We start from the raw sequence: 144,179 nt of genomic DNA, 5'->3' as shown, positions 1-144,179 counted from the left end.
ATAGTTTATTTTATTTTCTCTGCATCATTTATTTTAAATTCTAAGCTATTCAGCTTTCATACCTGTACACTCCTTACAGACCAGAGCAATTTTTACGTTTTCACTATGAGCCTGCCTGTTTATTGTGCAATGCCTACTTAAGTTAACAAAGCAATACATTTTTGGGGGGAAAGAAAATTAGGATTTCTTTTGGCAATATTAGTTTACAAAAAATATTTGATTTCCTTTCAAATCAATAGATAGAAAAAAAATTGTAAAACCAAATCCTTTTAAACAATGTTTGAGAAAAAAAAAAAAGGCAATTTTCTTGTTCTGAAACACTGAAAAAAAAAATACCAAGCAAAGTTAAGAAAATGGAAAAAAAAATAAGGTAAAGAATAAAAAGAAAAATCAATAAAAAATGGAAGATATATATATATATATATATATATATATATATATGGGATAATATTTATGTATATTTATGTATATGTGTATTATGTATATATTTAAAAAAACATACAGTATATATTTGAGTATAGTAGCATGTAGTCATTAATAAATAAAATAATATTTTTTGCACAGCCATGTGATATTTTTTTTTCTCATGGTTGTGATTACATGTTATACCAATTATATATATATATTTGTATATTATGTTATAAAAATAAATAAATATATCTCTCTCTATATATATATTTTTAATTAAATCTCTCTCTCATATATATATATATATATATATATATATATATATATATATATATATATATATATATATATATATATATATATTTTTTTTTTTTTTTTTTATATATTTCATCCATGGGGAAGGGACAAATACTACATGAAATTTGCCCCCTGGGGATCAGAACTCATTAATAAAACTGGAAATGAGACTTCTTCTTTAAAAGAATCATTTTTCAAATTTTTTTTCATTTATTTATTTTTATATATATATATACCAATTGATTGATAAAATAATTAATAGCAGTCTCTATTAGCATGTAGTTACTTGCTGAGCCTGCAGAATAAAAAAAAAAATTCTGGAATTAGTATCCCTTGAATTTCACATTTTTTGTAGCATTCATATCAAAAATATAACAAAATACAATACGGTCTTAAATATAATAGCCTTATATGAGTCATTATTAATACCAATTTTCTGAACAAGATTTGGGGGTAAACTACAATAGCTGTGATTTGCTGAACAGAACAAAAGAAAGATTAACGTTTTCCGGCAAAGCTGAGAAGGTTGATTTGTCGGATATGTTTTTTGAATGAATTTTCTTAAGACAAGCAGACAACCTCCCATGGTGTATTCACGAGCCAATAAACCCAACAGTTTGGATCAAGTCCTCACTTAAGTCTCCTAATTGTATCTCATGGTGGGTCCAATCATATCCATGATTTCACCTTTGTTCAACAAACACTTGGGTTTGACCTTCAATTGTCATGAACTTGTGTACTGACTTTGCTCTTACTTTGATCCGAACCTGGAAGTCAGCTGTCAGTACGGAGCCAATGAACCGGTGGGGCTTCGGGATTCCAGCAAAAGTGCATGTGACATCATTGATCTAACTTGACCACATGCCCATATAAGATCAATGTCCCTTGTTGGGATAGTCCTAACAACGAGGCGCCTAGATCCCTTTCTATGGTTCAATGGAGGGATTTTTGTTTTGTTTTTGGCACCCTGGTGGTGTGTTGGACCTCTGCAGAGAGACCACTGCTTCCACACAGAGAGTTAGAGACTATACTTACAGCAAAAACTCCATGTTTGACAGTTTGGATCAAGCCCTTACTTAAGTCTACTAATTGTATCTCATTGTGGGTCCATTCATAGCCATGATTTCAGCCTTGAGGAAGGGGGAGGAACGTCCCCTGAAACACGTTGCCTTGATCTTATACCTTGTTCAATAAACACTTGGGTTTGACCATCTCTTGTCATGAACTTTTGTACTGATTTGGCTCTTACTTTGATCCGAACTTGGAAGTCAGCTGTCGGTACTGAGCCAATGAGCTGGGGGTTCAGGATTCTGGCAAAAGTGCCCATGACATCATTGACCTAACATTACCACATGGCCATATAAGGTCAATGTCCCCTGTTGGGATAAGTCGTAGTAATATGGAGTGTAGATCCCTTCCGTTGCTCAGTGGAGGGCTCTTTGTTTATGTTTGGCACACCCATGGTGTGTTGGACCTCTGCAGAGAGGCCACTGCTTCCATACAAAGGTCCTTCTTTGCAGAATGCTGACGGGGAGGGGCTTTTTTTAACTCAGGCTGTGGCTGCGTTCTAAAGAAAATAAACTTTGCCTAAGGAATTAAAGCACTTTATCTGCTGTTGTGGGCAGGAGGTGAGGCAGCCATCTTGGACGTGCTCAGTAGAACAACATATTAAGGGGAGCAGCTTTATTTTTAATTTCTGCCTAAATTATTAAATGCATTTTACTAGACCCCTCCCCCGCTCCTATGTGCTTACCAGGACTCAAATTTCATTTCCCTGGGCCCCATCAAGTTAACAGAGGCCCCCCAAGATGTATGAGCATTGTGTTTCAGCAAAGATAAGCCTCCCACCCCCCACCCCAAAATAAAAATTGAGTACTAATTTTTACCCCTAAGAATAAATTCTTAGCACAAATCCCCCTTAATCACCCTTCCAACCACATCCCCCAAATCACTCCCAGAAGAAATCTTCTCCCCTGAGAAATCTCCCCTCCTAGAAAAATATTGCCCCCTCATCAACCCCCAAATTCCTCCTCCAAATCAGCCCTTCTAGCACAACCCCAAATCCCCCCTCCCCCATCTAGCAAAAATCCTCTTCCCCCATTCTCCCTCCCAACACAAATCCCCCTAAATCCTTCTTCCTACCCCCCCCCCCCATCACCCCCAGCAAAAATCCTCTCCCCTGAGAAATCTCCCCTCCTAGAACAAATCTTACCCCTCAGCAACCCCCAAATTCCTCCTGCAAATCAACCCTTCTAGCACAACCCCAATTCCGCCCCCCATCTAGAAAAAATCCTCTTCCTCCATTTCCCCCCCAGCACAAATCCCCCTAAGTCACTCTTACAACTACACCCCCCAAATCCCCCCCAGCAGAAATCTGCTCTCCTGACAAATCTCCCCTCCTAGAGCAAATCTTTTCCCCCCAGCAACCCCCAAATTCCCCCTCTAAATTACCCGTTCTAGCACAACCCCAAATCCCCCCCCCCATCTAGCAAAAGTCCTCTTCCCCATCCTCCCTCCCTGCACAAATCCCCCTAAATCACCCTTTCGACCACACATCCAAAACACCAGCAGTAGAAATCCTCTCCCCTGACAAATATCCCCTCCTAGAGCAAATCTTTACCCCCCAGCAACCCCCAAATTCCCCCTCTAAATCATCCTTTCCAACCACACCCGCCAAATCACCCCCAGCAGAAATCCTCTCTCCTGAAAAATCTCCCCATCTAGAAAAAATCGTTCCCCCCCAGAAACCCCTAGATTCCCCCTTTAAATCACCTCTTCTAGCACCACCCCAAATCCCTCCCATCTAGCAAAAATCCTCTTCACCCATCCTCCCTCCCAGCACAAATCCCCCTTCTGACCACACAGCCCCCAATCCCCCCAATCTAGCAAAAGTCCTCTTCCCCCAGCCTCCCTCCAAGCACAAATCCCCCTAAATCACCCTACTGATCACACGCCCCAACCCCCCCAGTAGAAATCCTCTCGCCTGACAAATCTCCCCTCCTAGAGCAAATCTTTCCCCCCCAGAAAACCCCAAATCACCCCCAGCAGAAATCCTCTCCCCTGACAAATATCCTCTCCTAGAGCAAATCTTCCCCCCCCCCCCCCCAGCAACCCCCTAATTCCCCCCCAAATCACCCTTCCAACCACACTGTCCACAGTGCCTCCTTAGCTCAGCAGCCATGGTAAACCGTGGTCAGTTTACAGGGATGGGGGGCAGATCCAGGCAGGATCAGCCAGGTATTTAAGGTGATAAAGAGGGTCAAATTACACAGCACAAGCACTGTCATGTATGATTTTTATAGGATGTATGATTTATTATATGGATTATTGTTTTACTCTTTCAATGTATTTGTTATTATACTGTATATATATATATATATATATATATATATATATATATATATATATATATATATATATATATGGCTCTAGTGAGAATCTGGAATTGCCTTTTTGAGGTTAAAATAAAATATTTGAAAAAACAAATGTAAAGGGGAACTCTGCAAGTTCAGATGTAAAGGGGAACTCTGCAAGTTCAGATGTAAGTGGGAAACTCTGCGAGTTCAGATGTAAAGGCAAATTCTGTGGATTCCGATGTGAAGGGGAACTCTGTGGACTCTAATGTAAGAGACACCTGTCATTAACCCTTTTCGCAGCCTGGTCCGTACGTCATACGGACCAAATGGGGGGGGGGGTATTGCACACCAGTGGCAAATTTTGGTGGGGGGGGCACAAATAGACTGAAAAATACTGAACCGCCCATCATATGCAGCCACTTGTGGCCATCAAATGCAGCCACTTGTGCCCATCATATGCATCCACTTGTGCCCATCATATGCAGCCACTTGTGCCCAGTATATGCAGCCACTGTGCCCAGTATATGCAGCCACTTGTGCCCATCATATGCAGCCACTTGTGCCCATCAAATGCAGCCACTTGTGCCCATCATATGCAGCCACTGTGCCCATCATATGCAGCCACTTGTGCCCATCATTTGCAGCCACTTGTGCCCATCATTTGCAGCCACTTGTGCCCATCATATGCAGCCACTGTGCCCCATATATGCAGCCACTTGTGTCCATCAAATGCAGCCACTTGTGCCCAGTATATGCAGCCACTTGTGCCTATCTTATGCAGCCACTTGTGCCCATCATATGCAGCCACTATGTCCATCATTTGCAGCCACTTGTGCCCATCATTTGCAGCTACTGTGCCCTGTATATGCAGCCACTTGTGTCCATCAAATGCAACCACTTGTTGCTGGTGCTGGTGTCAGTGCTCTATATCACGGTGCTGGTGTCAGTGCTCTATATCACGGCGCTGGTGTTGGTGCTCTATATCACGGTGCTGGTGTCAGTGCACTCTATCACGGTGCTGGTGCCAGTACTCTATATCACGGTGCTGATGTCAGTGCACTCTATCACGGTGCTGGTGTAGGTGCTCTATATCACAGTGCTGGGGTCAGTGCACTCTATCACGGTGCTGGGGTCAGTGCTCTATATCATGGTGCTGATATCAGTGCACTCTATCAGGGTGCTGGTGTAGGTGCTCTATATCACAGTGCTGGTGTCAGTGCTCTATATCACAGTGCTGGTGTCAGTGCACTCTATCACAGTGCTGGTGTCAGTGCACTCTATCACAGTGCTGGGGTCAGTGCACTCTATCACAGTGCTGGGGTCAGTGCTCTATATCACGGTGCTGGTGTCAGTGCTCTATATTACGGCGCTGGTGTCAGTGCACTCTATCACGGTGCTGGTGTCAGTGCTCTATATCACGGTGCTAGTGTCCGTGCTCTATATCACGGTGCTGGTGTCAGTGCACTCTATCACGGTGCTGGTGTCAGTGCTCTATATCACAGTGCTGGTGTCAGTGCTTTATATGATGTTGCTGGTGTCAGTGCTCTATATCACGGTGCTGGTGTCAGTGCTCTATATCACGGTTCTGGTGTCAGTGCTCTCTATCACGGTGCTGGTGATCATCTCCTGCACCCTCTTCATAGCCTACCCTGACCTTTCCTGTCCTCCATTGCCTTCATGTGCTCCTGAGTCCTGAATTGTCAACATTTTACAGATAAAAAAAGAATGCTTGTAGTTGTTGATCTCAGATTCACTTCATACATGTGTTATGTCAGTGGCCATGTGGTGGGACTATGTGTGCACAGCTAGTAATTATTTTGTGGCTGGAAATATGACCTGAAGGTTTTTAAAGTTCGCCTGCCATTGAAGTCAATGGGGCCCACCGCAAACTTTGCGGTTCGCGAACTTTCGGCCATGTTCGCGGTTCGCGTTCGTGAAATGTCCCGTCGGAAGTTCGTCCATCTCTACTGCCCAGACCAATTTTCAGCTTTCGGGGCTCTCACAATTTGAATGACAATTACTCAGTCATGCAACACTGTACCCAAATGATTTTTCCTGGTGCCTCCATGGCAGCATACCTGTGACAAGCTCCGCCTTGGCTCCTCCCTCAGGACTAGTGAATATTATAAAAGAAATGGTTAGCGCAGCCCCAGCATTCTCCTTTTTTTCCTCATACCTCATGGCAGTGAATTCTGGTCGGCGTCCTTACCTTCTGCATTCGGCAGCTTCCGTCAGGGTTCAAGCCTCTCCCGGACGCAGTTCCTTCTCTTGGGCAGCTAAATGCGCTTATAAGGTTGGAAGTCCCTTCTGTAGGATCTTTTGGGACAAGCAGTTTGTCTCTTAACTAAGAGCTTTATCTGCAGTTTGGGTATTCAGGCTTCAGCTCATGGCAGCAGAGGTAGCAGCTATTTCTATTGTCCTTTCTGTCTCTCTCTTCCCTCCTGTCCTGCTTATCTTTTCTTTTTCCCTTTATCTTTAGGCTTGCAATCCGTCTCTTGCCTCTCCTTTCCTAGGGATGAGCCGAACACCCCCAGGTTCGGTTCGCACCAGAACTTGCGAACGACCCCCGCGTTCGGTACGAACGTTAGAACCCCATTGAAGTCTATGGGACTCGAACGTTCGAAATGGAAAGTGCTAATTTTAACTGCTAATATGGAAGGTAGTGTCCTAAAAAGGGTTTGGGGACCTGCCTCCTGCCTCAGGGGACATGGGTCACTGCAAAAAAAAGTTTTAAAAACGGCCGTTTTGGCGGGAGCACTGATTTTAATGACGATTAAAGTGAAAAAAAAAAAGGTGAAATATTCCTTTAAATATGGTGCCTGGGGGGTGTCTGTAGTATGCCTGTGAAGTGCCACGTGTTTCCCGTGTTTAGAACAGTCCCTGCACCAAATGACATTAAACGGAAATAACACCATTTAAAACTGCTTGCGGTTTTAATGTTATATCTGGTTCCTGCAATATGGTTGAAAATCATTCAGAAAAATGGCATAGGTAGCCCTCCCTGCCCATTACCAGCCCCTTTAGGTCTTGTACGCATATTAAGGGGAACCCCGTACCCATATTAAAAAAAGGAAATGCGTGTGGCCCCCAGGCCCTATATACTCAGAACAGCAGTATACAGGCGGTGCAAACAAGATAGGGACTGTGTAGGTTTGTTGTGTTAAGTTGAATCCGTTTGTAATTTTCAACTGGTACATTTTTAAAGTGTAGCTCCATTCAAAAAAACAATTTTAAAGCTTTTTGGAAAACATAGGGAAGGGTTATCACCCCTGTATAATTTGTTTTGTCGTCCATCTTTTTTCATCTCACTTGCTGCTGTCTCCTTGCGTTTGCAAGTAGGAGATGTTTGTAAGTTGGATGTTTGAAAGTAGGGGCCTGCCCTATATTATAGCGGTATGTACTGGGTACAGAGCACGCAGACAGCACGCAGACAGCACGCACTATCTCCTAACACTACTGACTGCAAGCTCTATTATTAACCACTTGACCACTGGGCACTTTAACACCCTTAATAACCAGACCAATTTTCAGCTTTCGGTGCCCTCACATTTTGAATGACAATTACTCAGTCATGCAACACTGGACCTATAGGAAATGTTTGTCCTTTTTTTCACACAAATAGAGCTTTCTTTTGGTGGTATTTAATCACCTCTCAGTTTTTTATTTTTTGTGCTATAAAAGAAAAAAGACCGAAAATTCTGCGAATAAATGAATTTTTCTTTGTTTCTGTTATAAAATTTAGCAGATTAGTCATTTTTTCTTCATAAATTTTGGCCAAAATTCATACTACTACATATCTTTGGTAAAAATAAGTACAAATTGGTGGATATTATTTGGTCTTTGTGAAAGTTATAGAGTCCACAAGCTATGGTGCTAATATCTGAAAATTGATCACACCTGAAGTGCTGACGGCCTATTTCCTTTTTTTTTTTTTTTTCCACAAAATTGTCATATTATCAGGTTATTTCACACACACACAGCATATGCATACCACAAATTACACCCCAAAACACATTCTGCTATTACTCCCGAGTACGGCGATACCAAATGTGTGAGACTTTTACACAGCGTGGCCACATACAGAGGCCCAACATGCAGGGAGCGCCATCAGGCGTTCTGGAGCACCCAGGCCAATTCTGACATTTCTCTCCTACATGTAAAAATCATCATTTATTTGCTAGAAAATTACAGAGAACCCCAAAACATTATATATATTTTTTTTTTTAGCAAAGACCCTGGAGAATACAATGGTGGTCGTTGCAAATTTTTATCTCACACGGTATTTGCACAGCAATTTTTCAAACGCGTTTTTTTGGGGGAAAAAACAGTTTTGTGCTTAAAAAACAAACAAAAAAAACAGTAAAGTTAGCCCAATGTTTGCATAAAGTGAAAGATGAAGTTATGCTGAGTAAATAGATATCAAACATGTCACTCTTCAAAATTGCACATGCCCGTGGAATGGCGCCAAACGTCGCTACTTAAAAAATCCCCATAGGCGACGCTTAAATTTTTTTTTTTACTGATTACATGTTTTGAGTTGCAGAGGAGGTCTAGGACTAGAATTATTGCTCTCGCTCTAACGTTCTCGGCGATACCTCACATGTGTGGTTTGAACACCGTTTTCATATGTGGGCGGGGCTTACGCATGCGTTCGCTTCTGCATGCGAGCACATGGGGACATGGGCGCTTTAATTTTTTATTTTTTTATTTTTATTGTTCATTTTACTTTATTTATTTTAGTTTGACATTTTTTTCCCCAAAAATATATTTTTGATCACTTTTATTCCTATTACAAGGAATGTAAACATCCCTTGTAATAGGAATATGGGGTGACAGGTCCTCTTTACAGTGAAATCTGGGGGTCAATATGACCCCACATCTCACCTCTAGGCTGGGAAGCCTGAAATAAAAAATAAAAAAAAGATTCTGGCTTTGATCGTACTGGCGAGTTGGTAGAAGCACCGGAGGGCGGTGAGGGATGGGGGGCGTCTATGGCTGGGTATTTCAGGGTATCACCGAGTATGGCTGGGTATCTCCGAGTATGGCTGGGTATGGCAATTTATGGCAGGGTATTGCAGAGTATTGGCGGGGTATTGGCGGGGTACTACAGAGTAATAGCAGGGTACTGCAGAGTATTGGGGGGTACTCCAGAGTAATGGCAGGGTACTGCAGAGTAATGGGGGTTACTGCAGAGTAATGGGGGGTACTGCAGAGTAATGGCAGGGTACTGCAGAGTAATGGCAGGGTACTGCACTGCAGAGTAATGGCGGGGTACTGCAGAGTAATGGCGGGTACTGCAGAGTAATGGCAGGGTACTGCACTGCAGAGTAATGGCGGGGTACTGCAGAGTAATGGCGGGGTACTGCAGAGTAATGGCGGGTACTGCAGAGTAATGGCAGGGTATCGCACTGCAGAGTAATGGCGGGGTACTGCAGAGTAATGGCGGGGTACTGCAGAGTAATGGCAGGGTACTGCAGAGTATGCACTGGTATTGCAGAGTATTGGCAGGGAATTGAGGGGTTAAATTCGGTGAGCAGCGATGTGGGCACTGCAGATGCAGCCCACATCGCTGCTGACACTGATCTCTTTCCCCTCCGCTGTACCGATCGGTACAGGGAGGGGAGGGAGGAACCGGCGTCATAACATGACGCCGGTTTGTTTACAAGTGATCACTCCGTCATTTGACGGAGCGATCACGTGGTAAACGGCCGCTATGAGCGGCCGTTTACCGTGATCCGTGACGCGCCGGGTCCTGTGGGCCCGGCGGTCACGGATGCTCTCGAGTGCGCGCCCCAGGGGGCGCGCGAGAGCAGAATTCTGGGAGACCGTTAATTAACGGCCTCTCAGAGTTAAACAACCACCCTGAAGCCGTTAATCGGCAATGGGCAGTTGTTAAGTGGTTAAAGCTAGATCACTAGCTATATAGGTGAGGTGAATATAGTGGTGTATACTGCGGTCAGGGCACAGACAACAACCACTACACAGCAGCAAGATAGGAAATCAGCCAAAAACGATTGGTGTGTAACTGTGTTGAAGGTACACAGAACACCCACTGCTTCAGATGCTAACACACTACACGAGGCCGCCTCAAAGGCGGCCTTATATAGTGTGGGGCGTGCACTACACAGCCTGAGCTATGATTGGCCACAGGCAGGATGCCTGTGGCCAATCATGGCTCTCCTCGCTGCTGGCGCTGCGATTGGCCAAGCATGCGGGGTCACAGTGCATGCTTGGCCAATCATGAGGCAGCAATGCACTGCGCCACCGCAGTGCATTGTGGTCCGCGCGCGCGCCACTCGAATTTTGACGCGAGCGGCCAAAACGTTCGGAATTCGCCGAACGCCCGAACAGCCAATGTTCGAGTCGAACGTACGTTCGACTCGAACACGAAGCTCATCCCTATCCTTTCCTCTTCCCTCTCTCTTTTCCTCTCCTCCCCAACTTTCTATTTCTTTCCCCTGGCTTCCCATACCCCTCAGAGACCCCCCTCCCTTCCCCCCTCGCCCCTGCTGTCCTTCAGGCTCCCTAGGGGCCACGCGCGGCCAGCACCGGGTTTTTATTTACTGTCGGCGTTCCCCGCCGTCTTCTGCGCATGCGCCCACGGGTCGGATTTTTCGACGGCTCGTTCCGCCGCTCGGCGCATGCGCGGTGGATTCGGAGGCTACGGCGGCCATTTTTGCTGAGGGCGGAGTGTCCAATTTTTTCTCAGAGCATCAGGGGTGGAACACAGGAGTGCCCCCACCCCTCCTCCTCCTATTTATCTCCCTAATAGCCTCAGTGGGATGCCTGTGGCTGCGGGGAGAACTGCACTTTAGAGCTCCAGGGAAGTTATACCCATTCTTCTAAAGGTAGGCAAATGAATTGATGTGTATATATATATATATATATTGTACTAAATAATATAAATTGATAATATATATATTAATTTATATAAATGTAAATTAATCAATTGAATTAATTAATTAATTGATCATTTACGGTTCCAAAAAAAAAAAAAAAAAAAGGGGGGGAAAGTCATCATTTATGCAGGTAAATTCCCTTTTCCTCGTAAGTTAGGGCACGACCAGTTGATGCTTCTCCTCTGACTCTTTTCCTAGCAGTTGCCTCTGCTAAGCCGCCTAATATGAGCCTTTTGCCACCCGCTCAAGATCCTACTCTACTCCCAAGGTAAGGACCTACGTCCAGGTAAGTTTAAAAAAAAAAAAAAGAGTGCACTGAGGATGGTACTTTTTGTACTTCAGTCCTCTACGCCAGAAGACGTCCAAGAGGACCTCAAGGCGATATAAAGACAATGATGACTCTAGTCACAGTAGAGACAGGTCGCCCAGGCGTGGGGATTACAGAAGTGGCAGGAAAGCTTCGGTCAAGAAGCGCCGTCATTCGCACTCCCCGAGACCTAGACCCACTAGATGTCAGGCCTGTGGAGGTACCCCACTTCCGGACAAACTGATTTGTCGAAATTGTCTTAGAGACTATGCAGCGGACAGAGAATCTGAGGGCCTGCAAGTGGCGGATCTCCTTAAAAGGTAGTAAAAGACTCCCTTGTGGAATTGGTAGCTACAATGCCGACGCAACAGCCAGCATCCCCTCCTCAGGAGCAGATGGCTGAGGCCTCCATTCCCGGGCCATCCACAAGTGGAATTTTTCGTCTGACGCCTGCATCTTCCTCTAAGCATCAAGATGAGATGGCCATTTCAGAGGAATCATCTGATGACCTAGATGCCTCCGGCTTTGCCTTTGCCATGGTCCAGCCTTATGTACAGGCAGTTAAACAAGCGATCGGTTGGGGAAAAGAGTTTTTCCACCAATCGCTTGGGAAAATTATACTCTCTCTCTGAGGCGGATTCCGCGATACTTGAGGGCTCTCCAGTAGTCGATGCCGCAGTGGTGAGGCTGGCAAAGAATGTCACTTTGCCCCTGGAAGATTCAACTTCTTTCAGGGATCCTCTGGACAGAAGGATGGACCTTGACCTTAAGAAGGCTTATCAGATGGCAGGCAATGCCTGTAAACCTGCGATAGCCCTGACATCAGTGTCTAACGCATTACGTGTCTGGACGGATAATATAGAGTCGGCAATCCAACAGGACATCCCAAAGGAAGATATAATTAAGGCCTTAGATGAGCTGAAGCTCTCAGCGGACTTTATTGGAGAAGCTGCCATTGACTCAATTCATTGCTCCGCAAGGGCAATGCTCCATTCAGTAATGGCCAAACGGGCCCTGTGGCTGAAACCATGGGCAGCGGACATTGCCTCGAAGCAGAACTGGTGCAAGTTACCTTTTGACGGTAAAGCCTTGTTTGGGGAAAAGCTGGACATGGCTATCTCTCGGGTCACTGGCGGAAAATCAGGCCTACTTCCCCAAGACAGGCGATCCAGACGCTTCAGGTCATTCGCACCCAGGTTCCAATACTCCAAAAATAAGGACTACCGACAGTCCAGGCAAGGGAGAGGCTTCAGGCATAATTGGAAAAGCACACAGTCTACATTTCTCAAGACCCGGAGACAGAGGCCAGTGCCTACCCCACAGGATTCATCGAAATCCTTTTTGGCACCAGGCCAGCCCAAGTGATCCCTGTAGGGGCCAGGTTAAAACAGTTCTCAAAGATCTGGGAACAAAATTGCAGGGATCCTTGGGTAGTTGCCACGGTCAAACACGGCCATTTCTGGTCTTTCCTAGACAAACCTCCCAAGGACTTTTTCTCCCCGACAAGGGTGTCAAGTTCCCCTCAAAAAGCGGAAGCGCTAAAGCAATTTCTTCTCTCCTTGCAGGAACAGCAAGCAGTAGTCCCAGTACCTCCATCCGAAAGATTTTCGGGTTTTTACTCCACCCTGTTTCTAGTCCCCAAGAGAAACGGAGGGTGGAGACCCGTGATAGACCTAAAAAGACTAAATCGCTATATTTTTCTAGAAAAATTCAAGATGGAGTCACTACAGACGATTATTCGTGTAGTCCAACCAGGGGACTGGATGTTGTCAATAGACTTGCAGGACGCTTACCTGCATATACCCATACTCCCTCCTTTCCAGAAGTATCTGAGATTCGCGGTGGGGCAGGTACATCTCCAATTTCTGAGCCTTCCATTTGGCCTCTGCACGTCACCAAGAGTCTTCACAAAGACTCTGATTGCCATCATAGCCCCTCTGAGAGAATTGGGGCTTCGGGTATACCACTACTTGGATGACCTTCTACTCCTGGCGAAGGATCCAGCCCAGTTAGCGGAGCACAGAAGCATCCTTTTGACAACACTAACGGAATTCGGATGGAAGATAAACCAAGAGAAAAGTCACCTTTCTCCAACCCAGGAGAGGGTCTATTTGGGCACTCTGTTCAACATAAGGAACGGAACAGTGTCTCTCCCACTGCAGAAGGCAACTTCCATTATTCAGCAAATGAAGAGAATGAGCATGAGATCCTACCTGACAGCCTCAAACTGCTTGAGCCTGATAGGCCGGATGTCGTCATGTATCCCTATGGTCCCCTGGGCCCACTGGCATTTGAGACATTTCCAGCTGGAGTTCCTAAGACTGTGGAACAGACGATATCTATCCCAACCCATACACTTGACGACCCTGATGCTCAGGAGTCTACATTGGTGGATGAAGAAACAGACACTTCTGAAATCACGCCCGCTAGGGCATGTCAACTGGATCATAATTACTACCGATGCCAGTGCAGCTGGTTGGGGAGCACACTCCAACCAGACCTCAGTGCAAGGAAGATGGTCCTTCCATGCAGCAGGCATGGTGTCAAATGTCTTGGAGCTCAGAGCAGCCTACCTTGCACTACTAGCCCTAGAGTTTGAGATTTCGGGGAAACCAGTTCTCCTCAGGGTGGACAACAGGGCCGCGGTATCTTATGTGCACCGACAAGGGGGGACGCGCAGCAGGTCCCTCCTGAACGAGGTGGAACCCATATTCCTCTGGGCGGAAAGGAATTTGAAGGACCTAAGGGCAGTCTATCTGCCCGGTCATCTCAACTCGAGGGCAGACAGCCTCTCCCGCAAGTTCGCGGATACCAATGAGTGGTCCCTACACCCGGAAATCTTCAACTGGATAGTGAACCAGTGGGGTCCCCTCGAGCTAGACCTCTTAGCGACAGCATTCAACACAAGCTTCCAAGGTTTATCTCGAGGCTTCCTCACCCTCAGGCGGAGGCAACAGATGCCCTCTCAGCCCCTTGGGCATGCAATCAGGCCTATGCCTTCCCTCCGCAGCCTCTCATTCCAAGATTCTTGTCAAGACTTGTGAGGGAAACCTCAACGGTGATAGCAGTCCTACCATATTGGCCAGGAAGGCCTTGGTTCCCCACGGCAATGGATCTGAGCACCCAAGGTACCAATAATACCTCTTCTCCTGTCGTAGGGATGTCACACCCATCCAGATCCCCGCAGGCTGGACCTTCACATCTGGCAGCTGAAAGGAAAAGGTTCCAATCCCTAGGGTGCTCCGACAAAGTGATCGCAACCCTGCTCAAAGCAAGAAAACCATCCACAAACGACATATACGATAAAGTGTGGAACAAGTTCAGGGCCTTCATGCTTGACAGAAGCTGTGATCCAGGTTCCCCATCATCCTCTCAAATTCTCGAGTTCTTGCAGATAGGCCTAGACCTAGGTCTTGCATTAGGTACACTAAAGGTGCAGGTATCAGCGATCTCAGCAGCAACCAGCAGAAGATGGGCAGAGGATCCATTGTTAATCCAGTTCTTCAAAGTTGTCAGAAAGATCCGACCACCAACCAAACAATCTTTTCCCACTTGGGACCTTGCCGTCATCCTGGAGTCCTTGGCCAATCCACCCTTCGGACTCGGCATCGCTCTGGAATCTAACCTTGAAGTTAGCCTTCCTGATAGCTATAACCTCTGGCAGACGGGTTTCGGAGCTCCAAGCTTTAGGAGCAGATCACGATCACATTATATTTTACCCAGACAGAGTGGAACTCAGAGCAGTGCGAGGGTTTATTCCCAAGGTCGCATCATCCTTGAACATGTCGGAACCTTGGGCACTCCCAACATTTTCAGAACTGGACTCCGGTTCTCTTCATGAGCTAGACATCACCTCCACTTTCAAATGCTATCTGCAGGCCACAGCATCATTCCGGGCTTCCATCAGGCTGTTTATAATTCCCTGGGGTAAAAACAAAGGAAAGGAGGCGTCAACAAGAACGATTGCCTCATGGATCGTTAAACTCATCCATAAGGTGTACAGGACGAAGGGACTGGAACCCCCTTCGGCAGTCAGGGCGCACTCCACCAGAGCGGTTTCTGCTTCTTGGGCAGCAAGAGCGAATGTGTCGATCGATACTATTTGTCGGGCAGCGACTTGGTCGTCCCAACATACATTTCTGAAACATTACAGGGTGGACCCAGGAGCTCTCTCTTCGGTGGAGTTTGGCAGACAGGCAGTCACTTCGGCCTTCGCTTCTTCTAAATAATAATTTCTTTAAAATAAACTTCTAAGCATCTCACCCGTCTCAGCTAGTTATTTGTCACAGGTATGCTGCCATGGAGGCACCATGAAAACAGAAAATTGTACCATACTTACCGTAATTTTCTTTTCCTGGTGCCTATCCATGGCAGCATACAATCCCACCCTCGGTATTCTATATTACAGAGAATGCTGGGGCTGCGCTAACCAATTCTTTTATAATATTCACTAGTCCTGAGGGAGGAGCCAAGGCGGAGCTTGTCACAGGTATGCTGCCATGGATAGGCACCAGGAAAAGAAAATTACGGTAAGTATGGTACAATTTTCTGTTTTTTTGTCCTTTTTTTTCCCACAAATAGAGCTTTCTTTTGGTGGTATTTGATCACCTCTGGGTTTTTTATTTTTTGCGCTATGAATGAAAAAAGACCAAAAATTTTGAAAAAAATGCATTTTTCTTTGTTTCTGTGATAAAATTAGGCAAATTATTAATTTTTCTTCATAAATTTTGGCCATAATTTATACTGCTACATATCTTTGGTAAAAATAACCCAAATTAGTGGATATTATTTGGTCTTTGTGAAAGTTAGAGAGTCTAAAAGCTGTGGTGCGAATCATACAAAATTGATCACACCTGATGTACTGGTGGTCTATCTCATTTCTTGACTACCTATTACACTTTTGAAGGCCCTGCAGCACCAGGACAATGACACGTGACACTGACGTGGCACTGATGGCAGATGGCACTGATATATGGCACTGATGGCATGTAACACTGATGTGACACTGACGACAGATGGCACTAATACGTGGCACTGATGACACTTGACACCGATGACAGATGGAACTAATCTGTGGCACTGATGACACGTGACACTGATGTGGCACTGATGACAGATGGCACTAATACGTGGCACTGGCGACAGATGGCACTAATACATGGCACTGGTGACACTTGACACCGATGACAGATGGAACTAATCTGTGGCACTGATGACACGTGACACTGATGTGGCACTGATGACAGATGGCACTAATACGTGGCACTGATGACAGATGGCACTAATACGTGGCACTGATGACACCTGACACTAATGATAGATGGCACTAATATGTGGCACTGATGACACGTGACACTGACAGGTGGCACTGATACGTGGCACTGATGACATCGACACTGACAGGTGGCACTGGGGACACGTGGGACTAGGGACAGGTGGCACTGGGGACACGTGGCACTAGGGATGGGCGGCACTGGGGACAGGTGGCACGTGGCACTGGGGACAGGTGGCACAGGTAGGTGGCACTGGGGATAGGTGGTACTGGGAACAGATGATACTGTTAGGTGGCACGGGGGACACATGGCACTGACAGGTGGCACTGGGGACACATGGCACTGATAGGTTGAACTGGGGACAGGTCGCACTGGGGACAGATGGCACTAATAGGTGGCACTGGGGACTGGTGGACATGTGTGTGTGTTTTACTGTGTGTGTGTGTGTGTGTGTGTATTCACAGACGCTGCAGCTGCAGCACAGAAGCTCTCCCTTCTCACACGCTGTCTCTGTGTGAGGAGGGGAGCCGTCGATGAGAGATGATCTCATATGTTTACATATGTGATCACCTCTCATTGGATAGCCCGATCGAGTGCTGAATGGCCGCTGTGATTGGCCATTTAGCACGAGGGGACCCACCAGGGGACACGGCCAACACAGAACTTCCCCGATGCGCGCCCGCGGCGGCACGCATTAGGGAAGTAAACAGGAGCACGTCCAGGGACGGCCTCCCGGCAGTTAGTGTCCGCTCTGTAGCCGTCTTTTGGCTATAAAGCGGGCGCGAAGTGGTTAAATGCTGCATATCTCAATAAAGAGAACCTGCCACCTAAAAATCATCAAATAGGAGACTTTTTGTTTCTTTTTTTTGTTGCAAAAAAATAAAGTTACACCCAAGCACATAAAATTCCCACCCCTAAAATTTTTAGGCCCCCCCACCCCAAAATATACACACGCATGAACGTAAACTTTTTTGGAGCTCCTACATGTGAAAACGTTGATTGCGATACACATGTTATATATCCCCCGTGCATGCCGGAATGAGAGCAATAATTAAGACCTTCTCCGTAACACTAAACTGATACCTATAGGGGGCTTTGGAAGCGTCACCTATAGAAAATATAGGGTACTGAAGTTTGACGTAATTTCATGGGCGCTAAAAAAATTTAAGGTTTAGAATGTTGGGTGTCTATTTACTTGGCACAACCTCATCTTTTATATTTTACCAAAAATGTGGGTAAAATATAAAATGTGGGTAAATTATTGAATTTGCTTGCCCTAAGATTCACGTTAGAGTGTTCTCAGGCAGGCAGAGACCTGGACACATGTTTCAGAACCTGGACTGTCCAGGTGAATCTGGGACAGGTGGTACCTATACACATTATATATATATTATATATATACACATACATATACACACACACACACACACACACACACACATATATATATATTAGGGCTGTTACTGATTAAAAATGTCATGTTTGATTAATCAATTTTTTTTAAAGCGATTAATCGACTAATTTCGATTAATTATAACGTACATACAACATACAGATCCAACTACTTTAAGCTGATCTCCTTGCATTGCAACTCTGCTTAAAGCGGATCTGCACCTTAAAAAAAATATTAAAAGCCAGCAGCTACAAATATTGCAGCTGCTGACTTTTAATAAATTGACACTTACCTGTCCCAGGGTCCAGCGATGTCGGCGGCAGTTGACGAGCGAACGCTCGTCTCTCTGCTGCTCCCGCCGCCATCCTCTGTCAGGGAATCGGGAAGTGAAGCTTTGCGGTTTCACTGCCCGGTTCCCTACTGCGCATGCGCGAGTCACTCTGCGCGTCTCTGCTGATCCCCGCTGTGTCCTGGGAACTGTGTGTTTCCCAGAACACAACGGGGGCGGGGCATCTGCGGCGGTCTGTCCCGGAAGTGGGTGCAGATACCTGGATTATCCAGGTAACTGCACCCCCCTCCCTCCTGAAAGGTGCCGATTGTGGCACCGGAGGGGGGGGGGGGATCAGATGAGCGGAACATCCACTTTAGGGTGGAGAACCGCAGTGGTAAATGTGGTATACACTATATACAATCACCCGACACTAATTAGTTTCCACAATCCATGACTTAACTTCACAGTTCACACAAACATTTTAAATTCAAACTGTAGCACTGATGTAAGTATTTTTTTTTCCCCACAGTAGCGTGACAATCCCTCCACCTCCGGTCTAACTAATCACTCTCACCTTATGGCATGGACCCCTGTGCAAACAGGTGGTCATGCATGCGGGTATCAAAAGGGTTAACACGGACCATAAACTTCTCTCACAATCTCAGGTCATGGATCGAAAGTAAAGATCTAAGTGCTCACCGCTTAAGTATAAGACTGAATTTTTGTGTTCAAACACAAACTACTCACATAAAGATGATAAAAACACAGCATGTAAAGCAGACAAGCGTGTTAGTTCCATAGGGCCGCAGCGGGTGGCGTCATGCGTAGCTCCTCCCCCGTACACAATCAGAAACTTCACCGTCACCGGACTCCGGGGAAGGGGGAGGAGTCCGGTGACGTCACCGTATCTCCGGCGGAACTCCCTTAAGTCGGCAGAGAGGTGAGCACCGGTCAAAAGAATTTTGATTGATCAAAAAAAATTATGATTATTCGAGGAATTGATCTTTAATTTTCACAGCCCTAATATATATATATATTCAAATTTTTTACTGGAATTTCACTTGAAATATAGAAGACACAAGTAATTCTGTGTCACATAGAACCCAGCTTCAAAATCCCAGCCATGGCTGTTGGAGTGATACAAACAGGATGTTGTTCCTAATGTACATGTAAACTCCAGCTGAGAGTCTCATGATGAAAGGTTATAAACTATTGATGATGAGTTAGTGTAACATGAGAAAAAAAAACATTACATGCAGTAAACTTTTTAATTTCTCTGAACTAACATTGTGTTAGTAAGGTTTACACTGGTGATTTATTTTAGACCATGTGTAGCAAATAAAACACATAACTAGGATAACCTCAAGCAAACTCTCATAAATAATGTTTGTCAGATAAGCTTCATAATATTTGTCACCCAAAGCAGAATGTCATAACAAGATAAAAACATAACAAGATAAAAAATGAAAAGCCTACAAAAAGATAAAAGAGCAAAACCAACTTGTGTGGCAATATTCACTTTTATTCAAGACATTTTTCCCCACAGTAATTTTCTGCCTCTAGATGTCCTCAGTCTGATGGCCAGCATCATTTGATGTGATTCCTATGAGCCCAGGTCATCATAGACCCTGCACTAGCCTGTGACTGGACAGTGAAAGGAGATACTGCATAGTGATGAATTCATCTCTCTGTCACTTTGACCCAGAGGTCCCCAACCCGGTACCAGTCCGTGGCCTGTTAGGAACAGGGCAGCACACAGTGGCGGCTGGTGCTAAAAAATGTTGGGGGGTGCACGCAAACCCCTCCAGGTCTGCACTAACCATGGTCATGTTTCCCCTGATATGGCTCCCCTCCACAGCTTCCATGTTAACCCGGTCTTCTTTCCGGGTTCCAAATCTTCAGCCTTCTGATTGGCCGAAACGAGAAGCCAGAAACCGAAGTGACACAATGGTGAATACTGAGTCGCTAAAATCAAAAGTGGGAGGGTTCTGCGCCCCAAGGACTACTTAAAAGAAGCCAATTAGAGCATCAGGCTCTAATCACATGCTTGTCAAAAAATGATAGGCATAATAGACACCCATTAGTCTGGCACCCTACACAGTGCACACACATAGAGCGATTTATTTTTAACCACCTCAATACAGTGCAGTTACACCCCCTTCCTGACAAGACCAATTTTCAGCTTTCAGCGCTCTCACAGTTTGAATGACAATTACTCAGTCATCCAACACTGTATCCATATGAAACTTGCGTCCTTTTTTCCACACAAATAGAGCTTTCTTTTAGTGGTATTTAATCACTAGTGGGTTTTTTATTTTTTGTGCTATAAATAAAATAAAACGTAAATTTTGTGAAAAAAATGCATTTTTCTTGGTTTCTGTCATAAATGTTTGCTAATTAGTAATTTTTCTTCATAAATTTTGGCTAAAATTTATACTGCTACATATCTTTGGTGAAAATAACCCACATTAGTATATATTATTTGGTCTTTGTGAAAGTTATAGAGTCTACAAACTATGGTGCCAATCACTGAAAATTGATCACTTCTGATGAGTACATCAGGTGTACCTCATTTCTTGAGACACTAACAAGTCAGGAAAGTACAAATACCCCCCAAATGACCCCTTTTTACAAAGTAGACATCCCAAGGTATTAAGTAAGTAGCATGGTGAGTTTTTTTAAGTTGTCATTTTTTCCCACAATTCTTTGAAAAATGAAGATTTTTTTTTTTTTTTTTTTTTTTTTTTACTAAATTGTCATATTATCAGGTTATTTCTCACACACAGCATATGCATACAACAAATTACACCCCAAAATACATTCTGCTACTCTTACCGAGTACAGCGATACCACATGTGTGAGACTTTTACACAGCCTGGCCACATACAGAGCACCAACATTGATGTAGTACCTTCAGACGTTCTACGAGCAAAAATGACGCATCTCATTTCTCAACCACCTATTACACTTTTGAAGTCCCTAGAGTACCAGGACAATGGAATTTCCCATAAAATGACCCCATTTTGGAAAGCAAACACCCCAACGTATAATCTGTGAGGCATAATGAGTCTTTTGAATGGTTAATTTTTTTCCAGAAGTTTTTGGAATATGTGGAAAAAAATTAAAACACATTTTTTTTTTACACAAAATTGTCAATTTATAAGATATTTCTAACACATAGCATGTATATAGCAAAAATTACACCCCAAAATACATTCTGCTACTCTTCCCGAGTACGGTGATACCACATGTGTGAGACTTTTACACAGCCTGGCCACATACAGAGCACTAACATTGATGTAGTACCTTCAGACGTTCTACGAGCAAAAATTACGCATCTCGTTTCTCAACCACCTATTACACTTTTGAAGGCCCTGGAGTACCAGGACAATGGAATTTCCCATAAAATGACCCCATTTTGGAAAGCAAACACCCCAACGTATAATCTGTGAGGCATAATGAGTCTTTTGAACGGTTCATTTTTTTCCAGAAGTTTTTGGAATATGTGGAAAAAAATTAAAACGCATTTTTTTTTTTACACAAAATTGTCAATTTATAAGATATTTCTAACACATAGCATGTATATAGCAAAAATTACACCCCAAAATACATTCTGCTACTCCTCCCGAGTATGGCGATACCACATGTGTAGGACTTTTACACAGCCTGGCCACATAGAGAGGCCGAACATTGAAGTAGTACGTTCAGGCGTTCTAGGAGCATAAATGACACATCTCATTTCATTCCTACCCATCACACTTTTGAAGGTCCTGGACCACCAGGACAGTGAAATTACCCACAAAATGACCCCATTTTGGAAAGCAAACACCCCAACGTATATTCTATGAGACATGGGCTGCAAATAGGTACTCGGGTACTCTGATGGCCTGGTGACAGGTACTCGGGTACTCTGATAACCCCATTTTGGAAAGCAAACACCCCAACGTATATTCTATGAGACATGGGCTGCAAATAGGTACTCGGGTACTCTGATGGCCTGGTGACAGGTACTCGGGTACTCTGATGGCCTGGTGACAGGTACTCGGGTACTCTGATGGCCTGGTGACAGGTACTCGGGTACTCTGATGGCCTGGTGACAGGTACTCGGGTACTCTGATGGCCTGGTGACAGGTACTCGGGTACTCTGATGGCCTGGTGACAGGTACTCGGGTACTCTGATGGCCTGGTGACAGGTACTCGGGTACTCTGATGGCCTGGTGACAGGTACTCGAGTACTCTGATGGCCTGGTGACAGGTACTCGGGTACTCTGATGGCCTGGTGACAGGTACTCGGGTACACAGATGGACTGTGACAGGTACTCGGGTACCCTGATGGACTGTGACAGGTACTCGGTACTCTAATGGACTGTGACAGGTACTCGGTACTCTAATGGACTGTGACAGGTACTCGGTACTCTAATGGACTGTGACAGGTACTCGGGTACTCTGATGGACGGTGACAGGTACTCGGGTACTCTGATGGCCTGAGTGACAAGTACTCAGGTACTCTGATGGCCTGGTGACAAGTACTCAGGTACTCTGATGGCCTGGTGACAGGTACTCTGATGGTTTGGTGACTGGTATTTGGGTACTCTGAAGGGCAGTGACAGGTACTCATATGGACTGTGACAGGTACTCGGGTACTCAGATGGACTGTGACAGGTACTCGGGTACTCTGATGGGCTGGGACAGGTACTCGGGTACTCTGATGGGCTGGGACAGGTACTCGGTTACTCTGATGGGCTGGGACAGGTACTCGGGTACTCTGATGGGCTGGGACAGGTACTCGGGTACTCAGATGGGCTGGGACAGGTACTCGGGCACTCAGATGGGCTGGGACAGGTACTCGGGTACTCAGATGGGCTGGGACAGGTACTCGGGTACTCAGATGGGCTGGGACAGGTACTCGGGTACTCAGATGGGCTGGGACAGGTACTCGGGTACTCTGATGGACTGTGACAGGTACTCAAATACTCTGATGGACTGTGACAGGTACTCTGATGGACTGTGATTGACAGGTACTATGAGGGGTGGTGACAGGTCCTCTTTATTGGGGGGTGGGGGCAATCAGTGTGATTGGTGTACACTGTATGCGGTAACGAGATGTTACCGCAATCTCCTCCTCACACACGATCGGTGTGTGAGGAGGAGAACCCGGTAACATCCCGTTACCGCGGTTTGTTTACATTTTAGTGATCGGCTGTGAAAGGATCACAACCGATCACGTGGGTAAACAGCCAGCCAATGGCTGTTTACCAGCGTCGGTGACGAGCAGTGTTCCCGGGGAACACGCCGCCACCGACGTGCACGCGCAGCGCGCTCGCGATCGCGCGCATGCGCCGTGCACGTTCGGGGTGTGACCATCTGTGATCGGCCGTGACTTCATCACGGCCGATCACGTGGTAAACAGCCATAACGAATGGCTGTTCACCCCCTTCGGTGGCGAGCGGTGTCTCCGTGACACGCCGCCACCGAAGAAACAGGGATGCGCACGCACGATCACGCGCATTCCCTGTTTAAACGGGAGGACGTCATATGACGTCCTCCCGCCACAATAGGTGCGCCGCCTGGCCGTCATTTGACGGCTGGCGGTCGGCAACCAGTTAAATAAATGATAATATGACTAACATTTTTTAACTTTAAGATGTTAAAAATGTTAGTCTTATAATTTTTTTAAAACTTTGGCAGGGTGGTGCCCCTGCACCCCTTATGGACCGGCCGCCACTGGTCACACACATTCACATAGGAATGGAGAACTGCCAAAACGCTTTAACGCTCCAGCAGCTGTTCTGTATAGTGTTTTGTTTCACCTTTTGGAAAGTTAGCGCTGCTTCTTATGTCTCGTACACACAATCGGACTATTCAGTGGACTTAGTCTGGCGGACAAACCGCCGGACTTTGCAGCGGAGGTCCGCCGGACTTTCCGAACAAGCGGACCTGTCCACACACGACCGGACTTTTCCGGCAGACTAGGTCCGGCGGGCAATCCGCCGGACTATTTCGGGAGTCCGACGGACTTTTGAAATTACCGGACTTGCCCACTCACGGAGAAAAGTCCGTTCATTTTGAACATGGCTCCAGGTAGACGGGACTAGCAAAGGAAGTCAATGTCGCCCCCTCCATCGGCGAGATTGACACCCCGCGATCCCCGTCACCTGGTATGGACTTAGAGGGGAAGCCCTATGCCGAAAAAGAGAAGAGGGGAAGAAGGCAAGAAGGCGGCGGCCATGGCAACAGCGACAGAAGACTGGGCCAATGCTAGTAAAAGAGCTGGAAGAAGAAAGCGGAGGCCCGGCAAGAAGAACCGAAGAGAGGGACAAGACCGCATAGTCGGAAGAAGACCCTGGACGGCGGTGGCGGCGAAGAACAAAGCCGGGCTCCTTCGCTAGTAAAAAAAACGGAGCTGTCTAATAAATTATTTTAAAAAACTTTTGTTTTTTTTATTGACACTTTTTCCCTTAGGTGAATGGGTAGGGGTACGATGTACCCCATACTCATTCACATAGGGTGGGGGGCCAGATTCCGATAAGCCCCCCGCCCGCAGACACGAATGACCAGGGTTGTCAGGAAGAGGCCCTTGTCCTCATCAACATGGGGACAAGTTGCTTTGGAGTGGGGGGGCCGCAGGGCCCCCCTTCCCCAAAGCACCCCCCATGTAGAGGGCACGCGGCCTGGTATGGCTTAGGAGGGGGGCTCCTCATTCTGAAGTTCAAAAGTTGGGTGGCATTCAGATACCTACTCTCTGCATTGGTATTGCACAGAGCAGCCCTGGTCCTTCTGTTCTTAAAGTGGTTGTAAACCCTTACAAACCACTTTGACCTACAGGTAAGCCTAGATTAAGGCTTACCTGTAGGTCCAAGCAATATCTCCTAAACCTATATGGTTTAGGAGATATTTGCCCGAAAACGGGCACCGCTGTCTAGGGCGCATGCGCCGTAGACAGCGGCGCGCAGGCGCACTGAAGGCGGCAGTTCCAAGAATGGAGCTGCCGCATTTGTCGATTCCCGTGCGCATGCGCGGGAGTGACGTCATCGCGGCTTCGCCGAATGACAGCGGCGGAGCTGCGAGACGCCACCAGCAAGATGGATGCGGCGGACTACAGGGGACAGCGGCAACTTCGCTGGCTCCTGTGTCAGGTAAGTGACACATAATGGGCTACTATGCGATGCATAGTAGTCCATTATGCTTTACCTTTGCAGGGAAAAAAAGAGGAAGTAAACTCATCAGGGTTTACTTCCTCTTCAAGTTCGCTACTGGCACTCCTGGCTCCTGCCCCCTTCCAAGTGCCCCCATAGCAAGCCGCTTGCCAAGGGGGCACGCATGCATGCTCGCTCCTTAGCTTCGCTCTGTATGTCCATAAGACACACAGAGCAGGGCTTGGCCTCCCTCATCACTGGTTCTGATTGACAGCAGAGGGAGCCAGTGGCTCCTGCTGCTGTATCTGAGCCAATGAGGAGTAAGAGAGCCTCAGCTCTCATGCACATCGATGAATCAAGATCGGCTGGGGGTGCCTGTAGAGGAAGTTGCATGCAGAAGGTTTTTTTTAACATTACTGAATAGAACACAGTAAAAACTTCTGCCTTTACAACCACTTTAATACCTGGACAATCCCATTTACATTTGTACAATATCTACTGTACAGTATGAGGGACTGCTAAAATAATTCATTCACTTTTAGTGGCGGCCTGTCCATTAGGGGCGCATAGGCTCTGCCCCCCCTAACCATGCCCCCCCCATTATAATCTACTTCCGGGGCACCGGATGCATGGATTCCAATGGGGGGGGTTTCTTGGATGTGATTAGAGCCAGAGGCTCTAATAGGCTTCAAAAAAGGATGGGCCTGGGGTGCAGAGCACTGCACTCCAAGCCCACCCAATTATGCGATAATTGCTATTGTTACACCAATCAGGATTGTCACACCCCGCCAATCAGGAAGTGGGTCGTGAGACCCATTTCTCAATTGGCCAAATCGACAAGTGATCCTATTGGACCACGATGAGGAGAGAGGAGTAGGGAGGAGACATGGAGGCATCTGGAGGAGACGAAGGGGACATAGCCGCCACCACCAGGAGGGAAGCGTTGCCTGTGGCTATGTGCTCATCGGCCAACCGTTAGTTGTGGTGGTTGTGTATGGACCCAACTGACCCATGGGGTGAGAGGTGTGTATAATCCAACCGACCAGGGGGTGGCTGTGGGTGCATTTTGTGCCACCCCTTAGGTTGTTGCAATGTTAATGGCAGACTCCGAGACTTCAACAGGAGGACAGCCATGCAGGGAAAGGTATCCGACAATATGCCACATCTGCATGTGTAGAAATGATGTCTCCTATGGCAACAGTCTTTAACAGTTTCTAACACAAGGATGAACAGTTCCTTCACTTCCACTACAATCACTTCTTGTAGTTCTTCAGCCCACTGAGTTCCCAGTCTCTCTCACTAGGCTAGATGATTCATTGCCACTGAATCCTGTGAGCTCCTCCAATCTATACTGTAGTATCTTCTTCAAGCTTCACCCCTGTTTCTTTGCTGGTTCCCTAGCTTGGCACTACAGATACGTCTCAAGCTTCACCCCACTGGCCTGCTCGGTCCCTGGTTTGACACATAAGGCTGCTCTGCAAGCATCACCTCCGCTGGCTGGGTCCCTGGCTTGATACCCACTGAAGTTTCCAGATTCTTAAGCTACTCACTGTGGTCCCTGGTAATAAGGTGGTTGGTCCCTTAGTAGTGACAGCTTCCCCTCTACCTCTGACCACGACAGGTTCTCCAGGCCAGCAGAACTGTCAATTCTGGTTGGACTGCAAGCACCAAACCGAACCCTGTGCTGCTCTTTTGCTTCTGGATAGGCTTTCAGACAGCCTAGCAGCCAGATGTGCCTGGGAAAGGTCCAAACTCTGGCCTAGCAGCCCAGGCAATACAACATGTGTCCACCCAGACAGCCGTCCAGGTGGCACAGAACACTGATCACCTGACTTCACCCAAATATAAAGGTTCTCCCAGCAGGCCATGGGATTTAAGACAACCCCTGCCCATTGGCTTGGATACCCCATATACCCATAATCTGACCTTGCATTGCCCTTCTCATATCTAGTGCCACCGGGTACCCGGCCACCTAGCAGCAAAAGAGAGAAGTGTAGCAATTACAGACTTAGAGTGAAATCACTTGATCCCTAACAATGGGCCAAGGTAGCTATACCTGGCAGGTAAAATTAGGAGCAACCCTGCCTAAATACCAGGGTGCTATACTTCTATCAAAGCTATCTGCAGTGCTGCAAACTACCAACTACCCCTTCACCCATGTAATAAAGATGAAGAGAGAAGCACATGTTTGATTCAGGAGAGTAGCCTAGAGTGACAACCATGGCTCTTCCAGTGCCAGCCCGTCCATTAGGGGCGCCTGGGCGCCGCCCCCTCTTTACAGCCACCCCCCTATATGAGATGACTCTGGATTGGCCGCCTGTGCAGAGCAGCAAGGGAAGGATTGAGGAAACGGAAGCCAGAGCCAGGAGGGAGGAAACCGAAGGAGAGCCACCGCTACCGCCGAGAGAAAGCCCGGGAGAGGAGAAGTGCCGATTAGATGGTATAGACTTACAGCAGCGACCAACGTGGGGGGGTGGTACTGTTTGCCACCTCCCCAAAGAAAATAACCACTGGACTCTTCTATACATAAAGTGGAGTGATTGAGCATAGTTACTCAATCACTAAGTAAAAATAAAGAAAGCCTGCAAGAAGAAAACGAATGCAACCTCCCCATCTAAGAAAGAGGCTAACAATACTTTTTTCTTTTTTTTAGTTTAGATCAGTGGCGGCTCGTGCTTTTTTGTTTGGGGGGTGGCAAACAACCATCCTATACTGTACACGGTGCAAGCCTTAATTAAATCTCCTCATTGGGCAGATTGATATCAGCAGGAGCAAGTGGCTCCTGCTGCTGTCAATCAAAAGCTGTGATGCAGGGAGTGGGGCTGAGTACCTCTATCTGTGTCAATGGATGCAGCAGTGGGACTCAGGAGCCAGCCTGCACAGTTGCCCCCATGAAAAATGGCTTCCCATGAGGGCACCGATGAAGAGGGGGGGCCTGGAGTGCCGGCAGGGAACCCCAGAAAAAGAGGATTGGGGCTGATCTGTGCAGAACCATGCACAGAACAGGTTAATATAGACATTGTCAAGAAAGGCTTTCCAGCAACCAGAGTGACAGAAGAATACCTGTGTGCAGGTTTCCCATTAGAAAAGCCGTCGGCGCATGCACAATGGCGCGAATGACAGCACTTGGCACCAAGATGCTCTATTTAAAGGAGACTGACGCCTTGCTGCCTTGCTGTCTGGTCTACAGTGTTTCCTGAGACCTCTGCTACTTGTCTACTCTGCATATCTGCCACTAATACTCAACAATACACAGGTATTCAACAATACAATACACAGGCACTCACAACCCCCGTGTACTCACAGTCCACGTGCATTTGCAGTGCATGTGTACTCACAGTCCACCTGCACTCGCAGCTCACGTGTACATACAGTCCATGTGCACTCGCAGTCCATGTGCACTCGCAGCCCACATATACATACAGTCCATATGCACTCACAGTCCACATACTTACATACACTGTCAGGTTTTGTAGTTTGTGTCTCTGGTCCCACTGCACAGCCTCTCCTTGTAATCTGAAACTAGCAGTCAGTCAGTCACCTTCAGTGCCGCTGCTTCACTGATCAGCCTCACACTCTCCTTCCGGTCTGCACTTCACTTACCTGCCGCCTCTGCCTGTCAGCCTTCCACCTCCCGGTGCCGTTGGATGTCCTCTCGCCTCCTCTGTTCGTGTCTGTGGGGTGATTACTGTCCTCAGTACACCCACTCCTGCACCATGTTGTCCCTCTCTGCCGCCGATGTAGGTCCCCGGGTCACCCGCTGCCTCTCTCGGTCATGAGGGGTTCGGTCCAGTGGTGGGGGTCTGTCCGTCACGCTGCCACTCTTGGGGGTGGGGGGTCTGGTCCAGTCCTCTCGGTCCTGTTGGATGTTCTCCCGCTTCCTCTGCCCGCGTCTGGGGGTGATAACTGTCCTCAGTACACCCGCTTCTGCACCACGATGTCCTGCTGTGCCACCGATGTAGGTGCCTGGGTCACCTGCTGCCGCTCTCGGTCATGAGGGGGTCTGGTCCAGTCCGGTTGGGGGGGTCCATCTCGGGGGTGGGGGGGGGGGGTCTGGTCCAGTCCTCCTCTCGCTGCTCTAAATACTCCCTCTCACTCCAAGTTGTCCCAGCACTGACTTCTTCGCCAAAAAAAAATCTGCAACAGCACCACCTAGAAGTAGAAGGAATCTATCTGTTCCTACATCCTAACGACTTCTGTCCACTGCCCTACATCCTACCAACCTTTGTCCACCGACCTTCATCCTAGCCAACCTCTGTCCACTGTCCTAGATCCTACTGACCTCTGTCCGCTGCCCTACATCCTACTGACCTCGGTCCGCCGCCCTACCTACTACCGTCCTACCAACCTCTGTGCGCTGCTCTACATATTACTGACCTCTGTACACTGCCCTACATACTATTGACCTCTGTACACTGCCCTACCTACTACCAACCTCTGTACACTGTCCTACATCATACTGACCTCGGTCCGCCGCCCTACCTACTACCGTCCTACCAACCTCTGTGCGCTGCTCTACATATTACTGACCTCTGTACACTGCCCTACATACTATTGACCTCTGTACACTGCCCTACCTACTACCAACCTCTGTACACTGTCCTACATCCTACTGACCTCTGTGCACTGCCCTACATCCTACTAACCTCTGTAAACTGCCCTACATACTACTGACCTCTGTACACTGCTCTACATCATACTGACCTCTGCATACTTCCCTACATCCTACTAACCTCTGTAAACTGCCCTACATACTACTGATCTCGTACACTGCCCTACATACTACTGACCTCTGCACACTGCCCTATATCCTACTGACCTCTGCACACTGCCCTATATCCTACTAACCTCTGCACACTGCCCTATATCCTACCGACCTTTGTCCACCGACCTTCATCCTATCTGACCTCTGTCCACTGCCCTACGTCCTACCGACTTCTGTCCGGTGCCCTACATCCTGCTGACCTCTGTCTGCCGCCCTACCTACTACTGACCTCTATGCTCTACATATTAATGACCTCTGTAAAATACCCTGCATACTACTGTCCTCTGTACACGCCCTACATCCTACTAACCTCTGTAAACGTCCCTACATACTAATGACCTCTGTACACTATCCTACATATTACTGACCCCTGTACACTGCCCTATGTCCTACTAACCTCTGCACACTGCCCTATATCCTACTGATCTCTGTACACTGTCCTATATCATACTGACTTCTGCATACTGCCATACATCCTACTGACCTCTGTAAACTGCCCAACATACCACTGACCTCTGTACACTGCCCTACATACTACTGAGCCCTGGACACCACCCTTCAAACTACTTGTACTGGCCAGAAATCAGAGCAGGTAGCCAGGCCTGAAATTAGTCAAAAAAATCAGCCTGCAGTACTAGATGTTCTGCTTTTATGATGGACTTCAGCATCAGACTTGTGGGGGTAACCAATTTCTCCACAGGGGAGCCCCGGGCTGCTAGGCCAGAGATTGGGCCCATCCCAGGGGCATCTGGCTGCCAGGCTGTGTGAGGGTCTATCCAGAAGTAAGAGGGCAGTACAGGGTTGGGACTGTGGCTTGCAGTACAAACAAAAGTGACAGTTCTTCCGGCCGGAGAACCTGTCATGGTGGGGGGTAGAAGAGAAGCTGTCACCACTAAGGGACCAACCACCTTTGCCAGGGACCACAGTGAGTAACTAAAGCAAGTACTGGAGCAATATTCTCACTGAACGGGCACACTGGAGAATCAGGAAAATTCAGGCAGTGATCAAGTCAGGACCCAACCAGCAGAGGTGACGCTTGCAGAGCAGCCTTGTGTGTCAAGCCAGGGACCAAGCCGGTTAGCAGGGGTGAAGCCTGAAAAGTATCTGGAGTGCTATTCTAGGGAACCAGCAGGGAAGCGTGGGTGACTGGGTGACGCTTGAGGGAGATACCACCGCAAAAGCCTTGAGGGGCTCACATTATTCAGTTAGTAAATCAGAGAGTCCAGTAGGAGACTACAAGTAGATGTAGTAGTGAAGCTGATAGAACTGTTGAACTTTATGTGGAGAACTGTTAAAGTGGTTGTAAACCCTTACAACACACTTTGACCTACAGGTAAGCCTAGATTAAGGCTTACCTATAGGTACAAGAAATGTCTCCTAAACCTACACGGTTTAGGAGATATTTGCCGAAAGACAGGCACGTAGACAACGGCGCGCAGGCGCACTGAGCGTGGCACCGTCAACGGCAATATGCCACGTGTGGTGGCTCCCGTGCGCATGCGCGGAAGTGACGTCATTGCGGCTTCGTCGAATGACAGCGGCGGAGCAGCGAGACCCACCGAGAAGATGGATGTGCCAGACTACAGGGGACAGTGGTGACATCGCTGGCTCCTGTGTCAGGTAAGTGACACATAATGGACTACTATGCGATGCATAGTAGCCCATTATGCTTTACCTTTGCAGGGAATGAAAGAGAAAGTAAACTCATCAGGGTTTACTTCCTCTTTAGGTACTGTTTCCATAGGAGACAGCATTCCTGCATGTGCAGAAGTGGCACCTTGCTGGGGTCTTTTTCTCTGTACGGCTGTCCTCCTATTGAAGTCTCGGAGTCTGCTAATTGAGATTGCAACTACTTAAGGGTGTCCTGGCCCTAACCCTCTTTCCCTTTAAAATATAAAAAGACTGTTAAAAGAAATAAAACCTCTTTTGCATATAAGAAGTGTCTGATGCCCAATGACTTACACCATCTTTGCACCCACTATGCCTCATAACCCACTACATATTGAAGGATGTCAGCTGTCTTTGACCTTGAAGGTCCTCATTAAGCTGGAAGAGGTTAAATACTTTGCTACAAATGCAAAGAGATTTATTGTCTTTTGAATAGAACTGTGTGAGAGACGGTTAGGGCCAGGACACTATTAAGTAGATGCAATTATACTTGGCAGTATGTGAGACTGCTATAGGCAGACACCTATACAGGTGAAGGCCTCCAGCCGGACACTGCTTCTGTATAGGTAGGGGCGCTGTCTCCTATAGCAACAATCTTGTAGTAATTACTAATGGTAGTTGTATTTAACTATTGGCAACACAAACAGTTTTCCTCTTACTTCACAGTCACTCACTGTGGGTCTTTACTCAACAAACTCCTAGTCTTTCACTCGACTTTGGATCCAATTGTCACTGGATCCCCTGAGCTCTTCCACTTTTAGCACTCAGTATCTTCCTCAGCATCACCCCCGCTTCCCTGCTGGGTCCCTGGCTTGGCACTCACAGATATTGTTCAAGCGCCACCCCTGTTGACCTGCTAGGTCCCTGGCTTGGCACACACTGATGCTCTGCAAGCATCACCTCTGCTGTTTTGCTGAGTCCCTCACCTGGCACTCGCTAAAGTTTTCACACTTCTTCCTTGTCCCCGGCTGGTATGAAGATTGCTCTGGTACTGGCTTCTGCTTACTCACAGTGATCTCCAGTAATGAGGTGGATGGTCCCTTAGTGGCGACAGCTTCCCCTTCTACCTCAAACCACATCTGGTTCCCCATCTGAGCTGCTACTTCTGGTTGGACTAAAAGCCAGCAGTACTAAACCTACACTGCTCCTGGAAAGGCCTTCAGGCAGATTAGCAGCTAAATGTCCCCAGGATAGGCCTTAGGTTTCTGGCCTATCAGGCTGAGGCAGCACAACACATGTCCACCCAGACGGCACAGGTGGCACAGAACCCTGATCACTTAACTCCACCCAAATAAATAGGATCTCTCAGCAGGCCAAGGGACCAAAGAACATCACTGCTCATTGGCTGAGACACCCCATCCATTCATGTCTGAGCTTGCAAAGCCCCTATCTTATCTAATGTCACTAGCATAGTGCCACCTAGTGACAGAAGAGAAAGGGTGCCGACCCATCCCTCAGGTCCGGGTGGAGGCACCAGCATCTTCAGTAAGGGAATCGGGAAGTGAAGCCTTGTGTGAGTCACGCTGCACTTCCTCACTGGTTCCTGCTGTCTTCTGGGACCTTTGTGTCTCCCAGAAGACAGCAGGGGGCAGTGACAGAGGAGGGGCCGGACATGGCGTAGATCGCCGCAGAATCTGCGGCGATCTACCTCCGGAAGTGGGAGCAAATACCTGTATTAGACAGGTATCTGCTCCCCCCCTCCCCCCTGAAAGGTGCCAAATGTGACACCGGAGGGGGAAGAAAACGTAAAAGCTGAAGTTCCAATTTTGTGTGGAACTCCCCTTTAAGGTTAGGGTTAGCGTAGCCCTCTTATAGGGGGTTAGCCAGGACCCAGAGAGCTGAACCGGAAGGAGGTGCTGAACGCCGAGATCATCCCGATCTCCACCGAAGCACACTCGGTTCCTTTAGCTTTTGGGAAAAGTGAATTGTCTTAAGCTCACATAATACCGACCTTGAGCTATATGACTACTTTTGAACATACATAGTGTCATCGAATATTGGATTTTATTGAGTTACTTAATAAATGGTGAAACGGAATTGGACTATGTGGAGCCAATCCTTCCTATGTCCTTGGATGTCGGAGGTCCCTATAAAGATATCTGGATTGAACATATTGCAGGATGCTGATTGAGGTCTGATAACCTTCGGGCTCTTGTGAGTTTAAACCCCTTGGGGGTGTGTTGAGCACGTGGTGGAAGAAAGAATTTTGATGAAAGGTGCACTCATCAATTATCAGCTTTAAACTCCATCTGTGTCCTCTAGATACTGTTTGTACACATCCACCTGTTATACCCATTGTTGCGTATTTGTTACCATATACTAGCCAGTCAGTTTGTTCATTAACTGATGGGAGCGCCGCTTTGATTTTTATTTTCTACTGTCTAATGGTTTCAGATTTTTCATCTATTGTTTATATGTATTATTTGTTTTAAAGAGGAAGTAAACCCTGATGAGTTTACTTCCTCTTTCATTCCCTGCAAAGGTAAAGCATAATGGACTACTATGCATCGCATAGTAACCCATTATGTGTCACTTACCTGAACCAGGAGCCAGCGTTGTCACCACTGTCCCCTGTAGTCCGGCGCATCCATCTTCTTGGTGGGGTCTCGCTGCTCCGCCGCTGTCATTCGGCGAAGCCGCAATGACGTTACTCCCGCGCATGTGCACGGGAGCCGCCACGTGCGGCATATCGGCGTTGACAGGTGCCGCGCTCAGTGGGCCTGCGCGCCGCTGTCTACGGCGCATGCGCCGTAGACAGCAGTGCCTGTCTTTCGGCAAATATCTCCTAAACCGTGTAGGTTTAGGAGATATTTCTTGGACCTACAGGTAAGTCTTAATCTAGGCTTACCTGTAGGTCAAAGTGTGTTGTAAGGGTTTACAACCACTTTAAGTGGCTGCTGATTGAGGGATCTTTCATCTAGTTTTTATCTACATTATTACCTTTGCTGAAGTTATCTGATACTCCATAGCGCTGAGATAGGAAGAGTGGGGTAGGGCGAGGTTTTTCTTCCTCTTTTTAACATATGTTGAAGGTGCTAAATTTTTTACAGGGTGCTAAATATCTCAAGGCTGGTCCTGTTCATGTTGATGTTTTTATTTGTCTCAGCTGTCAAATACCACAATATTGACACAAGACGTGTGATGTTTGTGATTGAACTGAAACTTTTATTTTCCACAGATATATAAAGGGTGACGATCATATGAAGGAGTAGTACACCTAACAAGCGAAGATCCCGTGTAGAAAATGTCGGAGACCATACACAAGCATTATCACGATGATGATTTAGATGCCAAGGAATTTGTTAATAATCATTTTTCCCATGGGAATATCAGTATAATCGAAGAAAGCATGGGCTTTCCTATAAGGATCATCCATGAGATGGCTTCCACAGGTAATGTAATGATCATCCATGAGATGGCTTCCATAGGTAATGTAATGATCATCCATGAGATGGCTTCCACAGGTAATGTAATGATCATCCATGAGATGGCTTCCATAGGTAATGTAATGATCATCCATGAGATGGCTTCCATAGGTAATGTAATGATCATCCATGAGATGGCTTCCACAGGTAATGTAATGATCATCCATGAGATGGCTTCCACAGGTAATGTAATGATCATCCATGAGATGGCTTCCATAGGTAATGTAATGATCATCCATGAGATGGCATCCACAGGTAATGTAATGATCATCCATGAGATGGCTTCCATAGATAATGTAATGATCATCCATGAGATGGCTTCCATAGGTAATGTAATGATCATCCATGAGATGGCTTCCACAGGTTATGTAATGATCATTCATGAGATGGCTTCCACAGGTAATGTAATATTCATCCATGAGATGGCTTCCACAGGTAATGTAATATTCATCCATGAGATGGCTTCCACAGGTAATGTAATATTCATCCATGAGATGGCTTCCACAGGTAATGTAATGATCATCCATGAGATGGCTTCCACAGGTAATGTAATGATCATCCATGAAATGGCTTCCACAGGTAATGTAATGATCATCCATGAGATGGCTTCCACAGTTAATGTAATGATCATCCATGAGATGGCTTCCACAGGTAATGTAATGATCATCCTTGAGATGGCTTCCACAGGTAATGTAATGATCATCCATGGGATGGCTTCCACAATTAATGTAATGATCATCCATGAGATGGCTTCCACAGGTAATGTAATGTATAGACTACCAATGCATAAAAGCTCAGCTAAGGAAGCACAGTGGCCAAATGGTCAGCACTGAGGGCTCCCAACCATCCACAGTTTCATAGAAAGCCTGTAAAAATAGCTGTGAATTGGTAAAATTGATAAGAAAAAAAGGAGATCTTCTAAATACCATTTCTTTCTGTTGACTGAGGCCAGGATTGACCATAGGGCAGACAGGGCATTTGCCTGGTGGGCCGGGGCCGTCGGGCTGCATGTCCTAACAGCCAACCAGCCTTGTCTCCTCCCACATCCTCGCCAGGGTTGCCAACCGCCAGCAAATTTAGTGACAGTTTGTAAAAATCTGTGATTTTGTTACAACTGCCAATAAATATCAGGGGCTGATAATTTCATGCTGTGTCGACTTTTTAAGTGTAACTCAAGCAAATTACTTTGTTATAGGTATTGTCAGTGTTTCCATATCATGTTTATACTGTTAAAATATTCACCGTGTTAGTTTTCAATAGGAGTTCTGTAATTTCTCAGGTTGCCAGTAAAAAATGTGCTCTGCCAGTAAACTTCCCATGTTTTGTCAGTAAAAAATCATATGGGAGTTTGGCAACCCTGATCCTGGCTCCTCCAGCTGTTACTCCCGGCCACACAGAGCGCTGGATCCAGGCTCTCCCTGGCTTGGTGCTGAGGCAGAGAACAGGAGGGGCTCTGTGTTTAGATACTGTACTGCCATATGCCACCAAGTGCGGTGCCTGTTGCACTGAGCAGTGGAGTCTCCCTCCTCCATGTGCTGTCCGGCCAGCTCCTGTCCCACGGGAGGCAGAAGATGCACTCTATGGCCAAATCTATGGGGGTGCTAGAGGGCCCCCCTAGATTTCAGTTGTAGCCCCCTCCATGGACATTGTGGTCGCTGAGCTTTTCCCCAATCCCTGCACTCGAGGCGCGGAAAGGAGAAGTGTCAGCAGCAAAGAGGAGACAGCCGGGAGGAGGTGCGGGCTCTCTGTGCTCTCCCCCATCCTGTCAGTGGAGTACACAGCTTAATAACCCCCCCTTCCCTTCCCACATTCTGCACCTCCTTACTACTCCTATAATCCTCTAAGATTAGAAGGTGGGGGCTTGTGGAAGAGGGTGATGGGGGGCTGTTTATTCTGGAAAGGGTAATGGGGGGAGGGGAATTTGTGGTAGAAGAAGGAATGGGGGGGGAGGGAGTTGTGCTAGAAGGAGGAATGAAGGGGCGATTTGTGCTAGAAGGAGGAATGGAGGGGATTTGTGCTAGGAGGAATGGCGGGGGATTTGTGCTAGAAGGAGGAATTGATTGGGAGATTTGTGCTAAAAGGAGGAATGGATGGGAAGATTTGTGCTAGAAGGAGGAATGGGGGGGGAGGGAGTTGTGCTAGAAGGAGGAATGAAGGGGCGATTTGTGCTAGAAGGAGGAATGGAGGGGATTTGTGCTAGGAGGAATGGCGGGGGATTTGTGCTAGAAGGAGGAATTGATTGGGAGATTTGTGCTAAAAGGAGGAATGGATTGGGAGATTTATGCTAGAAGGATGAATGGATGGGGAGATTTGTGCTAGAAGGAGGAATGGATGGGGAGATTTGTGCTAGAAGGAGGAATGGGGGGGGAGTTGTGCTAGAAGGAGGAATGAAGGGGAGATTTGTACTAAGAGGAATGGATGAGGAGATTTGTGCTAGAATCAGGAATGGATGGGGAGATTTGTGCTAGAAGGAGGAATGGATGGGGAGATTTGTGCTAAAAGGAGGAATGGATGGGGAGATTTGCGCTAGAAGGAGGAATGGATGTGGAGATTTGTGCTAGAAGGAGGGATGGATGGGGAGATTTGTGCTAGGAGGAGGAATGGATGGGAAGATTTGTGCTAGATGGAGGAATGGATGGGGAGATTTGTGCTAGACAGTCAGGAGAAGGTGCGGGCTCTCTGTGCTCTCTCCCATCCTGTCAGTGGAGCGCTCCTCCATACAGCAGAAGGATCGTTCTTCGTTTGAACGGTACATGGCTTAATAACCCCCCCCCCCCCCCAGAAGGAAGGGGGCTTGTAGAAGAGGGTGATGGGGGTTGTTTATGCTGGAAAAGGTAATGGGGGAGAAGGAGGGGAATTTGTAATAGAAATAGGAATGAGGGGGGTTTGTGCTAGTAAGAGGAATGAAGGGAGAGATTTGTGCTAGAAGGAGGAATGGATGGGGAGATTTGTGCTAAAAGGAGGAATGGATGGGGAGATTTGTGCTAGAAGGAGGAATGGATGTGGAGATTTGTGCTAGAAGGAGGGATGGATGGGGAGATTTGTGCTAGGAGGAGGAATGGATGGGAAGATTTGTGCTAGATGGAGGAATGGATGGGGAGATTTGTGCTAGACAGTCAGGAGAAGGTGCGGGCTCTCTGTGCTCTCTCCCATCCTGTCAGTGGAGCGCTCCTCCATACAGCAGAAGGATCGTTCTTCGTTTGAACGGTACATGGCTTAATAATCCCCCCCCCCCCAGAAGGAAGGGGGCTTGTAGAAGAGGGTGATGGGGGTTGTTTATGCTGGAAAAGGTAATGGGGGAGAAGGAGGGGAATTTGTAATAGAAATAGGAATGAGGGGGGTTTGTGCTGGTAAGAGGAATGAAGGGAGAGATTTGTGCTAGAAGGAGGAATGGAGGGGGAGGATTTGTGCTAGAAGGAGGAATGGGGGGGGGAGGATTTGTGCTAGAAGGAGGAATGGGGGGGATTCCGTGAATATCCCATCATCAACCACCCCACCAACACCTGAATAGAGATGGCCTTGCGGTTCACCCGGCGGTCGGTTCACGGCGAACTTTGCTCGTTCGCGATTCGCCAAACCGGCGGACTTCTGGCGCTGTTTGCGGCGGACATATTCGTTTACATTGTGAAGAACTTTGACCCATGACACATACATCATGGGGTACAGGACAGCCAATTGAGACATTTCAGCACATGGACATACCCCCTACCTTTTAAATAGACCTGATCTAGCGGCCATTTTACATTCTGTCTTTTGTCAGTGTAGGGAAAGGACGCTGTGTGGAGCAGGGACAGTCAGTCTGTAATCACTAGCTATTACTATTAGGTCCACAAAAGTCCTTTTAAGGACTGGTATAGGTGTACAGTATATAGGGTTGTAATACACTTATAACATACTTTCTTTCAAATATAGAAAGCATATTATAATGCACTGCAGTGCTGACCGATTCTGCAGCTGACGTTTCTCAGTATAGGGACAGTTTGGTGTTTGGAGCAGGGACAGTCTGTAATTCATTAGCTACTAGCTAGCTACTATTAGGTCCACAAACGTCCTTTTAAGTACTGGTATAGGTGTACAGTATATAGGGTTGTAATACACTTATAATATACTTTCTTTCAAATATAGAAAGCATATTATAATGCACTGCAGTGCTGACCGATTCTGCAGCTGACGTTTCTCAGTTTAGGGATAAAGTTTGCTGTTTGGAGCAGGGACAGTCTGTAATTCACTAGCTACTAGCTAGCTACTATTAGGTCCACAAACATCCCTTTAAGGACTTGTATAGGTGTACAGTACATAGGGTTGTAATACACTTATAATATACTTTCTTTTTGAAATATAGAAAGCATATTATAGTGCACTGCAGTGCTGAAGTGACCGATTCTGCAGCTGTCTTTTCTCAGTGTAGGGATAGAGTTTGCTGTTTGGAGCAGGGACAGTCTGTAATTCACTAGCTAGATACTATTAGGTCCACAAACGTCCTTTTATGGACTGGTATAGGTGTACTATTTGGTGTGCAGTATATAGGGGTATAATACACGTATAAAATACTTTCAAATATAAAAAGCATAGTATAGTGCATTTCCACTGTGCAGCATTGTGACTGCTGAGCGGTTCTGCAGCGATACTACAAAGAGTGACAAACGCAATTAGAAAAAAGGTATTATAACTGGTGTGATAGACTAATGGCCCCCAAAAACGACAGATTGAAGCGGGGTGTTATATACCTTCTTCCGTATATACTGGACTTCTCTAGAGACTTTTGTCACAGGGTCATTTAAAAAATGACAGGCAGTGGAAGAGGCAGGCCCTTCCGCAGCGGTGGTAGGGGTAGGGCAGGAGCAACAGACTTGAGCCAAAGTGGGAAATTGCAGAAGGTGCGTTTGCTTACGTCAAAGGACACACCAGATTTGGTTGAGTGGCTCACTCAGCCTTGCTCTTCTGCACCCTCCTCATCCTCTCAATCTGCACCCTCTTCTTCATTCTCTGCTGTGTGCACCCCCAAAGACACTACCACCAACACCACCACCACCATATACTCTCCGCTTGAGTCACAGGAATTATTTTCCGATCCATCACAAGACATTTCTGATGTGAAGCCACTCTTGGCATTGGATCAGGAAGAGGAGGTAGCAACAACCGCCACTCAGCAGTCTGACGACAGTACCCAGATCAGCCCAAGGAGGTTGGTCCCCGCTGTTGCCGCCTACTCTGAGATCTCTAATTATAGCGGCGGGGAAGGTGACGTCGATGATTACGTGTCTAGGGATGTCACGTGGGTGCCCACAAGAGAGGAAGAGGAGGGGAGTTCAGAGGGAGATATGGACCAGCAGATAGGGAGGAGAAGCAGGCGGGACTTACATTGCACAGGAGGGACAAACCAGACTGCTAATGTATCAGGAGCGAGTCATCGACCATGTACGGTCACATCTGGCGCTCCCAGGGCGCACATGGCTCCGCAGTCTGGGCTTTTTTTAACGTGTCCGCTGCTGACAATAGTGTTGCCATCTGCAGCCTTTGCAGTCAGAGCATAAGACGCGGTAAGCCCAACACGCACCTAGGGACGACCGCCTTAAGAAGGCACATGAGCAGCCATCACCGAGCCCAGTGGGAGCAATGGAACCCACAAAGCCACACTCCAGGCTCTAACCGTCCAGACTCTTCTACTTCTCCTTCTCCTCTCTCCTCAGAATTGTCCTCCACTCCAACTTCCATCATGCCGTCCTAACGTTTTTCTGGGAAAAGGCAGGCTTCCGTGGGCCAAATGTTCGAGTGTAAAAAAATGATGATGCCGGATAACCCTCTTGCCCAACGGTTGACCGCGGGCTTGTCAGAACTCATAGCCCGCCAACTACTGCCATATAAACTGGTGGACTTGGAGGCCTTTTGAAAATTTATAACCATTGGAACACAACAATGGAAGGTCCCAGGAAGGAAGTATTTCTCACAGAAGGGCATCCCAGAGCTATATGGCCATGTTCAACGGCAAGTGAATGTATCTCTGGCACACGGTGTCGGTGCCAAGATACATCTGACCACAGACACGTGGTCTAGCAAACATGGAAAGGGAAGGTATATAACGTTTACTGCCCACTGGGTGAACCTTCTGAAGGCCGTCAAGCATGTAACCCGTGGCACCCTTGTAGATTTGGTTTTATCGCCACGGATTGCATGCAGGCCTGCATGCAGGCCTGCCTCTTCTCTTCTCTTCTCCTCCTCTTACTCCATCCTCCTCCCGGGCTGACTCCTCCTTTTCCGCTGCTAGCGTCTCTTCCTCTGCGCCGCCCAAGATCCCCAGAACCTATTCGACATGCCAGGTGAGACGTTGCCATGCTGTGCTGCATCTGTTGTGCCTGGAAGCCAAGAGCCACACTGGGCCTGCACTCCTTTCAGCTTTGTGTTCAGAGGCAGATCAGTGGCTAACACCGCTCAATTTGACAGTTGTTAAAGTGGTGTGTGACAACGGTGACAATCTGCTTAGCACATTGAAACAGGGCAAAATTGCACACGTGCCATGCATGGCAAACTTGGTCGTGCAGCGATTCGTTGTCAAATACCCTGGGGTCCACGACGTCTTGTGGCAGGCAAGGAAAATCTCGGCCAATTTCAGAAGATCTTACACGGCCATGGCTCGCCTTGCTGACATTCAGCGGCGACACAATCTGCCAGTCAGACGTCTTATTTGTGATTGCCCGACATGATGGAACTCAACCTTCTATATGCCAGTGACTGCTCATGCGCGACGCATGCAGACTTCTGCGGCCATTTGATGAGATCACCAAACTGGTCAGCCGCAGCCATGGTGCCATCAGTGACATCGTACCTTATGCCTTCTTTATCGAGCATGCATTGCGTTGTGTCATTGATCAAGCTGTGGAGGAGCAGGAGCGGGAAGATGAGGAAGTCGCAATGCTGGATGAATTCTCAGGGGGGCTACTCTATCTGAGACAAGTCAACAACAGGAGTCTGAAGAGGAGTCAGAGGAGGATGGTACCGGGGCGGATGAGGAGGAGCAAGAAGAGCATGCTTTAAAACTTTCTGGGATCCCTGTTGTTGTCCGTGGATGGGGGGAAGAGAATGAGTAGGACAACATTATCCTGGATGATGAGCAGGAGCCAGGCCACCACACTGCTTCCAGTTTAATGCAAATGGGGGCCTTCATGCTCCAGTGTTTTAACAGGGACCCTCGTATAAAAAGCGTAAAGGTCAAGGACCAGTACTGGGTGGCAACGTACTTAGACCCCTGGTACAAACACAAAATGGCGGAAATGTTACCACCATCACAGAGGGCTGTCAGAATGGAGCACTTCCAGGCCTTGCTTCGAGAAATGCTGCATTCTGCTTTTGCGTGCGCTGGCAGAGGAGCAATTCCCACTCCCAGAGAAAGAGTTGCGGGTACCAATCCAACAGCGCCTGCAAGAAGAGGGCGGTTTGAAGATGTGTTGGTCACTTCTGATATGAGATCATTCTTTCAGCCGACCCATCGACAGGTGTCATCCGGATCCAGCATCAGGGAATGCCTAGACTGACAGGTGTCCGACTACATCGGGTTAACGGCCGCTGTAGATGCTCTGAGAAGTGATGAACCCCTGGACTACTGGGTGGGCAGGCTTGACCTCTGGCCAGAGTTTGCACAATTTGCAATGGAACTGTTGGCTTGCCCCTCATCCAGTGTCCTGTCCGAAAGAACGTTCAGCGCAGCAGGGGGGATTGTGACCGATAAGCGTACTCGCCTAGCTCACGACAATGTTGACTACCTCACATTTATAAAAATGAATGAGGCATGGATCTCAGAGGAATTCAACACATGTGACCAGTAGACCATGTATATGCATAACTCTATAAATGATTTATATAATCTAGCACACAGACCTTTTTTCTACCTTTGGCTCACTTGTACAAAAAAACCACACCGTACTATATGCCCGTACCCTCCTGTTTGAAGAGGTTGAGCAGTGTCATATTTTTGGGTCTCGCAGTGAGTTGCTGGTATCAGTGTTGGTGTCAGTGCTCTCTATCACGGTGCTGGTGTGGTGTCAGTGCTCTCTATCACGATGCTGGTGTCAGTGCTCTCTATCGCGGTGCTGGTGTCAGTGCTCTCTATCACGGTGCTGGTGTCAGTGCTCTCTATCATGGTTCTGGTGTGGTGGCAGTGCTCTCTATCTCTGTGCTGGTGTCAGTGCTCTTTATCTCAGTGCTGGTGTCAGTGCTTTCTATCATGGTGCTGGTGTCAGTGCTCTCTATCACGGTGCTGGTGTGGTGTCAGTGCTCTCTATCTCGGTGCTGGTGACAGTGCTCTCTATCTTGGTGCTGGTGTCAGTGCTCTCTATCACGGTGCTGGTGTCAGTGCTCTCTATCACAATGCTGGTGTTAGCGCTCTCTATCTCGGAGCTGGCGTTAGTGCTCTCTATCTCGGTGCTGGTGTCAGTGCTCAGTCTCTATCGCGGTGCTGGTGTCAGTGTTTTATCTCAGTGATGGTGTCAGACAGTGAGGGAGATAGCAGCGGAGAAGCCAATCAGCAGGCAGTGCCAGCACCATGGCTGAGGATCAGCACTGGACTGGCACCTCCAGACCACTGCAGTGGAGCCCTGCATAGGTGGGGGTAAGGGCCGAGCAGAGGGAGGGGTCAGGGGCTCAAGCACAGTTTGGCACACTGGGACACTGGCACAGGACTGCGCTGCCCTGACTGTGGCACTGATCATCTCCTGCACCCCCTTCATAGCCTGGCCTGACCTTGCCTCTCCTCCATGGCCTTCATGCGCTCCTGAATTGACAAAATTTCACAGATTAAAAAAAAGAATGCTTGTCGTTGTTGATCCCAGATTCACTTAATACTTCTGGTATGTCAGTGTCCATGTTGTGGGACTATATGTGCACAGCTAGTAAGTATTTTGTGGCTGAAAATATGACCTGAAGGTTTTTAAGGTTCGCCTGCCATTAAAGTGAATGGGGTCCGCCGCGAACCTGAGGTTCGCGAACATTTGGGCGCGTTCGCGGATCGCGTTCGCGAAATGTCCCGTCAGAAGTTCATCCATCACTACACCTGAAATGTGGATCAACCTAAGGAAAATAAAATTGCATGAATCAGTGATAGAGTAGTCCCTTGGTGTCCAGGTGGATCATCCATATAGTAGGTGCTCTTTACTGTAAAGGCTTGAAAAATAGTCTTTCACATGAGCTGATTCTTATCATTAAACTGATTTAAAAAAGACCTGGGTGTGCTTCTAAAGACACCAAATTTTCTAATGTTTGTAAGAAACAATACTGTAACATGTTTCTTTATTAGGGCTTTTTCACCATTCTCTGTTTTAAGTGCATATGCTAGTACACGAGCACTGCAGAAAACTAATTGGCTACTTTTACTGTTTCTCCCTCTTGTAGTCTGATCTCTGCTACATGGACTGCAAGAGACTTGATACCGAGTCAAAATTACGTATTTACGGCTTGCATTGTATAAACACATTTAATGATTGAGATTATATATATATATATATATATATATATATATATATATATATATATATATATATAGCACTGACCCCCTAAAGAGCTGCTGGTTTTATTGGGCTTACCATTACCTTCTTAATCGCTTCTCTGTCTAGGGATTCCCGTGGTAGATGGCCCAAAGAAATGTGGAAACTGACATTGAATCTTCTTGTGGGTTATTTATTTGAAGCAAAACAAAATCTCTCAGTTTAGGGTAGAGGGTTAGGAGTAAATTCAGGTACTTTAGACTTCAAAAATTGAATAGTCTCTTATAGGAAAAAATCCAGAGAATAGCAACCGTTTCACAGCTGGATTCCACAACCCCCGGATAGACCTCCTCTCACTAGGCCTAGCAGCCAGTAGGGTGTTAACTAAAGTCTCTGCACACACTTGAGAGTAGAGTATTTGAGAAAGTCTCTGCCACAGACTTGAGCGTAGGATATTTGTGAAAGTCTCTGCCACAGACTTGAGCTTACTGAGGGACTTAGACAAATTTAAAGAACTATCATATGGTACCAGTATCTCTCAGCCGATCCGGCAATACCGTATGAGTGTAGATCCATGTAGTGTCCCTCAACTAAGCCTCCAGGTTCCTTCAGGGAAGCCAGCCCTGCGCACGGCCTTCTCCTGAAGAGCCCTCCCCTGGATGCTTCTCCAGTTGCTGGGCCTCTCCCTTAGATGAGATGGCACCAGACCACCTTTGGATTAACAGGCCCCCCGAAATCCATTCAGGCCTGTCCCTGCAGTTACGTTGCCTCGGGCTAGCCAGCCCGAGACTAGGAAATGCATGGTTCCGCACCCGAGGCCAGGAGGGCCATGGGGGCTGGTCAGGAGGACCAGAACCAAACAGGCAGAAAATATTCTCTGGAACAGAACTCCGAAGCACGTGATGTCAGTACCTTAAATACAACCTCCCAGAATGCACGGCGGGAAAACACTCTCACTGGGCTGGTTCCGAAAGAAACGTTGTATTTAATACACCCAGCTAGACCGCGTTCTCACTCTTGCCGGCGGTGACAGCGACACCTGCGGTCAAGGAGAACCCAGTGCAACCCAGCTGGACTGGTACTGAAACCATACATTTTGTAAAATTAGCCCCAAAGCCCAACTGTGGTTTCAGGAGATTTAACTTTGAAAAACATATATAGCTCATGCTTGTCAGGAGCCAGCACTACATATATATATATATATATATATATATATATATATATATATATATATATATGGTGTGTGTGTGTGTAATATGTATACTATATACATACAGATGAAAATAATATGGTAAATTATATATAAATAAATACAGAACTGCATTTGTGTTTTTATTAAATCTGCCTAGAATTCACCTGTAAAAGGTTTGTGGTTTTATTGTTGTTTTTCCCCACAGGGCAGCTGAAAGGAGACAAGGTACTTGATATCAGTATCGCGTCCATAATCTACCAACTCTTTTCAACCAGCAATATTTTCAAAGAGATCTATGTTGTACAGATGACTGATGCCAGCTTCAAACACTTCAAGGAATGGCTGGACAATGACATCAAAGCCACTAATTGGTCATATGCTACCAAACGAGTCTGCTATCTTGAGGGTAACAGGTATGCTTTACATTATGGGAACATCAGAGACGAATATGATTTGGTCACCAAGGCCCACCATTTAATTGGGAAGAGCTATATATTTTTTACATACAAATCCCTTTTAGGTGTGTTGGGTGGCTGCTTTCCCTGACAAGCCTTGTGGTTTCATCTGCCAGCCCCTACATCACTACTGTGTGTTGTACCTTTAAGTAGTATGCAGCTACCTTCAAGGCATGACTGCGTTCAATAGATTCATTGCAGTTGTAGGTTCTTGTACTGTGTTAGCCATCAATAAGTTTAAATGCAAACCTTTATATCTTTAGGTCATTGCACAAATATCAAGAAAAAATAAATAAATGTAGGTGGGTTTTCAGTTTTCTTGCCTAAACAGATTGATGTCCCTCTCACCCAAAGCCAGACATCATCAGGAGGCTGCCTGTCTCTTAAAGGTCCTACCAGCTGGCCTCCTGATAATACTACATTGAGCAAGTACAGTGTGTTCAACATACCCCCGAAGTTTCCTGGGATACATATGACATGGGCATCATCAGGAGGCCAACTGCTAGTACCATTAAGAGACAAGCAGCCTCCTGATGATGTCACAAGGAGGATGGCAAAGAATGACCCAGAGTGGGGCAGGTTTCAGCAGATGACCACATGACAGCATTGGATTTGTGGGGCTATTATACCTCAACCCAACAGACCAGGTAAGAAGGGATTAAGAACAAAATAACCCAGAGGATTGAAGTTCCTCATTAAAAAGGCAATCTTTTTGGATCTCTTAGGTCCCTTTAACAGGCATTTTACAATGTATTGCCATGTGTGTATGTTTTTAATATATATATATATATATATATATATATATATATATATATATATATACATATAAATAAATATATATATATATATATATATATATATATATATATATATATATAAGCGGTGGGCTCCTGAAGAGCACGCGTTATGTTTTTCAAATTCAAAACTTTACCCGAACTACAGTTTGGTTTTGGTCTATGTGCCTAAATTTGACTTCTGTGTCAGTCTGACCGGGCTGTGAGATGTTCAGCCTGGCCACAGGGGGGCACTGTCCCTGCTGGCAGGCATGGAACTATGGTCTGGTTGGGCATTTAATTTACCCAGGAAGGCTATGGCCTGGGGTGCGGATCCACCTGACTTTAATGCCTTGGGGCTGGCTAGCCCAAGGCAAGGGAACTAAGGAAGGATTCCAAGGTGGTTGGGTGCCGTCTCCGGTTCAGGAGAGACCCAGTGTACTTCGAGCATTCCAGGGGAGGACTCTTTAGAAGAACACCACATACAGGTTGGTTTTCTTAACAACAGCCTGGAAGGGCTGAAGTAACTGAAAGATTTCGGTCTTGTGGATATTGCCAAGTGGGCTGAAAGATCCAGGTATCCTACAAGTGTTCTACAGCTTAGTTTCCTTACATGTTCTGCAACAACGTCTGTGATAAAGACTTTGTTCCTGAGTAAACACCTTGATGGCTGCTACTCCTTGTGAGAGAGGGACTGTCCAACCTGAGTGTTCATCCAGCTGCGAATGGCTATTCTCTGGATGCAGTCAAAGTAAGCAAGTTCCTTAACCACTTAAGCCCCGGACAATTTTGCTGGCTTAAGACCAGACCACTTTTTGCGATTCGCCACTGTGCTGCTTTAACTGACAATTGCGTGGTCATGCGACGTGGCTCCAAAACAAAATTGACATCCTTTTTTTCCCACAAATAGAGCTTTCTTTTGGTGGTATTTGATCACCCCTGCGATTTTTATTTTTTGTGCTATAAGCATGTAGTATGTATAAGTATGTAGCACTTACCCCCAAAAAGGAGCGGCTGAATATTTTTGGGCTTACCGCTACCTTCCGCTTCTTCTTGTTATATGTCTAGGGGTAGAAAGGAAGGTTCAGGTACTCTCAATGTCAAAGTCTATAAACGTTAACCACTTCCCGACTGGCGCACGCCGATGTACGTCGGCAGAATAGCACGGGCAGGCAAATGGGCGTACCTGTACATCCCTTTAAATTTTTTGCCCTGCCATCGCGAGCGAGCCGGTGGCGGCACGCTCGCGTGCCGGTCGAGACCCCAGTGAGTCCGGTCGCGGGTTCCGCAGACGGCTGAACTAGGAGATGCCGTTGTAAACAGAATCTCCCAGTTCTGCCTAGCAACAAGTGATGCTGATCTCTGCTCCATGTGATTGGAGCAGAGATCAGTGTTCACAAAAAGAAAGCCCAGCCCCCCACAGTTAGTAACACGCTCCTAGAAACACTTAACCCCTACACTGCCACCCACTGGTTAACCCCTTCATTGCCAATGTCATTTACACAGGAATCACTGCTTTTGTATAGCAGTGATTGCTGTATAAATGACAATGGTCCCAAAAATGTGTCAAAAATGTCCGATGTGTCCGCCATAATGTCACAGTCACAATAAAAATCGCTGATTGCTGCCATTACTAGTAAAAAAATAATTATTAATAAAAATGCCATAAAACTGTCCCCTATTTTGTAAACGCTATAACTTTTGCGCAAACCAATCAATAATCGCTTATTGCGATTTTCTTTACCAAAAATATGTAGAAGAATATGTATTGACCTAAACTGAGGGAAAAAAATTTTTTTATATATTTTTGGGGGATATTTTTTATAACAAAATGTAAAAAATAATGAGTTTTTTCAAAATTGTCGCTCTATTTTTGCTTATAGCGCAAAAAATAAAAATCGCAGGGGTGATCAAATACCACCAAAAGAAAGCTCTATTTGTGGGAAAAAAAGGATGTCAATTTTGTTTTGGAGCCACGTCGCATGACTACGCAATTGTCAGTTAAAGCAGCGCAGTGGCGAATCGCAAAAAGTGGTCTGGTCTTAAGCCAGCAAAATGGTCCGGGGCTTAAGTGGTTAAGGAACTTGCTTACATTGACTGCATCCAGAGAATAGCCATTCGCAGCTGGATGAACACTCAGGTTGGACAGTCCCTCTCTCACAAGGAGTAGCAGCCAACAAGGTGCTTACTCAGGAACAAAGTCTTTGTCACAGATGTTGTTGCAGAACATGTAAGGAAACTAAGCTGTAGAACACTTGTAGGATACCTGGATCTTTCAGCCCACTTGGCAATATCCAAAAGACCGGATTCTTTCAGTTACTTCAGCCCTTCCAGGCTGTTGTTAAGAAAACCAACCTGTATGTGGTGTTCTTCTATAGAGTCCTCTCCTGGAATGCTCGAAGTACACTGGGTCTCTCCTGAACCGGAGACGGCACCCAACCACCTTGGAATCCTTCCTTAGTTCCCTTGCCTTGGGCTAGCCAGCCCCAAGGCATTAAAGTCAGGTGGATCCGCACCCCAGGCCATAGCCTTCCTGGGGGATGGTCAGGAGGACCAGGACCATGTAGTCAGCACAGCATACTGGACCGGAACCACAAACCACGTGACGTCCGCATCTTTAATACCCTCTCCCAGAGGGCAGAGCGAGAGGGCCACTCCCACTGACCTGACTCAGAGAGAGAGTAAATTAAATGCCCAACCAGACCATAGTTCCATGCCTGCCAGCAGGGACAGTGCCCCCCTGTGGCCAGGCTGAACATCTCACAGCCCGGTCAGACTGACACAGAAGTCAAATTTAGGCAAATAGACCAAAACCAAACTGTAGTTTGGGTAAAGTTTTGAATTTGAAAAACATAACGCGTGCTCTTCAGGAGCCCGCCGCTACATATACATATATATATATATATATATTTATTTATATATATATATATATATATATATATATATATATATATATATATTTTATATATATATATATATATATATATATTCTGTAAAAAATGAATTTTTCTTCGTTTCTGTTATAAAATTTAGCAGATTAATAATTTTTCTTCATAAATTTTGGCCAAAATTTATACTACTACATATCTTTAGTAAAAATAAGTACAAATTGGTGGATATTATTTGGTCTTTGTGAAAGTTATAGAGTCCACAAGCTATGGTGCCAATATCTGAAAATTGATCACACCTGAAGTACTGACGGCCTATTTCAATTCTTGAGACCCTAAGGCCCCTTTCACAATGGGGCGGTGCGGGCGTCGGTGGTAAAGCGCCGCTATTTTTAGCGGCGCTTTACCGTCATTTTAGCGGCGGTCTGCGGGCGCTAGCGGGGTGGTTTTAACCCCCGCTAGCGGCCGAAAAAGGGTTAAAATCGGCGCTATGCCGGCGGTATTGCCGCGCTGTCCCATTGATTTCAATGGGTAGGAGCGGTTTAGGAGCGGTGAATACACCGCTCCTTCACCGCTCCAAAGATGCGGCTAGCAGGACTTTTTTCACTGTCCTGCCAGCGCACCGCTCCAGTGTGAAAGCCAGAGGGCTTTCACACTGGAGTGAAAGGGGCCGGTTTTTTTCAAGCGCTACACAGGCGCTATTTTTAGCGCTGTAACGCCTGAATACTGCCCCAGTGTGAAAGCAGCCTGACATGCCAGAAAAGTACAAATACCCCCCAAATGACCCCTTTTTGGAAAGAAGACATTCCAAGGTATTTAGTAAGAGGCATGATGAGTTTTTTGAAGTTGTCATTTTTTCCCACAATTCTTTGCAAAATCAAGATTTTTTTTTTTCACAAAATTGTCATATTATCAGTTTATTTCTCACACACAGCATATGCATACCACAAATTACACCCCAAAACACATTCTGCTATTACTCCCGAGTACGGCGATACCACATGTGTGAGACTTTTACACAGTGTGGCCACATACAGAGGCCCAACATGCATGGAGCGCCATCAGGCGTTCTGGAGCACCCAGGACAATTCTGACATTTCTCTCCTACATGTAAAAATCATAATTTATTTGCTAGAAAATTACATAGAATCCCAAAACATTATATATGTTTTTTTAGCAAACACCCTGGAGAATACAATGGTGGTCGTTGCAACTTTTTATCTCGCACGGTATTTGCGCAGCAATTTTTCGAATGCTTTTTGTTTGGAAAAAAAACTATTTTGTGCTTAAAAAAAACACAGTAAAGTTAGCCCAATTTTTGCATAATGTGAAAGATGAAGTTACACTGAGTAAATAGATACCTAACATGTCACTCTTCAAAATTGCACATGCTCGTGGAATGGCGCCAAACGTCGCTACTTAAAAATCCCCATATGCGACGCTTTAATTTTTTTTACTGGTTACATGTTTTGAGTTACAGAGGAGGTCTAGGGCTTTAATTATTGCTCTCGCTCTAACGTTCGCAGCGATACCTCACATGTGTGGTTTGAACACAGTTTTCATATGTGGGCGGGACTTACGTATGCGTTCGCTTCTGCATGCGAGCAGATGGGGACAAGGGCGCTTTAAAAAAAAAAAATTCTTATTGTTCATTTTACTTTATTTATTTTAGTTTGACATTTTTTTCCCCAAAAATACATTTTTTGATCACTTTTATTCCTATTACAAGGAATGTAAACATCCCTTGTAATAGGAATATGGCATGACAGGTCCTCTTTACAGTGAGATATGGGGTCAATAAGACCCCACATCTCACCTCTAAGCTGGGAAGCCTGAAATGAAAAAAAATTAAAAAAAAGATTCTGGCTTTGATCGTATTGGCGAGTCGGTAGAAGCACCGGAGGGTGGCAGGAGGGGGGGATGTCTATGGCTGGGTATTGCAGGGTATCACCGAGTATGGCTGGGTATGGCTGGGTATCTCCGAGTATGGCTGGGTATCTCCGAGTATGGCAATTTATGGCAGGGTATTGCAGAGTATTTGCTGGAATTGTACTGCAGAGTATTGGCGGATACTGCAGAGTATTGGCGGGTACTGCAGAGTATTGCCTGGTATTGCAGAGTATTGGCAGGTATTGCAGAGTATTAGCGGGTATTGCAGAGTATTGCAGAGTATTGGCGGGTATTGCAGAGTATTAGCTGGCATTGCAGAGTATTGGCTGGCATTTCAGAGTATTGGCTGGTATTGCAGAATATTGATGGGTATTGCAGAGTATTAGCTGGCATTGTAGAGTATTAGCTGGCATTGCAGAGTATTGGCTGGTATTGCAGAGTATTGACTGGTATTGCAGAGTATTAGCGGGTATTGCAGAGTATTGGTGGGTATTGCAGAGTATTGGTGGGTATTGCAGAGTATTAGCTGGCATTGCAGTGTATAAGCGGGTATTGCAGAGTATTAGCGGGTATTGCAGAGTATTGTCTGGTATTGCAGAGTATTAGCTGGCATTGCAGAGTATTAGCGGCTATTGCAGAGCATTAGCGGCTATTGCAGAGTATTGGTGGGTATTGCAGAGTATTAGCGGGTATTGCAGAGTATTGGTGGGTATTGCAGAGTATTGGTGGGTATTGCAGAGTATTAGCTGGCATTGCAGAGTATTGGTGGGCATTGCAGAGTATTAGCTGGCATTGCAGAGTATTGGCTGGTATTGCAGAGCATTGGCAGGGAATTGAGGGGTTAAATTTCGGTGAGCGGCGATGTGGGCTCTGCAGATGCAGCCCACAGCGTTGCTGACACCGATCTCTTCCCCTTCGCTGTACCGATCGGTACAGAGAGGGGGAGGGAGGAACCGGCGTCGTAACAGGACGCTGGTTTGTTTACAAGTGATCACTCGGTCATTTGACGGAGCGATCATGTGGTAAACGGCCTCGATGAGCGGCCGTTTACCGTGATCCGTGATGCACCGGGTCCTGTGGACCCGGCGGTCACGGATGCTCTCGAGTGCGCGCGTCATTCGGCTATGGGCCGGTTGTTAAGTGGTTAAAGTGGGGTGCCCCTAAAAAAAAAATTAGAAGTCAGCAGCTACAAATACTGCAGCTGCTGACTTTTAATAATCGGACACTTACCTGTCCCAGGGTCCAGCGATGCGGAGGAACGAAGCCCCCCCTCGCTCCCCGCTCCGCTCACGGCGCTGTCATTCGTACTGTGGGCACCCACTGCGCATGCGCGGGCAAAGCAGGGTGCCGTGATACACTGCACAGTCATCTGGGACACGTGACAGGTCCCAGATGACTGTGCGGCGCGAGGGGAAGTGATGTCACCAGCCCAGGCAATGAAGGATGCAGACTACGAGGGACCCCCTAGCAACAGGTATTTAGAAGTGAGTACATTTTTTTCCCCCAATTATTTATTTATTTATTTTTTTAAAGAATTTTAAACACTATTTTTATTTTTTGGTGACAACATCACTTTAACTCCGGTTACTGTGTGTTCATGATCTCCGTTGCTTCTGGAGATCAGATACCTTCTTCTTGGCTGGGACAGATTTGAGTGCCCTTGGTTCCAATGCATGATGAGTGGCTTTTGGTGTTAATCCATGTTGAGTGGTTTCAGTTTATGCCTGGCAACCTTTATATAGCTCAGGTTGTTTTTCCATAACAATCAACTACAAGTCATACTTTCAGTTTGAGAGACCTTCTCTTACCTGTTTAATGTCGCTATAGAGACAATAGCCTGTCAATTGAATACAATGGTATCTACATTCCCAATTGTATCCAACAGCATTTCTTTGAGAAGTTCTTTGTCTGTAAAACTAGAACGCTATGGGTCTTATCCCACGTACACACGACCGGACTTAGGTCCAACAGACTTTCGACGGAGTTCTGACAGAGTTCTGACGGACTTTCCGAATGAACGGACTTGGCCACACACAATCACACCAAAGTCCGACGGATTTGAACGTGATGACGTACGACTGGACTAGAATAAGGAAGTTCATAGCCAGTAGCCAATAGCTGCCCTCGCGTCGGTTTTTGTCCGTCGAACTAGCATACACATGAGCAGATTTCTCGGTAGGAACTGGGTCCGGCGGAGTTCTGGCGGAAAAATTTGAAACATGTTCCATTTCCAAAGTCTGTCAGACTTTTGCAAATCAAAAGTCCGCTGCAGCCCACACACGATCGAATGGTCTGCCAGAATTGTTCCGTCGGACTTTTGATGTTGAAAAGTCTGGTCGTGTGTACGCGGCATTATAGTAAAATCATATTTATATCAAATGCAACACAGCAGGCCAGTCAAGTTCCTCCACCCTAAACTCACTCATCCATGTCTTTATGGACCTTGCTTTTTGCACTGGTCCAAATCATTTGGTGGAGGGGGGGGGGGGGGGATTATGGTGTGGGGTTGTTTTTCAGGGGTTGGGCTTGGCCCCTTAGTTCCAGTGAATTTAAACCTTAAGGCATCACCAGTGCACAAAGCAAGGTCCATAAAGGCATGGATGAGTGACTTTGGGGTGGAGGAATTTGACTGGCCTGCACAGAGTCCTGACCTCAACCCGATAGAACACCTTTTGGATAAATTACAGCGGAGATGGCAAGAAAATGCGCTTCTGGAAGAATGGTCAAACATTCCCATAGACACACTCCTAAACCTTGTGGACAGCCTTCCTAGAAGAGTTGAAGCTGTTATAGCTGCAAAAGGGGGGCCAACGCAATGTTGAACCCTACGGACTAAGACTGGGATGCCATTAAAGTTCATGTGTGTCATCAAGTCAGATGTCCCAATACTTTTGGCAATATATATATATATATATATATATATATATATATATATATGTGTGTGTGTGTGTGTGTGTGTGTGTGTGTGTGTTACAAGGCCCTGGATTGCTAGGCCAGAAGGCCTATCCTGGGAGCACCCGGCTGCTAGGCGGTTAGAGGCCTATCCAGGCTTGAGAGAAGCAGCGCAGGGTTGGGGCTTCAGGCTGGAAACTCAAGCAGAGGCTCCACTGGATGGGGGAACTGGATCGTTGCCAGCGGTGAGGGAGATACAGTTGCTATAAGAGATGACCACTCCTGTCGCCAGGGGCAAGTGATGATCAAGGCCAGAGGTAAAGGGAGGAATAGTCACCAGCAATAGTCACCAGCAAGGGATGCTCATTATTATCAGAGGCCAGTGTATAGAAGGCTGAAGAAGTACAAGAGCATCCTTTTCACCAGCCCTGGATGGTGAAGAAGTGGGAAAGCTTCAGCAGAGTGCCAAGCTAGGTACCCAGCGAGTTAGCAGGGATGACGCTTGAGGAGTATACAGTGGGTTAGCTGTGGAAGAGCTCAGGGGATCCAGTGATGACTGGGATCTTGAAGTCTAGTGATTTTCCTTAGAATGGTAATCATCCCTGGTTATTTTTGGCATTTTGAAACTAGAGATGGCTGCTGGGAACGAATGCCCAGGAGTTTCAGTACATCACGGGACCTAATAGAAAGGCCGGGGGAAGTATTAGTAGTATTTCTGCCTTCCTTAGTACTTATAGTAGGAACAGTAACCATAGTGCTACAAAAATATTATTATATGACCTGTAGTAGTAATAGGAGGAGAAAACGCAATACTATTTTCACCTTCATGAATAGTAGTGTCTACAGCAACATACCCATTAGAAATAACAGGTGTAATTGTAAAATAGTAATTGTAGTAATATTGCTAGCATTAGTAGTTGGATCAATTTTATTAATAGTACAATAATTGTAGTAATGAAAAATATATGTATTATCTGGTGTAGTCTTTTTTTTATCTTCACTTCTAGTAGTAATCAAACTTTGGAATTCACAATAGTAGAAAAGAAAAGTAACATAATATTTGTAGTAATATGGCTAGCATTATTAGTTAGATCAGTACTAACAGTAGTAGAAGTAATTGGAATAATAAAAGCTATTATACAGAATGATGCCATAGTAGGAGAGGGAGAAGCAGTTCTTTTATCACCTTCACTACTAGTAGTAAATGCAGAAGCAAAACCAATTATAGTAATAGTAGCAGTAATGTGGTCGTATTATTAGTAGCATTACTGACATCAATTGTAGAGTGATTCTAACAGTAGCGCAAGCAATCGTAGAAATAAAAAATAATTATATTATCTGTAGTAGCAGTAGGAGAAGTAATTCGATTATTAACTTACAACTACTAGCGATTACAGTTGAATATGCATACAAAAATAGTTGTAGTGGTATACTATTGTTAGTAGTATTGCCAGCTTAAGTAGTAGGGTCATTGTTAATAGTAGTGGAAGAAATCACAATAGTAAAAAAAAAAAGCTAATGATATCTATTGTAGTATCACTGTTAGTAGTAAAAACAGCAGTTATAATACAAATTATTCCTATTGCTATTATCAGACATGATTTCTTATTTCAGACAAGGGTGGAAGGAGAAGGAAGACCAGGTGAGAAAAGTAATTAAAGGGGTTTATAAGTGGGACAACCATGAAACCAATGGCCTGGATCCTAAGGTGGTGCCACAGGTGGATTGTGTCCTCAGTGTATGGCTATTAAATGTCATCAGTAGAACAAAGGAAGACTTCCTGAGGAACCTGGAGAGATTCACATCCAGACTGAAACTTGGAGGCCAGCTGATGCTGTTTCTGGTGCTGAACATGACCTTCTACAAGGTGGGCCACCATCACTACTTTTGCCTGTCCTTGAACGAGACAGAAGTACAAGAACTCGTGATTAAAGCCGGCTTTGTCATTGAAAAGTCATCTTTCATTAAAGCTGCAGAGCCCAGTGATATTGTTAACTACAGCCATATGAGTTTTGTCCTTGCTCGCAAAGTAAAAGAAGCCTGAAAACCAAAACCCAGAGATCTCATCTCATCGTGGTGAACCAAACTTACAACATTAATAAAATATATTATAATACATTTTTCCATTTCCTGAAACGTTGTAGTTATTTTTTCTTTGGGAAAAAGGTACAAGCATTTATTTAAAGGCAACTGTTCTCTCCAATAGGGAAACGAACAAGAACATTTTTTAATTTTATTTTTTTTTGTAAACATTTTGCTGTCCATGCCTTCCTGTTCTGGAGACAATCACACTACCCCATTTCTTGTACAAGTTTCACAGGAACTGTGGGAATTTCTGCAATGGACAGTAGACATAGAGGGGGTTATTTACCAAAGGCAAATCCACTTTGCACTACAAGTACAAACTGCACTTGAAATTATACTGAAAGTGCACTTGGAAGTGCAGTCGCTGTAGATCTGAGGGTTACATCTGAAATGAGGGGAAGCTCTGCTGATTTTATCATCCAATCATGTGCAAGCCAAATTGCTGTTTTTTTATTTTCCTTGCATGTCCCCCTCGGATCTACAGTGACTGCACTTCCAAGTGCACTTTGCACTTGTAGTGCAAAGTGGATTTGCCTTTCATAAATAACCCCCAGAGAGTTATAAAACCCTGATATTAAAGAGTTCCGCCTAAGTTATTTATTTATTTTTATTTTTTTAAGTCATCAGCTACAAATACAGCAGCTGATGACTTTTAAAATAAGGACACTTACCTGTCCAGGGCACCTGTGATGTCAGCACCCGAAGCCGACCCGTCCCTTGGCTCTCTGGTGGATGCGCTGCCATCTTCGGTAAGGGAATTCACTTCCTGGTTCCCTATTGCGCATGCGTGACTCGCGCTGGTCCCTGCTGTCTTCTGGGACCAGTGTGTCTCCCAGAAGACAGCGGCAAATGATTCTTTGGACATCACATATACCCTTTTCCCATCAAAGTTGTAATAAAACAACAAAAACAAAACCAGCAAAAGACTGTTCATTGTCTCTGCAAGTGATGTATGAAGTCTGGCAGCGGGGTGAATTGGTGGATTGTCTGTTACTAGCAGAAACTGCATCGCTACATATAGTTTTAGTATGCAGTCATGTGACCACACACCCTCCCTGCCCATCCCTCTCTCTGCAGGGGGTCGGTGTCCGAGGGTAGAGTGCAAATGACATGTAGGACAGCAGAGAAAAAAAGCTGTCAATCAAGCAAAACAGAGCTGACCAACGGTGTCGCAGCAATGCTATTGGGCTACAGGCACAACATGCATCAGCACAGCATCCTGTAGCTACAATCAGAAAGCTGAGAAACACAAACTGACCACACCAGCATGGATCTGCCTCTGTGCTTGGTGTGATCAGAATACTACAAGACTCTCTAAAAAAAATAGGCAAGAGCCCCATGGATTTGTTCATTGTAACTGCACAAGAAGCAACATGTACAATATTCTTTAATAAAAAGGGAATTCTTTACCTTACATGAATATCGATTATTAGGCTTTATACAATTCTCTGCTTTATCCAAAACAAAAAACTGTCTGTAATCAGGCTTCAGGAGGAATTTTCTTTCTTGAAATTAGTCCAATCCTGCCATTGAGCCTTTTGAAATTCCAGCAAAGTTTAGATTTTGTGTAATTTCTTACTGCAAAACTCCCAAAATGTACCTAATTTATGACCGGGTCTCATTATACAGCAAGCATTGCTGGTTGAAAAAAGTAAGAAGTATGTCAGACTAATGCAGAGGGGCCACAGCTCTCACACAATGTCCCTTCCATGTGGAATGCTACAAGCCAGGGGCTTTTAGATTAGGGAAGGATAAGATGAGAAGACATTGAAGCTTACCGGATCTTATGCCGAGTACACATGGTCGGAGAATCCGTCGGAATGCGTCTTATCGGACCGTGTCGTCAGATAATCCGACTGTGTGTGGTATGCATCGGACTGATTCCTTCCGAATCTCCGTCGGACCCAATTTTCCAACATGTTGGAAATATTTCCCGACCAACTGGGCCGGTCGGACTTAATCCGATCATGTGTAGAGAATTTTGATCGGACCAAGTGCCACGCATGCTCAGATCAAATTCCTACATCAAAGCTATTGGCTACTAGCCTGAATGTAGTCCCATCGTAACGAAATTACATCATCACGTTCTGAAAGATCGGATTTTTCAACAACTTAGTCCGACCGTGTGTATGCAACAGTTTCGGACACAATCCGTCAGACTAAATCTGACGGACAAAATCCGACGGATTTGGTTGGCAGAATCTCCGACCGTGTGTACAGGGGCTTAGATGTGAAGGTTAGGTTGAGCTTTAAGATGAGGGTTAAAGATAGACCAAGCTTGAGGGTTAGGAGTAGAGCTAGGATGAGGGTTGAGGATAGGGCCAAGATAAGAGTTAAAAGCAGGGCTAGCTTGAGGGTGAAGGATAGCGTTAAGGTAAGAGTTAAGGATAGGGCTATGGTAGGGCTAGATTAAGGGTTAAAGAAAGAGCTACAGTAAGTTGAAAGTTAATGATAGGGCTAGGTTGAGGGTTAAGCGTAATTAGGAGTAAAGGGTAGAGCTAGGTTGAGAATTAAGGATAGGGCTTAGGTAAGAGTTAAGGTCAGGGCTAGGTTGAGGGTTAGGGATAGGGCTAAAGTAAGAGATAACAGTAGGACTAGGTTGAAGATTAAAGCAGAGTTCCACCAAAAAGTAGAACTTCCGCTTATCCGATTCCTCCCCCTCTGGGGGCATTTGGCACCTTTCGGGGGAGGGAGCAGGTACCTGTTTTTTTATATAGGTTCCCTGTCCCCACTTCCAGGAGACCAGGCCATGGCAAATTATGCCAGTAGCTCAGCCTCCCTCCTCCTACTCCGGGTCCCTACTGCCTGTGCAGTAAGGACCCGGCCATGAAGCCGTAAGGCTACACTGTTGGGTTTCCTTATCCGCAATGGCGGCAGCAGCACCCGACCAGCCGATGTAAACAGCGGCTGCGATGTCAACATCGCTGGACTTCAGGACAGGTAAGTGTCCTAATGTTAAAAGTCAGCAGCTGCAGTATGTGTAGCTGCTGACTTCTAATTTTTAAAGGGGTGGCTGGATAGGATCTGCTTTAAGGATAGGGCTACAGTAAGTTAAAAGTAATGGTTGGGCTAGGTTGAGGGTTAAGTATAGGGCTTAGTACTGCAAAATACTGCGTGTGATACTGAATGACAGAGGCAGAGTGAAGACACGACAAGCACATGACTTTATTTTAATGTAAAAATTCTATCAAACTGTACAGTACAGTAAATATTTATACTCTCAAAGAGATCCAGAGGGATGAGACATTATCCTGGATACGGCTTGTGAACACGCTGCTTCTATCAAAATATACAAAATACTACAAACAAAAAAATGCTGAATGTCAAATTTTGCAACTAGGTAGAGAAAAGGCACAATACCAAGAAGGCACAACCATTAGGGGGTGCTGTCCTTTAAATCTCAGTAATGAAAATTGGCCACTAGGAGGCAGCATTCAAGAAAAATGTAAACTACTGTGTATTTTTCATTTGCTAACTTTTGATTTTCATTAAAAGTGTATCTGAAGTCTATATGTCTAAGATTACTATGTAAATATCTGTATTAAGATCATTTCCTGCTAAAATAGGACTTTGGTATTTATTTAAATTAATCTTTGATAGCACCATAGCATATCATAAATAACAGCTTAGCAAAATATAACACACAAAGAACAGGATCGAAAAAGGTTAGAAAAGTTGACATTAGTGAAACTCCTGGTATGATCATAGTTACATTGGTCCAGCTTGGCACGATGTAAGTATGCATATCTCATACCTGAGGGGCCACAGGAGAATCTGACCATCACTTTAGTAGTCGGTGCTACTTCAGTGATAACCGTGATCTTTTGGGTCCTGTTCCAAGTGGCGTACCCACTGCATAATGACCACAAGAGGTTCCTCGCACATACAAGTCATTAACAGAACACTTTTTTTTCTAATGAACATTCTCTGGTTGGACAAGGTAGAGTAGTGACATCACAATCTCCACCTCGTCCAAACATAGAATGCCTTGTAGTCATTAAAAAAAAAAAAAATACAAGCCCTTCTGTGATTGGTGGCTGTACCGATCAAACACCCCCTGTGGTCAATGTGCAGAGGGGAAGCCACTTGACACAGGATGCAGAAGCTCTCGGCTAGTATTGCAGTAGCAATTATTACTACATTAGACAGCTGGGGAAGCTATCATCACCTTTGAGATATGCATATATCTCATGTCTGTCTCATATGTTCCCTATGATTAAGCTTCAAGGGGCAGAGCGAAACGCGTTGGATACGTGGCCTGGCTGAGGCTGCCATTCATCTCACTTTATGCACATGGGTCTGCTTCAGGACATGCAGCTTATGGATCGTTTCCTATGAGATATGCATACTTAGATTGTGCCAAGTTAAACCAATGTGCCTATGCAATAAAAAAAATACAGCTGGAATTCAGCTTTAAAGAAAAATTCAATCATTACTTCTTAGTTGCTCATTTTACTGGATCTGTGATAGGTTGCCGCAAAAAAGGTTAGAACAGACAAAGGTCCAGACCAACATGCTAAGATCCTCAATTTCAATGCACATGGCTCTTGCTTTAATTCACTACCCCCCAGATAGAACATCATCCTTTCCAGCATCCGAATCATTGCATCCTGGATGGCAACAGCATGGTCAGTGTCCACTGAAACTGTGCCACTATTGATACAATACAATCAAGATGTCCCATTTAAATATTTTTTCAAATTTTTGTTCATATGTAACTGGAACCTCTGATTGGGTGAAACTGGATATTAATTGCCTTGTCTCATGGGGGTCTATTTAGAAGACATTTGTTGGATGAATGCCACACACATTTGTAAATGCCCAACACATTTGGTCTGCAATTTGTTTGATAAATTAAAGTGAAGCTCCACCCAAAGGGGAAAGATTTTCTTATTTGCCTCCTGCCCCTCCCCCCATGTACCCGCTCCTATTTCCAGCTGACTTCGCCGTGGCAAACTCATCCGGAAGTTTGATATAATTAAACTAAGTGCATTGCTTAACCACTTCAGCCCCGGACCATTTTGCAGGCCAATGGCCAGACCACTTTTTGCGATTCGGCACTGCGTCGTTTTAACTGACAATTGCACGGTCGTGCGACGTGGCTCCCAAACAAAATTTACGTCCTTTTTTTCTCACAAATAGAGCTTTCTTTTGGTGGTATTTGATCACCCCCGTGGTTTTTATTTTTTGCTCTATAAACAAAAAAAGAGCGACAATTTTGAAAAAAAACACATTATTTTTTACTTTTTGCTATAATAAATATCCCCCAAAATTATAGAAAAAAACCTTTTATTTTCCTCAGTTTAGGCCGATACGCATTCTTCAACATATTTTTGGTAAAAAAAAAAATGCAATATATTGATTGGTTTGCGCAAAATTTATAGCGTTTACAAAATAGGGGATAGTTTTATGGCATTTTTATTAATAATTTTTTTTTTTTTTTTACTAGTAATGGCGGCGATCAGCGATTTTATTGTGACTGTGACATGACATTATGGCTGACACATCGGAGACGTTTTTGGGACCAGTCATTTATACAGCAATCAGTGCTATTTAAAATGCACCGATTCCTGTGTAAATGACACTGGCAGTGAAGGGGTTAACCAAGGGGTGGCAGTGTAGGGGTTAAGTGTGTTCTAGGGGCTTGTTACTAACTGTGGGGGGCTGGGCTGTGTGTTAGTGAACACTGATCTCTGCTCCAATCACAGGAAGCAGAGATCAGTGTCACGTTGCTAGGCAGAACGGGGAGATGCTTTTTACAACTGCATCTCCCCGTTCTCCTTCCCTGTGAGATGATCGTGGGTATCCCCTCTGTGGGACCCGCGACCGGACTCAGGGGGGTCCCGCCAGCGGCGCGCACGTGATGGCAGGGCGGCAAATACCTGTACGCCAGTTTGCCTGCCCGTGCCATTCTGCCAACATACATCGTTGTGCGCCGGTCGGGAACTGGTTAAATATATATATATACATATACATATACATACACACACACACACACACACACACAATCATCCCATGTGTGATCATGTGCCTATAATGCAAATAAGAAAAATGTTTAAATCAAACTAAATTAGTAATTTGGCATTATTATTCGTACCATAGCCTTGTGAAAATGTGTTAATAAATCAATGTGCCACTTCAAAGAACATATAGATTGATCACTTGATTGCTTCATAAACAATTGTCCATGTTTTCCTTGTGGAAATATGTTATAAACATGCCAGTCCACGAAACAAAAATACATACAAACAAAAAATTGATCGATCTCTTTACAGAAATCCACCGCAGTGCTTTTCCTTATATTACTGTGCTCCCTCCACCAGGTGTGCCCGCACCTTCATTCCTATTTAATCGTGCCTTGTAAAAGGTAATTCCTCTGAAGTTCCCCTCTTGATGATATTTTCTCTCCTTCAAATCCCAATCAGAGCAATGCCATATAAAACAATCAGACCTTGCAATAGTGCTTTTTAAAATGTATTAAACCATACAGCACAACATATATGAACTCTCATTTAAAACATTTGTATCAAGCATGTGTGTATAACATATACTACTGGTGCTGCGGCGATAGTTTCACCTGTCAGCCAGTTCTGCAGCTTCGGTAGCACACAAGACCAGAGCTGCAGAACCAGTGGACAGGTGAAACTATCGCCGCAGCACCAGTAGTATATGTTATACACACATGCTTGATACAGATGTTTTAAATGTGAGTGAATATATGTTGTGCTGTATGGTTTAATACATTTTAAAAAGCACTATTGCAAGGTCTGATTGTTTTATATGGCATTGCTCTGATTGGGATTTGGAAGCTATATTTCGCTAAGGAGAGAAGAAAAAACATCAAGGAGGGGAACTTCAGATGATTTGACTTTTACAAGGCATGAATAAATATAAATGAAGGTGTGGGCACATCCGGTGGAGGGATCACCTTAATACAGGGGTGGACTGACAACTCATGGGGCCCCCGGGCAATAGGAGATTATGGGGCCCCCAGACAATCAGAGATTTTGGGGCCACACAGTATAAACACACACACACACACACACACAGTATACAATTACACAGTATACACAGACATGTTTCTATTGGCTGAGAAGGTACTGAAGAGGTGAGGCATCTATAATCTCAGGAATTTTTTGACCAAAAGGATGTCCGTAAGGGACATTTCAGAGACAGATGTAAAAAAACAAAAAACTATTTTTACATACTGTCCCTGGTTTTACTGAGGCTGGCAACCCTGATGGGGCCCCCTAGTGGCCCGGGGCCCTCGGTCAGTGCCCGAGTGGCCAAATGGTCAGTCCGCCCCTGCCCTAGTATAAAGAAAAGCATGGCAGTGGATGTCTGTAAAGAGATCAATCGATCGATTTATGTTGTAATTTTTATTTTATTCTTATTTCTCTTTATTATAAGTGGACTGGCACATTTAGAACATAATTCCACAAGGAAAACATATGGACAATTGTTTATGAAGCAATCAAGTGACCAATCTATTTGTACTTTCAATTGTACTATAAGTGGCTTGGCACTTTGGTTTATTTACACATTTTCACAAGGATATGGTATGAATAATCATGCCAAATTACTCACTTAGTTAGATTTAAACATTTTGGTTATTTGTATTATATGTACAGGATCACATATGGGATGACTGTATATATACACATTAAGGGCTGCACTTATTTTAATGATATTGTTTTTTCACATGATATAAGGAAGTGACTTTTATTTCATTTAATATTATAGAGCAACTCACAAGGTTTTATTTACAGTCATCCAGAAGTTTGTCCGCTAACCCCCCCCCCCCCCCCCCCCCTCCCCTCTCCTCCTTTCCCAGCCGCTGGGCCATTCACACAGTAGGGAATCGGCTTTAAAGCCACAAGGCCGGTTTCCCTTACCCGAAATGGTGGCAGCTACACCCCAGAGACAATTGAAAAAACAGCTCGGGTGAAGGCAGCGCTGGATTTATGGACAGGTAGGCGTCCTAATATTCAAAGTCAGCAGGCACAGTAGATATAGCTGCTGACTTATTTTTTTCTGAAGGAGTCTGAAGCTCTGCTTTAACTCCTATACTGCAGATATTGGATTTAATCTATTATATGTGGCATATACACCATCTAGTGGCCAAAATGCAGAAATCTTTTCTGGAACACCTCAATGAGATAATATACAACTTTTTGGCTACTAGATGGAGCTGATGATCCTACAAATTAGAAAATATAGGCAAGGTTCATTGAGCATACACAAATGTGTGCAACATTCGTCCATCAAAGGTTTAATAAAAATATCTTCTGGTGTATTGAATTGTTATGCAATAATGATCAGCCTGTTTTCACACCATGTGATTTGTCCTCTATAGTGTTGAAGGCAATCTTTTTTTTCCCCTTTCTTTTTTTTTTGAAGTGACTCAAATTAATAAATGAAACAAGGCACATGTGTGGCAATACTGCATGGGATAAACAAACAATCACAATGGAAAATGAATGACAAAAAATGTATAACAATTGAAAATTGGGTGACCAGCTCTTGGGGGTTCCATACTGGAGTGTTCATAGCCTCAAAAAAAAAAAAAAAAAAAAGGACGTTTTGGGACATCAGCTAAGGATTCGGAATTTCTTCTACATACTGAGACAACATAAGAAAGAATGGAGGGTGGATGAGGGTTCACAGTTTGTTCGCTATGCTTGGCGTGTCACTAGTTTAAATTTAGAAGTTCTCCTTATTTAAGTTCTCCTTATTTAAAATGAATTCAGATGGCTCCACTTTGTTCCGATCTGTGCAGTCGCCCGGTCATTGATCTTCTGGAAAATTGTCAGCTAACTTCACCCCTCTCTTATAACACTTTATCAGAGTTACATTGTAACATCTCAGAAAAGTTTTGTCTGCCCAACATTTCCACCTAAGGATCCACAAAGGAGACTGAGATGTATCGGACACCTTTCGTGACGCGAAGCCCTTCGTGGTAATGCGTCAGTCTTCCTGGGTGCATCAATGCCCAACCTTTCCTGGGAGCTCTGATGGAACAATTATAACGGATGAACCTGCAGCCACCTCCCTGCAAGATAAAAGAAGACCAGATGGTTGAGTTTAAAGGGGACCAGTCATTACTAAAAAGTTACAAGTTAGTGTCATCAAATTATATTAGTAAAGAAAATTCCTCATCATGAAGAGAAATTCTGCAGATATTACACATCAATGTAAAATACATGTTCAATGAGAGATAAAACCACTTCAGCTCTCACACCTGCATACCACCTATAAACAAGAGCAATTTCTACACTTCTGGTATGGACAGTTTATTAGTCATCTATTATATATTTATTTAAGAAAAAAAGTTAATACATAGGTTGTTTTCTTAGGACAAAAAAATTTTTTTGGTGATATTGTCTTGCAAAAACTATTTTATTTTATAGACAAAAATATTTTAAAAAAATAAATAAAAAAAAATAAACTTTTTTCAAAAAAAAATAAATAAAATGTTTTACTTTATATACAAAGTACACATTTTATTCTCTCAATTGGTCAAATATACAGTAAAATTACACCAGAATTACGACTCTGCCACAAAGCAGGAAAATAGTTAAGAGTAGAAGAGGAAATAAGGGTTGATTAGGGATGACTAGGGTAAACTAAGGGGCATATTTATGAAATATTTGCTGTGCGAATGTCTTAAGCATTAGTACTGCCATTTAGAGTAATCCTGTGTTTAGAACACCTTTATTTGTTCTGATAATCTGAACCATTTTGTGGCCATAACATGGTAATAACGTGGTCATTTCCTGAAATAGCTCAATGGGGAAAATACCACATTATGGCCATCAGATGGAGCTGACGGTCATAAGAAAAAAAAAAATTATATAAGCAAAATACAGGATAATTTGTGATAACTGAGTGAATGCTTGAGACATCTACACAGTGCCTTTGCTATAAACTAACCAAAAGATTATTTTTCTTTTTTTAAATAAACTTTTGTACACTTGTCAGGTTCCTGACCAGAGCACTTTTTGCGATTTGGCACTGTGTTGTTTAACTGACAATTGCACGGTCATGCGATGTTGCACGCAAACAAAATTTACGTCCTTTTCTTTCCCCACAAATAGAGCTTTTTGGTGGCATTTGATCACCTCTGCGTTTTTTTATTTTTTGTGCTATAAACAAAAAAAGTGACACATTTGAAAAAAAATACAATATTTTGTACTTTTTGCTATAATAAATATTTTTTTTTTTAAAAGCAACTATTTTCTCAGTTTAGGCCATTATGTATTCTTCTACATATTTTTGGTAATAAAAATCACAATAAGCATATATTGAGTGGTTTGCGCAAAAGTTCTAGCCTCTACAAAATCGGTGATAGATTTATAGCATTTTTATTATTATTTTTTTTTACTAGTAATGGCGGCGATCTGCGATTTTTATCGTGAATGCGACCTTATGGCGGACACATCGGACAATTTTGACACATTTTTGGGACCAGTGGCATTTATACAGCGATCAGTGCTATAAAAGTGCATTGATTACTGTAAAAATGTCCCTGGCAGTGAAGGGTTTAGCACTAGGGGGCGATCAAGTGGTTAATTGTGCTCCCTAGTGTGTGTTCTAACTGAAGGGGAGATGGGACTTGCTAGAGGAGGAGATAGATCAGTGTTCATACTTTGTATGAACAAATGATCTGTCTCTTCTCCCCTCAGAGAAGTGGGATCTCTGGGATCCCGGTTCTCGCCGTGTTACGAGTGATAACAGGAGCCCAGCATTCGAGACCGCCGGGCACTCGCATCAGCTCCGGGGGCGAGCAGCGGGCATGCAACCCTAGTGGCCACCAGAAAAAGCGATGTAACATGACGGTGATGGTGATTCACGCAGCCGAGCCATGTTTCTGCAGTACATCTGCGGCGGCTGGTTGGCAAGTGGTTAAAGTGATTGCAAAGTCTCTTTTTTCTATAAGAATAACAAACATGTTATATTTGCCTGCTCAGTTGCAGTGGATTTGCATAGAGCAGCCCAGATCCTCCTCTTCTCGAGTCCCTCTTTTGTGCTCCTGGCCCCTCCCTCCTGTTGAGTGCCCCCACAGCAAGCAGCTTGCTATAGGGGCACCCAAGCCAAGCTGCAGCTTCCTGTGTCCACTCAGACACTGAGATACAGTTCGGTCCCGGCCCCTCTCTCCCCTGATTAGCTAACTGATTTTGATTGACAGCAGTGGGAGCCAATGGCGCTGCTGTGTATCAGCCAATCAGAAAGGAATGTCCCGGCTGACACACTTATGGACATCGCTGGACAGAGATGGGGCTCAGGTAAGATATAGGGGCTAAGGTGGGGGGCTGCACACAAAAGGTTTTTTATGACTGTACAACCAGTTTAACTGACATCATATGCAGATGGAAGTCATGCCTTTGATCTACAGATGAATGAAACACAGCAGATACAAAAGTAACAATGTTACTTTGTATCGCTGTGAGTCTGACCAATGTTTATAAACAATGTTTCAGGTTTTTTTTGACAGTTTCTGTATTCATACAGATACTCCCAACTTTCATTTTGACAGTCAGGAATCGCCAACAAGCGCCAGGGGAGGACTGGCAGAGGGGCAGAATGATGGACTACACCCGGCCTTGTGCTGGTGTCACAGGGACAGAAAGGGAGGTAAAGTCTCCCAAATAGGGAGCAAAAGATAGCCAAAAGATGCATTTACTATTTTATAGTCTATTCAAAACCAAAAAAAACATTTTGCCAAATGTTGGACTTTCAGTAAAGTATGTGAAATAAAAGCCATCAGTGTTAAAGGTTCATCACTACCACTCAGATCAATAACCCATTCTGAAATCAAGAGATTAAAAAAAGGCAGTTTGAGGGACAACACAGACAGTTCTTCTTTCAAACACAATTCACTAGAGCAGGCCAATTATTTAACAGGCAGCAGAGTCATGGGACCTCTGTAGGGTGACTGACCTCGTAATCCTCACCCACGCTGTTCAGAGCGATGTTGATTGTAAAAGTGGAGGCATCATGGTGGGGTTCCAGGAGGGGCTGCTCATCTGGTTTGTACCGTACAACGAAGGCCAAATCAAACTGAGCCTGGAAGGATGAACACAGAGAGAGTGTGAGATGTTTCACAGGCAACCCTGCAGACAAGTAAGGGAAACACTATAAAAAAAAGTAACTATCCAAAAAAGCCAGTGAAACTGGAGGCCCATTCACTAACACTGCTTTCCATACTGAGACACAACGGGTCACCTGGTGCTCTACGGTTTGGAATCTGAAAATCAGATTTAATGGTTAAAGATGTTAAAGCCCAACTGAACATTTCATTTAAATCCGATAAAAACATCTGAGGTGCATCAAGACAAAACGGTCTTACAGTTCATCTTCTTTAGAAAGCAGCCACAGCTCAAGTAGAAAAGCATGTCTTCTGCCAGCATGGAAGCAGTGGTCTTTCTGCAGAGAACCAGCATGCTCCCTGCTACATAGCACTGCAGTCTGAAAAGCGGACTTCTGCAGAGAGGTCACTGCTTCCACATACAGAAAAAAGATCCTCTTCTGCAGCATGCTGGCAGGGGACAATCTCACAGAAAATTAACTGTACGGCCGCGTACACACGGGCGGATTGTCTGGCCAACTAAGTTCGTCAGACAATCCGACAGACAGTCCGTTCAAAATTTGCATGAACGGACTTGACCACACACGATGAGCAGACAGTCCGCTGAAAGCGTGCGCGATGACGTGTACAGCACGTACGACGGGACTAGAAAAACTACGTCCTATACACTGCAATGCAACCTTCGGCCGTGTAAATCCTTTCTGAGCATGCGCCATACTTAGTCCGTCCAACTTGCCTACACACGAGCGGACTGTCCGCTGAAACCAAGTTTGGACGGACAAAACCAAGTTTGAACGGACTGTCTTACGGAAATTCCGTAAGACTTTGTTCGTCAGATTGTCCGCTGAAAAAGTCCGCTGAAGCCCCCACACGAGCGGATTGTCCGCTGAAACACGGTTCAGCGGACTAAGTTGGACAGACAATCCGCCCGTGTGTACGCGGCCTAAGACTTTATACACTTTCTCTTTTCATACACATGGAATATATTTAGCCACTTCAAACTAAAACTGGATTTGAGCTTTTAATGACACTGACCATCTCTCTAGTGAAGTCATTTAGGGAACGTTTAACTAGATCATTAACTGAATTTGTGACCAGAAGGCATCAAATTGCACCCGACTCTTATAAGGCTTATTATCACCCCCTGATATAGTGCTCCCACATTCCCCGGGATAGACTTTTACCTGTGGGTCCTTACATTTGGTTGCGTCTTCGCCTGTTCAGCCCATGTAATTAAAATAGTCATATATTGTCATTGTGTTTTTTGTTATAATTCTCTTTCTTTATAGAAATAAAATTGTTTATGATTGCTCGCCATTATACAGAAACTCCTGAAGAAGCGGTAATATATCCTTGAAACATGTCGAGTGAAGGATATACACATGTCTTGTGTTAATTTGAAAGTGTCAACCCTTTAATGCCACTGCACCTGTGTATTCTGAATATAGAGCATTCAGTGTCCTATTGCAACACAGAATCTTTTTTGCTTTTATATGTATTTTTTCTATGTCTCCCTTTTTAACTGAACAATTTTGTAATAAATATATCATCTTTTATGTATACATGTGTGCATTTAAAGCCTTTGTATGATACCATGAAAGTCCAAATCACATATCTTCTTTATCATCAACTAAGATTAAAGATCTCTACAGGTTGCAATATTGTAAGACCCCTTTCACACTGAGGCGCTTTACAGGCGATATAGTGTTAAAAATATCGCCTGCAAAGTGCCCTGAAACAGCAGCTCCATTCACTCCAGTGTGAAAGCCGGAGGGCTTTCACACTGGAGCGGTGCGCTGGCAGGGCGTCAGAAAAAGTCCTGCCAGCAGCTTCTTTGGAGTGCATTAAGAGCAGTGAACTTACTGCTCCTAAAGCGCCGCTGTCCATTGAAATCAATGGGCAGCGCCGCCAAACCACCGGCAAAGCGCCACTGTAGCAGCGCTTTGTGGGCAGTTTTAACCCTTTTTCACCTGCTAGCGGGGGCTAGTGGCTGAATAGCGCTGCAAAAATTAAGGTAAAACGGTGCTAAAAATACCGCCGACGCCCGGGGCAGCTCAGTGTGAAAGGGCTCTAAATGTTTTTTTTTTTTTTTTTTTTTTTTTTATATTTGATACACCTGAATAATGAATTACAAGTATAAGGATTAACATTCTGCAAAAGGTCAGGGCCGTGGATACCCACCCGTGTGTAATAACCAGGGAACATCTTTTCAGTCACTGGTGCTACAAAGTCCAGCAGAAACTTGTGCCATTCTTTTTCGAAGTTGATCTGGTTCATGTGAATGTCGATAGTTGGGACGTTTTCATACCCTCCCTGCAGCCGTTGGTCCTGCAATACATCAACAGGAGGGATCGTTACTGCCAATAAATTACCTATTAACCAGCATGTCTGTAAAATGTGTGGTGTGTTATTGGCCTCTAGGTGGCACTGTGCAACTTATTTTGGAAGTTTTTTGTTTGTTTTTTTTAGCACTAAACAGCAACATATTTTATAATAAACAGAAAAAAAAATGAATAATACAGCATAAACTAATCTTGTACATTGAGAGGTAGAACTACAATTTATAGGATCCCACAGCAATGCTTTGAGGGTCCCCCACCCCAAGATAACCGCCAATTTAATTTGGGACAATAGTGTACGGCTGCTCATACATAGTTCAGTTTTTTTTTTTCAACCAGCTAGATGAACGAAAAAAACTGAACCAATTCCCCCATTCACACATTCAGTGTGAATGTTGGAATCCTCCCCACTTTGTCATTGTATTCTGACAGCTTGGAGACACAATGGGCTGGTGAGCATTAGAACTGGACCACTGTCGGCAAAAATTATTATCGCAAAATCTTGGAAATCGGCTGTCTTGCCATTCAAACAGCTAAAGCACAAACTTTCCTGCATTATGATTAATGAGCGTATGGCAGCGATCTTGAATGATAAAATGTGGATGTTCAAGACAGTCTGGGACCCATGGGTCAAGTATTGGACTGGAGATCCTTGGTCTATACCCAATTAGAGCAGTTTCAGGGATGATGGGATTTGGCGCATGGGGTCATTTTCTATTTTCCTACTTTTATTTTCAACTTTTCTTTTCTATCCAGTGGCGACTGGTGCTCAAAATTTTTGGGGTGACGCAAAGAAACTGAAAAATACTGAAACCCCCCCCAATCAATTGCAGCCTCACTGTGTCCATCAATTGCAGCCTCACTGTGCCCATCAATGGCTCCCACTGTACCCCATCAAATGCAGCCACTGTACCATATCAAATGCTGCAAGTGTGCCCCACAACGGCTCGCCGTCTGTACTTACCTGTCTCCGTGGGACAGCTCCTCGATGTCTTCTCATGTCCTCTGCTATGATTTGACACCTGGCGTTTAATCACAGCGCCTGTCATTTCAGCCAATCAGGTGACGGGTAACAGATGCGAGCACCTGATTGGTGGAGAGGCGGTTTAGTGTTAGAAAAAACGAATGAATATTCGCTTTCCTAACACAACTGAGTGAGCCCAGTATGGCGCACACAGGTCACGTTTTGACGCCTATTAGAGCCTATGGCTCTAATCAGGTGGTTCAAAACTCCCCCCCCCCCCCCCCCCCCACACTGTAATTCAGGCGCCCTGCTCCCGAAAAGGGGCCGGGCGCCTGAATAGGGGGTGGCAGCGGGGAGAATGCATAAATCTATCTATTGGTGCTAGAGGGGGTGGCAGGAGAGAGTGGGCAGCGCCCATGTGCCCTTATGGACACCACGCCACTGTTTCTCTCTTTCCTTCCCTTTTTTGGTATTTTTTTTGGTATTTTTACGAGGGTCTTCTGGCCTGTGTTATCCTTATTTTGCAGATGTTGACTCCTTTCGTTAATGTCTACAGTAGATAATAATTACATCTGCAACCTACAAAGAGTCACAAGCTGACTGTTAATTTGAAATTGCAATAAGCAGAGGCTCCATCTTTAAATGTATATGGAAATTGAGATGCATTTTATTTTGGTCACATTTGAAGTTCTAAACAAGAATTGGGGCTCTCCCACACAGACAAGGCTAGTATTATCTATATAGACAGCAAAGATCTATACTTGAAAGAACACACGCTTTAGGTGTATATACACGTTTATCAAATGTTTGGATATTCACCAATTTAGTATATATTTTATACCGTACATGTTCTTTGTAAACAAGTTTGTATTCTCTTTTGTGAAAACCTTAATAAAAAAATATTGGAACAGAACTGGACCACTGGGCAAAGGAAGAAGGTAGTCTGGTTTGATGAATTACATTTTCTTTTACTTCATGTGGATGGCCGGGTGCATATGTGTCACTTACCTGGGGAAGAGATGCCACCAGGATGCAGTATGGGATGAAGGCAAACCAGCGGAGGCAGTGTGATGCTTTGGGCAAAGATCTGCTGGGAAACCTTGGATCTTCCTATTCCTGTGGATGGCATTTGACACGTACCACCTACCTAAACATTGTTGCTGACCAAGTACACCCCTTCATGGAAACTGTGCTCCCTGATGGCTGTGGCCTTTTTCAGAAGATGCACCCTACCATACTGCAAAAATGGTTCAAGAACGGTTTGAGGAACACGAGCTGACACAAGATGTTGATTTAGCCTCCAAATTTTCCAGATCTTAGTCCATCCATTCTCAACCAGGGTTCCTCCAGGAGGTGGCTCAGGGTTCCTTGAGCTGTGGCTATATGACCCATCATGTGATGGTGCCTGCATATTTCCAGGTCCAACACCACTTGGCATAGCCAGAGCCATGTCTGTAAAGGGAGCATTCTTCCCACTGTCCACCACCAACAGAGGGGTCATTTTCCCAAAGACCACCAATGAACTACTTTTAGCAGGGGTTCCCCAGGACCTGAAAATTATTAAAAGGGTTCCTTTGGGATAAAAAGGTTGAGAAAGCCTGTCTTAGCCATTTGAGCATCTGTGAAATGTGCTGTAAAAACAAGTCCGATCCATGGAAGCCTCACCTTGCAACCTACAGGATTTTAAGGATCTGCTACGGATTGGCTTGATGCCAGATATCACAGCATACTTTCAGAGGTCTAGTGGCATCCAAGCCTTGACAGATCATGGTTCTTTTGGCGGCAAAAGGGGGACCTACGCAATATTAGGTGGGGGGGTCATCAAGTTATGGCGGATCTATTTACTGTATATATGACATTTTATCCACCATAAGATTTGTGAACCTGTTCAGAAGAATGATATTCAGCAGTTCGCTTACCTCTTTACTTCCACTTGACCACTGACCAAAGTTCTCCATTTCCTCCACCAGCTCATCACAGGCTGTTTCTGTGAAAATTGGGAACCAGTAGACATCAGGGCATGGCTGCGAATACCAAACAAAATCTGTGATTACCGAGTACACAACCTATTACCAATAAATCATCTGATGCTCAACATCGTTCTACCCACCTCCTCTTTGCCCAGGTTGTGCTGGACCCACCCCAAGTCTGTGACTGAACAGTGAAAGGAAAAGCAGCACAGCGATGAGCGCAACTCTTTCACTCTGCTATCTCCTCCTATCAGCATGCTCATTGTCAGCACAAAAACTGCCTGGCTCCTTGTACTGCTTCTCACTCTCCAGCTTTGCTGTACAAAGACCGGAAGAGGTGAATAACAGGTCATATTCAGGTATGTAGACTACTTGTATTTAAAAAATAAATTAAAAAATGCATTTTAAGGATGTATCAAAAAAAAAAAAAGAGCTGCATTAATTTGTGTCTTTTATATCTGTCTAGAGTTCAATTTTATGTTCTGCGATTTTGAGGGCTGTGTTAGGGACCCTCAATGCTTTGGAAACTATAGAATTTTAGGTTTTCAAAACAATTTAATTTCTTTAAAAAGGTGAAAAAAAAAATAGTTGATTGGTCAATATAATTCTCCCTTCACATGTATCAGAATGTCGGAATAAGAACAGTACAATGTTATTTTAAGTGCATTTTTCTTGTCATAAATTAAAAAATAAATAAATATATAAATCTTCTCTAAGCTCTGTCATATGACCTAAAGCCTAGGCAGGTTAGATCACATGGTCCCTGGCTTCTGGCTTGAGTTTTTAGGTCAACTGATACTGCAGAGTCTTTATCAGACAGAACCGGTCACAAGTACGGAGCTATAATCTCAGCCTACAATATGTAATGAACAAATATGGTTCCTCCTATATAATATACTACAACAACTATACCCAGAAAAACAATTTGTAAAATGTTAACATTCACTGATAGCATTGTATACGTGAAGATTGTTTATTTTGCATGTAGCTAGAAAAAAAAATAAAAAAAACTTAGAATGACTATAGTTCCCCTTTAATATAAGACTTACCGATTCAATATTGTTTCCTTGGAGGACAAAACTCTGATTAGGGTGGATGTACTTTTCTTTCCAGTCCTGTTTATTGAAATCATATATATTTTAATTTTATTACAATAAAATATGCTTAATCTAAAATATATAACATAGATATACGAGGGAGAAAGCGATAGAAAAGAGGTTTATTATAGCGTTGGAACCATTGGCAATCAAAATCCAGGGCCATCCAGATATACAGGGGGTTTACTGTGGGGATCCGAGCACAAGTGTGCGTTGTTCACAGATGACATACTGCTACTTCTTTCTTCCCCCATTAACTCATTATCCAAATTGCATCTGGTACTTTGACAATTTACTTCTATCACAGGCTTGCGAGTGAACTATTCCAAATCCCAAGCACTATAAACTATCTTTACAAACACACATAGTCTGAGCTTTACAAAGCTCATTTCCCTTTAATTGTTAACCCGAGGTCCTTCTGTATCTAGGTATCTCTTTGACCCCCGCCCTTCTGTATCTAGGTATCTCTTTGACCCCCGCCCTTCTGTATCTAGGTATCTCTTTGACCCCCGCCCTTCTGTATCTAGGTATCTCTTTGACCCCCGCCCTTCCCACACTTTATAGACAAAATTACCTTCCTATGTTTAAAAAAAATGATTTTGGGAATCTCAAAAGATGGTCAAATAATCCCCCTTCATGGTTTGGTCGATTGTACTCTATAAAAATTACCATTTTGCCAAAAGTTTTAGAATTCTTTAGAACCCTTCCAATATCAATAGTTATGTCTGATTTGAAGAAGTTTTAAGAAAAATTGTTGACATTTATATGGGGAGATAAAAGACCAGGGTGAATAGGCGAACATTATACACATCAAACATGAGGGGAAGTCTTGGAGTACCTGACTTGATTAAATACCATCATGCTACGCATCTGGCCCAATTGACCCGATTCCATACACAACAGTCCAGACCACGCTGGATGTCGTTGGAGTCTTCCCTATATACCCTAATAGATTAGCCACTTAATGTGGATGAAGGGGAAAGATAGACTTTATAATTTTCCTTGTGGGACAGGCTGCTGGCCTCGCATGGATTTAAATCCCTACACAACCCATTGGCTCCCCTGTTTGGTAATCCATCGTTTACCCCGGGTCTTCATCCCCATAATTTTGCATGGTGGACTAACAAGGGTTTGATAAGAATAGCAGATTTCTGAGATCACAGAGGTGTCTCGTGCAGAGGTTCTGGATACGCACGTATAACTTTATTACCTCACCAACTCAAGTGAACCTCATTAAATCACCTCTGCAGTCACTGTTGGGGCGCCCAGTGGAGGGGACATCAAAACATATGAAGAAACATATAACCTTCATATTTGTAGCAGCAAAAAAATCCATAGCCAGATCTTAGAAGTCCTCTACGGCCCCTTTCCACCTGCTGAAATCTAAACTATCATGGATAATGGTAAATGAACGCCTGCCGGCAATTTTGAACGATAAATATGCTTTATTCAACAAAACACGAGATCCTTGGATTAAATACCCTTTCGGATGCATTATGAGATGGGATTGGCTCTGGGGTGCTTTTCTTTGGGACTAGAGTGCTCTCTATTTCCTTTGTCATCATTTATCCCTTTCTCTCTTCCTTCAATCTAAATTTGCCTTTTGATGGACCATCGGGCCAATTATGGTCTTCGGGACTACACAGAAGTTTGAATGTTGCATCAAGCAGATGTAGTAGAGGGAGAAGGGGGTCCACCTCTCAATGTTTTCCCTGTTATGCATTACTATACATCAGTGAAGTACCGAGAGCGAGAAGGGTAACCCCAGAACTAAGACTATATTATGTATGCATTTCCCTCCTAAGTTTTGTATTTCTCTACTGGGATGAAAGGAGAGGGAAGGGAATATTGGGTAATATCGATTGATGCCTTTTATGTATGTGTTTCGTTATGGTTTCATTTTTCTATTTTCTCGCATAAGACTAATATGTGGAAGATGATATACTAACGTTCAATATCTTCATACACTCTTTTGCAACTCAAACAACTCATATCCGTTTTTTAATGAGCAATTAATCTTTGTTACAATGGCAATGAATTCAGAATTTCGTACTTGTGCAAAATTTTCTGAATCAAAATACTGAAAAAAAAGAAGAAAAGAAAAGAGAGAAAACAGAAAAAGAAAGAGAAAAGAGCAAGATCAATACCACAAAGGCATAGATAGATAGATACTGTATTCCTGCTTTGGGTTCATTCCTGAGGCATACAATTCCCATCTTCATACAGATCAGGATCTTATCTACTGCCATCTCACCTGGGTGTTCTGAAAGATCTGCCACAGGTCATTATGGAGGTGGCTGGTCTGATAATTCTCCAGAGACAGGAGGTGGCCAAACAGTTGCCGGTTGGTCACAAACATGAAAACTCCCTGGAAGTGAGAAAGACGTCAGTACATGATAAGTGACACACATGCCATATTGGATTCACACACCCAGACAGCTCTCCCCAGACACACACAGAGGTGACATCCTATCAAAGGTCACATTAGCACTTGTGTTGACCCCCACGGAGTGGGAATGGTGTACATACAAAGTTCAGTAGGTTTTCCTCCATACAGTGAGGGAAAAAGTATTTGATCCCCGTTGATTTTTTTTACGTTTGCCCACTGACAAAGAAATAATCAGTCTATAATTTTAATGGTAGGTTTATTTTAACAGTGAGAGACAGAATAACAACAAAAATATCCAAAAAAGTTATAAATAGATTTGCATCCTAATGAGTGAAATAAGTATTTGACCCCTTCTCAAAACATGACTTTTGGCGATCACAGAGGTCAGTCGTTTCTTGTAGTTGGTCGCCAGGTATGTACACATCTCAGGAGGGATTTTGTACCTCTCCTCTTTGCAGATCCTCTCCAAGTCATTCAGGTTTCGAGGCTGATGTTTGGTAACTCGAACCTTCAGCTCTCTCCACATATTTTCTATGGGATTAAGGTCTGGTGGCTAGGCCACTCCAGGACCTTAATGTTCTTCTTCTTGAACCATTTTCAATGCCCTGGCTGAGGGAAGGAGGTTCTCACCCAAGATTTGGCTGTACATGGCCCCCATCCATCGTCCCTTTTATGCTGTGAAGTTGTCCTATCCCCTTAGCAGAAAAACACCCCCAAACCATAATGTTTCCACCTCTGCGTTTTAAGGTGGGGATGGTATTCTTGGGGTAATAGGCAGCATTCCTTCTCCTTCAAACACAGAAAGTTGGGTTGATGCCAAAGAGCTCGATTTTGGTTTGTTAACAATTGTTTTCTTGGTCACTATGGTCCTAGCTGCCTTGAGATCATTGACAGGATTCTCCTGTGTAGTTCTGGGCCAATTTCTCAACATTTGAAATACATTTTTCTGGATATTTTTGTTATTATTCTGTCTCTAAGCCCTTGTACACACGGTCGGACATTTCAACAACCAAATCCGTCAGATTTTGTCTGACGGATTGTGTCTGACGGATTGTGTCTGAAACTGTTGCATACACACGGTTGGACAAAGTTGTCGGAAAATCCGATCTTTCAGAACGTGATGACGTAATTTCGTTACAATGGGACTACGTTCAGGCTAGTAGTCAATAGCTTTGATGTAGGAATTTGATCTGAGCATGCGTGGCACTTTGTCCGATCGTAATTCTCTACACATGATCGGAGTATGTCCGATCGGACCAGTTTGTCGGAAAATATTTCCAGCAAGTTGGAAAATTTGGTCCGACGGAAACAGTCCGATGCATACCACACACAGTCGGATTATCCGACAAAATGGTCCGATAGGACACATTCCGACGGATTCTCCGACCGTGTGTACAAGGGCTAAGGCCACGTTAACACTGATGCGCTTTTCAGGCGCTTTCACGCTAAAAACAGCACCTAAAAAGCTCACGAAAACTACTTTCCATTAAAATCAATGAATGCTTTCACACTTTGCTGGCAGGGCTGTGAAAAACTCCCCTCCATTGAAATTAATGGAAAGCTCTTCCAAAGCGCTCAGTGTTTTTACTGGCAGTTTAGAAGCTCCTCAGTGTGAAAGTGGCCTTACTGTTAATATAAACCTACTATTAAAATTATAGACTGATCATTTCTTTGTCAGTAGGCAAATGTACAAACTCAGCAGGGGATCAAATACTTTTTCCCCTCACTGTATGTGAGAATGTACACATTAAAGTTTAAAATGCAACTCCACTTTTGTTTAACCTCCCTGGCGGTATGATTCAGTCTGGAATAAGGTGCTGAAAGCGGTACAATTATTTTGCATGGAAATCTGGCTTTTATTTTGTAGTCCTGTAATTCTTAGGAATAACGCTCTGAAATCTCTTCAAACCAGAGTCTAGCAGACATCCCGGGTATGATAAAGTTTATAATATAATAAAGAATAATAAAAATTATTCAATAATGTAATCAAATCCCAAAAAAAATGAAAAAGGGACATGTTTTGGTTGCTATGGACAATCTCGAAATTCCAGGCAGAAAAAACAGTACCGGTATTTATAATATAAAAGTGCATGCAGGGCATTGCACAGACCACTAGGGACAAAGGGGGTGTGGATTTTTTTAATACAGCACTGTAATCTGTAAGATTACAGTGCTGTGTGTGTTTTGTGTGTTTTTACTTTTTTGAATTTGCCGCCGTTCTCCGCTCCCGTGCGTCGTAACGTCGCAGGGAACAGAGCTCGGCGGCATTCGGCACTGTGAATCGAGCGGAGGACAGCTCGATCACACAGCGCGGCGGACATCGCTGGATCCAGGGGACAAGGTGAGTAACTCTCCCTGTGTCCTCCTCTGCATCGAGCGATGCGATCCCGAGTCTGGCTCCGGGTTACCGCTCCTGTAATTAAAATCCCAACCCGAGCCAGACTCGGGATTACCGCTAGGAAGGTTAAGAAAAAGTCCCTTCTGGTGATCAATATAGATTGCAGGGATTTTAGTAAATTTGTAGCAGATTCACACCTTGTATTGTTGTGAAGAAATAGTGGTTTATTGCTCCATGTCCTGAGAAGGCTCTTTCTGAATAGGAGGGTCTGGTTCATTATAAATCACCTGGTGATTCTAATCCTCAGTGTTCTATTGAGGTAAGCAGCAGGGCCGGCATCCTAAGTATTTATTCCTTGGGGAATATCTCACCAAAACTATAATTTATATTGCAGAGGATGCCTAAAATCTGACTTCCCAGACGTGCAGATGTCTGGGAAAAATCAGTGAGCCAATCACACAAGCAGGAAATTCAATTTCTGGGGTTGTTCTGTACACCAGTGTACAGAATGCCTCCATGCTGCATATTGAACTGAATTTTACAATTACAGCAGCTGCGGATTGAAAAGGAAAGGTCATTTTTAATAACACTCAATTACAATATAGCTTGTATAGCAATTATATATACTATAATATTTTTGTAATATATTTTTCCCCACAGAAGTGGAGTTACCCTTTACGTCTATGTCTTTAAAAACATTGATAATGCAATGCAGTGTTACTGCTTTTAAACCGTCATGACCACGCTATTATAGCCGAAAGGCAGCTGCAGCAATTTGCAGGGAGGCCGTCATATGATGTCCTTCCATGCTCATGCTGCCTGCACGCATCAGCAGTGGTCACAGATCAGAGTAAAGAGCCAATCACAGCGGGTCTTTACCACGTTATCAGCTGTGTCCAATCACAGCTGATCACAATGTAAACAGGATTTGCCAGATATCGGCAATCCTCCTCGAAAAATGGCAAATCCACACAGGGGGCATCTACACTGACAATCAGGGCACAGATCAGTGTCCTGATGATCGATGCTGCCCCAACAGTGCCCACCAGGGCTGTCAATCTATGCCCATCAGTGATGCTTGTCAGTGCCAGTCTGTGCAACCTGATGTGATGATTATCAATGCCCCCGCCATCAGTGCAGCCTCATCAGCGCACATCAGTAAAGGAGAAAAATTACTTATTTACTACATTTTATAATGGAAACTAAGAAAACCTTTTTTCTTTTTTTCAAAAAAAAATTGGTCTTTTTTGTTTGTTTAAATTTTGTTTGGGTACAGTGTTGCATGACTGGGCAATTGTCATTCAAAGTGCGACAGCGCTGAAAGCTGAAAATTAGCCTGGGCAGGAAGGAGGCAAAAGTGCCCAGTAGGCAAGTGGTTAATATTCATGTCATCCAATGAAAAATGGTCAGATTTTGCTTGTTGTGGACGGAATATACTGGACAAATGGGATGCGGAGACTACATAAATATTTTATTATCTACTGTGGATGAACAGAGGCCAACTTTTCTTTCATTCTTTGTTCCATCTCAGTGCTGCTGATCTCCTGCAGGCCACTTCCTGTCTGCCTGCACTCCAGCGATCGCTCCATGGCATTTTTCAGGGCAAAATTCCCAATGATGACAGCAGGTTTAGTATAAATAGGTTTTATGAAACAGCCCCTTGTAGTCACCACCAGAAGCCCATGTCAAAGAGTGACAATGCATGAGTGAAACAGACAGAACAGAACATTGTCACCCTATAACAGGAAGTGCCTGAACAAGAACTCCTTATGGCAGGATCACCAGGGATTTTTTTTTAAATAAAAGCTGAAGATTTAGAAATAAACTAAAAGCTTATAGAAGATTTTAGAAATTGGACTTATATCAACTTTAATATGACACAATATCATAGTCCTTAAAAATAGTTACTTTAAATGATTGACTATTCCATTATCCTATTATGCATATAGCCCATCCTGGAAGCTGCCCCCCCCCCCCTTTCCATGTTATAGTGACCTGTTTGCGGACGTTGTCACAAAAAGCCATATCGGGGTCCAGATGACCACTGTGGAACATGTCGTACTGGTTCAGTTTAGTCCGGAGCACGTTGCCTTTCACCATATACACATTGTTGATGTATGGGACGTTCCAGATGCCGCTGTAAGCACAGGCTTAGAGTCAGTAATTAAATGAACATGAGTTTTAACCTGACATAATATAACCACAGATGTTACAATCAGATTGTACAATCTATGCTAGTTTTCCCAGCAGCTATGTGGTGTCCGTGATATTTTGGCCTTAGCCTTCCTTTAAAGGCTCAGTCCACCCAAAACTGATATTGCAGTGTTTACTGAATGGTGGAAAGCTAAACCCCCTGAAGTCCCTTTTATATATATATCTCATGAACCCCATCGGTGAGATAATAACCCAAGAAGAACTATATGTGTAACCACACCACAAAAACCTCCGTGTGGACAAGCAGCCAGCACTTGATAAGTGTTTCACACCCATAAACGTGTAAACCAATCAGAAAAAAGGGCAGCGCTATCCAAAATATATATTTGTGTAAAATGTCATTAACAGATTGTGCATCAGCAAACTTCATAAAACGGAAGTGAACTAAGTAAATATATAGCCAACAATCTCACATACAATTATGTGCACAGAGAACCGTGTGATTAAGAGCCATTAAAGAGACCAAACAAACCATTGGTAATACTCCCCCATGGATTGAAATCTTGGACCATCCACAAGGCTCACAGCAGTCTGGTGTGTCCCAGTCCACTATTTCCAGTACGATTTCAGCCAAAATTTTTGGTTGAATTCAGACGCAAAACAGACCAAAAGACACACAGGACCCCTGTGTAAATTCGCACCGGAGCCGCAGAGGCGATATGTGAACTGGCTCCATAGAGACCCGGTCAAAGTCTCCTGTTATTGCGAATTGGGTGTGGGGAACCCGCATCCAATACGCAAAATTGTGAACCCCACTAAATGATTCCGAGAAGGATTGTGAGAAAGTGCTTTGGTCGGATAAGACCATAATTTAGCTCTTTGGCATTAACTCGACCCGCCATGTTTGGAGGGTGAAAAAATGCTGACTATGACCCTAAGAACACCATCCCCACAGTCAAGCACGGAGGTGTAAACATTATGCTTTGGGGCTGTTTCTCTGCTAAAGACACAGGCCGACTTTGCTGCATTGAGGGCACGTATTGTAAAATCTTGGATCTTGTGGAGAGATCTTCCAGCATGAAAATGACCCAAAACATCCAGCCAAGGAAACAAAGCAGTGGCTCAAGAAGAAACACATTAACCACTACAGATCCGCGCTATTGCCAAATGACGGCATTAGCGCGGACCTACATTTCCGGGACTACGTCTATTGACGTGGTCCCGGTTACGAGCGGCCTGCGCGCCCCCTGAGGGGCGCGCGCGGCGCGCTCTGTGATCGGCGAGTCCGTGAGACTCGCCTGATCACCGATCCGTGTAAGGGGTCGATCCCGGCCCCTTATCACGTGATCAGCTGTCAGCCAATGACAGCTGATCATGTGATAGAACGGAGCCGGTAATCGGCTATTATTCCTCCTCGCGCTGACAGCGCGAGGAGAGAAAAAAAAAGCCGATCGCCGGCGGCCGTGATCGGGACATCAGTCCCGATCACGGCCATCAATACAAGGGACCACCTGCCACCTGCCTGTGCCCACCTGCCTCCCGCAGTGCCATCCTGAAATAAAATAAAAGCAAAAGTAAGTGCCCCCCGTCAGTGCCCCCCGTCAGTGCCCATAGTGCCCACAGTGCCACCCACAGTGCCACCCACAGTGCCACCCCACAGTGCCACCCAATCTGCCTCAAAGGTGCTGCACCCCAGTGCCGCCCATCAGTGCCCAGCAGTGCCGCCCATCTGTGCCCAGCAGTGCCACCTATCAGAGCCACCTATCAGTGCCACCTATCAGTGCCCATCAGTCCCATCTATCTGTGGTACCTATCAGTGCCCATCCGTGCCACCCATCCGTGCCACTTATCCGTGCCACCCATCCGTGCCATCTTATCTGTGCCCATCTTTGCCCATCAGTGCCGCCTTATCTGTGCCCATCGGTGCCGCCTTAACTATGCCTATCAGTGCCCACCGGTGCAGCCTATCAGTGCCCACCGGTGCAGCCTATCAGTGCCCACCAATGCAGCCCATCAGTGCCCACCAATGCAGCCCATCAGTGCCCACCAATGCAGCCTATCAGTGCCGCCTAATCAGCGCACTTCAATGAAGGAGAAAAATGACCCGTTTGCAAAATTTTATAACAAACTATTAAAACATGATTTTTTTTTTTTTTTTTTTTTTTTGCATCTTTTTTTGTTTGTTTAGCAAAAAATAAAACTCCGAGCTGCAACTAAATACCACCAAAAGAAAGTTCTATTTGTGGGAAAAAAATGATAAAAATTTCATTTGGGTACAGTGTTGTATGCCCGCGCAATTGTCATTCAAAGTGCATCAGCGCTGAAAGCTGAAAATTGGTCTGGGACTGAGGGGGGTTTAAGTGCCCAGTAAGCAAGTGGTTAAGGTCATGGAGTGGCCTAGCCACTCTCCAGACCTTAATCCTATGGAATATTTAAGAAAGGAGCTGAAATTTTGGAGTTGTCAAATAACAGCCAAGAAACCTTAAAGATTTACAGAAGATCTGTAGAGAAGCGTAGACTAAAATACCTCCTGAGATGTGTGCAAACCTGGTCACCAACTACAAGAAATGTCTGAACTCTGTACTTGCCAACAAGGGTTTCTCCACTGAGTACTAAGTCATGTTTTGCTTGGGGATGAAATACTTATTTTACTCTCTGAACTGCAACTCAACTTATAACATTTGTATCCTGTGTTTTTTTGTGGATTTTTGGTTGATATTCTGTCTCTATCATTTAAAATACCCCTATGATTAAAAAAAAAAAAAGATATATTTATAATATATATATATATATATATATATATATATATATATATATATATATATATATATATATATATATATATATATATATATATATATATATATATATCTCATTCATTCATGGGGAAACATACAAAATCTGCAGGGGATCAAATAATTATTTTCCCCACTGTATATGGTTACCCATTGTTGCAAGTCACTGTTTTCTGTGCACATGACTGTATGTGAGATTGTTGGATATACATTTGCTTAGTTCATTTCTGTTTATGAAGTTCCAAGATCTGCACACTTACTGTGTCTATTATGAAGGGTTCCCACCATTTCTGTGTTGAGCTTCTGGGTCTGCACACCTGCTGTGTTCCTTATGAGAGTTTCTCATCAACCCTTCACCTGCTGTGCTCAATGGCATGGGCTTTCACCATCCCTGTGCTGAGCTTTTGGGTCTGCACACCTGCTGTGCCCATTATAAGGGGATCCCACCATCCCTGTGCTGAGTTTCCAGGTCTGCATAACTGCTGTGCCTATTATGAAGGGTTCCCACCATCCCTGTACTGAGCTTCTGGGTCTGCACACCTGCTGTGCCTATTATGAGGGGTTCCCACCATCCCTGCTGGATTTTTATTTTTTTTAAGAACATGAAATAGTAATAGGAAGAACTGGAATGAAAAAAAAGCCTGATGGGAAGAGTGTCAGAAATTATGGCCAGGAGACTCAGCACAAAATGTTCCAACTAGAAAATAAAATATCACTTTTTGGGTCTGCCTTGAAATCCTTGCTCAAAGGACCCATAAATGTACTCACATTCTCCGTCTCTGGATGAGATCGATATAATCCTCTGATCGGGCATAAAACCCATCTTTGCTCAGCGCCCCCCAGAAATTGGACCAAAATTCCTGAACCCGGCTGACCATTGGGGAGAGGATGGACCTGAGGGGAGACATGGTAACCTGTTAGACCTATGCAGAGCACTGCTTCAACCATCACAATGGCGGCTATAGGTTCACATTAAAGGGATAATGTTATAACCCCAACATACTTATTTTGTTCTATGAGTGTCAGTAGTATGCTGGCATTTTTCAGCACCACCTGCACGTCAATGCTGAAATAATATTCACACTCCGGGTTCTGCCGGCACATATCCCTGGAAAGGCGAAAGAAGTACAAAATTAAATAAAATCTATCAAGGAATAAATACACAGACAAATATGATTGTTAACCATTTAAGGACCGAGCCTCTTTTTGAGATGAGATGTTTACAAGTTAAAAACAGTTTTTTTTTTTTTGCTAGAAAGTTAGAGAATAAAATGGCGGTCATTGCAATACTTTCTGCCACACCGTATTTGCGCAGCGGTCTTACAAGCGCACTTTTTTTTGGAACAAATACACGTTATTGAATTAAAAAATAAAACAGTAAAGTTAGCCCATTTTTTATATATATATATATATATATATATATATATATATATATATATATATATATATATATATATATATATATATATATATATATATATATATATATATTGTGAAAGATAATGTTATGCTGAGTAAATTGATACCAAACATGTGTCCCCACTGAGGTGATTCACTCTCTAACTATTTGATATTTTATCCAAAAAGTAAATAGGAATAGACACCAATGTTAAAAAACGGGAGTAGTGCCATATCAAGGTGACCAAGATTTCCCATAGGACACCAATGTGTGCATACTCGAGAGTGTACATAAAGCGAGGTATGCCTGTAATTAAAGGTATTTTTTTTTTAGCTTTGGATGGAGTGGAGATGGGCAAGAACCCCTATCAGTTTTTTTTGCAGTCTGTGCCCCCCTTAAGGAGATTTACCCTCTTCATTTGTCCTGTTTACCATTATCATTGAAACTGAAAGTAAGCCCAAATTGTCCCCGGAAAATCAATAGAGGGAAATCATCCAATGGGGACGCATTCTGGTGACCTGAATCCTTGTGGGGATTTCCTCTCACTTCTTGTTTGGCTATGGGACAGGAAGTGAAGGCAAATCTCCAATATGGGACACAGATGGCAAAAACAAAACAAATCTGACAGGGGTTATGACCCTCTATCCAAAATAAAAAAAGATTAGTTCTACTGTAAATATAATTTTAATGGCTATTACAGTGTATTAAAACTGAGAGCATGATTTCAGCTGAAAGTTCTTTTGCCGTTTCATATTTTCAAAAAACTGTATAATATATACATATTTGCAGATTCTCTCAGTAGCGGCTGGCCTGAGGTATGCAGCAACCCTGCAAAACCACTACTTAGATAAACATGAATGGTGCATTATCTATATACAGCACTTCAAAAAGAAGCAGAGGAGATTATAATATTATATATATAATTACACACATACACTATATATATATATATATATATATATATATATATATATATATATATATATATATATATATATATATATATATATATATATACACACACACACACACACACACACACACACACACACACAGAAAAAAGTTAAAAAATAAATTATATAGAGATATATATATATATATATATATATATATATATATATATCTCTATATATCTAACGAATCTATATATATATCAATATCTCTATATAACGAATCTATATACATATCTATATAACAAATATATCTATATATAAAAGACAATAAACACATGATCGTCCCAATGTACATACTTTTTCAAACATTTAAACCGACCAATAATACTATTTCCAGGTTGATCACATCCAAGGCCAAAAGATACTTTTTTTTCCTGGGGGAGGGGATTCGGCCTTGGGCACCAGAAAGGGAACAATTAAGCAGTACGTGTGGGTACTCTATTGAGGTGGTCTATTTCAATGAAATCAGAAAAGCTAAAGAAAACAGATTTGTTATCTGAGGCTTCATAGCCAACTGCGGAGCCTGCACCATTGACAGACACTCTGGGAAAGTTTCGAACCCCCATATCTCCCCTTTTATCTACACCCTTTAACACATCACATAACAGGTATATTGCAAAAACTGTATAGACTGTATAATAAAAAGCACGTGACCTGTTTGGACCCCAATGCAACATAAGCATGCCTCCATCCCTGTATTAATAAAAGGAAATGAAAAAAGTGGATTATGGGACTTTAAATGAGGCATGGATATGTGTTTGAAAAAAAATAAATTTCATTAATTGTCACTGTCCCTCACTTCACACACATTTCATAACACAATTTTTATTTTTTTTTATTTTTTTTATACACTTAAAAATGTCATCATTCATCACGGTCAGATTTTATCATCCAACTTTTATTTTATTTTACTTTACTATATTCATTTTATTTATTTACTTTTTTAGAATCTGATCTGTGGCCCATATGTGCATACCTCATACTCTGGCATTGTGATGTGGCTGTTCGCTTCTCCCGTTGGCCGCTGTTTCCCACTGCCCCTTCTCCATTCCTTCATGTTCCTTGGAGAGCTATGGCTTAGGCCGCGTACACACGGGCGGACTGTATGGCCTACTTAGTCCATCATACAATCCGACGGACAGTCCGTCATACTTTCGAATGAACGGACTTGACCACACACGGATAGCCAAACAGTCCGACGAAAGCTTGCGCGATGACGTGTACAGCACGTACTACGGGACTAGAAATAGGAAGTCCAATACACAGCAATGCACCCTTCCGCCGCGTAAATCCTTTCTGAGCATGCGCCATTCTTAGTCCGTCCAACTAGCCTACTGACGAGCGGATTGTCCGCTGAAACCAAAGTATGACGGACAGAATTACGGAAATTCCGAAATACTTAGTACGCCAGACTGCATGCTGAAAAAGTCAGCTGAAGCCCACACACGAGCGGACTGTCCTCTGAAATGTGTTTAGACGGACTAAGTAGGCCATACAGTCCGCCCGTGTGTACGCGGCCTTAGGGTGAAGGGGATGTATCCCCGCCTCAACCCCGGGGGAGACGGCCCATTCAGTGCCACCATCCTATTCCCTTTTTGGGTCTGTTGGGTTATTCATCTGAACGTGGCCAAAGGTAATGCATCCACTTTTAACACCTGCTCTCTTTTTTTAAAGCAATGATTTTTCATTTGAGACTGTGACCGACCTATTTACTTATTTAATCTCTTTATTTAGCGATTTTTGATGCATCCCACTCCTGATGATTGGCTAAAATCGCCATGAAACGCATAGAGTCCATACTCAGGGATGCCAAGTCAAGTTTGCTACAATCATGAATTTCTTTTATTCATTTATAGTTATATTTATTAGGATAACCATGTTCACCTGCTCTGTATATCCATTAAATGTTTTAATTGTGATTGCTTGTATCAATTATGTCTATCTATTATATACATTAAATATGTCAACATGATTATTACTACAAGTAATTATGCTTCTTGTTGCATGACCCATGTATTATATATTATGATACATTATATACAGTGCCTTGCGAAAGTATTCAGCCCCTTTGAACTTTTCAACCTTTTGCCACATTTCAGGCTTCAAACAAAGATACAAAAATTTTATTTTTTGTGAAGAATCGCCAACAAGTGGGACACAATTGTGAAGTGGAACGAAATCTATTGGATATTTTAAACTATTTTAGCAAATAAAAAACTGAAAAGTGGTGCGTGCAAAATTATTCGGCCCCTTTACTTTCAGTGCAGCAAACTCACTCCAGAAGTTCAGCGAGGATCTCTGAATGATCCAATGTTGTCCTAAACGACTGATGGTGATAAATAGAATCCACCTGTGTGTAATCAAGTCTCTGTATAAATGCACCTGCTCTGTGGTAGTCTCAGGGTTCTGTTGAAAGCACAGAGAGCATCATGAAGACCAAGGAACACACCAGGCAGGTCCGGAATACGGTTGTGGAGAAGTTTAAAGCCGGATTTGGATACAAAAAGATTTCCCAAGCTTTAAACATCCCAAGGAGCACTGTGCAAGCGATCATTTTGAAATGGAAGGAGTATCAGACCACTGCAAATCTACCAAGACCTGGCCGTCCCTCTAAACTTTCAGCTCAGACAAGGAGAAGACTGATCAGAGATGCAGCCAAGAGGCCCATGATCACTCTGGATGAACTGCAGAGAACTACAGCTGAGGTGGGAGAGTCTGTCCACAGGACAACAGTCAGTCATACACTGCACAAATCTGGCCTTTATGGAAGAGTGGCAAGAAGAAAGCCATTTTTTCAAAGATATCCATAAAAAGTCTTGTCTAAAGTTTGCCACAAGCCACCTGGGAGACACACCAAACATGTGGAAGAAGGTGCTCTGGTCAGATGAAACCAAAATCTAACTTTTTGCCCACAATGCAAAACGATATGTTTGGCGTAAAAGCAACACAGCTCATCACCCTCAACACACCATCCCCACTGTCAAACATGGTGGTGGCAGCATCATGGTTTGGGCCTGCTTTTCTTCAGCAGGGACAGGGAAGATGGTTAAAATTTTGGGGAAGATGGATGCAGCCAAATACAGGACCATTCTGGATGAAAACCTGTTGGAGTCTGCAAAACACCTGAAACTGGGACGTAGATTTATCTTCCAACAAGACAATGATCCCAAACATACAGCAAAATCTACAAAGGAATGGTTCACAAATAAACGTATCCAGGTGTTAGAATGGCCAAGTCAAAGTCCAGACCTGAATCCAATCGAGAATCTGTGGAAAGAGCTGAAAACTGCTGTTCACAAACGCTCTCCATCCAACCTCACTGAGCTCGAGGTGTTTTGCAAGGAAGAATGGGCAAGAATTTCAGTCTCTCGATGTGCAAAACTGATAGAGACACACCCCAAGCGACTTGCAGCTGTAATCGCAGCAAAAGGTGGCTCTACAAAGTATTAACGCAAGGGGGCAGAATAATTTTGCACGCCCCACTTTTCATTTTTTTTATTAGTTAAAAAAGTTTTAAAAATCCAATAGATTTCGTTCCACTTCACAATTGTGTCCCACTTGTTGGTGATTCTTCACAAAAAATAAAATTTTTTATATCTTTATGTTTGAAGCCTGAAATGTGGAAAGAGGTTGAAAAGTTCAAGGGGGCCGAATACTTTTGCAAGGCACTGTATACCTACTATTTAGTATTTGTATTTAATTTATTGGATTGATTAGCAACTTTCTATGGGTATACAGATTTTCCCCGCAGGGACAGTGACAATTAAATTTTAGGTATCCTAGACCATTTCAAACACATATCCATGCCTCATTTAAAGTCCCATAATCCACATTTTTAATTTCCTTGTATAGACTGTATAGGTTTACTTTGTGTTCTGTTACACATATAAAAAAATAAAATGAAAAGCAAAAAAAAAACAAAAAAAAAAAAAAAAACAACATACATTCCAGCATTGCGGGCATCCGCGGCGTTTGATATTTCTTCTGGCGCAATGTATTTTACCAGGCTGTATTCTGCACTGTGTTCCTTCAAGAACTTCTCCACTTGTCTCTGATGATTGGGCTCCTGAAGTTTCAGGAAACAAAAGGTTAAGGCATGCTGGGAAATGTTTTGTCAGGCATGTAGCAGCAGTGAGGAATGTCACAGATAATCCTGGATTCATCATGTGTAAGCAAGCCTAACTTCAGAAGGGAATCACTGCAAGTTTACATCGGCCGGATGAGCAGCGAGCAAGGGAGGAGGCACCGTCTCCCTTCTAACAACAGGGCCATACTCACGTGATTGGCGATATACAGCTGGATCCGCTGCTTGGGGTACTGCAGGTTAGTGATTCTCTTGAAGAACTCGGAGATGAATGGCGTGGGCTGCTCGATGAAAACACCGATCACAACCAATGGGAAAGAGTCATCTGTCTGATGAAAAAAAAAAAAAAAAAAAAAAAAAAAGCTTGTTAGATCAGCTGATCCGGAGCAATAAATATGTCAATGTAGAAAGAAAAAAAAAATAATAAAAAAAAGTTTAGGAACAATCAAACTGCAGCATTTTGGTACCTACTATCTCACAATACCAACTGCCATTTTGCAGCAACCAGAGGATATGCAGGAGCAAAGAATAGACCAGATCATGTGCTTCCTCATCAATTGCTCTCATTAAAATAAAAATGTAATAAATACAATTTAATATATAAACACTGAATACATTTTATTAAACGAAATGTAATAATTGAATACATTAATACATTTAGTAAATGAATAAACAAAATACATTTAATAAAGTTTTTCAAATGCAAGCAGTGTAAGCGCTGAATGTGACTTGGTATCAGCCTCTTCCAGTCCCTGTACAGCAGAGCTCAGACTGAAAGATGAAGAGGCCACACAAGAGACCAATTGATCTGCAGTGCACATGTGCCAACAAGGGACATGATAGGGAGAGGAAAGAAGAGTGACAGAGAGATGAGATAATCAATCTATTGCCCCTCCCTTCACCGTCCAGTCACAGGCTGGGGGAGGAACAAGAGCTGTAAGTGTTACTTAAAGTGTTACTAAACCCAGGAGCCTGCATTCACTATATCTGATCTCCCACAGTATACAGAACATGGAACCGCAATTGTTTTAGTAAATATAAACTGATAAATACATTTTCTCATCAGCAGTATATAGCAGTATTGGGACTTCTATCAGTGTCTGGTTAAAGCTTACAGGAGGAGTTTTCATTCTCCCATGATTGTCGTTTGAGAATGCAGGACCCCTGACCCTCAGTCTGGATAGTGCTGATTGGCCCTGTGCTGATCACATGTACCCTCCCAAGAAAAAACTCTTTAGCAATAAACACCAAACTGAGCATGTGCAGCTTGTCCCCTAGCCTTTGTACTATCCAGAGATGGTTTGGGGACTCTGGAAGAACGGGAAGATCAGAGAAGACAGGATCAAACAGCCTTTTTACACAATGCAGAGGATTAGCCCCTTAGGTTCCACAGTGAGTATAACAAGCATTTGTTTCTGCATATACAGACTGGTTTTACTGTTGTGGGTTTAGTAACACTTCAACTGTAGCAGATCAAAATCAGGTCTACTGCCCTACCAGAGAGGTCTGTGCTGTGTGGCAGAGCTGTGTAACCTCAGGACCGGATGGACAGAAATACAAATCCTTTGGCAGGTAAAACAGCTCTCATATATTCATGTCATCAGTGTATGTATACTTTTGCCTGGAAAATAGGATTTTTGTACTCACCGTAAAATCCTTTTCTCTCAAATTCATTGACGGACACAGCTCCATTAATATTGACCGTATGGTTATTACGCCACCTTCAGGAGAGGACTAATGGAGCTGTGTCCGTCAATGAGTGAAAGAGAAAATAGGATTTTTGTACTCACCGTAAAATCCTTTTCTCTGAAGTTCATTGATGGACACAGCTCCATTAGTTCTCTCCTGAAGATGGCGTAATAACCCTACGGTCAAGATTGATGGAGCTGTGTCCGTCAATGAACGAAAGAGAAATTTGTTTTTATGGTTTGGATTTTCCACTAAAGATACAATAAAAAAGGAGTAATGGTCATTCATTTACCTTAAATACAGAAAGTTTCCTTAAGCCCTCATCACAGACGACACAGCCGGTCTCGAAGGTCCATACCCGAGGGATGTAATTCCCCAGATAATACATCAGAAGCTGATTGAGAGACACAAGTGTTAGCCACAAGCATGTAGAACCAACAATCTACATAACCTACACTGATAGGGCCTGGAAATTAGTCAAATATTTTCTCCTGTTATTTATAAAGCTAAAATTCCCAACAAAATGAGATCTTCTTTGCATCATCTGGACATTTGTAATAATCTGAATTGCCACACTTTTATAATAGTGCAGCCTTACCTCTCAGGGATGGCTGTACTGTTATTTACTTCATGTATTCTCTCCCTGTCAGAGCAGACATATCGGGGTTACTTTACTAAAACTAGAGAGTGCAAATTCTTGTGCAGCTCTGCAGAGGAACCAATCAGCTTCCAGGGTTTTTTTTATTTTTTTTTTGCCAAAGCTTAACTGAATGAGTTGAAGTCAGAAGCGGATTGGCTAACATGCACAGCTGCACCAGATTTTGCACTCTCCAGTTTTAGTGAATCAGCCCCAATAGGTCAGCATCAGGCTGTAAAGATGACCACAGATGAGTATTATTTTCTTGTTCCCCCAGTGGGCTGAGCAAAAAAGAAAACAAAAAAAATAAAATTAAAAAAAAACAGATTACTCCATATATAAGTACCTAAAATAAATAAAAATAAATCTATAAATGGAAGAATCCCCCTCCCCAGCCGGGAAATTGTATGTTGACAGCAAGACCCAGAGCTGTCAGAATACATTGTTCAGCGGTTGCAGCGCCACTGATTGATGTGTTTTCCAACATATCCATTTGCCAAAAGTCAGACACAATCGAAATTTAGCCAACCTCTGCAGAACCAGTTAAATTTCGATGCGTCTATGGCCAGCTTATGGCCCCTATGGAGGCGGACCTGTCTGCTGCCTGTGTGTAGGACTAATAGATGACACCATCTCCAGGCTGCTGGAGGAGGCAAAACAACCAATTACCAATCCTTAGTTATGTGCCAGTCTTTAAATCTGTTCAGCACTGAGCTCAGAAGGGGATTGGATAGTCTTAGAAATGGATACAACCGATATAAAACAGGGAGAGAATACAGCTATATGGTAAAACAAAAATCAAATAAATCCTGTAATCTCTGCATGATAAGGCTGCAGTTTTAAAATTAACAAAGAGTGAAGATTTAAATCATTGCAGATGCCTATTAAAGACAGGTTCTCTTGAAGGATTTGCCAACTTCATATAGTTATTTTGCACCAACTTGGCACAGAGGGACATTTTGATTATAAGGCAATACTCGTTAATGGGCATAATGGATATGTGTGTGGCCCACATACATACAATTACCAAAAGTATTGGGACGCCTGCCTTTACACACACACACAAACTTTAATGGCATCCCAGTCATTTGCCCTGTACACACGGTCAGACTTTCCGATGGAAAATGTGCAATCAGATCTTGTTGTCGGAAAATCCGATCATGTGTGGGCTCCATCTGACTTTTTCCGTCGGAATTTCCGACACACAAAGTTTGAGAGCAGGATCTAAAATTTTCTGACAACAAACTCTGTTTAAATTCCGATCGTGTGTAGACAATTCCGACAGACAAAGTGCCACGCATGCTCAGAATAAATTGCGAGACAAAAGCTATTGGCTACTGCCCTCTTTATAGTCCCGTCATACATGTTGTACATCACCGCGTTCTGAACGATCGGATTTTCCGACAACTTTGTGCGACCATGTGTATGAAAGACAAGTTTGAGCCAAAATCCGTCATAAAAAATCTGATGGATTTTGTCATCGGAACGTCCGACCGTGTGTACAGGGCATTAGTCTGTGGGATTCAATATGGAGTTGGTCCACCCTTTGCAGCTATAACAGCTTCAATTCTTCTAGGAAGGCTGTCCACAAGGTTTAGGAGTGTGTATATGAGAATGTTTGACCATTCTTCCAGAAGTACATTTCTGAGGTCAGGCACTGATGATAGATGAGAAGGCTTGGCTCGCAGGCCTTCATCCCAAAAGTGTTCTATCGGGTTAAGATTAGGACTCTGTACAGGCCAGTCAAGTTCATCCACCCAAACTCTCTCATCCCTGTCTTTATGGACGTTGCTTTGTGCACCGGTGAGCAGTCATGTTGGAACAGGAAGGGGCCATCGCCAAACTGTTCCCACAAAGTTGGGAGCATGAAATAGTTCAAAATGTCTTGGCATGTTAACGCCTTAAGAGTTCCCTTTATTGGAACTAAGGGGCTAAGTCCAACCCCTGAAAAACAACCCCACACCATAATCCCCCCTCCGCCAAATGATTTGGTCCAGTGCACAAAGCAAGGTCCATAAAGACATGGATCAGCAAATTTGGGGTGGAGGAACTTGACTGGCCTGCACAGAGTCCTGACCTCACCCGGACAGAACACATTTGGGATGAATTCGAGCAGAGACTGTGAGCCAGGCCTTCTCGTTCACATCAGTATCTGACCTTACAAATGTACTTCTGGAAGAATGGTCAAAAATTCCCATAGACGCACTCCTAAACCTTGTGGACAGCCTTCCCAGAAGAGTTGAAGCTGTTACAGCTACAATGGGTGGGCCAACTCAATATTGAACTCTACGGACTAAGACTGGGATCTCATTAAAGTTCACGGGTGTGTAAAGGCAGGCGTCCCAATACTTTTAGCAATATAGTGTATATCTGACATAAGGCATAGATTCCCACCTTAGTAGTCCCATCGCCATGCACCAGAACAGGAAGCGTGTCGTAGGCGAGATTCCGCGCTCTGACTCGTCCGTTCTCAAACTTCATCACCACGTCTCCTGTAAGAAATAGGAACCGATTAAAGGGAAACTCCTTTGTCATTGTAGAAAAGTCCTTTTAATAAAATGGCCTGTCTGTCCTAACATGATGGCTTGTCGAGCACTTCCTCCAATCCTGGTGCTGCATGGGCAGGGCTAAGCATGAAATACCTGCGCACAATATAAGATATGTGTGGCCACCACAGCATTGTGTCTGCTTCAAGTGTATTTTTTAGTGAGTAGGGATGAGGGGGATGTAATCAGAAATAAAAGAATTCACTATTGGCAAACTTTAAAGGCATTAACCCCCTCCTACCTGCACCTTGTGTTTTTTACCTGCATAAGATGTGCACTGGTCATGTTCTTTTATGGTGTCCTTTGGTGCCCTGTACACACATCCTATAGAAGAGTAAATCTTCACATTCTGGTGTCTGCGGTTAGTGTAAAAACATGAGGCATGCAGCATGGCACTGCACAGGTTAATACATGACCTCCGCCTGTAGTCTGAGAACTGACACTTCCTTTAAAGAACTAAATATCCCACAATCCCTGGGTCTCTCAGTCTGGTGTTCTGCAGGTGAGAACTACACGGTGATTAGATCCGACACAGCAGCCAGAACTTTCAGACACACAGAGAGGTAACTGGGCAGCTGGAAGATTTTTTATTTTTACATTAGCACGCCCACATTTGTGATGCAACACAGAGTGGATCGCAACACATGCCCTGGAACAAGAAGTAGGGACCTAGGGAGAAGCTGGCTAAAGCAATGCACACACATAGGGGAATCGATCAGTCACGATAATACAAACTGCAGCTTTAATATGTGAGCCCATCATTACAAGATAAGGCAAATAAATAGCACAGGGAATATAAACACCCTAAACATTTGAAAGTGTACAATGCCTTTATTTTTTTCTTTATAAATACACACCCCGTCTATTTATGAAGAAAAAATTAAAATAACTGTTCAAATGTTTCAGCATCTGGACATCCACGCTGAACAAACCCCATGTGTCTACTGTTTATTTTGCTATGATCACCAGCTCCATCTAGTGTCCATATTGCAGTATTTGCCTGAAGTATCACAATCAGGAAAATACCACTTATGGCCACTAGATGGAACTGATGATCATGCAAAATATAGTATAAAAAAAAAATAATAATCTGTAGTTATTAAATAAGATCAAAGAAAGCTCCATTTGTCTCAAAAAATATATATATTAAATGTATTTGTGTACCCTATTGCATGACCAAGTAATTGTCAGTCAAGCTATCATGGAACTAAAAATATTACCTGGTAACGAAGGGAATCATACAGGCTGGTATTCAAGTGTTATTTTGATCATTCAGTAATGTTCCTCCTGCATGCAAATACAACTCCAACCATGTACTCACCTACAGATCCATGCAGGCTCTGGAAGATTCGGCACCGGTGGTCCAGAGTAATGTTTATTTTCTCCTATTAATAAAATAAATAAATATTGTTAGAATAAAGTCCACTTTGTAGTGTTCTGTTAAAGCTGACCCTAACCCAAGATTATATATTGCAGGCGAACAGTCCTCAGACATGATGGCTGCATTTGTTTTATTTCTTCAGAATTTTGTCCCCTTAAAGCGGAGGTCCACCCTAAAGTGGACCTTCCGCTCATCGGAACCCTCCCCCCCTCCGGTGCCACAATCGGCACCTTTCAGGGGGGAGGGGGGTGCAGTTACCTGGATAATCCAGGTAACTGCACCCACTTCCGGGACAGCTCTCTGCGGAAAGGGGCGTAACTTATGCCCCTTTCCGCAAGTGCCCGCCCCTTCCCGCAAGTGCCCCGCTGCCTGCTGGGAAACACACAGCTCCCAGAGGCAGCGGGGAGCGTCCTTATTGCGCAGCGCAATTCGCGCATGGCTTTTAAAAAAAAAAAAAACGCGGAGTCCCGGTGGACTCCCGCTTTAATCCTGTCTGTAACATTTTTTTTTTCTAGCGTGACAACACTCATGGTACTTTATCTATGGAGGAGCAATGCTGTAGACTCTGGCACAGGAAGAGTGTTAGGACTACAATCACCTCCCCCTCTCCTCTTCTCCCCAACATAGCGGGAGGTGGTCTGTATTCCTTAGGGATATCCAAGAAAACTAACAGTACGCACTAAACGGATCAAGGTGGCCGGGATGGTTTAGCTTGAGCGAAGTGATTTCTGCTGAATCGATGATGCCACAAAAATGACCAATTCAATGATTTGAGAAATGTCATTAAAACCAATTCATTTTCACTTACTGAGCTGGGAAAATAAGTTTTTATTTAGCAGAGTTACTTTATTTCACTTAGTGGTGCAGTTATTTGTCCTGCAATATTGCATGTACATTTGTTTTGTGTAAATGTCGTCACAATCAAATGTACTGGGCTATTTTATCTCCAAGCTGGGTGTTATTCATAAGAAAAATGTTAATCATGAAAATATTGCATTATGGCCACTAGATGGAACGGATGATCATAATAAATTTATATATATTATACATAATTTATATAGCGCCAACAGTTTACGCAGCGCTATATTATTTCACATACATAAACAGACACACCGTATACGGTATATACTGTAATGTATATATTCCTTATGTTCATCAGCTCCATCTAGTGGCTGTTTTTTTCCTGGTGTCATCCCACTTGGATAGAAAACAACCTAGACAACATTCGATTTTGTCAGCGTTCACTTAGAAAAAAATGCCCAATACTTAATAAGATTAATACTATTCTTAATTGTCATTGTACATAAAATAAAAAATGATCAACATAATTAATAAAAAATAAATAAAAAAATTATCAAACAACCACACAAACATACGCCTAGCAAGCAAAGTCACAGGGCAAATAGCACTGCAATTTTTTTTAAATGAACCCAATAGTGTTCCTTGCATGTGTCCCCCCCCCCCCCCCTTTATGTTATTTCAATACTATTAATATGTTTTTTTTTAACGTTTTCTTTTTTCTGGGGCCATGAGGACCATTTTTTGGCAGAAGAACAGGTTCCGCATAGATGAACGGTGCTTCTGTGACCCTCAGAAGCTGCTTAAAACCCCCGCCCAAACCAAAACACACACACACACACACACACACACACACACACACACACACCCTTACTTCTGCCTTCCCTATTAAACTGAATTTCTCGAATGCGCCAAAAAATTGTTGAAAATTCTGTGCATCGCTTACATTTCAAGGAACATAAAACTCTCAATTTTGCTCATTGGGAAAGTTGATAGGTTGTGCTGGTTGTTTCTGGTTAGAATACTCCAAACATTGCCATGTGTATGAGCAGCACTGTGTCTGGCTGTCTGCACGTCACTTACTCGCTTTGCAGGGTCTAGGAAGATCTTGGTGTAGTAGAGTTGGTCGCTGTCTTCATCCGCCCCGTCCCAGTCAGCCACCAGTTTGTGTAGATACGGAGCGTAGCCTATGAAAGCTGCAGAGAGAGAGGAGAGTCAGTCATCAGAATTGGGGGGTTATTACTGACACATGGAGACTTCTTATTGTGACCTCATGCACACAGGTCTATGAGACCGCATACAGCATAAAATTAGACAAATTTTAGCGTCCGGGAAGCCTAGGTGGTGCACACAGCCATGTATGGTTGTATTCAGATGTACGCCAGTACTTGGGTAACCTGCATATATTATACCTGAATGCAGGCTTTCCAAGCTTGGGGAATGCTATTCACAGGTTTACGCAAGTACCAGTGTATACCGTGCATTCATGTCTGTAGGCAGCTATATACAGCAACTGAGGTTCCCGGGTGCAGGAATACACCCCATTTTATGTCATAAAGCAGGAGACCCAACAGAGCTGCACAAAGGGCAACCGTTGCACTACAATCACATGTAGCAACCAGTTTCATTTCGGTGTACTGGAGTAAAGGGTGTATTGAGTCCTGAGGGGTGTTTGTTATTAAGCTAAAGCAGCGGTCTCCACATTGTGGCCGGGTGCCAGATGCAGCCCTTTGCTTGCTTTTAACCGGCCCTTAGGGCACTATTTCATCCACTGATACCAACAGTGGGGCGCAATTCCCCCACTGACACAAATAAATGGGGCCCAATTTCTCCCAATGACAACAACAATGGGGCCCAATGACGGGGCCCAATATCAATGGGAATGGGACACTGATGGGGACCCTGATGGGGACCCTAAAGAAAAGTGGGGGACACTGATGGGGACCCTAAAGCAGGGGGGGGACACTGATATGGGCCCTGATGCAAAGGAAGGGACCCTGATGCAAGGGGGGTACACTGATGGGGACCCTGATGGGGACCCCGATGCATGGGGGGACATTGATGGGGATCCTGATGCAAAGGGGGGGACTGATGGGGACCCTGATGCAAGGGGGTACACTGCTGGAGACCCTGATGCAAGGGGGGTACACTGATGGGGACCCTGATGCAAGGGGGGTACACTGATGGGGACCCTGATGCAAGGGGGGACTAATGGGGACCCTGACACGAGGGGAGGGCACCGATGGGGACCATGACGCAAGAGGGGGACCCTCATAATGATGGCACTTGTAGTGAAAGGTTTGAAGACCCCTGGCTTAAAATATCAATAAAAAGCTGTTTATTTTACCTTGTCCCTCCCTCCGCCAGCAGCCGTCACTCTCCTTTTCCCTTCAATACTCTATGTTGTGGGTGGGCCATTGTCATCCTCACATACAATGTAGGACTGCAGATCCTGCATTGTATGTAAAACGACATCAGAGCACCACTGCCAGCTAGAGTGCCTTAGAGAAGAGGCTTTGGTGTACCAGGTGTGCATATTTTTTTTATTTTCCTCGAAGTCCTGGAGTTCCATGTGTTGGTGACCTACCTGCTGATCCCAGGAAGCGTTTGCCCTCTAGAACACTTGGATATTTGGGCTCCAGACGCCGTTCAGGATAGGCCACGACTTCTGCTGTAAAAACCACCTTGCTTTTAGCTTGTTTGAATTTCTTCACAAGTTCAGCTGGGCCTGAAGAAAATATGTCATCGTAGCTGCAAAGGAAATAAGCAGAGCAAACCAATAAGGAAAAGTCTATAACAACATACAGTATCTTGTATATGAATTCCTCAGTCCACCTGGAACTGAATTTTCAGTGTTGAGGGATGTTGGAGTGATACACCCTCCGACAGTTTCTTTCAATCGCTTGCTGTGCCCAATATGAGGAATTTTCAGCATCCCTGTGCTGCGTTCCCAGGTTTGCACACCAGCCGTGCCCAATCTTAGGGGGGTTCCCAACATCCCTGCATTGAGTTCCTAAGTCTGTATATCTGCTGTGCTCATTATGAAGGGTTTCCACCATCCCTACATTGAGTACCTGGGTCTGTACACCTGCTGTGAGCATTATGAAGGGTTCCCACTATACCTACGCTAGTCTCCAAATTTGCACACTGGCTCCACCCATTATGAGGGGTTCCCACCATCCCTGTGTGGAGTATCTGGATTTGCACACCTGCTGTGCCCATTATAGAGGGGTTCCCACCATCCCTGTGCCGAGTTCCCTGGTCCACACACCTGCTGTGTTTATTATGATGGCCTCTCACCATCCCTGCTGGATTTTTATTTTAGATTATAAAGTATTTAACATGGACGCTGGAACACACAAGAGTGGGCAGAACAACCCCCAGGTGGACGGGAACATGGTCAGGAATTATGGCCAGGAGATCTCAATGTTAACCTCTTGCCGACCAGCCACCATCATTATACGGCAGCAGGTCGGCTCAACTGCGTAAATCGCCATAGCTGTACGGCGGCTCGCGCTCACGCCCACTGCGTGCCCGCGGTTCGGGCAGACTTGATGTCCGCCGGCGACCCGCAATCACGGTATACAGAGGCAGAATGGGGATCTGCCTTTGTAAACGAGAGAGATCCCCATTCTGACAGGAGACATGGCAGATGTACTGTTCCCAGTGATCGGGAACATTGATCTCTGTCATGTCGCTGGCAGCCCATCCCCCTTTACAGTTAGAACATGTTGAGGGAACACACTTAATCCCTTGATCACCCCCTATTGTTAACCCCTTCCCTGTCAGTGTAATTTTTACATTGATCAGTGTATTTTTATAGCATTGATCAATGTAATGTCACTGGTCACCAAAAAGTGTAATTTGGAGTCAGATTTGTCCGCCACAACGTTGCAGTCCTGCTAAAAAGCACATATCGCCTCCATTACCAGTAAAAACAATAAAAAATAAATAAAAGTCCCTAAATCTACCCCATAATATGTAGTTGCGATACGCTTTGCACAAACAAATCAATATATGCTTATTGCGATTTTTACCAAAAACATGTAGATAAATATATATTGGCCTAAACTGATGAATAAATTTGTTATTTTCTATAATTTTTTTTTTTTTTGATATGTATTATAGCAAAAAGTAAAAAAAAAAGAGAAAGCTCTGATTGTGGGGAAAAAAAAAGGACATCAATTTTGTTTGGGTACAGTGTCGCACGACCGCGCAATTGTCAGTTAAAGCGACGTGGTTTCGCAAAAAATGTCCCAGTCATTAAGGGGGCAAATCCTTCTGGGGCTGAAGTGGTTAAGATTCAAGATATATAAAAAGCCAAAGGCAGACACAGCCACTCATCTATATCTAAATTTGAACTTTTGCGCTGACTGACCCTTTAAACGTTATAGTGTGATATAAAGATAAAATGTATCTAAAGCCAAAGCCTTTTAAAAAAAAAAAAAGTTTTGGATAGAGTAAGGAATTTTTAAAAATGCCTTGTCAGGGTTTTGTATTTATAAAACTTTTTATTTTGATACCTTTCGGTGAAGAGGATAATCTGATCTTCGTTGTCGGCATATTGTTCCAGAGCAGCCTTTAGGAGTCGGACTTTCTGCCCCTCTCCGTGCCACTCTTCTCCATGCCCCAGGACCTGTAGGAACATCATACAGGGGTATTACATTGCTTTTAACAGGCTGCCATCATTGCCAAAATATCTTACTAGGAACATAAAAATGGGTCTCAGCCAAGACTATGGGACCTGGAAAAAACATAGGACTTGCCTGCATATTCGCGATGGTCATTTGTAGATGGTGACATGAGAGCAAGGGGAGCCTCATCTGCATGAAAGACAATGCTGGACCTTTTGACTGGTAAGTATGTTTTGTTTTTTTCATATGTAGCACTAACCCCCGAAGGAGCTGCTGGTTATTTTTGGGCTTACCGTTACCTTCCGCTTCTCCTTGTTGCACGTCTAGGGGATGTCCCGTGGTAGATGACCCAGTAACTTGAGACTGACAATAGTTCCACTTGAATGGATTTTATTTGCAAACTTCAACCATTGAACAGTCTTTTAACTTGGAATCAGAGGGTTGGGAAGGAATTCAGGTACTCTCAATGTCAAAGTCTATAAAAGTTAAAGCGGGAGTCCGCCGGGACTCTGCGTTTTTTTTTTAAAAAAGCCAGCAGCTACAAATACTGCAGCTGCTGACTTTTAAAATAATGACACTTACCTGTCTAGCGCGCCCGCGATGTCGGCACCCGAAGCCGATCTCTAGATCGTCTCTCCGGTGCTGCCGCCGCCATCTTGGGTATGGGAATCAGGAAATGGAGCCTTTTGGCTTAATTTCCCGGTTCCCTACTGCGCATGCGCGAGTCGCGCTGCGCAATAAGGACAGTCCCCGCTGCCTCTGGGATCTGTGTGTTTCCCAGCAGGTAGCGGGGCACTTGCGGAAAGGGGCGGGCACTTGCGGAAAGGGGCGCAATCTACGCCCCTTTCCGCAGAGAGCTATCCCGGAAGTGGGTGCACACCCCTCCCCCCTGAAAGGTGCCAATTGTGGCGCCGGAGGGGGGGAGGGTTCCGATGAGCGGAAGGTCCACTTTAGGGTGGACCTCCGCTTTAAGGAACTTGCTCACTTTAACTGCATCCAGAGAATAGCCATTCGCAGCTGGATGAACACTCAGGTTGGACAGTCCCTCTCTCAAGGCCTAGCAGCCAACAAGGTGCTTACTCAGGAACAAAGTCTTTATCACAGATGTTGTTACAGAACTCCTGGCAAACTAAGCTGTAGAACACTTGTAGGATACCTGGATCTTTCAGCCTGCTTGGCGATATCCACAAGACCGGATTCTCTCGGTTACTTCAGCCCTTCCAGGCTCTTGTTAAGAAAACCAAACTCACACATGGTGTTTTTATAAAGAGTCCTTCCCTGGAATGCTCGAAGTCCAATGGGTCTCTCCCGGACCGGAGACATCACCCATCCACCTCAGAATCCTCCTCTAGTTTCCATGCCTTGGGCTAGCCAGCCACGAGGCATTCAAATTGGGTGGAACCGCACTCCAGGCCATAGCCTTCCTGGGGGATGGTCAGGAGGACCAGGACCATGTAATCAGCACAGCATACTGGACCGGAACCCCCAACCACGTGATGTCTGCATCTTAAATACCCTCTCCCAGAGGGCACAGCAAGAGGGCCACTCCCACTGACCTGACTCCGAAAGAGAGTAACTTAAGCGCCTGACCAGACCATATCCAGGTGAAGGTCCACTTTGAGCTGCCTAAAAACACGACAGCTGTTCATTATTGTTCAACCCAACCACCAAATAGTCTAATCATTGCCACTGGGTGAGGAAAGAGGAAGGAACATGCTGAGAAGTTGAAAGTCCATCCTGATGTATCAACTTTTCTCTGAGCAGGCTCTGCCAGGGTCATGGAAATGCCCACAAAACACGAGAACGTTCACCAATCCGCCTCAGTGAACATTCTCTAACATTTTTAGGCTCCTCAAGCCACAGCCAAACGAATTCTGATCTGCAAAATACTTTCCTTAGTCTGCTATTTCCTGTTTTTGGAATTCCTTTGTGAAGAAAAAGATGCCCTCGAGGGGCCACAGACCTGGTTCTAACTCACCTTCACTTTGTAATTGAAGCATTGCGCTGATCTCTGAAAACGCCGGAATCCGTCTGTCTCTTCGGTGGCTACAGTCAGAACCAGAAGCTTCTCTGTCCAGGGGAAAAAAATAAAAGTATTGTTATTTCTATTACTTATTATTATTATTATTATTATTATTATTATTATTATTATTATTATTAGGTGTTGTAGTTCCCATTATGTCCATAAAATATGTCAACTGGCACATATGTATAAAAGCCATTTCTAGCCAGCCATTGCTAACAAACTTTTAAAGTTGAAGTCTGGGTATGGCAATTTTTACATAGTTACATCTTAGACCAATATATGTTTGCATACCTTCGGGATCCCGTGGAAGCCCCACCTAGCAATGTGTTTGGCCCCCTAATCTACATGCGGGCGCTGGTTGCATGGATTCCATTGGGGTTATTTCTTTTTTTTTAAGCATGTGATTAGTGCCAGAGGTACTGATCCCTGAGCCCATCCAGTTGTGTGACAATAAGAAATGAATATTCACTATTGTCACACTGATCCTCCTCCCAGCCAATCAGGAGGCAGGTCCTGAGACCTGTCACCGATTGAGTGAAAAGGACAGGCGATCCTATTGGATGCCTAGAAGGAGGGAAGATATGCACGGCGGAAGCTGGCATGATGCAGAGGAGGAAGGTTCGCGATAGAAGCCGTCCGTAGGATCGCTGCCAACCTGTGACCTAGGTGGAGTAAGTAGGAGGTTGGATGACCGCCCTGGGGGTGGTGGTGGAGCGGGTGCCTGACCAACAGCATGTGGGGTTTTCTTCCCCCAACCCCCCAAAAAATAAAACACCAGCCACCACTGCAAAGGCTCTGCATTCATTGAGAAAATGCAAACTGCTCTCTGAATAGTAACCGTGCTGAGCAAAAAGCCTCCTGTATTCTGTAAGCAGCAGGGCAACCACATAGCACAAGACCTGGAAGCTAGCGGTAACATCAGTCCTCCTGCACGGGGTGTCCCGGGGGGACGGGGCGAGGTGGTGTCAGGGACACTGGCAGCATTTGATGGGCACGCTGGCAGCATTTGATGATTTTTTTTTAGAAAATTTTTTGTGGTGGCCCCCCAAAAATTTTGAGCACCAGCCACCACTGGTAGTAGCGACAACTACTACAAAAATTATCAGTTTCCCCAACAGTCCCCACAGGCATGAGATATGTATACTTATGTTGCACCAACTATACACTAACTATGCAATATAGATCATACTTGGAGTTCAGCTCCACATCATTTAATGTACATCATTTAATGTACATTTCTATAGCACTTTTTTCCCCGGATGAGGTGAGGCAGACATCTTGGGCGCACTCCATTGAGCTAAATAACCTACTAGGAATACCCAGATGAAACCTACACAAGCAAACTCCATGCAGATAGTGTCAGGATTTGATCCGAGGACCCCGGCGCTGCAAGGCAGAAGTGCTAACAACTTGAGCCTAATGCTCTTTTCTTTGTTCCCACCTAGCTTACTGCCTTACTCTGGATGTGCGACATATAAAGGGGATTTCTATGTTGTAACTCTCATGGGCTACCTGTCTCCCGATGAATAAAGGGGCACCAAGAGGAGACAAGAAGAGGAGACAAGAACACCCTTTATGTCTGAGCTGCATGTAAAGTCTACAATTACAGCTCACGGGGGCAGGAAACCCCTTCATCAGGAAGACTATTATTGTACGGCATTCCCTGCATAAACCGGGGATGAATAGGGCCCTTTATTCCGCTCTTCCAGCAGTCTAAGAGAACTCCGTGTCACATCCTACGAGCCAATCAGCACCCAGGATTTACACGCTGCATGCATTTTACAGGCGACCTTTAACCTTCCCTATTTATGCTACAAAAGGTCTACATACCAAGCCATAAAGTGAACCTATCATGTCCATTCACTGAATGACAGCCAAGCTGCTGCCCGGCTTATAGCCAATCAATTTGCATGAAATAGTGACATCACTTAGGTACCAGGGATGCAGTAATGTCATTGGTTCCTAGCAAAGAAGGAAAACTTTGTTTTGTATTGAGTTTCTACTGCATGAAAATGACAGGCACACATTTTGTGTATAAATTTGTGTATAAATTATTATACTTTGCTTTTACTGCCCAAAGTGAGATTTTATTTAGGATTGCTAGGATAAAGCAATCGCTGGATTTGTATTATCTCTCAGAGACTCAGGCATACCCATTTCTGCTCCCTGGGGGGGTAAAGAAAATAAGGTAGTCTCACTCCTCCTGCTGCACGGTTCAGTGTGACATAAATTTAAAGGGAAAAAGGGAATTCCCTCTGTAATGGGGGGGCGCTGGAGACTCATGTGCACATACACTGTATTAAAAATAAGAATCGCACTAAATAACAAATGTGAAGTCCATAGGTGAATCCATATGGATTATATTGATCTGTGCAATAACGTCCACATCCAAATGTGATAATGAATCACTCTCTTTAATGGCAGTGTCCATCAGCCAATCACCAAAAACCGCAGTGAATCCACCACCAGCTGTAGAAACTGCTTACCAGCTCCTGTAGACCCCTTATGATTGGGGGTTGGTGTACGCCTGTGGTTTAAAACCCAGCCAGGACCTTTCTCCACACCTCAGGGCTTCTCCACACTTCCGATGTCACTCAGTGAGTTGGATAGGAGTTGGGCACCAAAAAGAGACCAAAGGCTCCACATAGCATAAAATCCTTGGTCGGTTTATTAAGTAATACAATTATAACACTCACAGCATTAAGTAAATAAAAGCACCTTAAATTTGGTGTGTTGGCCAGCACACAACCAAACAAACCCCTCCGTCGGGACACAAGAGAGATGGCAACATCAGCACATCACTCCTCCCTAAGCGTTTTGTCACAGATGACATCGTCCTGGAGAGCATACGCTATATTGTCAAAAGTATTGGGACACCTGCCATTACATGCCCATGAACTTTACTGGCATCCCAGTCTTAAGCCCTGTACACACGATCGGATTTTCGTCCGGGAATTTTGTGATGACAGTTTGCCTAAAAATCTGACTCTTAAGCCGCGTACACACGGGCGGACTGTATGGCCTACTTAGTCCGTCATACAATCCGACGGACAGTCCGTCCTACTTTCGAATGAACGGACTTGACCACACACGGATGCACAAACAGTCCGTCGAAAGCTTGCGCGATGACGTGTACAGCACGTACGACGGGACTAGAAATAGGAAGTCCAATACACAGCAATGCACCCTTCCGTCATGTAAATCCTTTCTGAGCATGCGCCATTCTTAGTCCGTCGAACTAGCCTACTGACGAGCAGATTGTCCGCTGAAACCAAAGTATGACGGACAGTATTTAGAAAAATCCGAAATACTTAGTACGCCAGACTGCACGCTGAAAAAGTCCGCTGAAGCCCACACACGAGCGGACTGTCCGCTGAAATGTGTTTCGACGGACTAAGTAGGCCATACAGTCCGCCCGTGTGTACACGGCTTTAGTAAGCTCCATCAGGCAATTGTTGGCCAACTTTCTGCCAACAAATGTTGAATAGCAGGCTAGTAAATTTTCAGGCCAGCGGTCTGTTGTCAGATTTTCCTATCGTGTGTACACAAGTCCGTCACACAAAAGTCCGAAGTACAAACACACATGCTCAGAATCAATGCACACCAAACACGATATTAGCAGAAGGTGCCCAAAGGGTGGCGCTCAAAAGCTGTCACTATGTTTATTGGCAGACAATTGTGTGCTGTTAGTATGCAAGACAAAATCTTGGCACACGCCCTTCGGACAAAAGTCCGATGCTTTGTCTGTGGAAAATCTGATTGTGTGTACGAGGCTTTAGTCCATAGAGTTCAATATTGAGTTGGCCCACCCTTTGTAGCTATAACAGCTTCAACTCTTCTGGGAAGGCTGTCCACAAGGTCTAGGAGTGTGTCTATGGGAATGTTTGACCATTCTTCCAGAAGCGCATTTGTGAGGTCAGGTACTGATGTTGGAGGAGAAGGCCTGGCTCACAGTCTCCACCCTAATTCATCCCAAAGTTATTCTTTCGGGTTGAGATCAGGACTCTGTGCAGGCCAGTCAAGTTCCTCCACCCCAAACTTGCTCATCTATGTCTTTATGGACCTTGTACAAAATAAATGTGGCTTTTACCATTTCCTATACTATTTAAAATGGAAAAAAATAACTTTAGATACACTTTAACTCACATTAAATATATATGAAAACTTATAATAAACTGATGTTTAAATATTAAAGTATTAAGGGCCAGTTTTCATCTTTGCAGTCTATTGTCATACATTAACATTTGTTTCACTAAGCAGCCCATTCATTTTGAAACCAAACACCAAAACGCATTAGAAATGATGCACATACGGTTAATAACAATGCAGCACATTGCAACTGCCCAGCAACTCAGTTCCATCAGTAAGGTGTGTTAGGTTGCCATTCAGAATGAATAGCACTGCATCCCACCAACACATGTAGCGTGCATTACGATACTTTATCCTAAGTGCCCTAAACGCCTATTCACACTTTTCCCCACCTTTGTGTTGCCTTACCGCACATTCATTAAAGTGTGTTGTGTTATGGCACCCCATTCCCCATTGATTTTGAAAAGGCTGCTAATGCACAGGAAGAGACCAAAAATAAACATGTCGCATGTATTCCAATGCAGTGTATCACAACGCACAGTACTGCATTATCACGCATTGTGATGAGCTGTAACGCATGTGTGTCAGAGCTGTGTTGTCTTAGGTCCCTTTCACATGGGCAGTGGATTTTACCATCCCTCTGAAAAGTGATCTACCACAGTTGAATGGTAGTTTACAGGTGTTTAGGAGACAATGGGGTCAATTAAGGGCCCATTCAAACTAGGAACTGCATCTGAATTCAACAGGATCGCCGTGCGGTTCCTGTGTGATTCACATGCAGTGGTATTTTAGCCCCATTCATTGTGAATGGGCTGAAAATTGCACCATACCAAAAGTAGTGCATGCACTACTTTTTGAAACACAGGGCAACCGCATTATGGTACTTTTTTTTACCATGCGAACTGGTGTAAACGCACTGCGTTTTTGCGACCTGCATTTGAGGTGTTACCTTTGAACTGGCCCCTGCAGGAGATCTCAAGGACAATGCGATTGGAATGCAGTGCGGGAAGCCGCACTGGAACACGGCTTTCCCACACTGCATTCTAGTGTAAATGGGCCCTTACTAAAGACAAATATGCTGTGCACATTCCAAGGGCATTTAGTAGTCCAGAGCTTAGTAAATGAGGCAAAACTTCCCTTTGCAAAGAATACCCAATCACATGCAAGGAAAAAGGAAAAAAATTAAAATAAATAAAAAACAGCATATTTAGTTTGCAAATGATTGGATGATGGAAGTCAGCAGAACCTCCCCTTAAGTCTGGAGCAAACTTCCTTGCATAGAGCACAGTCTATTTGGCCTAAGGCTCCATTCACACCTAGGCGATTTGAATCGCAGATGGAATCGCCGACATTCTGCCCACGATTCCAAATCGTGGCGAAACGCAGGACGCGTTTGCGATGACAATACTTAATGGCCCAACTGCACCGCGATGTGGAGAGATAAATCATGCTGCAATCGCTGCTAATCACAACAGGCGCAGCTGTCACCCAAAAGAAGCTCCTGCTGCTTTTTTAGCGACAAGCTTTCCACGTTACGTTTTTGCCGGGCGCCGCTGTCCTCCAAAAGAAGCTTGTGCTGCTTTTTTAGTGACAATCTTTCCGCGTTGTGATTTTGCCGTAATTGCAACACGACAATATCGCACCACGTTTAGGGTGCCATTAAGAAATAATGGCATTGCAAACGCAATCCACGTGTTTTGCCATGATTTCGCCCGCAATGTGTCTAGGTGTTAAAAATGTGTCATTATGGAGGAATACCTATGCCTTATCTCACCCAGAGTGTCAGAACTGAAGACACAGCTGGAGGAATTCTTCTCATTTAATGCAGGCTCCTCCAGCGGTGTCTTTAATCTATGGAGCACTCATAAGGACTTATGGGGAATATTGATTCAGTTGGCTTTAAAAGAAAGAAAAAAAAAAAAAGAAATTTACACGTATCAACACTCCTCGCTGATATTTCCCAACCGGAAAGCCAGCATAAAAAATCTCCCCAAAATTGAACATTACCTTTTGATGACAAATTCATCAAAAGGTCGAAATTTGGCATCTTATTCACACAAAACATAAAAGCAGGGAAAAGAATGGCCTCCCAACTCAAACTAAAAAGAGCTAGAGAGAGAATAGCCCAACGTCAACACCATAAGACTAAAACTCTTCTCAACCCATCAGACATAGCCCAAGCGTTCAGGGATTACTACGCTTCATTGTATCATTTGATGGATGACCATACTACCCCCCAACCCAGGGCTGGGACAAGGGGTGGGCAGGAGAGACGGCTGCCCTGCGAACTGTGATATCATGTGAGGTGGGGGGGGGGATTGGGGGAGGGAATTTGTGTTGGAAAGGGGCATTTGGGGGGCAGCAGGGAGCAAGTATTGTTCTGGGAGGGATGATTGGGGAGCTTTGTGTTGGAGGGGGGGGGGGGGATTTGCAGTGGGGTTATTGGGAGGGGAAATTTTAGGGGTAGAGAATTTGTGTGAGGAGGAGTGATTTTTCTTGTGGGGGCACTTGAATTGGGGGTGGAGGGGTTAAGATTTGTGCTCAGAGGGGGGATTTCAGCAGGGGAAATTTATGCTTAGGGGAAGAAAAAGATTAGTGCTCAGTTTTTTGGGGGGCAAGGGGGGGATTTTTGATGACACATAATGCTCATAAACCTTGGGGGCGCAGTTTGGCATGTTTGCCCTGGATGACCTTGTCCCGGCACTGCCCCAACCTAACACAGAAGAAATCTCTAAACCTCTTTTAAAAAAACGGAATTTTCCAGTTCTAGACAACACATCACTAAGCCATCTTAACCGCCCTTTAAAGGAACAAGAAATCCAAAATGTCATTGCAGCCCCCCCCCCCCTTTATAAGTCACATGGAATAGACGGCCTCTCCTCTGATTATTATAAAGCCCTTACCCCAATTTTAAGCCCTCATTTGGTCCATCTTTACAACAAAGCTGTCTCCATAGGAAAATTCCGAAAGGAAATGCTGGAAGCAGGAATTGTAACCCTCCCAAATCGTCTAGGTGTGAATGGAGCCTTAGTAAATCAACCCTTATGGCAAATACAAAGCAAATAGACTGTGAACTTTGCAAATGCCATTGTGCTCTGCAAGGGAATTTGCTTCAGACTTTCGTTAATTAAGGAAGCTCTGCTGACTTCTATCAGCCAATCATGTACAATCAAAAATGCAGTTTTTTTTTCCCTTTCATGTGATTGGGCATTATTTACAAAGTGAAGCTTCCCTTCATTTACTAAGCTCTGGAGCAAATTCCCCTGCAAAGTGCATAGCCTATTTGCCTTCAGTAAATCAAACTCACCATTTCCATCTCCTAAATTCCTGCTTTTATTTTTTCCCAGGGGGATTATTAACAACTTGTCAACCGCTGTCAGCACATATATGTCAGCGGAATGGCATGGCTGGGCAAAGTAACCTACCTGTACGTTACTTTGAATTTCCCAGAGTGCACGCGCGCCTGCTTTGAGCGCTGTGACCGTGCCTGTGGAACCGATTGCCGCTGGGATACCCGGCATCATGTCACAGAGCTGAATAATGGCGAGATGCTGATATAAACAGCATCTCCCCATTCTGCCTAGTGACAGGACACTGATCTTCTGCTCCCTGTCATCAGGAGCAGCGATCAGTGTCGTGTCACACGCAGCCGATCCCCCACACAGTTAGAATCACTGCCCAGGACACACTTAACCCCTCCCCGCCCCCTAGTGGTCAACCCCTTCACTGCCAGTGACATTTTTACAGTAATCAATGCAATTTTATAGCATTGATCACTGTATTAAAGCGGGAGTCCGCCGGGACTCCGCATTTTTTTTTTTAAAGCCAGCAGCTACAAATACTGCAGCTGCTGACTTTTAAAATAGTGACACTTACCTGTCCAGCACGCCCGCGATGTCGGCACCCGAAGCCGATCTCTAGATCGTCTCTCAGGTGCTGCCGCCGCCATCTTGGGTAAGGGAATCAGGAAATGGAGCCTTTCGGCTTCATTTCCCGGTTCCCTACTGCGCATGCGCGAGTCGCGCTGCGCAATAAGGACGGTCCCCGCTGCCTCTGGGATCTGTGTGTTTCCCAGCAGGCAGCGGGGCACTTGCGGAAAGGGGCGGGCACTTGCGGAAAGGGGCGTAATCTACGTCCCTTTCCGCAGAGAGCTATCCCGGAAGTGGGTGCAGATACCTGTACTGTACAGGTATCTGCACCCCCCTCCCCCCTGAAAGGTGCCAATTGTGGCGCCGGAGGGGGGGGAGGGTTCCGATGAGCGGAAGGTCCACTTTAGGGTGGACCTCCCCTTTAATGCCAATGGTCCCAAAAACGTGTCAAAATTGTCCGATGTGTCCGCCATAATGTCACAGTCACAATAAAAATCACTGATCGCCACCATTACTAGTAAAAATAAAATTATTAATAAAAATGCCATAAAACTAATTTGTGGACGCTATAACTTTTGCGCAAAACAATCAATACACGCTTATTGAGATTTTTTTTTTACCAAAAATATAAGAATATGGATTGGCCTAAACTGAGGGAAAAACATTTTTTTATATATTTTTGGGGGATATTATAGCAAAAAGTAAAAAATGTGTTTTTTTCAAAATTGTTGCTCTTTTTTTGTTTATAGCGCAAAAAAATAAAATAAAAAAAAAAACAAACACTGTGGTGATCAAATACCAGCAAAAAAATATGTGATTAAAAAAAAAGAACGTCAATTTTGTTTGGGAACCATGTCGCTCGACCGTGCAATTGTCAGTTGAAGTGACACAGTGCCGAATCGCAAAAAGTGCTCTGGTCAGGAAGGGGGTAAATCCTTCCGGGGCTGAAGTGGTAAATTGAAATACTATGGACTTCATAAAGTGTGTTTGGCAAGTAACAGCAACTACCAAATGTGCCATGCTGACTTCAATTTGCCGCATCGCAAATGCGGCAATGCGAACAACCTGAGCGTCTGTCATGTTAATATGTAGGTACAGGGCCAGGGGGGTTAAAAAATGGTCTGCCGCCTGTTTTTACCACCCCTATGCCACCTGTGCGCTCGGATGCCAACACATGTAATGTCTGTTATATGCTCTTGGGCTAACTTTGCGAATTGCAAAGGAGTATTTTAGCGGGATTATTCCAAATAATTCAAGTATTATATAATAATACAAGTCACTCTTGTTTATGAATCTATGTGATGCTCTGGAATTCAAACACATTAGTCATAACATGTTACAATGTTACATAATATAATTTGTATACCGATCTCCACGCAGCAGAAACATTATCTGACTTGACCCAATATGTAACACATCACAGTCACATGACTGACATACTCGTTGGGGATTGGCTAGTGGGTGGAAGTTATCAATTAGTCAGTAGTATAACACAGAGCCGGAGATCATCACGTGTTACTACAAAGCATTCATTTCTCATGTTCTGCTGCAGCTCAGGTGAACCCAGCCTGGCTTGCAGGATTATGCCAAAGGATTCCAACACCAGATCTATTCCGTTCGGACCTCGCAGGGGAGACAGAATGCGTGCTTTTTTGCGTGTTCCCACACGTCATATTTAGGGCCGATCATTCATTTCAATAAGATTCTTACGTGGGAGAAAAGCACAAAAAAAAAAAAAAAAAAAGTGCCTGATTTGACTGCCAGAAGTTTTAATTACCAGGTAATTTTTTTGTGATACGGCATTGCCTGACTTTGACAATTGCGCGGTTGTGCGACGCTGTACCCAAATAAAATTGATGTATTTTTATTCACAAATGGAGCTTTCTTTTGGTGGTATTTGATCACCTCTGCGTTTTTGTTTTTTTTGCTACAAACAAAAAAACATCGACAATTTTGAAAAAATAAATAAATATTTTTACTTTCTGCTCAAAAAAAAAAAAAAAGAAAAAGTAAAAACTCTAACTTCTCCATCAATTTAGGCCAATTTGTATTCTGCTACCTGTTTTTGGTTAAAAAAATAAATAAATCCCAATAAGCGTAAATTGATTGGTTTGTACAAAAGTTATAGCATCTACAAACTATGGGATATTTTTATTTATTTTTAATTTTTATTACTAGTAATGGTGGTAATAAGCGACTTATAGCAGGACTGTGATTTTGCCGCAGATAGTTGGAACACAAACTGGCACTTTTTGGGTACCAGTGACACAAATTCAGTGATTAGTGCTAAAAATATAGGGAAGGGTTAACACAAGGGGCACGCAAGGCTTTAACTGTGTGCCTAGCCTGTATTTTCTCATGGTGGGGGAGGTGCTCTTACTAGGGAAGGCATAGATCCCTGTCCCTGCTTTTCAGGAACACAGGATCCATGCGAACAATTCTGACAGAACAGCAATCTGCTTTGTTTACATAGGCAGACTGGCATCCTGTCTGTGTAACGAACAACCGGCGGGATGCTGGCGGAAATCGAGTCCGTGGTACCCGCTGATCGGCTCCCGCTGTGAATACTCACAGCAGAAGTGGGCCGGTGACAGCGCGCCTGTACACCCTGGACCCACAAGTGCTGGGTCATGTACTAGGTAGGCAAGCCAGTGCAGTGGAGCCACCTTGCTGCCGTAAATCTAAGTAATACGGTTGGTAAGCGGTTAAAAATCATACTGCAACAAAGCGCATTGTACCACAGTACCATGCATTTTGTTGGGCAAGTTAGCAAGATGTGTGAAATGCCATTAAAATTTATGGTCACCACCGCACATCTGCAAACAGCCAGCGTGTTTTGTGTGTTGCAGGAAAGTGCGCAGTTTTGTGCATGGTACCGCAATGCACTGGTGCGAACGAAACCTAAGCAGGGAATGTGACTTTCATCAAACATTCTCTGGTAGTGAATCAATCACTGTCATTGACAGCCAGGTCAGTTTCACTGCTTCGTAAATAAGCCCCTTTAGGCTGCATTCACAATGGTTTAGCACATGGATACTTGCCGCGTGTGTGAGGCCAATTACTGTAAAGGACACCCCAAATGTGACAAGAAAGATGCTGCGTTTAACTGCTTGCTGACCAGCCACTGCCATTATACTGTGGCAGGTTGGCACAGCTGCACGAATCGCTGTAGCTGTACGTCGGGCGATCTAAGAGCTATAGGGAGGGCATGTGCAATGCCGGAGCCGATGCGCATGTCCGGCGGCTGCGATGTCCACCGACGACCTGAGATCGCTCCTCAGAGAGCTGGAACGGGGATCTGTCAATGTAAACAAACAGATCCCCTTTCTGTCAGGGGAGTAGAGAGATCTGCTGTTCCTAGTGATTAGTGATCTCTCTGTACTCCCAGTCAGTCCCCACCCCCCACAGTTACAAAAACCTCCCTAGGGAACACTTAACCCCTTGATCGCCCCCTAGTGTTAACGCCTTCCCTGCCAGTGACATTTATACAGTAATCAGTGGCTATTTTATAGCTCTGATGATTGCTGTATAAGTGCTGGTCCCAAAAAAGTGTCTGGCCCGTCCTTTGCAATGTCGCAGTTCCACTAAAAAAAAAAAAAAAAAAAAAATCGCTGATCACCATTACTAGTAAAAAAGAAAAAAAAAAATTATAATAAAAATGTCATAAATATATCCCCTATTTTCTATACGCTATAACTTTTGCGCAAACCAATCAATATACGCTTATTGTGATTTTTTTTTTACCAAATATATGTAGAAGAATACATATTGATCTAAACTGATTAAGAAATGTACATTTTTTTGGGGATATTTATTATAGTAAAAAAATAGGTTGTTTTTTTCAAAATTATCGCTCTTTTTTTGTTTATAGCACAAAAAATAAAAACCGCAGAGATGATCAAATACCACTAAAAGAAAGTTCTATGTGTGGGAAAAGGAGGACATGAATTTAGTTTGGGTACAACGTCGCTGGGCCACGCAACTGTCAGTTAAAGCGACACAGTGACATATCGCAAAAAAAGGCCTGGTCAGGAAGTGAAAAAACAAGTCACAAAGCGCACGGGTTAAAATCGCATGAAGCTTGCGGATCAAAAAAGGAGTATGAGCTTCTTTGCTGGGATTGTCATGCATAGAGCAGCCCCCTGAAATGAATGATGTGCCCTATGCACTATGTACAAACACATATATGCCAAATGCCTGATGCCACGTGACAGTGTGGCTGGGGGAAAGGTGTCATTTAAAAAGGATAAAAGTACTGGCCTGCCGATAAAATGTAGGAAATGTGGACCCTTTCAGATATTTGAAATACTCATCTCTTCCCCACTCCAATAAAATGTGTCCCCGATGGATCGTTACCATCACTTCCTATCGTGACACAATTGTAGCCATTGTATTTTCTTTCAAAGTCAACAAAAACGACATTGAAACAAAGTCACACAATCCAATGTAAATGACTTATGCCTCATACACACCATCAGAAAATACGGCTTTGGAAGCGATCGTACCATAATCGGATTGTTAGTATAGAGCTTTACCATGACAAGTTCATCCGATATTATATATTATTCTATCAGACATGCACGTAAAAAAAAAATTGGGGGCGATTTTCTTTTAATCAGTACAGCTATCATTCGAAAATGCAATACAAATGCATTACAACACATGACATCACTTCCAATTTTTTTTTTTCTGTCGTACGGGAATTTTCGGGACTCCTCAGATTCGATCTGAGATTAGGATGCAAAAAAAATTAAAAATTAAAAAAAAAAAATTTGTCCGATAATCTCATTGAGTGTACCGGCCATTAGATTGCCTCGCACACATAAAGATTCCAATTGTATACTCCCACAGCCACAGGGAATATATAGAACTGTACAATCGCACCATACACACAGCAATCTGCTCAGGCCTGGTTCACACCCATGCAGGTAGCAGTTTGCATAGTCCAGGTGCGTTTTGCATTTTTCAATGTTTTTGATCCATTGAAGTCTATGGAACCAAAAACCAGAAAAAAAAAATCCCTGTCCCTTTCCATAAAATGAACAGATGTGAATGTGATCCATATGAAACCATGTTAAAGCGGGAGTCCGCTGGGACTCTGCGTTTTTTTTTTTTTTTTAAAGCCAGCAGCTACAAATACTGCAGCTGCTGACTTTCAAAATAGTGACACTTACCTGTCCAGCGCGCCCGCGATGTCGGCACCCGAAGCCGATCTCTAGATCGTCTCTCGGGTGCTGCCGCCGCCATCTTGGGTATGGGAATCAGGAAATGGAGCCTTTCGGCTTCATTTCCCTACTGCGCATGCGCGAGTCGCGCTGCGCAATAAGGACGGTCCCCGCTGCGTCTGGGATCTGTGTGTTTCCCAGCAGGCAGCGGGGCACTTGCGGAAAGGGGCGGGCACTTGCGGAAAGGGGCGTAATCTACGCCCCTTTCCGCAGAGAGCTATCCCGGAAGTGGGTGCAGATACCTGTACTGTACAGGTATCTGCACCCCCCTGAAAGGTGCCAATTGTGGCGCCGGAGGGGGGGAGGGTTCCGATGAGCGGAAGGTCCACTTTAGGGTGGACCTCCGCTTTAAATGGACTGTAGAGTGTTTATGCAAAACTGAAAAAAAATGCATAGGTGTGAACCAGGCCTTAGAGCCAATGAGAATTCTAGCTCATCGAATGCTCCTTCCAGTATTTAGGACTGAGTTGACTCCACTGGGACACCCAATGAAGGGGGGGGGGGGGGGAGATTACCCCCACTTTGTGTCCCAGCAAAGTGTTCCCTGATTGGATGAGGTGGAAAGGCATGGAAGTGACATCACAATCCGCAACCCTTATCCAATCAGGAGGGGAAAAAAATGCGATGTGTTCTCTTGGTGGCTGTGCCGAGTGAGCGCCCTCTTGTGTTCACTAGGCTAGCACCAATCACTGTAGTAGTGGTGTAGTAGCAGTTTCCACTGGGATCCCACAGGTATGACCCCCATATACTTACATTGGTCTGAGATGAAACAATGAAACTTTGTAGACATCCATACCTGGAATTCTGCTTTAAGACCCCTTTCACACTGGGGCCGTGGTGCCGTTAGCGCTAAGGCGCCACTTGTTTTAGCAGGACGCTTTAAACCCCAAACAAGGGGTTAAAAACTCCCGTGTTGTGGCACTGCGGAAGCATGGCAAAATTCCTTCCAATGGGCAGAGTGTATTGGGGGCGCTAAATACAGCACCCCCAAAAGATGCTGCTTGCAGGACTTTTCGGAACGTCCCACAAGCGGTGCGCCAGTGGAGGCTCCCACTTAAATGAATGGGAGGCGGTTTTCAGGAGCTTAGAAGAAGCCATATCCCGCGTTAAAGAGCCTGAAAACCGCCCCAGTGTGATCGGGGTGTAAGTGATCATTTTTTGATCTCTCATATCTCTTATGGTAGTCATACGCACATCAATAAATGATTTATTTCCTGATCGATCTCTCCCGATAGGAATAATCAATCTATAGCCAGTAAACCCTGCGATCAATACAACATACACTGCGAAAGTGGATTTCGATTGATAGGATGAAGATATCATCAGAACTTCTCACCGCAGCTCTGCTTCCACCATGCAACCTCATAATCTGACCACGATCGGATTCAGTATCTTGGTGCTGCCGATCAATGTAACGTGATCAATCATTTTCCTGCCCTGGCTGATCGGCTCAGCTTTTGATCAACTCCAAACTGAATCAAGTGCAAATTGATCGGGAGCCAATTGATGGCTATTTGATTAATTGCACATCGATCAGATGATAAAATTGAAGCATGTGTGGCCACCAACTGATTGTATCGATAGAAAATACCATACATATTTCATCATGTGACACCTTATATTGGTATCAAATGCTTGTTTACAATCAATCAATCGATCACAGATAAGATTGTGTATGGCCACCATAAAATCTGCCTGGAAGCTGCAGATAAAAGGCTCGCCATGAACAACCAATGGGAGCACAGGGAACTGAGAATTCCTCTAAATGGATGGGCACACCAGCAAAGTGCCCATCAAAGCTGGCACTGCCCACAGCCTGGGGCACAGAAATCACTCCGATCTCCTAGGAAGAGACATGAATATAGAAATAGAGATCATACATGGGGGGGGGGGGGGCTGGGCACAGACAGGATCCCCCTCCGATCACTCACCCTCTGGGCTGGAGCCAAGAGCCCCCCAGGACAGGATGGAGAGGAGCCCGAAGAACACAAGCCGCACACTCATCTCCGCCACCGCTCAGCGCTACAATACCCCTCCACACCGAGATCCCCGGGACCCTGCCACGCAATGGCCACGCCCACTGCATGCCACTCACACCCAGCCTGGCCTCTCATTGGCTGGGGAGAGTTCATGGTCTCCGCCCACATCCCGAGAAACTTCTGACAACTCTTTCACTGCCAGAGTGAAGCCAGAGCTGGGGGATGTGTGCATTGTATGTTATGTGTATTATATGTATGCCATGTGTATTATATGTGTGCCATGTGTATTATATGTGTGCCATGTGTATTATATGTGTGTCATGTGTATTATATGTGTGTCATGTGTATTATATGTATGTCATGTTTATTATATGTATGCCATGTGTATTATATTTATGCCATGTGTATATTATATGTATGCCATGTGTATTATATGTGTGTCATTATTGGGTAATTGTGTATTATAAGTACGTCATTATTGTATATTATATGTATGTGCTCAATTATGTATTATATGTATGTCATTATTGTATAATTGTGTATTATATGTATGTCATTGTATATTATGTGTATGTAATTATTATATATATATATATATATATATATATATATATATATATATATATATATACAGTATCTCAAAAAAGTGAGTACACCCCTCACATTTTTGTAAATATTTTATTATATCTTTTCATGTGACAACCCTGAAGAAATAACACTTTGCTACAATGTAAAGTAGTGAGTGTACAGCTTGTATAACAGTGTAAATTTGCTGTCCTCTCAAAATAACTCAACACACAGCCATTAATGTCTAAACCACTGACAACAAAAGTGAGTACACCCATAAGTGAAAATGTTCAAATTGGGCCCAAACTGTCAATATTTTGTGTGGCCACCATTATTTTCCAGCACTGCCTTAACCCTCTTTGGCATGGAGTTCACCAGACCTTCACAGGTTGCTGTTGGAGTCCTCTTCCACTCCTTCATGATGACATCCCGGAGCTGGTGGATGTTAGAGACCTTGCACTCCTCCACCTTCGGTTTGAGGATGCCCTACAGATGCTGAGGTGTGTTTGGTGTCATTATCATGTTGGAATACTGCCCTGCGGCCCAGTCTCTTAAGAGGGGATCATGCTCTGCTTCAGTATGTCACAGTACCTGTTGGCATTCATGGTTCCTTCAATGAACTGTAACTCCCCAGTGCCGACAGCATTCAGCCAGCCCCAGACCATGACACTCCCACCACCATGCTTGACTGCAGGCAAGACACACTCTTTGTACTCCTCACCTGGTTGCCGCCACACACGCTTGACACCATCTGAACCAAATACGTTTATCTTGGTCTCATCAGACATGGTTCCAGTAATCCATGTCCTTAGTCTGCTTGTCTTCAGCAAACTACTTGCAGGCTTTCTTGTGCATCATCTTTAGAAGAGGCTTCCTTCTGGGGTGACAGCCATGCAGAAAAATTTTATGCAGTGTGTGACGTATGGTCTGAGCACTGACAGGCTAATCCCCACCCTTTCAACCTCTGCAGCAATGCTGGCAGCACTCCTATGTCTATTTCCCAAAGACAACCTCTGGATATGACACTGAGCACATGCACTCAACTTCTTTGGTCAACCATGGCGAGGCCTGTTCTGAGTGGAACCTGTCCTGTTATACAGCTGTATGGTCTGGCCACCGTGCTGCATCTCAGTTTCAGTGTCTTGGCAATCTTCTTATAGCCTAGGCCATCTTTATGTAGAGCAACAATTCTTTTTTTCAGATCCTCAGAGAGTTCTTTGCCATGAGGTGCCATGCTGAACTTCCAGTGACAAGTATGAGAGAATGAGAGCGATAACAGCAAACTTAACACACCTGCTCCCCATTCACACCTGAGACCTTGTAACACTAACCAGTCACATGACACCGGGGAGGGAAAATGGCTAATTGGGCCCAATTTGGACATTTTCACTTAGGGGTGTACTCACTTTTGTTACCAGTGGTTTAGACATTAATGGCTGTGTGTTGAGTTATTTTGAGGGGACAGCAAATTTACACTGATAGGCCTCTTTCACACTGACGTCCCGTTCAGGCCCGCCTGTCAGTTTTTCAGGCGGACCTGAACGGGTGCTCCATAGAGCTCTATGGAGCGTCGGATGTCAGCGGTGACATGTCCGCTGACATCCGACCCGCTCCGATCCGAAAAAGTGTAACGGAGGAAAAAGCTATTTTTCCATCCGTCTGCGGATCGGATCGGATGACGACGGGCACTGCGGTCCGTCGTCATCCGATCTCCCATAGGGGAGAGCGGCGCTGTGACAGGTCCGTCCCTGCGCAGTGTGCAGAGACGGAGCTGTCATCTCCCTGCTCAGCGGGGATCGACGGAGTGATCCCCGCTGAGCAAGCGGATATCCACGGGGCGGATCAGAACTGATCCGCCCCGTGTGAAAGGACCCATATACAAGCTGTACACTCACTACTTTACATTGTAGAAAAGTGTAATTTCTCTCCTGACTTAATTGATCTTTATTTTGTCAAACTGACCTTTTACTTGTTGTTGCGGTTGGGTCAGTGTGACCATATGTGGTGTGGAGGAGATTATTCAGAAATGTATTGCGTACGTTGTGATTTGGGCCCGTGCCCGCCATATACTGTGATGTTATCATTTTCTTATAAAAAGCTGTACCAAATTGTATTCTGTATCACATCCCCTTGGAAGGTGTGATCCTCTGTACAGTGTGTATTCTGGAGTAAACATACATTAAGACGAATGCTACTTCATAGATGTCCTTTATTTCAAGGCTGTACCTAACACTACAAGTGTGAATGACTAGCTGGAACCTCATAAGTATAACACAGCAGTTCTGATAAACAAATGTCACGACACAATCAATGTAGATTCCTTTAACCACCAAAGATACGCTCTCTTTAGAATCAAGGAGACATAGATACCTCCAAGCTCTTCACCATAAACACATTGTACAATTGGCAGATTCAGCGCAGATGGTCATAGGACGGGAGGTCTAGATACACGCTGATTGAAATATTAACACTGAAGATGTAAAACAAGTCAATTTGTGATTAGATTTAGTACCTTTGGTAAGGAAGAGGGGGTGGGAGGTTTGGTCCCCCCCCCCCCCGTTTGATCCCAGTTGGGGTGTCGAGGGAGACCAGACTATACTCCTAACCCAGTTCCCCATTGTTAATATGATACATTCTGTTTAAAAGGTCCATTCATATAGACCTGCTCCCTACTCTACCAATTGTATTTAACAATGTGCCTCGCTCATTAACTTATCTCAATATCTGATGATCTTGGTCTTATGTTATATGATCTTTGTTATCTGTAAACCTTTCAATAAACATTATTGGAAAAAAAAAACTGTACAATTCTGTTGAACAACAAACTGAAATATTTGAGGTGGAGGGAAGTAAAACTAAAAAACTAAAATAATATGGTTGCATAAGTGTGCACACCCTTAAACTAATACTTTGATTTTATTACAGCACTTAGTCTTTTTGGGTATGAGTTTATCAGCATGGCACATCTTCACTTGGCAATATGTGCCCACTCTTCTTTGCAAAAACACTCCAAATCTGTCAGATTGTGAGGCCATCTCCTGTCAGGGCCATCTTTAAGGCATGGGCAAAAGGGGCAGCTGCCCTGGGCCCTGTCATTGTTGTGGGGCCCAAAACAGCTGCCTAATATTTGCCAACTATCCAGGTTTAAAGAGGAAGTAAACCCTTCCAAACAACTTGGACCTATAGGTAAGCCTAGATTAAGGCTTACCTGTAGGTCCAAGCAATATCTCCTAAACCTATATGGTTTAGGAGATATTTGCCCGAAAATGGGCACCGCTGTCTACGGCGCATGCGCCGTAGACAGCGGCGCGCAGGCGCACTAAATGCGGCAAATCCAAGAATGGATTTGCCTAATTTGTCGACTCCCGTGCGCATGCGCGGGAGTGACGTCATCGCGGCTTCGCCGTATGGCAGCGGCGGAGCTGCGAGACGCGACTCCCGTGCGCATGCGCGGGAGTGACGTCATCGCGGCTGCGCCGCTGTGATTCGTCGGAGCTGCGAGACGCCACCAGCAACATGGATGCGGCGGACTACAGGGGACAGCGGCGACTTCGCTGGCTCCTGTGTCAGGTAAGTGACACATAATGAGCTACTATGCGATGCATAGTAGTCCATTATGCTTTACCTTTGCAGGGAAAAAAAGAGGAAGTAAACCCATCAGGGTTTACTTCCTCTTTAAATTCCCTTGTCCCTTGAAGATTTATTCCCGTACTGTGTCCCAATATCTCAGTGTGAAGTGCTGGTACTAATGCTGCCCAGCTCTGCCCTATTGCTGTGTGCAGATGACTCACCTGCAGACCCTGTGTTTACATGTAAATAACTAGCATTCATATGTAAATAGCGGTAACAATACTAAGTAAAAAGCTGCGGCTGGCGGCATTGATATGTAAATAAAGGCGGCATTCCTATGTATATCATGCTCCCCTGCTGTGAGGAGGTGATGTGCTGTAACCTCTAGCAACTAATCAGTGAGCTGTAATGTGTGCTGTAACCTCTAGAAACTAGTCAGTAAGCAGTAATGATAGCTGTGGCAACCAATCGCAATTGCTGCCTGATCTGATACAGAAAACTGATTTTAAGTCTAGCTGCTATTTATTGTATGTCTCAGAGTAGGTGGAGAGGGAAATTGCATGGGGGGGGGGGGGGCAAGAAAATTTTTGCCCAGGGCCCAATCTATATTAAAGACGGCCCTGTCTCCTGTGCACAGCCCTCTTCAGATCACCCCACAGATTTTCAATCGGATTCAGGTCTGGGCTCTGGCTGGACCATTCCAAACTTGAATCTTCTTCTGGTGAAGCCATTCCTTTGTTGATTTGGATGTATGTTTTGGGTGGTTGTCATGCAAGATGAAAAGATGAAGATCTTCTTCACGTTTAGCTTTCTAGCAGAAGCCTGAAGGTTTTGTGATTGCCAATATTGACTGATATTTGAAACTGTTCATAATTCCCTATACCTTGACTAGGGCCCCTGTTCCAGCTGAACAACAGCCCAAAGCATTATGATACCAGCACCATGCTTCACAGTGAGTATGGTGTTCTTTTGACGATGTGCAGTGTTTTTGAGCCAAACCTTTGTTTTAGAATTATAGCCAAAAAAGTTCAATCTTGGTTTCATCAGACCAGAACACATTTTCCCACATGCTTTTGGGAGACTGTTTTTGAAAATTTTTGTCAGGCTTGGATGTTTTTCTTTATGAGAAAAGGCTTCTGTCTTGCCAATCTACCCCATAGCCCAGACATGTGAAGAATACAGGAGATTGTTGTACAGTACATTAAAAGGTGGAAAAAGTTCTGAAATTATTTATCGTTGTCTCATTTTTTTATATCACAGAAACCTGACATTTTAACAGGGGTGTGTAGACTTTTAATATCCACTGTATGTCATTTACATCTTAGGAGCACCCATTTATTTGTTACAATTGCAATACACACTTCTCCTAGCCATGAAAATACAATATTTGTCTAGCTGTTCCAATTTCAATGCAAATTAGGTATTCCTTCAAAATTAATAAATGTGCTAGTAGGGGAATCTGTTCCTTCCTCTAATGCCACGTACACACGACCGGACTTTTCAACAGCAAAGGTCAGACGGAACGAATCCGTCGGACAATTTGATTGTGTGTGGGCTCTATCGGACCATTGCTGTCCAAAAATCTGACGGACTTTAAAAATAGAACATGTTTCAAATCTTTCCTCTGGATCTTCGCCGGACCCAGTTCCGATCGAGAAATCCATTCACGTGTATTCTAGCCTGACGGACAAAAAACAACGCTAGGGCAGCTATTGGCTACTGGCTATGAACTTCCGTATTCTAGCCCGGTCATACGTCATCACGTTCAAATCCGTCAGACTTTGGTGTGATTTTGGGTGGCCAAGTCCGTTCATTCAGAAAGTCAGTCGGAACTCCGCCAAAAGTCAGACGGGAAGACTGTCAGACCTAGTCCGTCGAAAAGTCCGGTCGTGTGTACGCAGCATAACTCTCCTCTCCTGAAATACTCTACTCTGTTGGAGGACTCTGCTCCTTCCTCTGTCATCTCCCTGCTGCATGGGTCGTTTTACTTACAAAGGACAGCTCACACAATGTTTCTTGAGGTTGGACTTGACATTACATGTCTGTGTCCCTGTTTTATGTCTGGCCTTAGGGAGTTGTACAAACTATTTCGGTGGGGGGGTGGTTAGTTTATGATGGACAAACCTAGTGGCATATACTATCATGTTCATATACTGGACACAGGGGTGAATAAGTCTGCTTTCGGCTAGCTCAGAAGAACTACAAGTTCCAGCAACAAGTGAAGTGTACAGGGTGCAGATGTAGTGAGTCAGCCCAGACAGGAGAATCGGTCAGCCTTGAACCCAACCAGACCATTGCAGAGAGTTCACCCTGCACCACCCTCAGGTTTGCCCTCCAGTCGCACTGCCCCCCCAGTCATCGCTCACACTCACTCCACAGTCCAGATGTTACAGTGAGTACGTGCAAGGCGTGAGCTGTGTGCAGAGTCCTCTTACAGGGAAGTCTTTCCTGCACATACCAGCTACTACACTGCTTGTATTATTCATCCCTGTTCTGGCTGAGAGCTGACTGCACTGTCCCTGCTGGAGCTGTGGATCACAGTCCTGGAATCCAGCACCTACTACCAATCCCACAGCTCCCACCGTAGCCTACTACTGCCCTATAACAGAGATTTTATCCCCCATAGGACGCTGTGTTTATTAGCAGTTCCCAGGATATGTACATACACTTTCTAAACAAACCCCTTCTGTTTTATAATAAAATAAAACTGGAGAAGGTCTGCAGGACATAAGGGATTTGTTGTAGGGAACTGTAGCAGCTATAGAATCACGCTTTCTCTTTTTCACTTTCCGGGTTTTGTGTATTTATAAAAATAACTCGCAGCCAGTGAAGGATCTATGTGATAGCGAGTTATGGTTTTGAGCAACCAACATTCAGTTAAATTGTAGTTGTAGTGGAAGTAAGGTGCATACTTTCCTTGACCACCAATGTAAAGGGATATTCTTCCTACTAACCAGCAGTGTAAGGGGATCTCCTTCCCTCTGACCACCAATGTAAGGGGATATCTGTCCCACTGATCACCAATGTAAGGGGATATCTGTCCTACTGATCACCAATGTAAGGGGATATCTGTCCTACTGATCACCAATGTAAGGGGATATCTGTCCTACTGATCACCAATGTAAGGGGATCTCCTTCCCACTGACCACCAATGTAAGGGGATCTCCTTCCCACTGACCACCAATGTAAGGGGATATCTGTCCTACTGACCACCTATGTAAGGGGATCTCCTTCCCACTGACCACCAATGTAAGGGGATCTCCTTCCCACTGACCACCAATTTAAAGGGGATCTCCTTCCCACGGACCACCAATGTAAGGGGATCTCCTTCCCACTGACCACCAATGTAAGGAGATCTCCTTCCCACTGACCACCAATGTAAGGGGATATCTGTCCCACTGACCACCAATGTAAGGGGATCTCCTTACCACTGACCACCAATGTAAGGGGATATCTGTCCCACTGACCACCAATGTAAAGGGATCTCCTTCCCACTGACCACCAGTGTAAGGGAATCTCCTTCCCACTGACCACCAATGTAAGGGTATATCCTTAATCCTGACTACCAATGTAAGAGGAAATGTTTCCCACTAGCCACCAATGTAAGGGGATATTCTTCACACTAACCACTCATGAAAGGGACTATCCTTCCCACTGACCACCAATGAAAGGGGGTATCCTTCCCACTGATCACCAATGAAAGGGGGTATCCTTCCCACTGACCACCAATGCAAGGAAGCCCTTCTCCATTGGCTGGCAATAAAAGCATTCCCTTCTCCACATGTGGGCAGGGAGTGGTTAATGCTGCCCCAGCCGGGAAGTTGGGAGTTAATTGTGCTTCCCATGTTTTTCTTGGTGGGTCCAACCCTCCAGACCTGTATGCTATAAAAGGGACAGAGGCCCAGATCCTAAGACTGTCAAGGGGGTTCTTGTTGTTCTGCTGATTCGGTTCCAGGTGGTTCGGCTTGGCCAGACCTGTTCCCTTCCACAACCGGAGTCTGCGTATCCAGTGATGTGCAGAAGTCAGAGTTCCCATTGCCCAGAAGGATGGCTGGGGCTTGCAATCCCTCCTGAACATGCTAACTATGGACTCTACCAAAGACGGACTCTTTCCTATAAAGGCCTGCCTGGTCTGAAGTTATTAAAGGGGTGTAATGCAAGTAACCTGCACACATAGTCTACAACTCAGGTCACTATGCACATCAGAGTATGAAGATAATGGTACCAGAGTTAATACTGTATGAAGATAGAAGTGGTTACCAAGGGTAACATAGGTGTCTCTAGCAGCCTGTCCTAAAAGTGTACATGTGGCAGGTTTTGTTCAAAAGTGCCTAGCGTAGCCCACAAGAACCCACCCCAGGGTAGGCCTCTCATATGACCTTTGCTTGGCACACAGCAAGGAGGGAAACATGAGGGACATGATGACCAACTTGACCTCATCTAGCTCCTACCCCCTTTACACACAGACCAGCAATGTAAGGTACAATGTTTTCATTGATCTTTCTCCCAATGACTACCTTAGTACAGGGGTGCCCTTCTGCGCTGATCACCAATATAAGGGACACTTCCTTACTGACAACCAAGGTAAGGGAATATTCTGACCACCAATGTTATGGGATATCCTTTCACTGACCACCAATGTAAGGAGATATTTATACCACTGCTCCATAATATAAGCAGGGTTGTCTGCACTAATCATCAATTTAGGGGTGTCCTGCTCCACATACCACTAATGTTTGTGGTCCTTCTTTCCCTTGACAAGCAATATAAGGGAAGACCTTGTTATACAGGGGTCCCCCAAGGTTCTGTTCTTGGACCTCTTTTATCTTCAACCTACACCTCTTCCCTGGGTCAGCTGATAGCTTTCAATATCATTTCTACGCTGACGACACACAAATCTATCTCTCCACCCCTCAACTCACTCCATCAGTCTCCTCCCGCATCACCAACTTACTAACAGACATATCTGTATGGATGTCACACCATTTCCTCAAACTCAACTTGTCCAAAACCGAGCTTAGAATATTTCCTCCCCCACCTGCCTCTTCCCCTGACTTATCTGTCAAGAGTAATGGCACAACCATCCACCCATCCCCACATGTCCGGGTGCTAGGTGTTATCCTGGACTCTCAACTCTCCTTTCAGCCCCACATCCAATCACTTTCCAAAGCTTGCTGCCTCAACCTCCGAAACGTCTCTAAACTATGTCCCTTTCTAACCAATGATACCACAAAGCTCCTGATTCACTCCCTGGTTATCTCTCGCCTTGACTCCTGCAACTCCCTCCTCATTGGCTTACCTTTAAATAGACTATCCCCTCTTCAGTCCATCATGAATTCTGCTGCCAGACTCATCCACCTTACAAACCGCACAGTGTCTGCTACCCCTCTCTGCCAATCCCTCCATTGGCTGCCACTCGCCCCAACAAATTATATTCAAAATACTAACAATAAGTTACAAAGGCATCCACAACTCTGCCCCCAGCTACATCACTAGCCTTGTCTCAAAATACCAACCTAATCGCCCTCTTCGTTCCTCCCGAGACCTCCTGCTCTCTAGCTCCCTCATCACCTCCTCCCATATCCACCTCCAGGACTTCTCCCGAGCCTCGCCCATCCTCTGGAATTTCCTACCCAAATCTGTCAGACTGTCTTCAAATTTATCCACTTTTAGGCGATCCCTGAAAACTTTCCTCTCCAGAGAAGCCTATCCTGCCATCATCTAACAACTGCACTATTGTCTCCATTAGCTCATCCCCCACAGCTATTACCCTTTTGTATAACTTGACCCTCCCTCCTAGATTGTAAGCTCTAATGAGCAGGGCTCTCTGATTCCTCCTGTATTGAATTGTATTGTAATTGTACTGTCAATGTAAAGTGCTGCATAAACTGTCGGCGCTATATGAATCCTGTATTATAATAATAATAATAATATATAATATTTTTTTCTTAATGAAAAAGGGGGGGGGGGGTCAAAATGACGCTAGTTACACTACATTTCTTATTTCTTTATTTCTTATTATATCTATGGCACACTGCACCAATATATTGTGAGCTGTTCATTTATTTTCAGTAAGGGTCCCCTGAAACCTGAAGATGACTTCTATATAACACCCTTCTAATACCCCCTATACTGTTCACACCGCAAGAGTGCTTACTCAGCTGTACAAAGCGTTACATTGCTCTGGAGGTAAATATAACACAGTGGGTTATTTACTGAAGGCAAATAGACTGCAATTTGCAAGTGCAGTCACTCTCTACAAGTGCAGTTGCTCCAGAGCTTAATAAATGAGGTGAAGTTTCACGTTGCAAAAAATACCCAATCACAAGGAAAATAAAAAATATAATTTTTACTTGCACGTGATTGGATGATGGCAGTCAGTAGATCGTAATATAAATATGTGCAAAATAGGCAATGAGTAAACTATACAGTAAATGTGCAATGTGTAAACCTAGCGGATACCTGTGCAAATAATTAATAAAGTGCAAATCTCATAAAGTGCAATAAATCAAATAACAAAAAATCAAATAACATCCACACTTACATAAAAGTTGACAATCGCGGGTAAAAGGTACACATCCGGTCTCAGCCACGACCGGAAGTGACGATCGTGACACCTGGCTCCTCACTGACGCGTTGCGTCACACCCATGTGACTTTATCAAAGGACTTACACTGTTTCAGTTTACACCTTTTGAACTGCACGTTTGCTTATCAAGATCATATTGTTTGCTATGTTATATGGACTTTTCCTGCATATTTATTTATGGACTTTTTTCTTGAAGATTACACGGATGTGATTATTGCACCACTTTATTATTTATGAGTTGCTTATTGCACTTTATTAATTATTTGCACAGGTATCCGCTAGGTTTACACATTGCACATTTACTGTATAGTTTACTCATTGCCTATTTGAACATATTTATATTTATATATATTTACATATATTGATGCAATTTTATAATTTTTTATTTATTTTTTATTCTTTATTTTCATTAATTATTGTTATATTTTTTTCCTGGTCAGGTAGCGCCACATAATACTTGTATTATAATTCTTCTGATAGTGTAGAGATCACTTTATATGTTGGCAGTTCCTCTATATTTTCTAAATACATTTTTTAGTAGGGATATTAGTAAGGGTTTGTGCGCATTAGTACCTTCTCTTTTTTAGTCAGTAGATCTTCCCCTTATTTACTAAGCCCTGGAGCAACTGCCATTGCAAAGTGCTCAGTAAATCAACTGCAATGATGGCTGGGAATTGTATCCTTTGTTTTCTCACTACAGTGGCATGTTTGGCATGACCTGTTTAGTTTTTAGAGTGTGAAAGGGTCAGGGCTACTATCATTTTTTTCAATCTTTATTTAACCCCCTTCCTGACCAGAGCACTTTTTGCAATTCGGAACTGCATCGCTTTAGCTGACAATTGTGCAGTCGTGCAACGCTGCACCCAAACGAAATTGACCTCCTTTTTTTCCCACAAATAGAGCTTTCTTTTGGTGGTATTTGATCACCTATGTGGCTTTTATTTTTTGCGCTATTAACAAAAAAAGAGCGTCAATTTTGAAAAAAAAAGCAATATGTTTTACTTTTTGCTATAATAAAAATATATAAAAAACAAATTTCTTTCTCAGTTTAGGCCGATATGTATTCTTCTACATATTTTTGGTTAAAAAAAAATCACAATAAGCATATTTTGATTGGTTTGCTCAAAAGTTATAGTGTGTTCAAAATAAGGGATAGATTTATGGCATTTTTATTATTATTTTTTTTTTATATTAGTAATGGTGGCGATCTGCGATTTTTATCGTGACTATGACATTATGGTGGACACATCGGACACTTTTGACACCATTTTGGGACCATTATCATTTATACAGCGATCAGTGCTATAAAAATGCACTGATTACTGTGTAAATGACACTGGCAGGGAAGGGGTTAAACACTAAGGGGTGATCAAGGGGTTAAGTGTGTCCTAGGGAGGTGTTCTAACTGTAGGGAGGATGGGCTTCCACTGACATGACATCGATCACTGCTCCCGATCACAGGGAGCAGTAGATCCCTGTCATGTCACTAGGCAGAACGGGGAAATGCTTTGTTTACAAAGGCATCTCCCCGTTCTTCTGCTCCATGATACGATTGCGGGCCCTCGGCAGTCACGTTCATGGAGCATGCGACAGGCGCATGCACGCACACAATGCCCCGTCTTAAAGGGGAGGTACCTGTACGCCCATTTACCCAGCCGTGCCATTGTGCCAACGTATATCATCGTGCGCTGCTCAGCTAGTGGTTAAACAAAAAAAAAAGCAGGTATACAAATTTCAATGAGAACATGCTTTTTGAGTATACAGTTGTAACCATAGCTATTAAATTTCTGTACATTTTTTAAGGCTAGATTCACACTAGTGTGGGTCTGGAATGGGTGCATAACCTCATCTTTTTCTGACCCGGGCATCGCTGGGCAAGGCAGTCAGCGGTAAAATTGACCTTACTGCAGACACATGGTCCAGCAAGCATGGGCGGGGATGATATATTTAGTTCACAGCACACTGGGTAACGCTGCTTGCAACTCGAAAGGATGCAGGACAGGGCTCGGTGCTGCAGCTTGTTGTGCCCCCACGTCTCCATACAGCTGGTGGTGATGATGCCAGACCTGTGAGCTCTACCCCCTCCTCCTCTGTCACCTCTATGCCCTCCTCTGCAGAATTTTCCTATGAACATCAGGTACCCCCTAAGTGTTCAAAAGGCTATTCCCAGTCAGGCTAAAAGGTGCCATGCAGTGCTTCAGCTGGTGTGTTTAGGGCACAGGAACCACACCGGAGCAGAGATTCTTGCAGCTCTGCAGGGACAGGCCCAGAGGTGGTTCACACCACACCAGCTGGAGCCAGGAATGGTCATGTGCGATAATGCCTCAAACCTCTTGTCTTCCCTTAGACGGGGAAAGTTGACACATGTGCCATGCCTAGCACATGTAGTCAATTCGGTGGTGCAGCATTTTCAAGTACGTACCCAGGGTTGCAATATGTACTAAAGCAGGCCAGAAGAGTCTGTAGCCATTTCAGGTGGTCATACACAGACAGTGCTCGGCTGGCTGAAATTCAGCGGGAAATACACCTGCCTGTAAACGCCTGATTTGTGACATGCCCACCAGGTGGAACTTAACTTTGGGAATGCTGCAGCATCTATACATGCAGCAGAGGGCAGTCAATGAGTACCTGTGCCAGTAGAGCTGACCAATGGCAGACCATTAAGGATGCATGCACTGTATTGTCACCATTTGAGGAGGCCACAAGGATGGTGAGCAATAACAGTGCATGCATCAGTGACACAATCCCTGTTGTGTTCCTGCTGGAGCAGACTCTGCGTGGCATTATGGACAGGGCACTGGAGGCAGAGCAGTAGGAGAGGAGGACTTCCTTTCCTCTCAAGGCCCACTTCATCCAGACACCATCATTCCTATGTCACAGAACACACAGGAGAGAGGGGAGGAGGATGAGGAGGAGGATTCTGGCACTTTCATAGGCTTCGAAGAAGAGGAAGACATGCGTCAATCTGTAAGAGATGGCTTTCCAACCCCAGTACTCTTGGGAGTAGTACATGGCTGGGAGGAGGAAGTTCCAGATACTGTCATCCTCCTGAGTGACCCTGAGGAGTTGAAGCAGGAGGTTGCCCATGCGCCTCAAATTTAATAGCACCCCAATTCACTAAGGCAGCACGCATACCTTGCAGCACCATAGTATGTCGTTTTAGACGTTTTGTGGCACTTCTGATTTTATTTTTTGGACAATTTGGTGTGCTTTACAACACAATATTTTGAATGGGCTGCCTTAAAGCAGAGTTCCAGTACATACATTTTTTTACATTAATCAGCAGCATTAAATCTAAATAACAACCTTTGGAAAAAAAATAAAAATTTCAGGTCTATTGCTAGGGGGTCCCACATAATCTGACTCTTCCTCTCCCTGGCATCTGACGCGCTCACTAGTGCTCCTGGGAGATGTCTGTCATCATTTCCCAGGAGTCACTGGGCAGCGCTGAGGGCTTTGTTGCCATCACAACGGGGGCAGACACTTCAGACGATGCCGCCTGTTGTGATGGCAATGCCAGAAGTGTACTGCTCGGCGCCATACATATGGCGCATGCTCGAGAACGATGGCGCATGTGCAAGAACGGGCGGTGCATGCTGGTCACTCAGCTGCAACAGTATGCTTGTGGGCTTCACATGCCCACAAGCAAGAGGGGAAAGGACAGGACAAAAGAATAAAACTTTATTTTTTATAATAAAGCAGACATCGGGGGACGAAAGTTCCTGCTAAAAGTAAATGTTCTGATCTTAAGAAATGTTTTAAAAAAAAAAAATGAATATATGTCAGTGGAACTTTCCACTTTAATGCAAGACAAATTAACACACCACCAATCCAGAGGAGTGTAGAGTGTGTTGGGGACTTGTGATGGTTTGTATTACATTGATCTTTACCTATCACTACGCAGAGGAAACAGACACATATGCTTTGAATTTACTGATCACACCGAGGATATTAAGGCCCCTTTCACACATGCGGATGGTATGTCCGTATTTCATCCATCCGTTTGCGGATGAAATACGGACATCCATTCATCCCTATGGGATAGCGGGTGTCTGCGGATGAGCATCCGCAGACACCCGCTATTGTCCGCCTCCGCAAATGTCCGATTCTGCAGACGGAGGAAAATCCTATTTTTCTGTCCGTCTGCAGAGCGGATCGGATGAACACGGACACACGGTCCGTGCTCGTCCGATCCCCATAGAGGAGAGCGGAGAGCTGACAGGGCGGTCCCTGCACAGTGTGCGGAGACCGCCCTGTCTGCAGCCGGCTCAGCGGGGACAACGGAGCGATCCCCGCTGAGCGAGCGGATCATCACGGGGCGGATCATTACTGATCCGCCCCGTGTGAAAGGGGCCTAACACACATTCCTCACCACGGATCATAAATACAATATAATCTATTTATTTACAAGCTGAAGACTAAACAGTGGCTTAGATGGAGCATTGAGAAGGAGAGAGATTGTTTAACCACTGTTTTCCTGCCCAGGCCAATTTTCAGCTTTCAGCGCTGTCGCACTTTGAATGACAATTGCGCGGTCATGCAATACTGTACCCAAACAACATTTTTATCATTTTCTTCCCACAAATTGAGCTTTCTTTTGATGGTATTTGATCACCACTGGGTTTTTTATTTTTTGCTAAACAAACTAAAAAAGACTGAAAAATGTGGGGAAAAAAAAGTTTTCTTTGTTTCTGTTATAACATTTTTTTTTCTCCTTCACTGATGGGCACTAATGAGGCTATGCTAATGGGCACAGATGAGGAGGCACTGATGAGCACTGATGAGGAGGCACTAATATGTAGAATTGATAGGCACTGAAATGCAGCACTGATGGGCACCGAAAGGCTGCACTGATGAGCACTGATAGGTGGCACTGATGGGCACTGATGAAGAGGCACTAATCTGGAGAATTGATGGGCACTGATATGCAGCACTGATGGGCACCAATAGGGTACACTGATATGCAGCACTCATGGGCACTGATAGGCGACACTGACAGGTGGCCCTAATGGGCATTAATAAGGAGGTCCTGACAGGCATTACTGATGGGCACTGATTGGCATATGTGAAGGGCACTGACAGGCGTTACTGATGGGAACTGATTGGCACTATGATGGTTACTGATTGGCACTTTGATGGGCACTGATTGGTGTTTGGGTGGGCACTAATTGGCATTGTGGTGGGCACTTCTGATTGGGGCTACGCTGACAATCAATGGGCTGATTATCAGTGCACCCCCCCCCCCCCCCGACAGGAGAGCTGCCGATCGGCTCTCCCTGTCAGCGCAAACCAAAGAAAGCCATTTACTGGCACTTTCTGGTTCATGCTGTGATCAGCTGCTGATCACGTGGTAAAGAGCCTTCATCAGAGGCTCTTTACCACAATTGGAGATGCGGTGTGTCAGAATGACACACAGCGCCACCGATCGCTGTGCTGCGTGCCCCCCTCCCTGGCGCATGATCGGGGCTTATCCTGCTGGATGTCATATGACGCCCAGTCAGGATAACCGAACCACTTCCCGGCCATCAATCTGCTGTTGGCCGGGCGGGAAGTGGTTAAAGACTGAACAGTGTAATTATTTCCTGCACTGTAACAAGTAAATAAAAAGGACTGAACATTCTCATCGATAATCAGAGGACTCTGTAGGATAGAGCCCCATGTGTTCTGTACACCTGAGACCAGCTGCTCCCTGGAACCCAAACTTTACTTTGTGGGGGAGATTTACTAATGCCGGCCATACACAGTTTGAATTTCGAAAGAATTTTCTTTCGAAAATCGTATCTAAGAATTTTCATATGAATTTCGCACCATTAGTGGGCTGTAGCAACAGCCGATTTTCGTGCGGAAATCAAATTTGAGGAATCGGACATGTTGGAAATTTTTGGAAAAACAAACGATTTTCTAATCAATGATGGGAGAATCGTGCGAGAAATGTAATAAGAAAAGAAAATTTACGGAGAGAAAAGAAGATTCCCGGCCACGAAAATTATTTTCTGTAGCAACATGAGGTGAAATTGAAGGCTTGCTCTGCCGAATTTCAAAAATCAACGGTGGCATCATCGGGTACTGATGGGCACTGATAGGTGGCACTAATGGGCACTGGTAGATGGTATTGATGGGCACTGGTAGGTGGTATTGATAGGCAGCACTGGTGATGAGGCACTGATTGGTGACATTTATAGGTGGCACTGTGGGCACTGATAGGTGACACTGTGGGCACTGATGGATGGTACTGTGGGCACTGGTAGGTGGTGCTGGTGGGCACTGGTAGGTGGCACAGGTGGGCACAGAAGCCTCTGCAGAGGCTCTCCATGATCAGGAACAATGTCCCTCTCACAGCCGCCGGTGATCTGCTTTTTTTTTTTCCTCCTCATGCTACCAGCGTGAGGAGAAAAATAGCAGATTACCGGCTCTGTTTACATCACATGATCAGCTGTCATTGGCTGACAGCTGATCACGTGGTAAGGGGTCGGGATCGACCCCTTGCAGCGATCTGTGATCAGCCGAGTCTCATAGAAAAGTAGGTCCACGCTGTAGCCATCATTCGGCTATAGCGCGGATGGGAAGAGGTTAAAGAAAGCTAATGTTATGAAAATCATTGCTAACATTTTTGGGAACTAATATTACAGTAAAAATCATTGAAAGGTCTGTTTTGAACACAAAAATCAGTGATAACTTTAACAAAGATGTATGTTGGTATTTTGTAATAATACTTTTACAAAAAAATGTCATTGTGTACACTCATTTTGAAATGTTAACGTTTCTGCTGTGTTGCTGGATTCTCTTTTGCAATAAAGTTTTATTATTGCGGTAATTGATGTGTTTTTTTTGGGGGGGGGGGGGGTTTGGTTATCTTTCTCATGCTTTGTTTGCTCATGACTTTGCTCATTTTTTGAGGTTAATCGTTCATTTTGGGAATGGACAATCCTGCAAAGGAACTGAACTTCAGGGTACTTCAGGGTGATTGTTCGTTCATTAGATTGTAAGCTTCGTGATCAGGGCCCTCCTACTTCTTCTGTATTGAACTGTATTGTAATTGTACTGTCCCCCTTTATATTGTAAAGTGCAACATAAACTGCTGGCGCTATATAAATCCTGTTTAATAATGAGAGCAGTTAGCTTAGAGAGAGGGCGGGAATTAGTGCTGTCTGTACCCTCCACACACAGGAACACCCATAAATTGGGCTTCACTATGGGATGTAGCTACAGCCTTCAGAAAGAGGGGATTTTAAGCCACTGATCAGAACAGGACCAAGCACTATATATTCCTGGGGATACCTGCGATCATCTGATGGGGAGATGCTAATGTAAACAAGCATCTCCCCGTTCTGCCTAGTGACAGTGTCACTGATCGGCTCTCCCTGTGATTGGGAGCAGAGATCAGTGACGTGTCACACGTAGCCACGCCCACACCCCCCACATTAGAAACATGCACCAGGACACACTTAACCCTTACCCTGCCATCTAGTGGTTAACCCCTTCACTGCCAGTGTCATTTACACAGGAATAAGTGCATTTGTATAGCACTGATTGCTGTATAAATGACAATGGTCCCAAAAATGTGTCAAAAATGTCCGATGTGTCCGCCATAATGTCGCAGTCACAATAAAAATCGCTGATCGCCGCCATTACTAGTAGATTAAAAAAATTATTAATAAAAATGCCATAAAACTATCCCCTATTTTGTAAACGCTATAAATTTTGCACAAACCAATCAATAAACGCTTATTGCAATTTTTTTTTACCAAAAATAAGTAGAAGAATACGTATCGGCCTAAACTGAGGAAACAAAAAAATGTTATATATATTTTTGGGGGATATTTATTATAGCAAAATGTAAAAAATAATGCGTTTTTTTCAAAATTGTCGCTCTTTTTTTGTTTATAGCGCAAAAAATAAAAACCACAGGGGCGATCAAATACCACCAAAAGAAAGCTCTATTCGTGGGAAAAAAAGGACATCAATTTTGTTTGGGAGCCACGTCGCAATTGTCAGTTGAGGCGACGCAGTGCTGAATCGTAAAAAAGTGCTCTGGTCAGGAAGGGGGTAAAGTCTTCCGAGGCTGAAGCAGTTAAATAAACTTTTTTTTTTTTTTAAGTCAAAATAGAACTCCCAAATCATGCAGTCAGATTTTTTTTTTTTTTAAGAAATCGATCGGTGTCACGTGGGTCAGGTAATGAGGGACATGATTCATCCCCTGAAGTGTACGTGAACTGACCTCATGGCAGTCTGCCCCCCCCCCCCCCCCCCACACTTCAAGCCTGAAAATTAAAACGGATCTTCACGGTATCTGAGCACCACAAACCAAAAAAGGCTATTTGATAATTTTTTTATATTCGAAGCAAACTCCCCTATCCATCCATGTCTCCTCTTTGCTGTAGATATATGTAAAGGGCGATCTGCTGACAGCCTAAATATTTACTGCTGCTCAGGGGCTCTGGTCTTTACCAAAATGGCGATCTCCAGCAAGAAGAGACATGAGCAATGCTGGAGACAATTTAGAGCACACACGAATATTGGTAGTATAATTATCAATGTGGAATCTTGTATGTCCCTTGCTAAATAATTTAATTTTGATCACGTTGTTGTGGGTAAAGTTTCATTTTCAGTGCAATCCACCGCCTATCTGCACACAGGAACCCCCCTGGCCTGGGGCACAGATACATACCTCCCAACATTTTGAGAATGAGAATGAGGGACACCTACTAACAAATGTATGTAGGCATAGGACACACCCCCTGCCACACCCCCTTAAAGGAGAACTGACCAAAAAAAAAAGTTAAATAAATCCACAAAGACATTTTTACCACCTCTATTCCTTTATATTGGCTTTTAAAATTTAGAAATGCAGCAATTTAGAATTTGGATGAAAGGTTTGGCACTGGGAAACACTGTTTGAAAGATAAAAAGTGCATTTTATATACAGGGCCGGTGCTACCACTAGGCAAACTAGGCAGCCACCTAGGGCGCCCTGCTGCCTAGGGTGCCTGGGCACCGGTGTTCCAACTCTCTTCTCTCTGCAGCAAGCAACTAAGTCTAAGCATCAGTGGGCAGCCACCACTTTATTTGCACATAGTGTCAGAGGAGCATCGGCGGTGGAGGACTGTGTCTATGTCCTGAGCAAACATTCACTGAAGGGCGCTGGTAGGCTGCAATGATGCACACTAGTGAAGCTACATTTGATGGGCGCTGGTAGGCTGCATTGATGGGCGCTGGTGAGGCTGCATTGATGGGAGCTGGTGAGGCTGCATTTGATGGATGCTGTTGAGGCTGCATTTGGGGGGGTGCTGGTGAGGCTGCATAGATGGGCACTGGTAGGCTGCATTTGAGGGGCGCTGGTGAGGCTGCATTGATGGGCACTGGTAGGCTGCGTTTGAGGGGCGCTGGTGATGCTGCATTTGATGGGTGCTGTTGAGGCTTAATTTGATGGGTGCTGGTGAGGCTGCATTGATGGGTGCTGGTGAGGCTGCATTTGAGGGGTGCTGGTGAGGCTGCTTTTGATGGACGCTGGTGAGGCTGCTTTTGATGGGTGCTGGTGAGGCTCCTTTTGATGGGTGCTGGTGATGGGCGCTGGTGAGGCTGCATTTGATGGGCGCTGGTGAGGCTGAATTTGATGGGTGCTGGTGATGGGCACTGGTGGGGCTGTATTTGATGGGTGCTGGTGAGGCTGCATTTGATGGGTGCTGGTGAAGCTGCATTTGATGGGTGCTGGTGATGGGCACTGGTGGGGCTGTATTTAATGGGCGCTGGTGAGGCTGTATTTGATGGGCGCTGGTGATGCTGCTTTGGATGGGTGCTGGTGAGGCTGTATTTGATGGGTGCTGGTGAGGCTGTATTTGATGGGCGCTGGTGAGGCTGTATTTGATGGGCGCTAGTGAGGCTGCATTTGATGGGTGCTGGTAAAGCTGCATTTGATGGGTGCTGGTGAAGCTGCATTTGATGGGTGCTGGTCAGGCTGTATTTGATGGGTGCTGGTGAAGCTGTATTTTATGGGTACTGGTGAGGCTGTATTTGATGGGCGCTGGTGAGGCTGAATTTGATGGGCACTGGTGAAGCTGCATTTGATGGGCGCTTCATTAAAAAGGTGGGGTATACATGGGCAGGTGAAAGGGGGTGGAGTCAGGGATGGAACCAAGGGGGGCGGCAAAATTAGGTCTTGCCTAGGGTATCAAAAATCCTTACACCAGCCCTGTTTATATACAACTATATAGATCAGACCAAAATGAGGAGGAATGAGGGACAGAGGGACATTGCTCCAAATCAGGGACACTTGGGAGCTATCTCTACAGGGGTCATACATAGAAAAGTCCTGGGCTGCCTGTAAAAAACAATGGGATTCAAGATGACGTTTCTGCAGCTCAGTAAATGAGTGCTGGGACTCGGCTGCTCAAGGCACCCCCACCAATCCCCCTTCTAACCCCCCAGACTCCCACCAGCTGCAACGTGTTTCCAGCCCTGGGTGATAGATCGCAGGGGCAACACACGTGTCAGCCGCCAGCGGTAATACCCCAGACCGGCCGCTGGGGGCGCACAAGTCCGCCTCTCCTGTCACATGACTGAGGCCCGCCTACCTCCCGTCCGCCCGTGACTCGGTCACATGACGTGAAATGACAGGTGACACGAGGAAAAGATCTCGCGAGAGTTGGCTGTACGAGAAGGTTGTTGGGCTGACACTTCCGTGTTGTGAGGAAAGAGAGAGATCGGGGCTGTGTGAGCGGAGGAGATCGGACCGGGCTGGGTGCTGACTGGAGAGGGACTGAGGGTCCAAGGCTGCTGGGTGAGGGAAGGTGGTCAGTGGGGTGGTGCAGGAGTGGGTGAGGAGCAGTTTGCATCTGTGAGGATGGGTCAGTGAGGACGCTCGGTGAGGGTTGTGTCAATGTGCGGTTGAAGGCGGGGTAGACCCTCGAAAGAGAAGGTCCCAACACAGTTTGCCCCCAGAATAATGGTGGGTGGGATGATGCGCTGAGTGGGGTCTGCACACTATCCAGAAGGGTTGAGGTGGGATCTCCTTGGGTTGGGTTCGCCTTGGATTGAGTTGGGTCACTCAGTAACACCCGGTGATATTGTAGGAGTAGGTGGAATCTAAACCTGGAAAACAGTGAGTGTCAGTCAGGGATCTGGGCTTTTAGGAGTAGTGTGGGGTCATTATTGGTGTGGGTGGTCTGAGTTTAGAATACAAATGTAAAGGAAGGTGAGGTTCTGGGGGAGATCATAATACAGAAGTAAGGGCTCTGCGACTCACCGTTGTATGTGTAGACGAGCAACCTCTGACTAGTGAGGACAGAGGGAGATTTGCCCAGACTTGAAAAAGATTAAATAGAAGGTGATCATGGTCTGAGTGGGTGTACGAGGAAGATCCAAGTTGGATCTGGTGGGTGTACGAGGAAGATCCAAGTTGGATCTGGTGGGTGTACGAGGAAGATCCAAGTTGGATCTGGTGGGTGTACAAGGAAGATCCAAGTTGGATCTGGTGGGTGTACGAGGAAGATCCAAGTTGGATCTGGTGGGTGTACGAGGAAGATCCAAGTTGGGTTCTGTAATAGGTGAGGGAGTCTCAGAGTAAGGTCAGAGGGCAAGGTGACTGAATTAGAGGTGGGCCCATGCTCAGGGTGGAGGAATAGGAATAAGTCGGGTTTAAGCTCCTCTAAATTGTGACATTGATGCTAGAAATCTTGCTGACTTGATTTCAGTTTACGAGTTTAGAATCTGCTCAGACAGGTCAGGGCAGATCTGGGCGAGTGACTCGCTTCAGGATAGTTACGTTTAAATGTTTTTATCCATCACAAAGACCAGACAGGCGTGCAGGTGACCTACTTGTTACTATGTGCAGCAGGTTATAGAGGACAATGTTGTTTGGTTGGTGGGATGTGCAGCCTGTCTTCCCAACAATGACATAGTGTGACGGGAAGAGGTGTCTTCTGCCTCTCGGAATTGACTTCCTGCACCTCTTTTGAATAATTGTTTTCTCACAAGCTGTCCAAAAATCAGCATCCTCCATGTGGCTTCAGCAGAAGCTTAAGGGACTCCCAGGACTGCTGTCCAGCAGTTGGGCTCGCAGGGTTCTAGCAGTCTTGGGGTTCCTTTTCATCATCTACTGGTATATGTCCTCAGGGCCGACGTATAGATTTTGGTACTCGGGTCAGCCTCGCGGTGCTCCGGGGGCTTGCCTTCAGACGCAGACTAAGCAATGGAAAGCACTTGCAGAGAAAGGAGATGTGATGATAGTTGCACATCCCAGTGAAGAAGCCAAATTGCAGGGCCCAGCCGCGGTTGGCAATGGACATATTCTTGTTGATGTTGGGAAAAATGCTTTATGGGTATCTTCCTCATCTGTATCTTTTCACTTGACGGACTATCCCCTGTTGACATTTGTAAAGCATTCAGGTACTTCATCAGAAGTCCACGCCACTGCCGTTTTCCTTAGAGAGGGTTTGATACGGACGGTTCGCTGCATGCAGATTGAGAAGTCAGACTCCGCCAGGGACTGTGTTTCTGTCCGGGAGGACTACTTTGCCCACAGAAGCCGACCTCACGTGTATGTTCAGAGGATCCATATCACCAATCCTAGTGACAGAGTTGTGGCTTTTGATATCGCTACTCAGAAGCCACTTGCTGGGGCCAAATTTTCCAGCAGTGTGGAGAAGGTCCAAGATCGTCAATTCTTCCTTTCCTCTGGACGGGTCTCGTTGGAAGATGGAAAAAGTATGCTGGTGGTGGTTGCAACCAAAAAGGTGGTCAGCAGGGTGCAAGTCAGCCCAAAATCTGAGTTTGATGAGACATTTGTGTCTGTTATTTACACATCTGATCCAATTGATTCTGGAAAACTGGAAGAGACTTTTAGCAAGTTACGGGAGGCTGCCAAGAAAGAGATGCTGGAAGTGATGCGGATGAGGGTGGAGGACTTGTTTAATGAGCATCAGCAGATATGGTCTGATTTGTTTGTTTCAGGTAATTAAGGAAGTCTATTGTGTATATATAAAGCTCAGGTTTTTTTTTTTTTTCCTATACTGTCTTTGTCCCAGGCAGATTTTTCTTTCTCAGACACAGCTAGCCACTTGCTGGGACCAAATTTTCCAGCAGTGTCACAAAGGTTCAATTTTTGCTGTCCTCTGGATGAGCCAAGATTCTCATTGGAAGATGGAAAAATTTTGCAGGTGGTGATTGA

General features: G+C 44.5%; 3 protein-coding genes across 3 annotated transcripts in view; 2 read left to right on the top strand and 1 right to left on the bottom strand.

Moving 5' to 3' along the window:
• Positions 1–35,008: 35,008 nt before the first annotated feature.
• Positions 35,009–56,849, top strand: LOC143933237 (indolethylamine N-methyltransferase-like). Its single transcript, XM_077456127.1, has 3 exons — positions 35,009–35,165; positions 46,069–46,276; positions 56,376–56,849. The coding sequence occupies exons 1-3, from the start codon at positions 35,018–35,020 to the stop codon at positions 56,803–56,805; spliced, it is 786 nt and encodes a 261-aa protein (XP_077312253.1). The 5' UTR covers positions 35,009–35,017; the 3' UTR covers positions 56,806–56,849.
• An 8,244-nt stretch (positions 56,850–65,093) lies between these two features.
• On the bottom strand, positions 65,094–120,392 carry PLOD1 (procollagen-lysine,2-oxoglutarate 5-dioxygenase 1). Its single transcript, XM_077457740.1, has 19 exons — positions 120,242–120,392; positions 105,080–105,171; positions 102,991–103,103; positions 101,055–101,218; positions 99,551–99,663; positions 97,610–97,673; positions 96,137–96,234; positions 93,398–93,499; positions 91,611–91,745; positions 91,277–91,398; positions 85,984–86,088; positions 85,749–85,874; positions 82,027–82,168; positions 77,559–77,672; positions 75,257–75,322; positions 74,157–74,261; positions 71,116–71,262; positions 68,787–68,912; positions 65,094–65,898 (listed from the first exon to the last, which is right to left on the bottom strand). Exons 1-19 carry the CDS (start codon positions 120,312–120,314, stop codon positions 65,743–65,745), a joined length of 2,163 nt encoding a protein of 720 aa, XP_077313866.1. The 5' UTR covers positions 120,315–120,392; the 3' UTR covers positions 65,094–65,742.
• Positions 120,393–141,622: 21,230 nt separating this feature from the next.
• KIAA2013 (KIAA2013 ortholog) overlaps positions 141,623–144,179 on the top strand; it is a 16,688-nt gene continuing 14,131 nt past the window's right edge. Inside the window, exon 1 of the mRNA XM_077457739.1 lies at positions 141,623–143,962. Within this exon, the coding sequence (XP_077313865.1) occupies positions 143,011–143,962 (952 nt within the window). The 5' untranslated portion in view covers positions 141,623–143,010. The remainder of the gene's footprint in view (positions 143,963–144,179) is intronic.

The sequence above is a fragment of the Lithobates pipiens genome, unplaced genomic scaffold (assembly GCF_037356315.1).
Source record: "Lithobates pipiens isolate NorthernLeopardFrog02 unplaced genomic scaffold, aLitPip1_a1.2 Scaffold_27, whole genome shotgun sequence".
Taxonomy (NCBI): Eukaryota; Metazoa; Chordata; class Amphibia; order Anura; family Ranidae; genus Lithobates; species Lithobates pipiens.
Note: the sequence above shows the minus strand (reverse complement) of the source record. Positions and strands in the feature narration are given on the sequence as shown.

Coding starts and splice junctions, on each gene's coding strand:
- PLOD1 (XM_077457740.1), bottom strand. CDS start 120,314: ATGAGTGTGCGGCTTGTGTTCTTCGGGCTCCTCTCCATCCTGTCCTGG. Junction 105,172..120,241: donor TCTTGGCTCCAGCCCAGAGG/GTGAGTGATCGG, acceptor TCCCCTGGACAG/AGAAGCTTCTGGTTCTGACT. Junction 91,746..93,397: donor GGAAACTTTCTGTATTTAAG/GTAAATGAATGA, acceptor TTTTTTCATCAG/ACAGATGACTCTTTCCCATT.
- LOC143933237 (XM_077456127.1), top strand. CDS start 35,018: ATGTCGGAGACCATACACAAGCATTATCACGATGATGATTTAGATGCC. Junction 35,166..46,068: donor CCATGAGATGGCTTCCACAG/GTAATGTAATGA, acceptor TTTTCCCCACAG/GGCAGCTGAAAGGAGACAAG. Junction 46,277..56,375: donor TGCTATCTTGAGGGTAACAG/GTATGCTTTACA, acceptor TTCTTATTTCAG/ACAAGGGTGGAAGGAGAAGG.